The sequence below is a fragment of the Bufo bufo genome, chromosome 2 (assembly GCF_905171765.1).
Source record: "Bufo bufo chromosome 2, aBufBuf1.1, whole genome shotgun sequence".
NCBI lineage: Eukaryota > Metazoa > Chordata > Amphibia > Anura > Bufonidae > Bufo > Bufo bufo.
This window is the reverse complement of record NC_053390.1, coordinates 213,831,934-213,944,731: the sequence shown is the minus strand read 5'-3', so window position 1 is coordinate 213,944,731 and position 112,798 is coordinate 213,831,934. Positions and strand designations below refer to the sequence as shown.

At 43.8% G+C, this 112,798-nt stretch overlaps 1 protein-coding gene across 1 annotated transcript; it reads right to left on the bottom strand.

Annotated features, from left to right (window-relative positions):
- Positions 1-17,524: 17,524 nt before the first annotated feature.
- On the bottom strand, positions 17,525-97,328 carry CFAP251 (cilia and flagella associated protein 251). Its single transcript, XM_040420225.1, has 21 exons — positions 97,034-97,328; positions 91,576-91,860; positions 91,277-91,417; positions 77,449-77,558; positions 76,674-76,782; positions 76,508-76,588; positions 74,773-74,850; positions 74,511-74,555; positions 72,372-72,589; positions 70,220-70,414; positions 68,392-68,642; positions 66,524-66,675; positions 64,303-64,482; positions 64,037-64,221; positions 58,575-58,686; positions 57,401-57,564; positions 34,680-34,770; positions 30,732-30,875; positions 28,963-29,191; positions 22,572-22,673; positions 17,525-17,763 (listed from the first exon to the last, which is right to left on the bottom strand). The coding sequence occupies exons 1-21, from the start codon at positions 97,295-97,297 to the stop codon at positions 17,627-17,629; spliced, it is 3,273 nt and encodes a 1,090-aa protein (XP_040276159.1). The 5' UTR covers positions 97,298-97,328; the 3' UTR covers positions 17,525-17,626.
- Positions 97,329-112,798: the final 15,470 nt, after the last annotated feature.

Here is a 112,798-nt window from a genome sequence, read left to right as displayed (position 1 = left end):
GAAGCAACACTGAGTGACAATCAATTTCACATGCTGTTGTGCAAATGGGATAGACAACAGGTGGAAATTATAGGCAATTAGCAAGACACCCCCAATAAAGGAGTGGTTCTGCAGGTGGTGACCACAGACCACTTCTCAGTTCCTATGCTTCCTGGCTGATGTTTTGGTCACTTTTGAATGCTGGCGCTGCTTTAACTCTAGTGGTAGCATGAGACGGAGTCTACAACCCACACAAGTGGCTCAGGTAGTGCAGCTTATCCAGGATGGCACATCAATGCGAGCTGTGGCAAGAAGGTTTGCTGTGTCTGTCAGCGTAGTGTCCAGAGCATGGAGGTGCTACCAGGAGACAGGCCAGTACATCAGGAGACGTGGAGGAGGCCGTAGGAGGGCAACAACCCAGCAGCAGGACCGCTACCTCCGCCTTTGTGCAAGGAGGAACAGGAGTAGCACTGCCAGAGCCCTGCAAAATGACCTCCAGCAGGCCACAAATGTGCATGTGTCTGCTCAAACGGTCAGAAAAAGACTCCATGAGGGTGATATGAGGGCCCGACGTCCACAGGTGGGGGTTGTGCTTACAGCCCAACACCGTGCAGGACGTTTGGCATTTGCCAGAGAACACCAAGATTGGCAAATTCGCCACTGGCGCCCTGTGCTCTTCACAGATGAAAGCAGGATCACACTGAGCACATGTGACAGACGTGACAGAGTCTGGAGACGCCATGGAGAACGTTCTGCTGCCTGCAACATCCTCCAGCATGACCGGTTTGGCATTGGGTCAGTAATGGTGTGGGGTGGCATTTCTTTGGAGGGCCGCACAGCCCTCCATGTGCTCGCCAGAGGTAGCCTGACTGCCATTAGGTACCGAGATGAGATCCTCAGACCCCTTGTGAGACCATATGCTGGAGCGGTTGGCCCTGGGTTCCTCCTAATGCAAGACAATGCTAGACCTCACGTGACTGAAGTGTGTCACCAGTTCCTGCAAGACGAAGGCATTGATGCTATGGACTGGCCCGCCCGTTCCCCAGACCTGAATCCAATTGAGCACATCTTGGACATCATGTCTCGCTCTATCCACCAACGTCACGTTGCACCACAGACTGTCCAGGAGTTGGCAGATGCTTTAGTCCAGGACTGGGAGGAGATCCCTCAGGAGACCGTCCGCCACCTCATCAGGAGCATGCACAGGCGTTGTAGGGAGGTCATACAGGCACGTGGAGGCCACACACACTACTGAGCCTCATTTTGACTTGTTTTAAGGACATTACATCAAAGTTGGATCAGCCTGTAGTGTGTTTTTCCACTTTAATTTTGAGTGTGACTCCAGATCTCCATGGGTTGAAAAATGTGATTTCCATTTTTTTATTTTTGTGTGATTTTTGTTGTCAGCACATTCAACTATGTAAAGAACAAAGTATTTCAGTTCCCTTTATTTTTTTGAGCAGTGTATTATCCTTTTCATTTAATATGAATATCAGAGGTATCTTTATTTTGTGTGGTAAAGGAGGGGGGGGGGAAGGAAAGGGAATGGTAGGAGGGAATCCTGATTTCTGGGAAGTCTATCGTACAGCAATCACAAAATAGCGTCTGGGAGAGGTGTGGCATGAGCACTTGAGAGCCAATATAACCATTGGTTGAGGACCCTGGATCTGGACTAAAGATCAGGTGTGTAAACCATTTTATGTTGCATATGCTGATTTGCCAATTGTTGAACCTCATTGATGGATGGGATGATACTTTGCTTCCAATGACGGGCTATTTACGTGTGGCTGTGAGGATATGTGCCACCACCCATCTCTTGTCACAGGGGATGTTTGAGAGCCCAATACACAATATAGCTAGTTCCGGAGAAAGGGAAATAGTTAAGTCAGTTACTTCTGAGATAAGGGTTAGAGATTGTTGCCATAAAGGAGAGATGAGAAGACAGAACCACCACATATGGGCTGGGGTGCCCCGATGTCCGCATCCCCGCCAACACATAGGTGAATAATCCACTTTTACATGTACTAGTCTGTCAGGCGTGAGGTACCATCGTAGTTGGATTTTCCTATTTTGTTCTGCGTAGTAGTTAATGCATTTAGGGGTTTGATTGCCCAAAATAGCGTGTCATGCCAGTCTTCCAGTGAGAATGTGGCTTTAAGTTCCTCCTCCCATCTGATCATAAATGGCAATTTTGTTTACATTATAGTTAGAGGATAAAAATTTGTATATTATAGACAACCCTTTTTTAGCAGAAGAGGCAAGGTTGAGGAATTTGGAGATTGCTGTGTTTAAAGCAGGGGGGTCACTGGGGAAGAAAGAGGGTAAAGAGTTAAGGAGGTGCCAGACTTTAAGATATTGATAAAAGAATGAGTTGGGCAGGGCGTATTGGCCATGTAGTGAATCAAATTGTACTATGGAGCTTCCGTTATATAGCTGTCCAATGGTATCAATTCCTCTGGAGTACCAGGGGGAAAGGGATAGGTTAGCAATAAGATATTCCAGTGATTTTTAGGGGAAAATCTGTCCTATTTAGAGTCCGCGTGAGAGTGGAGTTGGAGAGCAGGAATTTCCAAGCCGCTGAGGTGGCCTCCATAGAGCCTATTGGTAGATTAGGATGGAAATGTCTAAGCGTTTGTGCAGCTAAACATTTGAGAGAAGATCCTTTGACTAGTGCCTCATCAAGTTGTAGCCACCTCTGCGGATTGGATGTCTGCCACCATTCTTTGGCTTGTGAGAGCAGTGAGGCCCAGTAGTATGTTTTCACGTCCGGCACCCCTAGATCTCCCCTACGCATAGCTGGATATAATGCAGACTTACAAATTCTGGGCCTGGTATGGTCCCAAATCAAATTCTAACATAGCTTGAATTTGATTTAGTACACATATGGGTATTCGCAGGGGAATACACTGAAGTTTATAAAGGATCTTTGGCAATATCAGCATTTTGACCAGATAAATCCTAGCCTATCCATGACAGGTTATGTTTAGACATGGCTTCATAATCATTTTTGAGTTCTGCATTCAATGCATTAAAGTTCACCCTCACCACCCGGTTTGTCAATGGGGGCAGTAAAATGCCAAGATAAGTAATATGATCCGTTACCCACTTAAATTCAAACTCTTCCTGGATTTTTTTCTCTAGTGTCATCGGGTATGAACAGGGGCAATACATTGGATTTGGTGACATTTATTTTGTAGTAGGAGACCCCGGAGAACCTCCGCAGGACGTCCCATACAGCCCCTAGCGACTTTTCGGGGTCAGTTATGGTTAAAATCACATCGTCAGCATACAATGTTATAGTGTATGAAATATTGTGCGCCGACTGGAATGCCCCTTATATCACTACTCGATCTGATAGCCTCGGCCAGCGGTTCCATTATGAGCGCAAAAATCAAAGGGGACAAGGGGCATCCCTGCCTTGTGCCATTTGTTATATGGAACATCCTAGAGAGGAACCCCAAGGCCAACACTTTAGCAGAAGGGCTTGAATATAGACCTATAATACCTTTTGACAAAAGGGCCTGAGGATCCAAATTCATGCAGCACACCTTCCAGATCCCCTCCCCAATGCACCCTGTCAAAGGCTTTTTCTGCATCCAATGACCGGAACAATGCAGGGGCCCTGGTCAGCTCTGCCACATGGAGATCTATAATGCGTCTGGTTCCATCTCTGCACTGCCTGCCGGCCACAAATCCCACTTGGTCTATTTTCACCAAGGCTGGTAAGACTTTATGAAGTCTGGAGGCTAGTATTTTTGAGAATAATTTGATATCCGTGTTCAGCAAGGATATGGGTCTAAAGTTGTCAGGAGAATCAGCTGGCTTTCCGGGCTTGGGTAATATGACTATTGTCGCATTCAACATCTCAGGAGGTATGTGGCCCGTGTTCAGGAAGGTATTGAATAGTCGCTGCAGATGCGGAACCAGAGAAGTCTGAAATACCTCATAATATTCATTTATATATCCATTAGGTCCAGGAGCAGAATGCAGTTTTGCTGAACCTATTGCTTTTTCTACTTCTTGTGGAGTGATAGGGACATTCAAAGTGTCTAGGTCCGACATAGAGAGTCGGGGAAGAGTTAGTGGATCTAAAAAGGCTGCAATATCTGCAGGTCAGGGTTGAGGCCTAGTGCCATCATTACATAAGTAATACAGGGATTCATAAAAATCCGCAAAAGTGTCTGATATTTTCTAGGGTTGGGTCACTAATTGTGAGTTAAGTGTCTTAAGGTGAGCAATTCTGTTTGCTGCGGTCCTGCGTTTTACTCTTCTAGCTAGAAGAGACCCTGCTTTGTCCCTAATATTATAATAGGTAGCTTTTTAAACGTCTCATCGAGCGCTCATGATCATATAGTAGGAGAGTCCTAAGGTTAGCCCTAGCTTCAAATAGTTGTTTACGGAGAGGGAGACATGGATGCAGTTTATATGCGGTTTCTATTTTAGATAAAGAATCCAGTGTATCTGACAAGAGTTTGTCTGTTTTTTCAAAGGGGAAGCTAGTTGGAGCAATACTGTATACCCCTCATGTACGCTTTGTGTGTGCTCCAAAGGGTCGAGGCTGACATTTCTGGGCTGCTATTTATGTCCAAAAATTCTCTAATGGTCTTATCTAGGTTATCAACCCTGTCTGACTGTTTCAGCAGGTAAGCGTTCAGCCTCCATTGTGGGGGGGGGGGGGGGGGGAAGGACTTGGCATGCTTGTTTGAATCTCCAGAGTTATAGTAGCATGATCAGATCATGTTGTGACACCTATTCTGGAGTCGCTAGATACAGTAGATCTATGGATACAATGTATACCAGCTCTGTGCTGTTTCAGATGGACTAATTAGGGGATGTGTATGCGGGAAATGAGTATCATCACATGCCTGAACAACAATGGTAACCATAAGAAAGGTTAAAACAGAAAAAAACAAAAGGAAACAGACAAACCAGAAGCATTTACAAAATGCTTCATATATGTGAGTAGGCTTCCGCCTCGGAAAAAATGGGGTGCAAGGAAGCGAGGCATTCCGTTACCTTACAGCACCATATAAATGTTGTGCAGTCCAGCTCAAGCTGGGTTCCATTCCATGGGGATCTTGGTCTGTCTGCGATGGGGGTGGTCCGCCAGTGGTGCTCCTTCAGGTAGCAGGTTCAAAGCTTTCATCTTCTGTGCAGCTGCTTTCGGTGTTGCACACACGTGGAGAGTGCCATTTTGTGCGATGATAAGTTTCACCGGAAAGCCCCATCTGTAGCGGACTTGCTTCTCTCGAAGTATCCTGGTAAGGGTGGCAAACTCAGGGATTTGCGCCCGGGGAGGAGGTAGGGGAACTCTCACAAGATGGCAGAGACGGCGGCTTTGGGCTCCCGTTCAGCGGCGGCGTCTTGTGGAAGAACTCCGTAAGTTTCGCTGGAGCTTGGCGTTTTTTAACTCTTCCCATGGGTGGACACGTAGCAGGAGGAGAAGTCCTCATAAATTGAGGTGCTGGGTTTGGCCGGGTTACGGTGCTGGAAGTGGAGCTCACCAACTATGCAGCCAGCACCATCGGCATCCACGCCACACCCCCTTCACCATTGTTTTATAAGTTTTGTTTGTTTCCACATTGTCAGTTACACTAGTTAGAGGAGGGGTTAGGGCAGGGGAGGTACAGCCCGGAGTGAGGGAAGGGCTACCCCCTTGACTTCCACCGTGACTGCAGGAGCTGGAGACAAGGACTTTATAAGTCGTTTTTTTCATCAATATACATCCCAGGAAAGCGGGACAAGAATGTATTTTAAACAGAATGAGCATAATCTATAAGGTACTGGTAATGGTTTATTAGGTGAAATCCTGGTGAAAGGTTCGCTTTAAATCCTCCTTATCTCAATTATCCACGACTCCTAGGGGACCGCTTCCCCTTAAGAAAAAATTAAGATCATCCTCGGATTCCAAGGACTTGGGGGACGATGCCTCCTCCAGGCATTGGGATGAAGAGAATTTTGGTTCAGAGACGGCATTTCCTGAAGGTGACCGCAAAAAATGGAATGGTCGTGTGCATGTAGCCTAAGAGAAGCAATAAGTCTTCTGGGCCTACTCACATCATGCATAACCTCAGTACCTTGGAGCCAACTGCATTTTCGACCTACAGACTTGGATTCTCAGAGTTTGGAACAGGCAACAGGTTACTCTAGATTAGTGTCCATTCCTCACATGGTAAAGATATCACTATGTTGGTGGACAATGAGATAAATGAATGGGCGGCACTGCGCATCAGTCGCGGTCCAGGTGCGCGGTCAAGAGGTAGATACCTGAATATTTGCAGTATAAAGACCAGCACTCCGTAATTCCAATGATGAAAAAAAGTTTTCCTTTTATTCGTCACCCATGTGTGACGCGCGTTTCGACACTAGTTTGTGTCTTTATCAAAGTACAGGTGATAACAGCTCATCGTAATTTACAAATGGCATCATTATATACAATTCAAATAACCCGCCTCTTGACCACGTAAGCAGTCACATGGCGAGGGGCGGGCTGAACCGTCCCCGGCCATGTGACCAGTCACGTGGCCAGTGCGTCATACTGCTAGGCAACCCAACCAAACAAACTAATCAAGAGTGGAGTGCGGTAAGATAAGTATCTAATCCATATGTTATTATTTTATCGAGGCAATTTTTGATCCCTTACACATCTCGTATATATGCTCCATGGATAACGATACATTATAATTAAAACATCACCCCCTCATACAAGAACAGATATATGGTCACGGAGACAATGATGTCAGTCACACGATACATCATATGACATAGCACCGTTGTCTCAATTACAAAAAATGTTATAAAAGAATATCACATATCACAGGAAATAGGTTGTGCTGCAGTATTCAAAAAGATTCATGTCAGGTTCAAACATATGTAGAGAACCGCGGTATCAATATTTGATCAATACCCGGCGCTCAGGTCGACACCATCATCGGGGACGCCGAAGCCCCACGTCTAACTCGGTCACAGGTACTCAGCCCACCTTAGTGTTAAACCTATCCTCTAAGAATCTCTCTCCACTCCAAATTGGACTTCTTGAAAAGGGACTATCCTTCAGTCCGACCACGAGTCTGGATACATTTGGACTGGACATGGATTTAAACCGCTTCTTTCGGAGCATACGGCTTAAAAGCCATTTTTCAAATGTTCCTATGCATGATCCGGTCCCTATTGAAAATTTACAACCTACATTAAATTTGCAGCAATTTGGCTTAAGGCTTAAGAGCCATTATATGCCCCCAAAGGTTTACCACCCTAGTGAAACGTATATACAACTTGTACAACGTGATATTGCCACATTGCTTGCAAATTTTAAGAAAGGTGATTACTATATCCACCATAATTTGTCCGCGGAGGAGAGGCAGGTGGTCAATCATCTGACTGATGATGACTCCCTGGTCTTTAAGCCTGCGGACAAAGGCGGTGCCCTTGTCATACTAGATAAAGACTACTATGTTAGGGAGATTCAGGGACAATTATCTGACCACAATGTCTATGAAATATTGCAGGGGGATCCGGTCTGGACAATAAAACGGGAGCTACAGACTTTGGTTGATCAAAATGTATTACACCATGTTATTGATAAAAAATTAGCGGAGTTCTTGATCAACCAACACCCTGTGACACCCGTATTTTATACACTACCAAAAGTGCATAAATCCCTGGATAAGCCTCCGGGTCGCCCCATCGTTGCAGCTACTGATTCAGTCCTATCTCCCCCTGCAATATTTCTCGACAAAGTGTTGACTCCACTTACAAAAAAGGCCCCTTCTTATCTGAGGGATACCCAACACTTTTTGGAGGCAGTACGGGAAATTGAGCTGTCGCCTGATTGCATCCTGGTCACTCTAGACGTCTGCAGTTTATATACAAGTATAACTCATGAAAAAGGTCTGGAATCTGTCCAGAAGTTACTAGATGACAGCCTGTACTCGGTACATGAAAAAGAATTTTTTATTTCCTTACTGTGCATTGTCTTACGTCGCAATTATTTTTTATTTCAGGATACTTTTTTCCAGCAGCGGTGCGGGACCGCGATGGGGTCCAATGCTGCACCGCCATATGCAAATTGCTATATGGCACACTTTGAGAGAGAATATATTTACCCAAGTGAGCTGTATCAAAATCATTGCATATTTTGGAAACGTTTTATAGATGACGTTTTTTGCATATGGCGGTGCAGCATTGAGACCCTTATGACCTTTGTGGATTATATTAACAACATAAGACCAGAACTGAAATTTACCCTGCATCAAGACACACAACGTGTCTCCTTCCTTGACACATGGGTGATTAGGGGAACTGACAATAGAATTACCACTGACTTATATGTCAAAAAAACTGACAGAAATAGTCTCTTGTCATTCCAAAGTAATCACCCATCTACTGTAAAAAAATCTTTGCCATACTCGCAATACAGAAGAGTGGCCAATATTGTCATGGATCAGGACACACGTGACCTCAGGTTACGGGAGATGACTGAGAAATTTATAGACAGAGGCTATCCGCCCTATCTATTACACCAACAGCTGGATAAGATAAAAAATCCCACAGAAAGGAAAGACAAGGGACAAAGAATACCGTTAGTGGTAAAATACCATCCTTGGATGGACCGAGTTAAGGCTGTCATCTATAAACACTGGAACATCTTACAAAAATCATATCCTGAGATACAGGAATTTAGGGACCGTCCCATGATGTGTTTCAAGCGAAATAAAAATATTAGGGACATGATTGTCCGAGCAGATATAGGGAGTGACAGGATGCCTCAGCGACAGCTCACTTTCTCTACAGTTAGGAAGGGAACATTTCCCTGTCTTAACTGTGTTCACTGCTCCAATGTGATTAAAGGCTCCAACATAGCACACCCACAGACAGGACAGCAAATCCCCATTCGGGGTCACTTCACATGTGACAGCAGCTTTGTGATTTATTTACTTAAATGTCCCTGTGGGTTGTGCTATGTTGGAGAGACGACAATGCGTATGAAGGACCGGGTAGCAAAACATAAGTCCACAATTAGGAAAGAAAATATTTTGCTACCTATTCCCCAACATTTTAAAGAAAAAAATCACCGCATCTCACAATTGCGTTTTCAAATTCTAGAAGAAGTGACCTTACCTCGACGTGGAGGAAATCGGATCCAGATGCTCCACCAGCGTGAAGCATATTGGATCCATCGACTTGAGACGCTTGCGCCCAAAGGCTTAAATAAGGAATATTCACTCAATTGTTTTCTCTGATCCTATATGTGTGTGATAGATAATTGTGGTCTGTCATTTTGTATCTATGCATGCTATTGTTTTGTAATCAAATATTGATACCGCGGTTCTCTACATATGTTTGAACCTGACATGAATCTTTTTGAATACTGCAGCACAACCTATTTCCTGTGATATGTGATATTCTTTTATAACATTTTTTGTAATTGAGACAACGGTGCTATGTCATATGATGTATCGTGTGACTGACATCATTGTCTCCGTGACCATATATCTGTTCTTGTATGAGGGGGTGATGTTTTAATTATAATGTATCGTTATCCATGGAGCATATATACGAGATGTGTAAGGGATCAAAAATTGCCTCGATAAAATAATAACATATGGATTAGATACTTATCTTACCGCACTCCACTCTTGATTAGTTTGTTTGGTTGGGTTGCCTAGCAGTATGACGCACTGGCCACGTGACTGGTCACATGGCCGGGGACGGTTCAGCCCGCCCCTCGCCATGTGACTGCCTACGTGGTCAAGAGGCGGGTTATTTGAATTGTATATAATGATGCCATTTGTAAATTACGATGAGCTGTTATCACCTGTACTTTGATAAAGACACAAACTAGTGTCGAAACGCGCGTCACACATGGGTGACGAATAAAAGGAAAACTTTTTTTCATCATTGGAATTACGGAGTGCTGGTCTTTATACTGCATATGTTGGTGGACAGTCCCAGGGAACCTCTCTAGGGGAGTAGTATAGAAGAGAACTCCCTATGTACAAATTATGATTGACGCAAGTCTGTTAGTAATAATCTCCCATTTTTGCTAAACATCCTATCAGGGCTCCTGGTCCCAGTCGATCAGCTCTCAGTCAAATTTCAGGGAACTGAGGGCAGTATGGGAATCCCCAAAGATGGCGGAAGAAAATCTTCGGGGTTACCACCTAAAAATCCTTTCAGACAACACGACGACCGTTGCCTACCTCTCCCATCAGGGAGGGACAAAGTCGGAAAATCTCCTGGCCTTATCTACCAAGATCTTTAACTGGGCAGAACAAAACGTAAGATCCATTTCAGCGATCCATCTCAAGGGGTCGCTGAATCTAGAGGCGGACTATCTCAGTCGGAAGAAATTAGACCAGACAGAATGGTCTCTAAATACAGAAGTCTTTCAGATGATAGTAGACAAATGGGGCGTTCCAGAAGTGGACTTGTTTGCTTCAAGGGAAAATACGAAGATGGCAAGATTCTGCTCCCTAAATCCCCGGGACAATCCCTGGGCATTAGATGCATTTGCCCTGGCATGGGACTGGGGTCTCAGATACGCTTTTCCACCGCTTCCACTTATCCCAAAAGTGATTCAAAAGATCCATCAAGACAACTCTCCATCTCGGAGCCTTGGCCTCTTCCGTCCAGGAAGGACCTTCATCAGGGACCGATCCTACATTCCAATCCAGATTTCCTGAAACTAACCGCTTGGATTCAGATGTTGAAGTACCAGGAAAAAACTAACTTCCGCTATCTACCTGAAGATATGGAAGAGATTCTGTTCCTGGTAAGGGAACCCTTCCCCGAATCTGAAACGGCCAAACATCCAGATTATCTTGGAGTTCTTACAGCAGGGGCTTGAGCTGGGGCTTAGACCATCCACCCTCAAAGTTCAGGTGTTGTCACTCGGCTGTTTCTTCGATTCTGATCTTGCAAACCATAGATGGATAAAAAGATTCAGGAGAGCAGCTTCCAGGCTTAGACCGCCTCTAAAATCTCGTGTCCCCCTCCTGGGATCTTTTTTGATCAAATAATTTTTATTTTGGTTTTGCAAGAAAGTGCATTATACAAATACACAACTAGAACCCCTCCCTCCCTCCATCCCATCCCCCTTTCCCAAAGCACAGTCACTTGAAAGAAGAATTCAGGTATGGTCCATAAATGTAAGTTCATGGTATTCTTTTTGAAGGCATCACCGTCTAATCTTCTGGGGCGGACCATATAACTTCATGGATTTCTATTACCCTCCTGGGATCTTAATAATGTTAGGCCAGTAAGAACAGTATCTCCCTTTGAGCCACTAGATAATTGTTCTATCAAACTAATATCTTTTAAAACTGCATTCCTAATTGCAATTATGTCAGCTCGTAGACTGGGTGAGATGCAGGCCATTTCCATTAGAGAACCTTACCTGCGAGTGATGTAGGATAGAATAGTACTCAGATTAGATCCGGGGTTCCTCCCAAAGGTAATGTCAAATTTAAATCGTGACCTGGAGATAATTTTACCATCTTTTTGTAATAACCCTTCAAACAGCAAGGAATCAGTTTTTCTTTCCCTGGATGTCAGGCGTACTGTTTTGAATTAAATTGAGCCTACCAAAGGTTTCAGGAAGTCCAATGGCCTTCTAGTTCAATTTTCAGGGAGAAACAAGGGTCAAATTTCGAAATCTTCCTTAGCCAGGTGGATTAGGAACACTATTTCCCTTTTGCTATGAGATTTAGGACTTCCCCTGTCCTGACAACTTGAAAGCTCATTCAACCCGGGCAATGTCCTCTTCTCAGGCCGACAAAGCAGGAGCATCCTTAGAAGACATTTGCAGAGCTGCTACATGGTCTAGTGTACATACATTCATGAAGCACTATAGACTATAGATTTTTCCAAAACTTCTGACTTTTCATTTGGACGTAAAGTCCTTCAGACAGTCAGCCCCCTTTATCTAATTTTGTATATCTCCTTGTGTGCCGTCGTGGTGATATGGAAATCCGTAATTAGGCTTACCGGTAATTCAGTTACCCCCCCTGTTTATAGTTGTCTACAGAGTTCTCTGAGGCCAGGCACAGACAAGCGAGCTCAACGTGAGAAACTCACTGCATGTGTAAGTGTGATTTTTCCTGTTCTGACCTCTGCTCCTCTGACAGGATTGCATGGTATTATAATGATTTATAATGCTGTGTCCCTGCTAGACCTAGAATCTGTTTCAATTAAACTGACCTACTGCTGTCAGTGTAATTCAGTAGATTTGGGTTCTAGCTCTTCCTCTTCTTTAAAGGGGTATTCTCATCTGAGACAATGGGGACATATTGCTAGGATATAACCCCATTGTCTCTATATCGAGAATGAAGCAGGCAAATTGGTGACTGAAGGACACCACCAAACGCTCTCCCTGTAGAAGTGAATGGAGGCGCACTGCGCGGCCTCTGTTCCCATTCACTTCTATGGGCCTGACAGAAATGTCTGAGCAAGCACTCTGTTATTTTTGGTGGCCCCATAGAAATGAATGAAGGGCGGCTGCGCAGTGTGCCCTCCACCACTTTTGGGGCTCTGTCTAGGAAATGGGTGCGATATACTAGCCATATGCCCCCATTGTCTGATGAGAAAACCCCTTTAATTCTTTAAATCATAGTTAATACCTCCAGCGGTCCTTTGTATTCACTAGTCAGAAAGCATACACCTCGACTCTTTCTCACGCTTCATAAAGGGGGGGTGAGGCCCTTGAAATGAGGCATGTCTGTATGCTGCTCCTATCCTAAGTGGACTGTGCTCTGTTACACTACCAGCACGGGCACACTTTTTGATTATGCAAATACAGGACAGCTGGCAAGGGGCATATACAGATCTCATAGGGCCCCATAGCAAAACTCATTATAGACACCGCCCCACCCAATTTCCCAGTACGCATGCAACAATCACTTCCAGGTGACACAAAGGATGACATCTCAGATTTCTAACTTGATTAATGTAAGGAGATATTTTAATGAAAAAAATAAAATAAAAAGGAAGTCCTTACCCACTTTATCCAACTTTTATGAAAACTATTTTAAAAGTGGTCAGTGGGGATACAGAATTTATGGCACGTCGATGAGGTGCAGTGGAGCTCTCTTGGTATCCCGGCTGAGAATATAGGTCACTGATTGTTTAATTCCCTAATAGTTTAGCCATATTAACTCCAAACAGACACTAATACACGGTGGCAGGTGCACTTGGTTTGACCGTTTTAAGCCCCCCCCCCCACCAACAGACAAAAACTACTTTGTAACATATTAAGTTTGGTAATTGTGCTCTCGTGCCTTGCCTCTGGCCTTCATCACTGGTGCAATGATGTTATAAATAGTGAAGTCCTATGACCATGGCGACCAAATGCTGCCACAAGACATTGTATTGTGTTAAAAAAAAAAATATATATATATATATATATATATATATATATATATATTATTTTTTATATTTATAAGCGTCACTTTTTATAGTATTGTGTGTTTAGGTTTGGTAATTCTCTAGACCCACACTGTACTCCAGAAGCTCCACCATCACCTACCACTGGCTACATAGCCAATCAACAAGGAGTGGACAGCAGCATCTTTATAATATCTGCATAACCATTTGCTGTTGTTAATTTTTCTCATGTATTTTTAATCTTAAGTGATCTTGTGTGGATAACCTGAACCTTTCTACATGCAGGATATCTTGGCATTACTCTTGCACCCCTCCAATCTATCCTCAACTCTGCTGCCCAACTAATCCACCTCTCACTTTACTGGCTCCCCATTGCCCATTGAAATCAGTTCAAAATTCTAACAAATACATATAAAGCTGTCCACAACCAGTCCCCTCCCTACATCTCTGAGCTACCTTCCCGATACAGCCCCACACGTAATCTTCGATCCTTCTCTCCTCTTATCACCTCCTACCACAATCGCCTCCAAGATTTTTCCCGTGCATCCCCCATACTCTGGAACTATCTACCCCAAAATATCAGACTCTCACCTACAGTGGAATCCTTCAAAAGAAACCTGAAAACGCACCTCTTCAGACAAGCCTACAACCAGTGACCCTGCTGCCTCTATACTGACATGACCAGCTTTACCCTCACCTACTGTGTCCTTCTCCCATACCATGTAGATTGTAAGCCCTCACTCCTTCTGTACCAGTTTGTAACTTGTCTTGTTCATGCTTGGTGCAATTGTCTGTAATATGTATGTGCACCCCTTATCATATGTACAGCGCCATAGAATGAAAGTTGCTTTAATAATAACAAATAATACTCTTATTCTTATTGTGGTAGATTTTAAAGGTGTTTTCAGAATGTAGTGGGACCCAGCAGCCCACCTTAATTAATATCTTGCCTGCAGGAGAATGTTTTCAATATCCTTACAGCCTTGAAGTTTCATGGATCAGCCGCTCTAGAACTTGATCACGTGAAGGTTCTCTTTGGAAAACCTTACATCTGTTAAACTGGTTGTGTCCATTTCCAGGTTTCCAATGTTGTTGATGAATGGGGATGTGACTTCTGCATCCCAATATGGGTGAGGTGCTGGGGCCAAAATTATTTATCTTCCTTGGCCCAATCACAGACTAGTTTGCATGTGCCAAGGAGATGATGGGTTCTAGTCCCTGATAAAGGATGTGACTTTGGCAGATGTAGGATTCTGTGAAGAGGAGCGTCACATGATCAGGTTCCAAAGCAGCTGATCCATGCAACTTCAAGACAGTAAGTATATTTGAAACTACACTGCCTGTCCAAAAAAAAAAAGTCGCCACCAAAAAAAACCTCTAATATTTCGTTGGATCGCCTTTAGCTTTGACTACGGCATGCATTCGCTGTGGCATTGTTTCGATAAGCTTCTGCAATGTCACAAGATTTATTTCCATCCAGTGTTGCATTTATTTTTCACCAAGATCTTGCATTGATGATGGTAGAGTCTGACTGCTGAGCAAAGTCTTCTCCAGTACATCCCAAAGATTCTCAATGAGGTTAAGGTCTGAACTCTGTGGTGGCCAATCCATGTGTTAAAATGATGTCTCATGCTCCCATAACCACTCTTTCACAATTTGAGCCCGATGAATCCATTGTCATCTTGGAATATGCCCGTGCCATCAGGGAAGAAAAAAATCCATTGATGGAATAACCTGGTCATTCAGTATGTTCAGGTAGTCACCTGACCTCATTCTTGGAGCACATACTGTTGCTGAACCTAGACCTGACCAACTGCAGCAACCCCAGATCATAGCACTGCCCCCACAGGCTTGTACAGTAGGCACTAAGAATGATGGGTGCATCACTTCATCTGCCTCTCTTCTTACCCTGATGCGCCCATCACTCTGGAACAAGGTAAATCTGGACTCATAAGACCACATGACCTTCTTCCATTGCTCCATATTCCAAATTGAAGCCTTTTTTTCTGGTTTGTCTCACTGATTAGTGGTTTTCTTACGGCTACACAGCTGTTCAGTCCAAATCCCTTGAATTCCCTTCGCATTGTGCGTGTGGAAATGCTCTTACTTTCACTATTAAACATAGCCCTGAGTTTTACTGTTTTTCTTCGATTTGATTTCACCAAACGTTTAAGTGATCGCCGATCACGATCATTCAGGATTTTTTTACCGTCACATTTCTTCCTCGAATACGATGGGTCCCCACTATCCTTCCAGTTTTTAATAATGCGTTGGACAGTTCTTAACCCAATTTTAGTAGTTTCTGCAATCTCCTTAGATGTTTTCTCTGATGCATGCCAATGATTTGACCCTTCTCAAACAGACTAACATCTTTTCCACGACCACGAGATGTGTCTTTCAACATGGCTGTTTAAGAAATGAGAAGCAACTCATTGTACCAGTTGGGGTTAAATAACTTGTTGCCAGCTGAAAGATAATTGCGCATGCAGTAATTATCCAATAGGAGGCTCATAACTATTTGCTTAGTTAAATCCAGGTGGCAACTTTTTTTTTTTTTTTGGACAGGCAGTGTATCTTCTGTATGCAAGATACGACATAGGTCGCTGGGTCCTAAAAAAAAACAAAACACTTTCATAATTTGAATGCAAAGGACTGTACTGTTGTGAATAGGTTGTAGTTTTTAATATCTACCATGCGATGACAAATTGGACCTACATTCCAGTAATGGTCACTCAGCCACCACTACCCCTTTCCCTAATAGCAAACTGTAGTGGTTGCATCCCTCTCAAACAGTAAGAGAGACTACTTAAATCAGTACCAATGCTGCTGCGAGCACAGTATCGGCAATATACTGCCTCAGAGACTGAGGTTCTTTCTCTAAACACATATGCTGTTCTCGCACTAGGACTTTGGTGTCAACTAACCCTAAATTGTCCCAGCAACTAGTGGTGACATGCCTATTGTAGATTATGTAGATATCATTTTATGTTTTCTGATTTGCTTTCAATACTTATTACTAGACTTGAGTCAAGTCGTTTTGTTTAAAATCTTAATTTTTAATGCTGTTTCTGTACAGCATTAAAATATATTTGCTCCGTGTGAGACTTCGGTGAATTATTTTGATATTCCTATCTGCATCTTTAAAAACATTTCAAAATAGGAATCCAAAGTCTGCATTGGTACTGGCTGGTACCCCGGTACCAAAGCCGACTTCGGATTCCTTTTTTAAAATGTTTTTAAATACGCAGATAGGAATACTTAAGTCATTCACCAAAGACTTGCGCAACTTTGGCCGAGATTAAGTTTTGCTAAACGGAACCCATACATTTTGATGCTGTACAGAAAAAGCATTACAAAAGTTTTTTTTTTTTAACGAATCAACTTCACACTCGTTTTACTCAAGCGGATTTGCAAAGTATCTTCAATGCTTTATTGCATTATAGTCAATTTGGGACACGTTTCGGCTCAGTATGAGACTTTCTCAAACATTCAAGGCTTAAAGGTGTTTTCTGAGATTTTGATACTGATGACCTATCCAGGGGATAGATTATCAGTATCTGGTGGGAGTCCAACACCCGGGACCCCCGCTGATCAGTTGTTTGTTTGAGAATGCACTGATGCTCCTGTGAGCACCGCGGCCTTCTCGCAGCTTTCCAAGCACAGCACCATACATTGTATAGCTGCTGTAATTGGTATCGTGCTCGGCCCCATTCACTTCTATGGGGTCATCCGTATCAAAATCTCGGTAAAACCCCTTTAAAGGTTAATGTACTCACTGTACTCTGGGCTTGCAACCAATGGACACAGACACTGCTACATAAGCGAGTAGTGCCAGCTAGACTACATACAATGAAGAGGCCACAGCACTTACCCGAGTATCGCAGACCCTTCAAAAAGCTGAGGAGTCAGACCCCCAATGATCTGTGTGTGTAGGAGCCCTGCACGTAGTAGTGTGAGAAACTATAAAAGCTGGTGAAAACTACCGTACATGCCAGAATTCCCAACACACAGTACTTTGTAACAGTTGCTACTTGGCACATCTCAAAAATTATGGGTGAAAGAAACTGCAAACAAAAAGTTTAGATTTTCTTATGAAAGCATTGCCACAGAATATCCTGTTTTGTATCAAAATACAACACAATAATAGAAATATAAGAAACACAAGAACTACAACTATTGTATATATTTCCAATGATAATTATACATTGTACAAATACTTGGGATGTGTGACATAGACAGTGAGGAGACATCCTCTGTAGAATAGTTAACAAGATGCAATCTCTGGGTTTCGTGAGTGTTCTTCGTAATCGCATTCATCAACTGGTAAACCAAGAATATCTGTGGCCAACACTTTTGTTGTGATTTCCCCTGGTATCTCCCGTTCCAGCAGTTCTGCAAAACCTGTAATATATGTAATGTCAGATACATTTATACAAGATCATATGTACTGCCTTGTGATAATATTAAAATGTACTTTTGCTAGGTTAAAGACTACATATTTATCTGATGCCATGTGAAAAACCCAAAAGGCTTCTAGACTTGCAGAGAGCATAGCCACCTCTGCATTCAGTCTGCGGTTGCCTATCTTTTTAAAAAAGAGGTGGGGGCAGAGATCCTTTGTTCTCCCCATAGGTGGGGGCCCTAGAAGTGAGACCCTCACCTATTGATAAGCCATAGATGAATCTAATAAAACCATTAATATGCCATACACCTAACTGCTGAAAATATGTCAAATGTATAAACTGTAACAAATGAATCAGCAGTAGGGTTTCTTTGCCAAGCTCCAAAGTCCTAATCATCACTTAATCCCATGATTTAGAAGTGCCTCACAACGTCAAAGTCAACATTTTGCTTGCCTTGTTAGAATATCTGTAAAGTAGAGATGCAAATTCTTTCAGAGCTTTACATATTTAGCCGAAACTTTAACGGGGGGTGGGGGGAGAACATGCCCTATAAGTTTTGCTGCAACTAATCAAAAATATACTCGAGATAGATGATGAGATACAAGTATATTCCACAACTATGTAACTATTATATATACGGTAATTATAGCTAATTAGTTGCTTTTCATTTCTGCTTTTTGGTTCAGCTCTACAAGCAAGTTGTAATACATGAAATACAGGATTATAGCGGTTTACTATTTTATTCGGGTTTATATAGCTATTCTGTGCAATTGCAAAGATATTCCTGTAGCTACCTTTGTCATTAAAGCCACTGCAAATAAGAGGTATCTACCAATATATTCCCCATCAGAATTCTTCCTCTGCCCCCCATTTCTGTAAAGGCCTCAATTTTTAGGGTCCATTCACACGTCCGTAAGTGTTTTGCGGATCCGCAAAACACAGACACCTGCAATGTGCGATCCGCAATTTGCGGAATGCACATCACAGACACTATAATAGAAAATGCCTTTTCTGGTCCGAAAAAACGGATCCCAAAAAAACTGATGCGGATCCCGGAAATGCAGATTCGCATCCGTTCCAGCCCCATTGTAAGTGAATGGGTCCGCAAATTGCGGAACAAATGCGGACACAAATTACGGACGTGTGAATGGACCCTTACTATCAATAGGGCCTAGTGACTATGATGGTCACAGCTTCCAGACCTACGTGTACTACGTCAGTCTTGAGAGAGGCTACACCGGCAGAGAAGGCACGTTATTTATGATTAGGTACAGGCCTTGTTAGAAATTAAATGCCTCCTCTGGCAGTCCATGTGCTAGACGGATATCTACTCCAGCCAGTAGCTGAATCAGATTTCAGTCACCAGTTACTCCAGTTTCTGGGTAAATGATGATAAATGTGCCAGGGCCTAAGGCCTTGCCCTCGCCATGCCACCTTTTCAGAAACGCAGTAGTGTTTCAAAAGCCGTAAAACCTGGTTTTGCGACTTTTAAATGGCAAAAACATGGTGTAAGGGAAAGATAATTATTTCATTTATTTAGGCCCTGGAAGCAACGGTGCTCATGACATCCATTCCAGTGAATGGGCAATCATATTAATACATGGTTTCGCCAAAAGCACCAGAGCAGATGATGCCGTTTTCTGCTGCTTCCCACTATGGCTAATAATTATTTAATGGATGTGAGTGGTCCGACCTCTATCACTGAAAACCACACAAATTTAGAAGGATATGAAACCAATAAAATAATGTTTTAGTATTGTATCCTTTTATACTCCACCAGATGTGCTTGGTATGTGGTTCAAACATGCATTTCATAGGGGAAGAAAGGGATGCAAATGAGCTCTTGACAAGCTCTACTTCTGATGCCACCGGATATAAGGCAGCTATCCTATAAGGGCTCGTTCACACGAACGTTTTTTGCGTTCTGTATATGGAACTATTCATTTCAATGGTTCCGCAAAAAAAACGGAATGTACTCCCGTATGCATTCCGTTTCTGTTTTTCTGTTCCATTCAATGATAGAACATGTCCTATTATTGCCCGCAAATCACCTTTCATGGCTCCATTCAAGTCAATGGGTCTGCAAAAAAAAACGCAACGCATACGGAATGTACTCCGTATATCTTCCGTAATCGTTCCGTTTTTTGCGGAACCATCTATTGAAAATTTTATGCCCAGCCCAATTTTTGTAATTTTGTAATTACTGTATATGCCATACGGAAAAACGGAATGCAACCGGAAACACTACTGAAACTGAAAAACTGATCCGTTGAAAACGGCCTGCAAAACACTAAAAAAGTCATACGATCGTGTGAACGAGCCCTAAGTCAGTGTTCTGCTAGCATTAGAAGCAGGGCTTGTTAAGAGCTCATTTGCATGCCTTATTCCTAGAATTCCAAAGAAGCATGTATGGCCTATACGGTAAGTCTCCTCATGCTGACTAAGGCGTTCTCTCCTCAAGGAGAGCTACTACCCCCCCCCCCTCCCAATTTCATAGGGGATGTCCGGTTTCATGATACTGATGACCTGTCACAGCTATGTTTTATTAGTTTTAATGCGGCAGACTTATTATGCAGGGATGTAGCAAGGTGGGGGAGAAAACATGTAATTTTGCCTGGGTATTTTTATACAGGGCAGAAAGCTAAACATTTACCCCGGGTGTAAGAAAACCTAGGTATGGCCCAGTGCTAGGCCTGTTTACATCACAGTATGGTCCTATGCTCCATCCACCTTTTGGCTTTCATTGGGCAAGTCTACACTGCGTGCAGAATTATTAGGCAAATGAGTATTTTGACCACATCATCCTCTTTATACCTGTTGTCTTACTCCAAGCTGTATAGGCTCGAAAGCCTACTACCAATTAAGCATATTAGGTGATGTGCATCTCTGTAATGAGAAGGGGTGTGGTCTAATGACATCAACACCCTATATTAGGTGTGCATAATTATTAGGCAACTTCCTTTCCTTTGGCAAAATGGGTCAAAAGAAGGACTTGACAGGCTCAGAAAAGTCAAAAATAGTGAGATATCTTGCAGAGGGATGCAGCACTCTTAAAATTGCAAAGCTTCTGAAGCGTGATCATCGAACAATCAAGCATTTCATTCAAAATAGTCAACAGGGTTGCAAGAAGCGTGTGGAAAAACCAAGGCGCAAAATAACTGCCCATGAACTGAGAAAAGTCAAGCGTGCAGCTGCCAAGATGCCACTTGCCACCAGTTTGGCCATATTTCAGAGCTGCAACATCACTGGAGTGCCCAAAAGCACAAGGTGTGCAATACTCAGAGACATGGCCAAGGTAAGAAAGGCTGAAAGACGACCACCACTGAACAAGACACACAAGCTGAAACGTCAAGACTGGGCCAAGAAATATCTCAAGACTGATTTTTCTAAGGTTTTATGGACTGATGAAATGAGAGTGAGTCTTGATGGGCCAGATGGATGGGCCCGTGGCTGGATTGGTAAAGGGCAGAGAGCTCCAGTCCGACTCAGACGCCAGCAAGGTGGAGGTGGAGTACTGGTTTGGGCTGGTATCATCAAAGATGAGCTTGTGGGGCCTTTTCGGGTTGAGGATGGAGTCAAGCTCAACTTCCAGTCCTACTGCCAGTTTCTGGAAGACACCTTCTTCAAGCAGTGGTACAGGAAGAAGTCTGCATCCTTCAAGAAAAACATGATTTTCATGCAGGACAATGCTCCATCACACGCGTCCAAGTACTCCACAGCGTGGCTGGCAAGAAAGGGTATAAAAGAAGAAAATCTAATGACATGGCCTCCTTGTTCACCTGATCTGAACCCCATTGAGAACCTGTGGTCCATCATCAAATGTGAGATTTACAAGGAGGGACAACAGTACACCTCTCTGAACAGTGTCTGGGAGGCTGTGGTTGCTGCTGCACGCAATGTTGATGGTGAACAGATCAAAACACTGACAGAATCCATGGATGGCAGGCTTTTGAGTGTCCTTGCAAAGAAAGGTGGCTATATTGGTCACTGATTTGTTTTTGTTTTGTTTTTGAATGTCAGAAATGTATATTTGTGAATGTTGAGATGTTATATTGGTTTCACTGGTAAAAATAAATAATTGAAATGGGTATATATTTGTTTTTTGTTAAGTTGCCTAATAATTATGCACAGTAATAGTCACCTGCACACACAGATATCCCCCTAAAATAGCTAAAACTAAAACAAACTAAAAACTACTTCCAAAAATATTCAGCTTTGATATTAATGAGTTTTTTGGGTTCATTGAGAACATGGTTGTTGTTCAATAATAAAATTAATCCTCAAAAATACAACTTGCCTAATAATTCTGCACTCCCTGTATATTGGAATACTTTTTACTGTATAGAAAAGCATTAGGGCTGTTTCACACGAGCGAATCCATTGCAGGAATCCCCCCCCACCTTTGTGTGAGAGCATGATCCTCCGTTGTGGACTTGCAGGAGCACACAGCATTATAATGATTTATAATACTATGTGTCTCTGCTTGACCTTACTTCTATAGGACAGAAATCTGTCGGTATGATCCTGGAAAAGTAAGGTCAAGCAAAAACACATAGCATTAGAGATCAGTATAATGTGGTCAGCTCCTGGAAGTCCAGAATGGAGGATCACGCTCACACATAGAACATGATTCCCGCCATGGACTCGCTCGTGTGAAACAGCCCGAATACACTGCTTTCTGCTTTTCTATGCAAAGACATCCCAATGACATCAGAGGTATACTTCAAGAGCTTTTCCTTGCCTATATGTCAAAATACAGTATGGGTACAGCGCCTTATGCATCAAATGTATTTTTTAGTTATTTACCTGTAGAGTTGGAGATGTCCAATTCAGAACTTCCTCCTTCTGGGTTTAGCCCTATCAACGTGCTGAGATAATCTGCAAGTTCTTCCTCCGTTAAATGTTCTCCTATATGAAAAATGTTACCATTGAATAATCTAGACTCATTCTAGACAGATTACAAACTCAGTACCAGCTATGATAATGAAGCTATGCCTTTTTACTCGCTCATTACCAAGCAGATTTATTTTTGTGAGTTGATGGAGGCTAAATATCAATATGCTATTTGCAATATTTTACCATGGTTGACCACCTTTCTGTTTACAGCCACAAATCTACTACTACTAATTCCATAATGACAATAACAGCCATGTAACCATTTTATTAATGGAGCTCTTCATCTGCTGCATATCCTATGCCATTTGGATACCTAACAATGACTAGGCTCGTTACAAGATCGGGACTAAATTATCACTAATGATCAAACGTTCTCAGGATCAAACACAAACATCTATAGCAGGGATGGCCAACCTGAGGCTCTCCAGCTGTTGCAAAACTACAACTCCCAGTCTGCCTACAGGTATCAGCCTACAGCAGGGCATGGTGGGAGTTGTAGTTTTACAACAGCTGGAGAGCCGCAGGTTGGCCAGCCCTGATCTATAGTCTTCTATTTTATTAACTTAATATTTTTTGTTGCCTGTGTTCATTCTTTCCTATTGCTTCCGATACAAAGCATTCTGCAGCACAGTGTAATCACTCTCATCTTGACCCAAGTGGATGGATACAAGTTCCTTTCTGTTTTCAAGCTCTGCCTGCAGCCAATGCTGATTACTTGCAGGACATGAAAATTGACAATGTGCCTGTGTGTCAAAGATCACAGACTCTGTATACTCTAGTATGGTAAGATGGCTATCAGCATACACTCAATCTATATTTATTATTCAGGTCTAACCTGCACAGTGAGAACTGTATGATGCTGAAGTAACATGGGGTGAGGTGATCTGCCACGCATGTGTTCTTTCCCGCACAGCCGAAGAACCTTGTCATTTACACTTGTACATATACACACACACTGAAGGTGGTTGCGGCACAGCCACCTTGTGGCCAAGTACCACATGGCCATACGCACCACAGAGGGATCAAATTAACTAATTAGGACTGCATTGTTTATTTGGTCTACATTTTTAATGCCTATGCAATTTTTGCAGGTGCCATTAAGGCTAGGTCTACCGAGTCGCACGACACATAGGGCACAACTGCACTGCAACATGTGTCGCGCGACAATATTTATAATGATAGTCTATGGTGTCGCACTGCGACATGCTGCGACGCGACAGTCCCAGAAAAATCCATTTTGAATCATAGTGCGACACCATAGACTATCATTATAAATATTGTCGCGTGACATTGGTGCGACAAGATGCCGTCGTGTAGACCTAGCCTAACAATGAAAATAAACAATGTGGTCCTAATTAATTTGGTTCTGGTGCAGCTTGTACAGCCATGTAGTACTCACATCGCAACTGCTGCACAGCCGTGCCGTGTGGCCATACCCTCATAGTTATGTTTTCGTTTACACTTGTATCCTTTGATATTATTACAATTTGAATTATTTTACCTGACTGGTGGATAATGAATTAAGGCGACCACATATGGTGCACCCCTCAGATGCTGCAGCCACATGTGGATTATTACTAATTGCCAGGCTGCCAGTAATCTGCACATTGTTACTGCGGGGGCACCCTTAGGATATTTAGCTAGAACTCTATTTTATGGCTTGAAAAAAGCCTGATATTTACCCTATGATAGTAAATAAGGAACCTACTGAATCAGCAGGCAGTGATCATAGGTATCATACAAAAAGAACAGGTGCATCTCAATTAATTCAAATATCATCAAAAACTTAATTTATTTCAGTAATTCAATTCAAAAAGTGAAACTCATATAGATTCATTACACAGAGTGATCTATTTCAAGAGTTTCTGTACATATACAAAAAAGAAAAGAAAATAAATGAATCGCACATCCAGCTGCTATGCTTTGATCTAATCCCTGCTACTTTAGCAGAAAACAGCACTAAAAAGCGCATGTGTACCGCCTCCTATGCTACATGCTAAATGAGGCATTAGTGTACATTTTGTTCTAAAGGCATAAGCCCACTCACCACGCCAAGGTTGCCTTTATGAGTGGGTCCTACTCTAAAATTGGTGAGGCGCTGCACGGCGACTACAGACGCTGTGGCGCCAATCCGGCAGGCGGCGGGACCCAGCAGTCAAACAGCACCCCTGCTGCCCGACTATGCCATACCTAGCACTGGGCCCCACCAACCTGCAAGAAAAACAGCACAGCGGCCCCCGTGCAGCAACCCACCATGTGAACAGTTGTCTAAGCTCACCTTACCTGAAACCCTCAGGAACTCCAACTGAGAGCATGGCGATTTTAATTAGCAAGGTATTTTGCATGAGGGTTTAAATGAACCTACCATGCTTTTATTTGGAGTTCCTGAGGGCTTCAGGTAAGGTGAGCTTTGACAACTGTTCACATGGTGCGTTGCTGCACGGGGGCCACTGTGCTGTTTTTCTGGCGGGTTGGTGAGTGGGCATATGCCTTTTGATCAAAATGTACACTAATGCCTCATTTGGCATAGGAGGCGGTACACATGCGCTATTTAGTGCTGTTTTCTGCTAAAGTAGCAGGGATTAGATCAAAGCATAGCAGCTGGATGTGCGATTCATTTATTTTATTTTATTTTTTGTATATTTCAAGAGTTTATTTCTTTTAATATTATTATGGTTTACAACTAATGAAAACACAAAAGTCAGTATCTCCGAAGATTAGAATATTATATAAGACCAATTAAAAAATGATTTTTAATACAGAAATGTTGGCCTACTGAAAAATATGTACAGTATATGCATTCAATACTTGGTCGGGTCTCCTTTTGCATTAATTACTGCATCAATGTGGCATAGCATGGAGGCAATCAATCAAACTGTGGCACTGCTGGGGTGTTATCAAAGTCCAGGTTGCTTTGATAGTGGCCTTCAACTCTTCTACATCATTGGGTCTGGTGTCTCATCTTCCTCTGAACAATACCCCACAGATTCTCTATGGTGTTTAGGTCAGGAAAGTTTGCTGGCCAGTCAAGCACAGCGATACTGTGGTTATTAAACCAGATATTGGTGCTTTTGGCAGTGTGGGCAGGTGCCAAGCCCTGCTGGAAAATGAAATCAGCATCTCCATAAAGCTTTTCAGCAGAGGGGAAAAATTAACTGCTCTCAAAATTTCCTGGTAGATGGCTACGATTAACTTTGTACTTGATATAACATGGTGGACCAACAGCAGCAGATGACATGGCTCCCCAAACCATCACTGACTGATAATTTGACACTGGACCTCAAGCAACCTGGATTGTGTGCCTCTCCACTCTTCCTCCAGACTCTGGGCCCTTGATTTCCAAATGAAATGCACAATTTACTTTAATCTGAAAACAGGACTTTTGACCACTGTGCAACAGTCCAGTCCCCTTTCTGCTTAGCCCAGGTAAGACGCTTCTGACATTGTCTCTGGGTCATGAGTGGTTTGACACAAGGAATGAGACTGTTGTAGCTCATGTCCTGAATAAGACTGTGTGTGGTGGCGGTTAATGCACTGGCTCCACCTCAGTCCACTCCTTGTGAATCTTCCCAAAATTCTTAAATTCTTGAATGGCCGTTTCTTGACACAGGCTGCGGTTATCCCTGTTGCTTGTGTACCTTTTCCTACCACACTTTTCCTTCAAATCAAAGTTCCTTTAATATGCTTGGATACAGCACTCTGTGAACAGCCAGCTTCTTTAGCAATAACCTTTAATGGCTTACCCTTGTGGAGGGTGTCAATGACTATCTTCTGGACAACTGGTCAAGCCAGCAGTCTTCCCCATGGTTGTGTAGACTACTAAACCAGACTGAGGGACCATTTAAAGGATTAAAAAAACCTTTGCAGGTGTCTTGTGATTGATTAGCCGATTAGAGTGAGATGCCATAAATCTACAATACTGAACTTTTTCACAATATTCTAATTTTCTGATATACTGACTTTGGGGTTTTCATTAGTCATTAGAAGCCACAATCATCAACATTAAAAGAAATAAACTCTTGACATAGATTACTCTGTGTGTAATGAATCTATATTATACACTGATGAGCAAAAGAGTAACAATGTTTTGAACTTTTGACTTTTACCATCCACACCAACAACTAGCTTTACTTCAGGAGATTGATGGGCCGCACTCGAAGCCCCCCTTCTTTCTCTCTTCCCCGTCTTACCCTCTCCCCCCCCCCCTAATTCCTATGACTTTTTGTCTACCGTTACTGTTGTACCATGGTTTACAATTTTAGCTCAACTGTATAACTGTACTCAAATCAGAGCTGATTTCGGTCTTATAAAATAAGTAGATCTCTGTTCTGCACAAAAGGCAGACCTAAATGTCTTTATATAAAGCCGTTGACCTTGCACTACGTTATAATCAATGTTGTACCTCTGTTTGTTCAATACGTTACTCAATAAAGAGAAATTTGAAAGACTTTCACCATACACTAGAGCTTTGAATGTGAGACTACCATCATTTTATAGACAAGCATTTTGGCTATCTCATACAAAAATTGGACTTGCAACTATTTAGCATATGATTAGTTATGCAGATTCTTGTCATGTAACTGCATTGTTACGGTTTTGCTCCTGGTGGTGGAACAACCTTTTTCTTCTTGTATACTACAAATTACAACCTGTTCTCACGTTCTAATAGCTTAGTGTGTTATTAGGTTCATTCCCAAGCAAAACGTCACTGGTTCAAATCCAGGAGCAGCCATGAAGAAGATTTCCAAAGAAAAGAGCTCATCGATAGCGGTATCTCGGCCAAGAAAATTGCCAAACTGCATCATGTGAGTGCCATGACAGTTGGAAGAATATGAAATGAAGTCCATCCATTTCAAAGCCAAGAGGTGGACGTCCAGGCAAAATATCGGAGTCAACAAGTCGCCCCCTCACAAGGTCTATTAGTTCTGGTGCGACAAACACTGCAGTGGAGGTCGCTTGTATGCTTTGTAATAGTGAGATCACAGACCACATGCAAGTCTGGAATCGTGGCCCCAAAAAAGGTGAAGAAGCCTCGACTTTAATATAGTCATGACAAATGATGGCTCGAGTTTGCAATACAGTATGGACAGTGGACAGTAGAAGATTGGAAAAGGGTGATTTGGAGTGAAGAGCTGAAAGTCAATAAACTGCACTCTTATGGGTGCAAATGTAACAAGCCTGATGGAGTGGTTTCACAGCCAAAGACATTGGATACTTGACCAGGATCAATGATGGTTTCAATGCTGAGCTACATGTGAGTATCCTACAAGGCTAGTTACTTTGTACACTGAAGTACTACTGGTATGAAAAGGACAACATAGTGGTCCAGCAGGACAATGACCCGAAGTAAGATTGGCAAAGAAAAGGTTCAATGACGATGAAGTACAAGTGCTCGATTGGCCCCCACAGTCCCCAGACCTCAACCTAATCGAACACTTGTGGGTAGAGTTGAAGAAAAAACTCTATTCGTACCCAAGTAAGTTGACCAGTATGCACCAACATTGGGAACATGTAGAAGAGACCTTGGAACAGATTTCGGTCGAGACATGCTTGAATCTGAACGAGAGCATGCCCAGAAGGATTCAGGCAGTGTTGAAAGCTAAAGGTGGATTTACAAAATACTAACAAAATAATACAAAAATTTAAATTTTGAATTTTAGGAGCAGTAACAATGCAGTTACATGACAAGAATCTGCATAACTAATCATATGCTAAATAGTTGCAAGTCCAATTTATGTATGAGATAGCCAAGATGATTGTCTATAAAATGATGGTAGACTCACATTTGAAGCTGTAGTGGATGGTGAGATATGGAGCCTGAAAGTCAAAAGTTCAAAACATTTTATTACCCTTTTGCTTGTCAGTGTATTTGAGTTTCACTTTTTAAATTGAATTACTGAAATAAATAAACTTTTCGATGATATTCTAGTTTATTGAAATGCACCTGTAAATTAGAAAACTATGTACTTTTTCATTACACAATGAATAATCTTCATTGTTTAGTTTTACATTTTTAGCTCTCTTCGGAAACAGTATTTTTTAATGTAACACTCCTTGTAACATTTTGATATGTTGTTGATCATGCAATTTCCAAAAACATACTGGACCAATGTATAAATATTACTGCAAGGGGCAATAGCCCATTGCAACCCATTAGATCACATTTTCTTTTAACAGCACTGAACACATCATAGCTGGATTTTTATTTTTTTTGCTGCACTCATTTTCATTTATAGAGGTCCACTCTACATATTCTACTTGCACAGGACTTGCATGATAACAAGACTCCTCAGTTACTTACCCCTTGTCTGCAGCAGCTGCAATAAATGTCCTCTGTTCATAGCCTGCTCTCCATTCTCATTAGTGAAACCAAGAACTTGAAAAGCCTGTTGTAGCTCTTTTAAACTTAATCCAAATGCAGGTCTGTGATTTATGTAAAGTTTTATGAAGTCACCCAAGTTAATACGCGTGACTTGCTGTCCAGTATGTACATATTCACAAAATTTCACTTCATTTAACATATTTTCCACCTAAAAAAGATGACAATACAGTAAATACAATATCTCAGTCATTGACAGAAAGTTGTCCTTTCACATTTTTTTCTATTTTTGTACTAGAGAAGGTGTCCAAATTCAAGTTCCAAGGATTCCATACAAGTGCAAGATATGCATATAGTAAGGGATTATAACTTCTAATACTATTTTTACATCTTTTCTTTTATAGGTCTTACCCTCCTAGCTATTTCCCAACTTCAAAGCATTCAACAAAAAAATAGAATAGACTGGAAACAAAGAAACATAATAAAGAAACAATTTCTTGATCTGTTACATCATCCCTTACAGTGCCTAAATAGTCTGGTACAGATATCACGGGAAGAGATGCAGACCCCCCTCTATGAACCAGAGTAGACGATTTTGTGAATCTGACCTTTTTAGGGACACCAAGTATCTACCTGTAATGGGCAGTGGGTGTGGAACCACTGTGCCAACTAACCAGTTTGGCTTTGGGCTAAACCTAAGGACATTGTCCTGGTGGTTCCCTGGTATTTAACCTGTAACTCCTGTACAGGGATCTGGACGTCATTGTAGGAGAGAAGCCAGGCAATTACCTCTTGGAGTAGTCTTGTTGTAGTTGGCAGCTGACCCACAGCTCCGATGCGAAACGCCAAGAGATCAGGCAATACTGATAGTCAGGAAACAGGCCAAAGGCTGTGTTTGTGCATATGCGAGAGACAAGTCTGAGGTCAGGGCAGGCTGAGTTTGTGTGTACCCGAGAGGCTAATCTGGGGTCAGGGCAGGTGGCAGAGAATCAGAGTCGGTAGACCTGCAGAAGTTTAGTGCACGGTAGACGAAAAGAAAACGTGCACCTTCACTAGTATAATAGACAACTAGAAACCTTTTTGCTCAGGCAAAGGAGAGGAACAAAGATCCAGAATAAATAGGAGGATTGATCAGCACCTTAGTCAGCAGCTGAACAGAAAGCAAAAGGGGAGGTTAACCCCTGCAGTACTACAGAGAAGTTTCACTGAATACAAGTCCCAATATACATAGGGTGAGTGGAGCAACACGCACCTAATATAGCGGAGCAGCGGTGAACACGGGTAATAAAGCATAAAACTACCACAGCTGGCAAATGTCTACATGACCACAGCTTACTTTGGTTTATGAAACCCAACCCATGGCAATTAGCTTTTTAAGGACCTGGCTTCATTTGCAAAAGGGGTTGTAAGTGAGACAAACAAGGCCGTAAACATAATTCACTATGTAACATGTTCCATCAATCAGGATAGCAGTAAATCAAATGACATATATAACATATAATTATGAGGTGGAGTCATTTACATAAGAGGGAACTGCATTATGAACTACATGCCACGGACGCATGGAGATCACCACTACTTGCTCATCTTACAATTCCCTTAGTATATTAATGCGGCTACTAAGGTGGAGCAAGAAAGTGAGTTGCTTATATATATTTTTTTTCAGCAAAATTACTTATTTTCATTTCTAAAATATTTTTTATTCCAACAAAGAAATAATTTCTAGAAATCTACATTCTTGTCATATTAACCTCTTGCTCTGTTGGATAATATCCTAATGCTCGCATGACAAAAGGAACTTCTTTCAAGGGAATATGGGTTGAAACTTGTCTGTTCTCCATTGTATCAATACCCTGGTTACGCAATTGTGCATAGTAAAAGTAATCTTCCAACTCCTAAAGAAAAAGGAAAAAAAAACATGAGAAAACGACGGTATTGTCACGGCCATGGCTATGACCGTGACTCCTGAACCGCATGCGGTTGTCAGCGGTTTTCATTGGTGTTCAATCACAGGTGAGGGCTGTGGTATTGGCCTCACCTGTGGTTGCCGCTGGCAACAGTATGTATGTGGCAGCGTAGCAGGCTGAGCTGTGCCATGCAGCTCGCTACGCTGCGCATGCGGTTTTGTGTGTGATGTGTGGATGTGTGCACTGTGTTTTATGTTATTGTGTGCACGTTCCCTTTAAGTGGTGTTTTCCCTTCCTTGGTGTTGGAAGGGTTAATCCCCTTCCTAGTGTGTGTGATCACTGGGTGTGTCCGACTGTGGGGTGTGGCTTCTTGGCCTATAAAGCCTCACTGCTTTTGCAGGCCTTCAGGTTGCTTCAGCCATGCTTAGCTGAGAGCAGCCTCATGTATTTATTACCTGCCAGTAAGAGCCACCCCTGTGGTCATAACCATAATGTCGCTTTAAGTTATTTCTAGTTATGTGTGATGTCCGTGTGATGTTTTATATGTTATTTTGTGCAGCTATGGATCTGGGTCCCTGTGTGGGGATGCGTTTGTGATCTGCACCCTGCTAACACAGGGATCCAGTCAGCAAGGCTGTGGCAGGTAGGTGGAACTCTTTGTTCACCTGCCATATCCATAGAGCTGTTTATGTCTCCCCTTTTCCTGCAGCTTGGCCGTTGAGACTCCTGCTCCTCCGTGTCTAGGAGGAGTGGGCTTGTCTTACTCAGCTCCTAGGTGAGGGTCATCTTGAGGGCTAGCAGGGACTTTTAGGTTCCGGAGCATGGGCCCTCCTACCATCAAGGTTGGCTCATGTAGCTAGGAGCCAGGGTCAGGTTAGGGATGCGTTTAGGAGGTGACCTGCTCCCTAATCCTGTCTTCATGGCCAAGCAGCCGTAACATCACCGGGCTCCACACGGCTGAGGATTTCCCCCATCCTCAGCCGTGACAGTATGACCACAGTCGCTTCTTACGTGGCGCTCCCTCGAAAGAGGGTAAAGCATGCACTGCTGTCTACGGATGGGGTGCATGCGCGTTCTCCGGAGGGAGAGCGTTATGGGGCTTTCACCATTTACGGCGCGGTGAGTGGCATTCCCAGCTCACCGTTGTCCGTGTTGGTGTCCCCTTTTTGTTTGTCTTTCCCCTCCCCCCCTCCCATTGTTTCTTATGCCTCACCAACTTTCCCCTTTTGTTGTTGGGAGGGGCTTTGAGGGGTGGGAGTATGCATTCCCTCGAAAGAGGGTGAAGCATGTACCGCCCTCTGCGGAAGGGTTACATGCGCGCTCTTCGGAGGGAGAGCGTTCTGGGGGTTTCGCCTCTGACGGCGCGGTGAGTGGCGTTTCCCCGCCTTCCCTTCACCGTTGCCTCGTTTGGCGTCCCCCTGATTTTATAGCACTAGGGTGTTTGTTTGGTGTGCGAGTTGCACACCTTCGAAAGAGGGTGCAGCATGCAGTGCCATATCCTTGTGGCCTGCATGCGCGTTCTCCGGAGGGAGAGCGTTCCTGGGGGTTCTCCGTTAACGGCACGGTTGGTGGCTTATTCCCCGCCACCTTACCGTCCGTGTTGGGGATCCCTCGTCCCTCTCCATGTTCCCATCTCTGGTCGTCTGCTGGCAGCACTCCGTAAGTGGTCCGGCTGCGTGCTGGTTAGGAGTGTCTGCTGGCAGCGACTGGAGTGGGGACGTGAGTGGAGAGTCCCCTCGTCCACTCTCAGTGGTTCCATTTCCGTGTCGCTGGTGCGGGCTGCAGGCCTCGTCGGACTGGCTGTGTTGTGTGCTGGGAGAGGATGCAGCTGACAGCGACTTTCTGGGAACCATGTCCTGAGAGTGGACGTCCCCTTCTCTCATCCCCTTGTGTGTCCCTCACGTGTCTTTTTTTGGTGGGGGGGCTTTGAGGGGTGGGAGTGTCACGGCCATGGCTATGACCGTGACTCCTGAACCGCATGCGGTTGTCAGCGGTTTTCATTGGTGTTCAATCACAGGTGAGGGCTGTGGTATTGGCCTCACCTGTGGTTGCCGCTGGCAACAGTATGTATGTGGCAGCGTAGCAGGCTGAGCTGTGCCATGCAGCTCGCTACGCTGCGCATGCGGTTTTGTGTGTGATGTGTGGATGTGTGCACTGTGTTTTATGTTATTGTGTGCACGTTCCCTTTAAGTGGTGTTTTCCCTTCCTTGGTGTTGGAAGGGTTAATCCCCTTCCTAGTGTGTGTGATCACTGGGTGTGTCCGACTGTGGGGTGTGGCTTCTTGGCCTATAAAGCCTCACTGCTTTTGCAGGCCTTCAGGTTGCTTCAGCCATGCTTAGCTGAGAGCAGCCTCATGTATTTATTACCTGCCAGTAAGAGCCACCCCTGTGGTCATAAACCTTAATGTCATAACCATATTGTGCTTTAGTTATTTCCAGTTATGTGTGATGTCTGTGTGATGTTTTATATGTGATTTTGTGCAGCTATGGATCTGGGTCCCTGTGTAGGGATGCGCTTGTGATCTGCACCCTGCTAACACAGGGATCCAGTCAGCAAGGCTGTGGCAGGTAGGTGGAACTCCTTGTTCACCTGCCATATCCATAGAGCTGTTTATGTCTCCCCTTTTCCTGCAGCTTGGCCGTTGAGACTCCTGCTCCTCCGTGTCTAGGAGGAGTGGGCTTGTCTTACTTAGCTCCTAGGTGAGGGTCATCTTGAGGGCTAGCAGGGACTTTTAGGTTCCGGAGCATGGGCCCTCCTACCATCAAGGTTGGCCCATGCAGCTAGGAGCTAGGGTCAGGTTAGGGATGCCTTAGGAGGTGACCTGCTCCCTAATCCTGTCTTCATGGCCAAGCAGCCGTAACATCACCGGGCTCCACACGGCTGAGGATTTCCCCCATCCTCAGCCGTGACAGGTATGCAGCAACTGTAGAAGTAACGCAGTAGTAAATCATGTTTTAATATAATAATATAAAATATTACAATAGTATAACAATTGAACAGAATCAAACATGTGACGTAGAGCCTCCGTAACAGATTTTGTTGGTTTTAGTGGGAAAAATAACACTGCATGTAGCACTCTTGTCAAAACGAGGCACCCACACCCAACAGACCTCATGCAATGGATCTGACACATGATTATAAACAGAAGATACAATGCTCACAATGCCCAGCAATCGCCTGCTCACTAGTGGAGCAGACCGCTGCTATTACATGCAGCAATCTCTTCTGCAGCATGGGGAGGAGTGATCGCTATGCCATTGCTCGTTCCCATGCCGTATAGTGGTTTGCTGGCCGCAGATCATTATACGCAATGATCTGCCGCCTGCAAATGATACTTTTTTTAACATGTCAAAAGATTTAGATTGTCCGTTCATCGGGAAATCGGTGGCAGTATTACACTGCCAAATGATCGCTAACAAGCCTACATGTGAATGCTCGTTAGCGATTATCTGCCAAGAAATCGGGAAGTGTAATACAGGCTTTATATTAACATCTTGGTGGAAGGACAGCACACAAAGGATTAGATCAGGGATGGCCAACATGTTGCCCTCCAGCTGTTGCAAAACTACAACCCCCCAACATGCTCTTATATCTGTAGGTTGTCCGTGCATGCTTTGCAACAGCTGAAGGGCCGCAGGTTAGGCATCCCTGTCACAGATCACTGGGGGTCCAAGAGATCCAGCTTAGGGTCTAACCACTTGGACATCCAGGATCAAAAATTATGACAGTAGGTTCTCAATTATTTGTGGTCCAATCACTGCCTCTAGGAACTTTTAATTAGCTAGTACCAACCTTGAATAATGCTCCATCTTTTCCTCCTGGCAACATTCCATAGAACGGAATCAGATCTTCTCCTCCAAGGGAAGCAACAGCCTCTAAAGACCTGCAGTACAAATGGAGACATCGCCATCAGCGAGTTATTTAAAAGTTGTATCTTCATTTAGTAGATTTCATTTCATTTAGTTCTATGATTGGGTCTTTTAGCTGAATGTACTCTATATGTGATTAAATTAAATAACTATTCGAGGCAGGAGCTTGAAAATGCTAAGTAAGTCAGTACCTGCAAGGGATGATAACATGCTATTTATTTTCCTCATATCTTGCTTCTTGGCTAGTTTTTAGCCCAGCTACATTTGAACTATGATTTGTGACTACAGTGCCTACGAGGAGTATGATTTAGTCTGGGATCACTGTACCACATGCTTTTATAATTTAACTATTAAAGGGGTTATCCCATGATTATTGTAAAAAATTTTAATCAGACATCATATAGTACATAACAAGCTCTTTCTACCAAAGCTAGAATCAGCCCTGTACCTCAATTGAATCCAGAAATCTCCCCATTCATTGCTCTGCTAGATTTATATAAAGCTGGCAGCTAAGGGGGCATGGCCATGCTCTCCTTATCACAACTCAGAAGGCAGTTGAAGGATGAAACGGAACATGTGCGGCCTTCTCAGTGGGCGGGACAAAGAAATAAGAAAAAAAAACAGCAGGTTGCGCTATACAGATACATTTTATTGAATAAGTAATTGGCGATACAAAATTTTTAATTACATGCAATTACAAAAGTATTGAGATCCAGGTGCTGGTTTGAAAACTGTAGAATATTTTTCATGGGATAATCCTTTAATTGTTTTTAACCTCTTAAGGACACAGGGCGTACAGGTACGCCCTGATGTCCTGGTACTTAAGGACACAGGGCGTACCCGTACGTCCTGTGTAGTTCCGATCAACGTCGCGCGGCGGGCGGTGATCGGAACTGAGTGCCTGCCGTATTCATTCGGCAGGCACACTGGCACAATGCCTAGGGGGGTCCTGTGACCCCCCGCATCGGCGATCGCAGCAAACCGCAGGTCAATTCACACCTGCGGTTTGCTGCGTTTCCGGGTTATTTGGGTCTCTGGTGACCCAATAACCCGGAACAGGATGGTGATCGGTGGTGTGATAATACACCACCAATCACCATCCTTAGATCCTGTGAGGTGATGGTGACATCACTTCACAGGATCTCTTCTGATTGGCTGCACGGGTGGGCGGGGGTTAACTCCCCCATTCTCTCCTCCTCTATTCGGCCGTTGGACTTCGCAGATAGAGCAGCCTGCTGCCCGATCTCCAGAGTGCACCCCCTGATCTGTGCCCAGCACCCCCTTTTTCGATCCTCCACAGTGCCACCTGGCACTAAAAGGTAGGTTAGGGACAGGGTAGGGAAAGGTTTAGTTCAGGCAGGGAGACTTTAGGGAAAGTTAAGGTTTTTAGTGTTGCATCATCCTCTTAGGGTGTCTGGGGTCCACAGCACAGGTGTGTGACCCTAGACCCCCCCCAGGGGTGCTGCAGCTTGCCCCCCCCCCCCCCCCCCCCCTTTTTGGGGGGCGCAAGCCTTCTTTTTTTTTTTGCTTACGCTGACAGTGGCCTTCACTCTTTAGCGTCCGGCCACTGTTAGTGCATCGCCCACCCCACCGCTGATCAGCTTTGGACGGCTGATCAGCGAGTTAGAATTTATTTTTTATTTTTCACATTTTTTGGGGCTCTTTTTTTTTTAGTTAGTTTTTTTTTGTTATTTTTCCCTGTTAGGTTTAGGGAAAAGTCCGTGCCCCCACACACGCGCACACCTAATAAAGATTTACACGCACGCACACACACACACACACACACACACACACACGCAGACACACACTCCCCTATGGCCCGACGGACATTCTCGGCCGAGGAGGTATACCCCCTCCTTGCCTCCGAGTCCGAGAGCCCCAGTGAGAACGAGGATGACCCCACATTCCTTTTGTCATCCGCGTCCTCCTCATCATCAAGCGATGATGAGACGCCGCCAGGCAGATCGAGGGGACCCCCATGCTAGGGACCCTGTGGCCCACGCTAGTACGAGCAGCTCTGGGGCTCGTACTAGTTTTCCAGCCCACCAGGTCAGTCCACCAGAGCCCCCTGCAGGTGAACTTGGCTGGTGTACCCCAGGGCAATTTGAGCCCGTGCTTCCTGATTTTTGTTGGACAACCAGGAATCCAGATTTACACAGTGAGCTTCACTGAATACAACTTTTTTTGTAATTTTTTCAGTGACCAACTGGTAAATCTAATGGTGGAGCAGACGAACCTGTACGCCCAACAGTTCGTCGCTCAAAACCCGGGCTCCTTTTTGACTGGACCCCGGTCAGTGCAGCCAAGATGAGGACATTTTGGGGCCTCGTGCTGTACATGGGCCTAGTCAAAAAACCTAGTGTCAGGCGTTACTGGAGTGGGGACGTCCTCTACCAGACCCCACTCTACAGTACGGCCATGACACGCTCCCGGTTTGAGGCCATCCGGAAATGCCTGCATCTGGAAAGGCCAGTCATCGATCACTTTTTGGAGGCCTACATACCTGGAAGGGAGGTCGTGGTTGATGAGTCTCTCATTGCGTTCAAGGGGAGACTCATTTTCCGCCAGTATGTTCCCTCAAAGCGGGCGAGGTATGGCGTGAAGCTGTACAAACTTTGTGAGAGTACCTCATGGTACACTTAAAAGTTGTGTGTACGAGTGGCGAGATTCCCGTATTCAACCCCCAGAATGTCCCCCCACTCTGGGTGTTAGCGGGAAACTTGTGTGGGACCTTATGCACCCACTGCTAGATAAGGTGTACGTGGATAACTTTTATACTAGTATCCCCTTGTTCCAGTCCCTCGCCGCCAGATCCACATCCGCTTGTGGGACCATGCAGAAAAATCAACGTGGCCTCCCCTCCAGGTACCTATCCCCAGCGGTGAGACCCGTGCCCTTACCAGTGGAAACCTACTGCTGGTCAGATATAAGGACAAGAGGGATGTCCTTGTACTGTCCACAATTCACGGTAACGGCATCACCCTTGTCCCTGTGCGAGGTACCGCGGCAACGGTCCTCAAGCTTGATTGTATCGTCGACTACAATCGGTATATGGGAGGAGTTGATCTCTCTGATCAAGTCCTCAAGCCATATAACGCCATGCGCAAAACGCGGACATGGTACAAAAAAGTTGCGGTCTACTTGGTGCAAGTTGCCATGTACAACTCTTTTGTACTGTTCCAGTGCGCTGACAACACAGGGAAATTTCTGCAGTTCTATGAGGCAGTCCTCAAGGCCCTTATCTTTTCTGACCGGGAAAGAGCAGGCCGGAGTACCTCGGGAACTGTAGGCGCCCGGATCGTCCCTGGCCAACACTTTCCAGGTGTGGTCTCCCATACTGGAAAGAAGGGACGGACCCCAAAAAAGTGCAGAGTGTGTCACAGGAGGGGGATACGGAAGGTCACCACTACTCAATATGACACGTGCTCCGATCATCCGGGCCTCTGCATTATTGGTTGCTTCAGCGAGTACCACACTGCCATGGAGTACTAAATTTATAATCCCCTTTTCCATTTAGCCACTGACAATCGATAAAAACTATGGTTCTCAGACTTGAGACACCCAAAAAAATTTGTTTAAAAAGTTTGTAAAACTAAAATAATTTAAAAAAAGTATACAAATTAGGTATCGCCGCATCGGTAATAATCTCCTCTATAAAAATACCCCATGACCTAACCCCCCAGATTAACACGGTCCAAAAAAAGAAGAAAAAAAAAACGGTGCAAAAAAATTATTTTTTTTGTTACCTTACAAAACAAAAAGTTTAATAGCAAGCGATCAAAAAGTCATACAGCCCCCAAAATAGTGCCATTAAAACCGTCCCCTTATCTCGCAAAAAATGAGCCCCTACCTAATACAATCGGCTAAAAAACAAACAAAAAAAATGACTCTTAGACTTCAGAGATACCAAAATTTTTTAGTTGTATCAAAAAGGATAATATAGTCTAAAACCTAAATAATTAAAAAAAAGTAGACTTATTAGGTATCGCCGCGTCTGTAAGAATCTCCTCTATAAAAATAGAAAAGGATAACAACCAAACAAAACTTAATATTTATTACCCTGATACTGCAGTTTACAGAAACACCACATTTGTGGTCATAAACTGCTGTATCACTAAAAGGCAAAAGGAAAGGACCGACATGGTTTCTGGAAGGCCGATTTTTATTGACACCATGTCCTTTTTGAAGCCCCCTGATGCACCCCTAGAGTAGAAACTCCATCTAAGAAACTACCCCCCTCAAGGTATTCAAAACTGATTTTACAAACTTTATTAACCCTTTAGGTGTTCCTCAACAGTTAATGGCAAATGGAGATGAAATTTAAGAATTTTAATTTTTGGTAACCTTACCTCACAAAAATGTAATATAGAGCAACCAAAAATCATATGTACCCTAAAAATATAGTCCCAACAAAACCGCCACCTTATCCCGTAGTTTCCAAAATGGGGTCACTTTTAGGGAGTTTCTACTCCAGGGGTGCATCAGGGGGGTTGTAACAGGACACGGTGTAAATAAACCGGTCCATAAAAATCAGCCCTCCAAAAACCACACGACGCTCCTTTACCTCTACGCCCCGCCGTGTGGCTGTACAGTAGTGTACGGCCACATATGGGGTGTTTCTGTAAACGGCAGAGCCAGGGCAATAAAGATCCATTCTTGTTTGGCCGTTAACCCTTGCTTTGTTAGTGGAAAAATTGGGTTAAAATGGAAAATTTGGCAAAAAAATGAAATTCTGAAATTTCATTTCCATTTGCCAATAACTCTTGTGGAGCACCTTAAGGGTTAACAACGTTTGTAAAATTAGTTTTGAATACCTTGAGGGGTGTCGTTTCTAGAATTGGGTCATTTTTGGGTCGTTTCTATTATGTAAGCCTCACAAAGTGACATCAGACCTGAACTGGTCCCTGAAAACTGGGTTTTTGAAAATTTCTGAAAAATTTAAAGATTTGCTTCTAAACTTCTAAGCCTTGTAACATCCCCAAAATATAAAATATCATTCCCAAAATTATCCAAACATGAAGTAGACATATGGGGAATGTAAAGTAACAACTATTTTTGGAGGTATTACTATGTATTATAGAAGTAGAGAAATTGAAACTTGGAAATGTGCAATTTTTTACAAATTTGGGGTCATTTTTTTTTGTTTTATAAATAAAAATGTTTTTTTTTTTACTTCATTTTACCAGTGTCATGAAGTACAATATGTGACGTAAAAACAATCTCAGAATGGCCTGGATAAGTCAAAGCGTTTTAAATGTTATCACCACTTAAAGTGACACTGGTCAGATTTGCAAAAAATGGCCTGGTCCTTAAGGTGAAATATGGCCGTGTCCTTAAGGGGTTAAAGGGGATTCCATGGGAAAACAAATGTCAGAAAGGGCAGGGTGCTGGCTCTCCTATTTTGGAAGTACCATAGCAGTGAATAGTGGGGTGGCCAAACATACTTGGTGCACTTTGCATTCGCTGTGTGGCCCCATTCTTGAGATAGTAGCAGGTCCAAGAGGTGAAACTTGCCCCTATCAGATACTTATGACATATATTATCGATATGCTACAACTGTCCCAGATGGGACAAGTCATTTAAGAAAGAGAACTAACAAAGATACCTATAATGTCCCTTAGTGCACATGAAAAAGTGTGAAAGGAAACTTTTATAGATTAATTCAAATCTGAAATATTAGTGTTGATACATGTAACATCAGGTCTGTAGTTTCCACTCTAACCCAGTGTCCTCACAACAACACTTCCTGGTCTGTTATTCCGGGGACATGGTGTGGACCCAAATCACTATCCACATCAATGTTCAGAAATATTTTCACATACCTACCACTAATCAAACCGGTGAGGATGTGACCATTGGTGTCAATGGTGATTAGGATTCTTACAATATCTCTGTGATACCACTGGACATGTCAAAGCACTGAAAAGGAAGCATTGCAGCTGAGGCTGCATTACTTAGGAATTCTGATGCACACCTGTCCCCTTACGCTTTGTATCTGGTGCAGTGTTGTCCTGGAGACTGAGGCGATCACCTCAGGCAGCACCAGGTAGGGGCAAGAGGGGGGCAGCAGAAGGGACATGGGCAATGGGCACTTTCATTGTGGCAAAGGGATTAGGTTAAGAAATTGGTATTGGGGAGAGCACAGTTTCAGTTTTCGCCTCAGGCAGCAGAAAGGCTAGGTGCACCCCTGTTCACATGACAGATTTTGAAAACACGCTTAAAAAAAAAAATCAGTGCAGAATCCACATGTGTTTTTTTTCAGAGCTTTTTTTTGTGTGTTTTTTTTTTTTTCAACCAATGGGTGTTCAATACAAAGCTGCATTTTCAACTTGAGGTTTTTGGTGTAGATCTGTGCCAAAATACATGTGGAAAAGGCACAAAAAACGCATGGACTTACATGGAGTGTTTTTTTACTTAAGTTTCTCATTCATTTCAAGGGGAGATTCAGTGTAGATTCTGCCCCAAGATAGGGCATGATGCTTCTTTTTTTGACGCTTTTTTCCACGTTTGATTGAAATGAATGGGAGGTTGTTTTGAGGCTTTTTTTGGAGCTGATTTTAAGACAGAAACACTCCAAAATCACTGCCAAAAGAACTCTGCGTAAACTGGCCCTAACAGGGACTGTCGAGGAAAAGTATAGATAGAAATACTTGTGTAGAATACTAAACTTTGATCAGGGAAAGTTTGAGGGAGTGTAGGGATGGGTGGGGCACAGTTAGTGCTTCAAAGCTATGTACACTTTTAGGAGCATTTTTTTAAATTATTGCATTGTACTCATTTTGAGCGAAAAATCATTTTTTCAATTGGTCTTTATGGAGCCTTTTTTCTGTACATAGCTGAAATGCTCTAGTAGCAGCCTGTGGATTTTCTGTCTTTTCCGTCATACCAGAAGCAGATGGACTCCTTATCTCTGCTCTCTGACATTATAAACACTCATCAAACTAAATGCTTATCTTACTGATAAGAATGTGGCTTAAATAAGTGTTTATGACCTCTTAGTAGTTTAGAGATGAGGTTTATTAGATGACTGGCAAGTGAACCTTTTGTGACAGGCTCAATATTTTTAATAAAAGCCAATTGAAAATATGATTTTTAGCCAAAAATGAACAAACATTGCCTCTGAAGTTGTACATAGCCTTTAATAATACAGCTGCTGCAGAAATTCATCCTAGGGGTGCTGCCACACAGCGCAGTTAGGATGCAGTTCTGATGCAATTACTGCATCAACAAACAATGCATACACAACGTAGTTTTTGAATGATGTCGACTACAATTAATTAAATCATTTAGATGATTTCTCCTATGCAGAACACCAGTGTTTAATTAGGTGCTAAATTCTGCAACTCTGTTGTGAATACGTTTATTGTCAACTGCATACAGTTTTTTATTGCATCACCGCTGCGCTGCTAGCACACTGGCAGTTCTGGTTCTGCGTGCCTCTGAGTAGGCACTCTGAATTGTCATTATAGTTTATGAATTTTACAGCCTTCACTGGCGCTGTTAGCATCTGGATTCAGCATTGTGTGCAATTCTTCAGCTGTAAAACAGAAGTCTGTTTTCAAACAGACTGATATAAACTACATATGTGTGTGTATATATATATATATATGAATGATGGATATACACTACAATGCGTTCAAAAAGTCTTTAGACCCTTTCACTTTTTTCACATTTAGTTCCATTGTGGTGCTTGTGCTAAAATGAAAAAAACAAAACGTTTTCCGCATCATTCTGCACTGAATACCCCATAACAGAATTTTTAGACATTTTTGCAAATTTATTAAAAAGAAAAAACTATGCACAGAAATATTCAGTAAAGCTAAACGGAGTTCCGCACTCTGTTCGACAGTTGGCAGTCACTTACTGTATATAGACAAGATATTCACAGCACTCAGTTTAGGCTACGTCGTGTATTTTTTTTTTTGGAAAGATAATTTTTATTTCAACAAAGCACTTGAAACACAGCAGTACAAAATAATCTTGTACAGAACAAATACATCAATCTCACATTTGTTCATGTTATTCCGCTTACACAATGATTACATTGAACTGTATTGTAATCCCCCCTCCCCTTTTTCCCCTAAATCCCCCCCCTTCCCTCTCTCAGCACAGCAGTCATCTCTCTAAAATGCTCATCTCTCCTGTGATCATTTGCAGACTCCCGAGAAGTCCTGCTTTATTGGACCCTAGCATCCTCCTGGCCGTTCTACAACTAGACTATCCCTTTTCCGATTTCTTATCTTCGCAACATTTCCACTTAGGCATCTATCAGGAGTCTACCCAGTCTACCTGCTTCTTTTTCCAGGAGATACCATGACGTATAGCGGAATGGTGTTACTATCATTTGTATTTCTTCCTCAGATGCGAAACTGTCAATAAAAGTTTGCTATTTTGAAAAAAATGTACTTGTCAGTTTTGTCTTATTGTTCTATACTTCAATTTTCTCTAGCAATAAGCATTTTTTAAGGTGCGATATCACCTCCACAGGTTGCGGACATTCCGGTTTCAGCCAGTGTGCTAATAGACTTCTTTTGGCAGCCATCATAAAGAGATGTAAAATCATCGGACAAGAATAGGACATGTTCTATTATTTTATTTTTTTGCGGGGCCGCGGCACGGAGCAACGGATGCGGACAGCACACAGTGTGCTGTTTCGCATCTTTTGCTGCGCCATAGAAATGAATGGGTCCGCACCCATTCCGCGAAATTGCGGAACAGATGCGGACTCCTTCATACGGTCGTGTGAATGTAGCCTGAGGGTATGAATATTAAAGTATACGTTTATTGGGGGCGGAGCCTGACCGAGCTTGACGGCGGCTGCTTAAGAGGAGCGCTCCCGCTACCACGCCGCTATTTAGACTGCTTCTACACACTATCTCACCGGCATGGTGAAGATACAACCTAAAGATTGCCCCAAAGACGCACCTGAGACACAGAGACCGGCAAAAGTCTGCGCCGACATGGAGAAGTTTCTGAGCAAGTCTCAGACACATGCTGCTCCACGCGCTTCCAAGATGGCGCCAAAGAGAATAGAGAAGGAGCGCTCGCACACGGAGGAGCCAGGTAACGACTTAGATAGCGATGTAGAGGCCATCCTTGGAATGAACAAGTCCTCAGCGCTCACCCATGTGAGTACTTTGATCGGGCGTTATTAAAAGCACTAGCCCCTATAGCAACTGACCTAGCGACCATCAAGTCAGATATCCACCATATTGGCGACAGAGTAGAAACTCTGGAACAGTCGCAGGAGACTAAAATTACCTTCAACTCTGCAGTCAAAAACACTCTAGGGGCATACCGCAATGCAATTAATACCTCACTGATGTTACTGGAGAATCAAGAGAACAGAAGCCGCAGGCGGAATATTAGAATCCGGGGCTTTCCAGAGGCTACTGACAAAGAAGACCTGCTCTCCATTATGCAGACCTTATTTCAAAATCTGTTAGGTCAAGCAAGAGCAGAGAGCATAACAGTTGAAAGGGTCCACATGGCACTGTGCCCTAAACCTTCTCCCACGGAGAACCCTAGGGACATAATCTGTGGAATCTTGAGCTTCTGTGACACTGAGGCCATTTTGCATAAAACCAGAGAACTGGGCGAAGTATCATTGGATGGCTTTAAAATACAAAGTTTTTCAGGACCTTGCCTCATAAACACTCCAGAAGCGACAGATCCTGAAACCCCTTACAGATCAACTGCATGCAGCAAAGATCCCAAATCGCTGGCTTTTTCCATTTGACCTCCTCATTACCACTGGTAACCGGCGTCTCACTATACGTACACCTGAGGACCTTCACCAAATGTGGGACGCTCTGAACTTAGCACCGTTCGAAATCGCCTCGTGGATGCCCATACCACAGAATGAGGACTTACCCCCACTGCCGACTCCATTATCTTGGTCGACTGCCAAGAGGCAGAAAAATTCGAGAGGCAAGAGAACCTCTCTTAAAGATGCCAACGACTGATTATAAGATTTATACTGTCTGTTTATTATAGAGGTTGATTAGCTATAGTGCCCTCATGTTTAGTCATAGAAGGGTACTATATACAGTACAGACCAAAAGTTTGGACACACCTTCTCATTCAAAGAGTTTTCTTTATTTTCATGACTATGAAGGCATCAAAACTATGAATTAACAATGTGGAATTATATACATAACAAACAAGTGTGAAACAACTGAAAATATGTCATATTCTAGGTTCTTCAAAGTAGCCACTTTTTGCTTTGATTACTGCTTTGCACACTCTTGGCATTCTCTTGATGAGCTTCAAGAGGTAGTCCCCTGAAATGGTCTTCCAACAGTCTTGAAGGAGTTCCCAGAGATGCTTAGCATTTGTTGGCCCTTTTGCCTTCACTCTGCGGTCCAGCTTAGCCCAAACCATCTTGATTGGGTTCAGGTGCGGTGACTGTGGAGGCCAGGTCATCTGGCGCAGCACCCCATCACTCTCCTTCATGGTCAAATAGCCCTTACTTTCAAAGTTTTCCCAATTTTTCGGCTGACTGACTGACCTTCATTTCTTAAAGTAATGATGGCCACTCGTTTTTCTTTACTTAGCTGCTTTTTTCTTGCCATAATACAAATTCTAACAGTCTATTCAATAGGACTATCAGCTGTGTATCCACCTGACTTCTCCTCAACGCAACTGATGGTCCCAACCCCATTTATAAGGCAAGAAATCCCACTTATTAAACCTGACAGGGCACACCTGTGAAGTGAAAACCATTTCAGGAAACTACCTCTTGAAGCTCATCAAGAGAATGCCAAGAGTGCGCAAAGCAGTAATCAAAGCAAAAGGTGGCTACTTTGAAGAACCTAGAATATGACATATTTTCAGTTGTTTCACACTTGTTTGTTATGTATATAATTCTACATGTGTTAATTCATAGTTTTGATGCCTTCAGTGTGAATCTACAATTTTCATAGTCATGAAAATAAAGAAAACTCTTTGAATGAGAAGGTGTGTCCAAACTTTTGGTCTGTACTGTATGTTGGTTATACACACCAGTATGATTAGATAAATTTCCCACTTCATTGAGATAGTTACAACGCTTATCTCCTTGCTCACCAGGCTAAATCAATGGCGACGTGAGCAGATTAGGCTTCACAGAAGACTGTGATTACCCCCCACCTGAGACTCCATTTGGAGCCACTTTCACTTTTTGTGCTTATTTTTAATGTTCTTTTTTTATGATCTATATTTTGTGTTTACTTTAGTGTTTAAATGTCGGGTCATGGAGCATACGTTATACCTACTTATGCGCATTACAAAGATGGTGTCACGGATGAAGTTAGCAGATAGCTGGAACATATAAATACACGAGCGACTGGCTTGATCCCAAACTAAGGAGCTTATAGGTGAGCCCTATAAAACCCTAAGAGCTCTCCCTGACTGCTATGCACATGCAAGGGTCTGTATGGTAGACGATTGCATGCCCGCACACCTAATACTGTGTGACACCTGAAAACCCTATAATAGTGAGGGGACACGACCACCGGCTCCCTGCACTTAATACGGACGGAGTCAGGGTCACCTAGAATCAAGCCAGCAAGGAAACACAATAAAGTAAATGACTTATCTGAACAAACAGCAGAAGCAGCTTCCAGCAGTGAACACTTCATCCAGGAAGTAGTATAAACCGCAAAGTGAGGCAGTATGGGAGGGATTATAAAGGAAGACAATTAGTCAAAATAAGTGACACCTGGCAGAAGGAAAGGAGATGAGAAAGTGAAACCAAAACAAAGAACATCATACAAGAGGTAGAGAAGAACGTCTGTCAGATCTTCTCACAGAACTGGCGGTGACAGTACCCCTCCCTCTACGGGTGGACTCCGGACACTCAGAGCCCACCTTCTCAGGATGAGACCTATGGAAAGCCCTGATGAGACGAGTGGCCTTAATGTCCGCCACTGGAACCCACATCGTCTCCTCAGGACCATAACCCTCCCAATGAACGAGGTACTGAAGAGAACCGCGCATAATGCGAGAATCCACAATCCTAGAGACCTGAAATTCAAGAATACCATCAACAATAATCGGAGGAGGAGGCAAAGAGGAGGGTACAGTGGGTTGGACATAAGGTTTTAATAGGGACTTGTGAAAAACATTATGGATCTTCCAAGTCTGAGGAAGATCAAGACGGAAGGCAACGGGATTGATGACGGACAAGATCTTGTAAGGCCCAATAAACCTAGGACCCAACTTCCAGGAGGGAACCTTCAGTTTGATATTCTTTGTAGACAACCACACCAGATCACCAACATTCAGGTCCGGACCAGGCACACGTCTCTTATCCGCCACACGCTTATATCTCTCACTCATCCTCTTCAGATTACCCTGAATCTTTTGCCAAATAAAAGACAAAGACGAGGAAAATCTCTCCTCATCAGGTAAACCAGAAGACCCCTCTCCAGAGAATGTCCCAAACTGCGGATGAAACCCATATGCACCAAAAAATGGTGACTTATCAGAGGACTCCTGGCGACGGTTATTTAAAGCAAACTCAGCAAGGGACAAAAAAGAATACCAATCCTCCTGATTCTCCGCCACAAAACAGCGCAGATATGTCTCCAGATTCTGATCGACGCGTTCGGTCTGACCATTTGACTGCGGGTGAAAAGCAGAAGAGAACGACAACCGAACCCCCAAGCGAGAACAGAAGGCCTTCCAGAATCTGGAAACAAATTGCGTGCCCCTATCAGAAACGATGTCTGAAGGAATGCCATGCAATTTAACAATATGATCAACAAACGCTTGCGCCAGCGTCTTAGCATTGGGTAACCCAGGAAAGGGAATGAAATGTGCCATTTTGCTAAAACGGTCCACTACCACCAGAACCACAGTCTTCCCCGAGGAACGAGGCAGGTCCGTAATGAAGTCCATGGACAGATGCGTCCAAGGACAGGAAGGAATGGGTAACGGGAGGAGAGAACCCGATGGCCGTGAATGAGAGACCTTGGCACGAGCGCAGGTCTCGCAGGCTGCCACAAAACCCTCAACCGTCTTACGAAGAGCCGGCCACCAGAATCTCCGAGCAATGAGATCCACTGTGGCTCTACTCCCCGGGTGCCTAGCAAGGACAGTATCGTGGTGCTCCTTAAAAACCTTGTGTCGTAAAGCGAGAGGCACAAACAACCTCCCAGGAGGACAAAGATCAGGAGCCTCTGCCTGGGCTGCCTGAACCTCTGCCTCTAAATCAGGATAAAGAGCAGAGACGACCACCCCTTCAGCCAAAATGGGACCCGGGTCTTCAAAGTTCCCCCCTCCCGGAAAACAACGTGACAGGGCATCCGCCTTCACATTTTTAACCCCAGGGCGGAACGTAACAACAAAATTAAACCTAGAAAAGAACAAAGACCATCTGGCCTGTCTCAGGTTCAGACGCTTGGCCGATTCCAAGTAGGCCAGATTCTTATGGTCGGTAAACACGGTAATAGGGTGTCTGGCTCCCTCTAACCAATGGCGCCATTCCTCAAAAGCTAATTTGATGGCCAACAACTCCCTATCTCCCACATCGTAATTTCTCTCTGCAGAGGAGAGTTTCCTTGAGAAAAAGGCACACGGTCGCCATTTGGCAGGAGAGGGACCCTGAGATAAGACCGCACCCACACCCACCTCAGAAGCATCCACCTCAACAATAAAAGGTAGAGAGACATCAGGTTGTACCAAAATGGGAGCGGAAGCAAAACTCTCTTTAATACTAGAAAAGGCTTTAAGCACATCTACTGACCACGAGGAAAAATCCACCCCCTTTTTAGTCATATCAGTGAGTGGCTTAACAACAGAGGAATAATTTAAAATGAACTTTCTGTAATAATTGGCAAAACCGAAAAACCGCATCAGCGCCTTCTGATTCTCAGGAAGCTCCCAATCAAGCACAGCGTAGACCTTCTCAGGGTCTATCCAAAAACCAGAAGCGGAGAGAAGAAAACCAAGAAATTTAATCTCCGTAACCGCAAACACACATTTTTCCAGTTTAACGTATAATTTATTTACCCGCAGAATCAGCAAGACCTGACATAGGTGGTCCCGATGAGTCTTGAAATCAGGAGAAAAAAATCAAAATGTCATCTAGATACACCAGTACAAATTTCCCAATTAAATGATAAAAAAATGCTGTTCACAAAATGTTGGAAGACGGCCGGAGCATTCATCAAACCAAAGGGCATAACCAAATTCACGAAATGACCCTCAGGGGTATTGAAGGCCGTCTTCCATTCGTCCCCTTCCCTGACCCTGACTAGGTTGTATGCCCCTCTTAAATCCAACTTAGAAAAAACTTTAGCACCAACAATCTGGTTAAACAGGTCCGGGATCAGAGGAAGCGGATATGGGTCACGAATTGTGATACGGTTCAGCTCCCTGAAATCCAGACAAGGTCTTAAAGAAGCATCTTTTTTCTTAACAAAAAAAAAAAAACAGCAGCAACAGGTGACTTCGAGGGTCGGATGTGTCCCTTTCTCAGGCTCTCAGAGATATAAGTACGCATAGTGACTCTTTCAGGTTGGGAGAGATTGTATAGTCGTGATTTTGGCAGCTTGGCGCCTGGGATGAGATTAATAGGGCAGTCGTAACTCCTGGACACCACTCTCGGAAAACACATCCGAAAATTCAGAGGAAAGATGGCACAATCTTGGTAGAAACCTCTGAAAGAGACGCCGTGAGGCAATTCTCTCTGCAAAACTCACTCCAACCATTTATTTGCCTTGCTTGCCAATCAATGGTGGGGGTATGTTTAGTGAGCCAGGGTAGCCCCAACACTAGAGGAGTAGGTAATCTGCTTAAGACGAAACATGACATATCCTCAACATGAGCGTCACCCACAGTGAAACGGATATTGTGAACTATGCCCTTTAACGATCTTTGAGAAAGTGGAGCGGAATCAATAGCAAAAACAGGTATATCCTTTTCAAAAGTGCATACCTGGAAACCATGCATTGTTGCAAATTGATTATCAATGAGATTGACAGCTGCTCCACTATCTACAAAAATCTCACAAACAATGTTCTTGCTGTCTAGCGCCACCCTGGCAGGTAGGAGAAAACGGGAACTACAAGCAAACGGCAAACCTTCAATTTCCGCATCAACCTTGCCAATAGTAGCAAATGGAAAGTTTTTAGAGTTTTTTTTTGTTTTGTTTTGTTTTTATTACCCTCAGAAAACGCCATGAATCTCTGAAAGGGGCAAACATTAGCCAAACGATTTATACCCCCACAACAGAAACAAACCCTCCTCTGAGAGCTGAATCCTCTACTATCAGAGGCAAGCAAATCCAGCTGCATGGCCTCCTCTTCAGAGGGGATTGAGACAGACTGAGACCCCTGCGCACTGAATGAGACAGCCCACTGTCCTTGGGCTGAATATGACAGGAAAGAGTAGTCTCCTCTCTCTCTCTCTAAGACGCCTGTCAATACGAACAGCTAGAGACATGGCTGACTCTAACGACGCTGGTCTCTCATGAAAAGCGAATGCATCTTTTAATCTTTCCGAAAGACCAAGGCAAAAATGACCTCGGAGTGCAGCATCATTCCAACCAGTATCAGCTGCCCATCTCCGAAATTCAGAACAATATATCTCTGCGGACTGTTTACCCTGGCATAAAAGACGCAGTTTAGATTCAGCCAGAGCAATACGATCCGAGTCATCATATATCTGCCCCAGGGCTACAAAAAATTCATCCACCGATTGGAGGGGCCGTGCCCCCACCGGCAGCGAAAAGACCCAAGACTGAGCGTTATCCCTGAGCAGCGAGGTGATGATCCCCACCCTCTGCTCCTCATCACCAGAGGAATGGGGAAGTAGGCGAAAATGGAGTTTGCAAGCCTCTCTAAAGCGAACAAAATTCTCACTACCCCCGGAGAACGTATCCGGGAGCGAGATCTTAGGCTCGGAACAAACTCCATGAACGCCAGCAGAACCGGTCACCTGAAACTGAGACACAGTTTTACGGAGATCTGCTACCTCCAGCGAAAGACCTTGCATGCGGTCAATCAAGGCTGAAACCGGATCCATGCTTAAGACGGTTATGGTGGTTTATAATGTCACGGATGAAGTTAGCAGATAGCTGGAACATATAAATAAACGAGCGACTGGCTTGATCCCAAACTAAGGAGCTTATAGGTGAGCCCTATAAAACCCTAAGAGCTCTCCCTGACTGCTATGCACATGCAAGGGTCTGTATGGTAGACGATTGCATGCCCGCGTACCTAATACTGTGTGACACCTGAAAACCCTATAACCGGCTCCCTGCACTTAATACGGACGGAGTCAGGGTCACCTAGAATCAAGCCAGCAAGGAAACACAATAAAGTAAATGACTTATCTGAACAAACAGCAGAAACAGCCTCCAGCAGTGAACACCTCATCCAGGAAGTAGTATAAACCGCAAAGTGAGGCAGTATGGGAGGGATTATAAAGGAAGACAATTAGTCGAAATAAGTGACACCTGGCAGAAGGAAAGGAGATGAGAAAGTGAAACCAAAACAAAGAACATCATACAAAAGGTAGAGAAGAACGTCTGCCAGATCTTCTCACAGAACTGGCGGTGACAGATGGCTGCTATGAAACTGAACTTAGCCACGTTCAATGTACATGGCTGCAATGATCCAATTAAAAAAAGCTAAAGTAGATATTGTTATGCTCCAAGAGAAGCATTTTAGGAAGGGGTGAGTATCGAGATTGTCTCATTCCTATTACCAGTCTTGGTACCATTCCTGCTACGACCGTTCCTCCTCTAGAGGGGTTAGTATTGAGATCCATAAGAATGTACCTTTCTCTTTAATAGCTGAGATGGCGGATCCTGAGAGTAGATATCTTCTTTTAAGAGGCACTTTGGGTACTGTTGAGGTTACGCTATGCAACCTATACGCTCCTAATGTCAAAACTGTCAAATGGTTGCGGGAGACATTGCATACTTTCTCATTATTTACCTCAGGTCTACTTATCATAAGAGGAGATTTAACCTGACCCTCAACCCTCTATTAGATTCCTCGTCTCTCAAATCTGCCATCTCATACAAAGCGCTTAAAAGTGTTCATGAAAGATTACGTGAGCTTTGCTTGAATGATGTCTGGAGGTCAATGCATGCTGATAGGAGAGACTATACTTTTTATTCTAACCCCCACAAGCCTTATCAAAGATTAGACTACTTCTTTATACAAAATAAATATTTATCCCAACTACACAGCGTAGACATTCATAGCATTACAGTATCTGACCATGCCCCAGTCTCCTTCTCATTAAGTTTTCCAGAAGTGCCAAATAGAGAATAACCACACATTATTAGACACGCCCTCTAACATTAGTACCCTATTTAAGAAACTTCAGGACTACTTTGAAATAAACTCTCCATCTGATTCCTTCCCCACTTATATATGGGAGGCTCATAAAGTGGCCGTACGAGGGGAACTCATAACCTTAGGCTCACATCTTAAAAAGCAACGTATGGCACATTTATCTTAGTTATTGTTCCAAATAGCAGCTTTAGAACACACCCATAAGAAATCCCTGGCATTGCGGGATCACGAAACCTTGTTGAAGCTAAGGATGGAACTCAAAATGCTACTCAACTTCAGGGCAGCGTGGTCTTATCTCAAAATAAAGCAAAAATACTATGCACATGGGGAAAAAGATAATAAGATTATGACAGCACTTATCAAAAAACAAAATGAACAAACCCATATTTGAAAGATAAAGACCCCAGAAGGTACACTAAAAGACACCACACAAGAGATAGCAAAAGTCTTTCCTTTTATTACCAGTCCCTTTACAATATTCGCCCACAGGAAACACCTAATGAAATTGCAACTAGGCTGGATAACGTGAGATAGTTTCTAAGCACCCTTCAACTTCCTCAACTAACACAGGAGGAACGTGAAACTTTAACAGCGCCAGTCATCTTGACTGAGATCCAAGATGCCAATAAAACAACACCTTTGGGGAAAAGCCCCAGCCCAGACGGATTCCCAATTCTGTATTATAAAAAGTTTTTTAATGTCCTTGGACCACAATTGACAATTATTTCAATGCACTTATCAAGGGGCCTCCTCCTGCACATCAAGCTCTGGAAGCACACATCACTATCCTCCCTAAACCCGTAAAATAGCCCCCTACCTTCAAAAACTGATATCACCTGAACAATCAGGATTTGTGGTGGGGAGAGAGTGCAGGGACAGTACCTTCAGGGTTCAACAGGAAATAGAATATGCTATATCCACTAATACCCAACTCACGCTCTTAAGCACAGATGCTGAGAAAGCATTTGACAGAGTAGATTGGAGATTCATGGAAGCTACCCTTCAGAAATTTGGCTTTCCCGTCCAGTTTATAGCAGCGGTGCTGTCTCTGTACTCCTCCCCCTCTGCAAAAATTAGGATCAACGGAGTACTCTCCCCTACTTTATCAATCTCTAACGGAACGAGACAAGAATGCCCATTATCGCCTACTCTTTTTATACTGTGCCTGGAGACACAGGGCAATAAGACAAGATGACCATATAAGAGGCCTAATGGTAGGGCCTGTGACTCACAATGTTGCCGCGTTAGCGGAGCAACCCAGTAGAGGCATTCCCTGCCATACTTACCTTATTACATAAGTTTGGACAACTTTAAAATAAACCTTTCCAAATGTCAGGCTATGGGAATCAGTACCCCTAAAAGAGTCATATCTGAGCTATCAAAGGAATACCCATTCATATGGGATGATTCTCAGATCAGTTACTTGGGAGTCAATATTACCAAAGATCCTAATAGGCTATATCAGGCAAATTATCCTGGGATATTGTCAAGTATCCAACAACAATTAAAAGAACTATCTATACCTCTTATGTCTTGGATGGGAAGGAAGAATCTACTGAAAACGTATATCCTCCCTAAACTACTATACTTAATGCAGACTCTTAGATACATTTACCTGTCCCATTATTCTTATCAGCACGCAGGCTTTTCTCTTCCTTTATCTGGAAACACACCAAACCACGCCTAACACACAATATTTTAGTACTACCCAAACAAAAAGGGGGTTTCGGGCTCATTCAGTCGTATTATAAGGCTATTCAATTGAGACTTCACTCTGAATTGATAAACCCACGAATTACCAAATTGGGTTGCCAGATTGCCAGCAACATACTTTCTCCTAAGGATTATGCTAATTTGTGAAGGGTTTCCTCTGCGGCGCGGCGGGGTCTCATGGTCCTGTCACAGTTCAGAGTCCTCAATACATGGCAACATATATCCTTACTCATAAACTTCTCAGAAAGCCCCTCACCATTTATGCCCATTCGACTGCTACCTTGTTTTTTCCAAAAGGACTACGTAGACGATATGGGCGTTTGGTCGGCTTTTGGCAACCAGGCGGTTGGTGATATTTTGAAAGGGAGAAAGATACCTTCCATGATTGACATCCAGACATCATGGGGATCTCTAGCTGGACACAAATCCATTACTCACATTTTTGCTTTATCTGTAAGAAATACCTTCACAAAACTCAAAGAGATTATGTACCTTCATGGTATGACGCAATAATAGAATCTTCTGACCCTGGTAGAAGGCTTGTTTCCCTTCTCTATAATAAGATTTTAGAGTTGAAAACGTCTTCAAAACCTAGTTACATCCTTCAATGGGAGAAAGACTTAGGGATAACATTCACAACTGAGGAAGTCACCAAAATCCTAAATAGTTCCCATGGATTCTCCTGATGTATCCGCATACAGGAAAACTCCTTTAAGTTGTTGGTCAGGTGGCACCGCACCCCAGATGTTCTACACAGAATGGACCCCTCGCTTCCCGCAGTGTGTTGAGATGTCATAGGGCACAATGTTCTGCCTTTCATATTTGGTGGACTTGTTCCAAGATAGCCCCCTTTTGGGAAGAGGTGTCACAGGCCATTAGCCAGATATGTTCAACGGCATTCCATATATCGCCTACACTAGTTCTCCTAAACTTGCCAAATAGTCAATGTCCGCTTACTAGATTTTCTCTAGCTGCACTATTGATAGCTGCGGCCAAATTGCTTATACCGCTTTATTGGCTTTCGGATCCGATGCCGTCAATTACTGAATGGAGGCATAAAGCACACAAAATATGCAGATTAGAGGAACTAACTAGCTGGGAAACACTTTCTAACAATAAGTTTCTTAAGATCTGGTCCCTTTGGATTCAGTGGTATGAGAGATCTCCTCAGGCACCATAGTGATGTATTATCAGATATGTATTTCCTCTTCTCACCCTTTTCCTTTTTCCTCCCCGACCTCCCCCCTCCCCCCTCCCCCCTTTACAACCTCTCCTCCTGTAAGGGCCTTGATTGGCCAAATCAATCCTGCATAACAAATGTACACATTGAGGTACCCTTTTTAATTTTAGTTTTTATTTTAATTATCATTTTTTACTTTCAATCTTGATTATTTTGCAATCAAGTGTAAGCAGCTTTAAGGCCCCTTTCACACGGGCGTTCCGGATTTGCTCCGGATGCGTCGCGTGTGCATTGCGAGAAACTTGCGCGAGTAGGCACGCAATTGCCGTCAGTTTTGACTGCAATTGTGTTCCAATGTTCAGTTTTTTCCGCACGAGTGCAGTGCGTTTTGCACGCGCTTGAGAAAAAACTGAATGTGGTACCCAGACCCGAACCCGGACTTCTTCACTGAAGTTCGGGTTTGGGTTAGATGTTCTATTAATTTTATTATTTTCCCTTATAACATGGTTATAAGGGAAAATAATAGCATTTTTTAAATACAGAATGCTTACTAAAATGTGGATTGAGGGGTTAAAAAAATTAAAAAATTAACTCACCTCATCCTCTTGTTCGCGCAGCCGGCATAGTCTTTTTTCTTCTTCTTTCAGGACCTGCAAAGGGAGCTTTGATGACGTAATCGCGCTCACCACGTGGTGAGCACAGTGACGTCAGCGCAGGTCCTGCTGAATGAAGATAGAAATCTTCAAAGGTCCTGAAAGAAGAAGAAAGAAGACGATGCCGGCTGCGCAAACAAGAGGATGAGGTGAGTTAATTTATTTTTAATTTTTTAACCCCTCAAGCCAAATTTTAGTAAGCATTCTGTATTAAGAATGCTTTTATTTTCCTTTATAACCATGTTATAAGGGAAAATAATACAGTAAATTGACTTTTATCAATTTACTAACATCATCTCCTAGCAACCATGCGTGAAAATCGCATTGCATCCGCCCTTGCTTGCGGATGTTATGCGATTTTCAAGCATCCCCATTCATTTCTATGGGGCCTGTGTTGCGTGAAAAACGCAGAATATAGAACATGCTCCAATTTTCACGTAACAGACAAGGGATGCGTGAAAATCACCGCTTATCTGAACTGCCCCATTGAAGTGAATGAGTCCGTATTCAGTGCGGGTGCAATGCGTTCACCTCACTCATTGCACCCGAGCGGAATTCTCGCCCGTGTGAAAGGGGCCTAATTCTTTCAGTGTCTGTACGACCACCCGACATGCTTTACGTTTTATATTAAGGTTGATGCTTTCAAATGTAACGTTAATCTGATGATTGTACAACTGCAGAAATGAAAATAAAGATTTAAAAAAAATAATAAGTATAAGTTTATTGTATAAGAAAGCATCCATAGACTGTGATCCAGGTATGTGTAACGATAGCTTTGCTGTAACCACACCGTATTCCATAAACCGGACGTTTGCTAGCAGCAGATTGTGATTAGACACCACAATCTGCCACCTGCAATAATAATTTTTTAACATATCAAAAGATTTGGATTGCCCGATTATCGAGCTTTTGCACATTCATCGGGCAATAGGTGGCAGTATTACACAGCCAGATGATCGCTAACAAGCATTTATGGGAACGCTTGTTAGCAATTATCTGCTGAAAAATTGGGCACTGTAAAGGCTTGACTGTCCACCCATGATCCCCATCCAACCTGGCAGAGCTTGAGAAGATCTGCAGAGAAGAATGGCAGAAAAATCCCCAAATCCAGGTGTGCAAACCATGTGGCATCATACCCAAGAAGACAGGAGGCTGTAATCCTTGCCAAAGGTGCTTCTACTAAGTCCTGAGTAAAGGGACTGAATACATATGTCAACGCAAGATTGTAGTTTTTCCTTTTCAACAAATTATTAAAGATTTTGAACATTTTGATACAAGTTCATTTTTAACACTAACTTAACTCTAGCATACTAAACTTTGTTTTGCCCTGGCAGTGAAGGGGTATTTTTACAGCAATGAACTATGGGGTGAATACTGGACAGTTGGGGTATGCCCTGGCGGACAAGGGGTGTTTTTTTCTCCTGTAGATTGCTGTCTACAGCATCCTTTTGGCTCAGATCTTTTTCCTCTCAGCGATCACACAAGCAGAAGACTGGAGTTCGGGGCTGTTGGGGGTGCGGGGGTTAAAATCAGTTTTTTTATGCAGACTCAGCTGTAATTAGTCAGTCATTCTGACTAACCAGGACAGCGATCAGGGGCAATACTAGCCTATGATTGTCTAAGGGGCCCATTCCAATGCTTGTCAGCTGCTAACAACAGTTGAAGGCATAGAGATTTCACTGCATATGGAGACACGGGGACATTTTCTGCAACATAACTGTAAGTCCAAACGCGCCAATTCGCACATGATTTGGGCAAAAAGGTTAATATGTCTATTGCATGTGACAATATGCTTTGTACTTACTGTAAGTTTGCTTTCCACATTATCACTGTGCAGTCTTTTCCTCCAGCTGTAAAGACGTATTGACCGTCACTTGAGCAGACAATGTTGGCTACCCCATCCGGATGACAAATAAGAGCCATTGTCTTGTGCGGGTTTCCATCAACTGGTAGAATCTGAAGTCCAACCTTAACAGACAAATTGGACCAAAGAAAGACACTTTGTCAATCAGACACATCATAGGAGTAACACCAACTGGGGACTGTCAGCTGGGACATCCCATAATATCAAAATGGAACAGTTGTATTTTTAGTGGGGGAAAAATGGGCACACATGAACGTCAATCTAACCCTTAAAACACATGGGAATCACAGAAATGAAATGAGAAAATACATATGGCAAATAAGGGGACTTTGATGTATTACTTCTTTGCATGAATGGGGTCTTAGCTGCTTAGTGAACCGCTTTTAACCAGTTCACTATGGAGGGTTTACACCCGCCGTGGGAATCATACTGATTCCTGCTTCTGGGATTTAGCTCCATCGCTCCCCTTTGGGCGATGCAGATCTCGAGTCTGAACAACCCCTGTATGAAAATCATTTGTTTTTGTGTAACCAAAACTTTTTAAATTCTTAGTTTGTGTGGGAGCTTATTTTTTGCCATTTTGGGGTACATATGACATTTTGATTGCTTTTTATTCCTTTTTTTATTTACTTTATAGTTAGAGGTGTTACACAGATGTGGCAATAACAATTTTGTATAGTTTTTTTGTTAATTTGTCTTTACATAATAAAGCATTTTTTTGTTGTCAAACATGTAAGGTCTGCCTAGCCCCTGCCTCATTTTGGACACTGCCTATGTTTTAATATGGTTTTCCAAATGTCAGCTAAGACAGTATGTCGGATGGTCACCCGCTATTTGTGTTGGTGCCATATTGATTTTTATTTCTTCTATAAAGCAAAAGGCATGTATCCTGTAGGGGGATATAGACATCATAGAGAGGGGTACCACACTGAGGATCCCCCTTTATGGCAGATTTAAGCCATCCATATTTTATATGACTGGACATTTATCTTAATGATTGCCATGTAATATTAGATTTTCCCTGCAGAAGCCTCTACAAGGGAAATGCCTTGCTGACGGCAGCATCCCCATGCAGAATCAGCATTGACAACACAAGATGTGTCCCTCTACATACCTTGTCATCTGTAATATACACCAGGTAGCCTTTTCCTAGATCCTGACTATAAGAAGGAAACACTTCCATTTTCCTAATAGGAGAACCAAATGTTGGCCCCAAGAGGGTCTTTCTGAGGGTAAGAAAGAGATAAACACATTACAGTACAGTATACAGCCCCAGGCCCATCTTTAACGCGGGGCAAAAGGGGCATCTGCCCCGGGCCCAGTTGCTCCTGGGGGGCAGCTTCCCCGGGCGCAAAAATTCCAGGGAGCGCTAGCAGGGCCGCACCGCTAATTAGGCAAAGTGAGGCGATGGCCCCAGGCGGTGCGGCCCTGGTGACAAGTGGGGGCGGCAGCAGGGCACAGGGAGATGAGCGCTCATATCTATATAGTCATCTGTATCGGCTTCTTTAGGGCCGTTTCACACGAGCGAATCCATTGCGAGAATCACGCTCCATGTGTGAGTGTGATCCTCCGCTCTGGACTTGCAGGAGCGCACGGCATTATCATGATTTATAATGCTATGTGCCTCTGCTTGACCTTATTTCTACAGAATCATACTGACAGCTTTATGTCCCTATGATTCTGTGGAAAAAAGGCCATGCAGAGACACATAGCCCTTCCCCGTTCCTCTGATAGGCTGCAGGCACTAGGCCTGCAGCCTATCAGAGGCCGATGCAGATGGTGCGATCGCTCCGCCTGAGCCGTACAGCACCAAACACAAGCCGGAAGAGGCCTGCATCACATCACTGCCAGCCTGATGGAGGTAAGTATAAGTGTTTATTTTTTTATATGGTACTACTTACTGGCACATGATTGGGGGGCATCTATGGGGGCACTTGTTACTAGCACATGATTGGGGGGCATCTATAGGGGCTCTTGTTACTGGCACATGAGTGGGGGGCATCTATGGGGGCACTTGTTACTGGCACATGATTGGGGCACATCTATGGGGGCACTTGTTACTGGCACATTATTGGGGGGCATCTATGGGGGCACATCTTACTGGCACATTATTGGTGGCACTTTTTACTGGCACATTATTGGGTGGCACTATGGGGGCATCTATGAGGGCACTTCTTAATGGCACATTATTGGGGGCACTATGGGGGCATCTACTGAGACCACAAAGAAGGGGTATTTTAAATGGGGGAAGGGGGAGAGGAACACTATGGGGGCTTCCACTGTGGCCACAAAGAAGGGGTATTTTATATGGCGGGGCTCTGTATAGAGGCATCATATACTGGGGCACATTATGGTGGGTACTATGGGGAAGGGGAGAGAGGAGTACTATGGGCTCATCTATGGGGGGCACTAAGAAGGGGTATTTTATACTTGCAAATTATGGGGGACCCTGAGGGCATCTACTGGGGCACTATAAATGGGGCATTTTATACTGGTATATTATGGGGGCACTAGGAAGAAGGGGGGAGAGTAGCACTATGGGGGCATTTACTGGGGGCACTATATAGGGGTATTTTATACTGGCACATTATGGGGGCACTATGGGGACATTAACTCAACAGAGGGCATTAAAAGTTGTTTTTTTCTGCACTGGCACAATATAAGGAGAATTATTACTACTGGGGGCATTATGATGGGCTTTATTACTACTGGGGATCTAGGGGGAACATGATTACTAGTATGGGCACTATGGGAGCATTATTACTTCTGGGGCACAGTGGGGACATGTTGGGGGCACTGTAGGAGCACTATTACTACCATGTGTGCTCTAGCAGAGAATTATTCCTATTTGTGGGACTTTTGGGAGCTTTATTACTGTTGGGGCACCTTGGCACAGTATCAGCTTACCACTATTATTTTTGGGGACGTTATGTTTACACTATTAGTGTCAGGACACTATTTACTGGGAGCAGTTATTTTAGGGCACTGTGTGCCAATAATTATTGAAGGGCACTATCTGCATGGTACTACTATTATCAGGGGGTTTATCTGTTTCTGCAGTATAGTATTGGGGAGCACAGCAGCACAGTATTGGCGGTGGTAGGATGATTTGTCCAGAAGATTGGAGGATGATGGAAAAGTAGTAAACTAAGATTCTGTTTGTCAAACTGCAGAGACGAGAAATGGCTGAAAAATGGTGGTCTGGTCTGAAAGGAGAAGATGAGGAAAGAGAACATCTACATCAAAGAGACGTCACTGGATGTAAGAGCTATGTGGCGCTGTATTACCCTGTATGTAGGGGTGGATGGAGGGGTTAGTAGTACAGTACTATCTGCACATTGCAAAAAAAAATAATAATAATCTGCAAAATACTATATATTTGTGTCATAAGTTGTGCTTTTTTAATTTTTAGAATGATGATACAGCCATTTTATTTGTTACTTTTGTGATGATTCTTCCTCCCCCCCCCCCCCCTATATTAAGGGACACTATAGTCACTAGAACCACAACAGCTAAACGTAGTAGTTCTGGTGTCTATAGCATGTCTCTGCAAGCTTTTTAATGTAAACACTGCCTTTTCAGAAAAAAAGGCAGTATTTACATTACTGCCAAGGAACCTCTAGTGGCCACTCATCATTATTAAAGTTTACTACTCTACGAGATGTGTGGATTTTTTTTGTGTGTGTTGTGGTGGAGGGCGTGATTGCATGCTAGGGTGTAGGAAGGGGGGATCCAGGGGCCCAAGTAAATTCTTGCACAGGGTCCAATCAATATTAAAGACGGCCCTGTACAGCGCTATACATAATTCCAAGTATTTGAATAAGACTTTGAATAAAAGTGGAATGCAAATATTAGTACTTGAGATGTCTTTTTGTGTGTCAGATTATTAAAGGGGTTGTCCAGACACACACTAAAAAAATTAAAATAAAAGAGTCCACCAGCGCTCTTGTTACAACACTTCACGGTCCCTTACCGGTCTCTGTACTTCCTGGTCCCTCTTGACACAGACATGTGATACACAGCAATGACCCACTGCAGCCACTGATTGGCTGAAGCAGTCACATGATAATTTTGAAAGGGACCAGGAAGTACAGAGTCAGGCAGGGCACCTGTGAAGTGTCGGAATGGCATTGGCAGGGGTCGGTAAGCTATTACTTTTTTTTACACCACTCTGGGCATTTTTGAAGCATTTTAAGTGGCTGTTCAACTACTTTAAACATGATATGAATCTATTTCTTAGTTATATTAGCTTTTTGGAGGGAAAGTTTTATGTCCACTAATATAGCAGCCATTATTAATCCAACAGTCGTTTTCAGTCAACTTTCCTTAAGTATTGACAAATCTGGGCTTGGATTTTATATTTTCTGTGTGTCCGAAATTAAGTTATTGGATTTTATTCCTGAGTGCTAGATGCCTTTCACTTTTACAGCTGACTTTGTACCTAGGAGCCAACACTGTTTGTCAGTGCACCGAAAGGATTTTATCCTCACTCTAAGGGTCCATTCACATGTCCGCAATTTCGTTCCGCATTTTGCGGAACGGAATTGTGGACCCATTCATTTCTATGGGACCTGGAATTGCGGATCCGCACTTCCGGGTCCGCAATTCCAATCCCGAAAATTATAGAACATGTCCTATTCTTGTCCGCAATTGCGGACAAGAAAAGGCATTTTCTATTAAGTGCCGGCGATGTGCGGACCGCAAAATGCGGAACGCACATCGCCGATGTCCGTGTTTTGCGGATCCACACACACGGACGTGTGAATGCAGCCTAAGGCTACATTCACACGATCATATAAACGAGTCCATATCCGTTCTGCAATTTTGTGGAACGGCTGCGGACTCATTCATTTCTATACACCCGTAGTTCAATTCCGCGGCCCCACATAAAAAATAGAACATGCCCTATTCTTGTCCGCAATTACGGACAAGAATAGCCATTTTCTATGATAGCGGCAGCATGTGCTGTCCGCAAATTGCGCACATCCCGGTATCCGTGTTTTGCGGATCCACAAAACACCACATTTGTGTGAATCTAGTGGTTTATGCAGCGGAAATTTTGGCATGGACAAAATTCTGTGGTGTCTGCCTCCTATTTCCAATGGGAGGCAGCTATTTAAAGCAGCGGGTGTCCGCCTGTGGTTTAGCTCCATTCAATTGAGCTAAGCCGTTAGTGGGTCTGCAGCATCCAAATGCTGGGGAGCAGAGTAAGAATAATCTATATGAGGAGCCCGGGCAATGGAAGGAAGGGGGCATTATAGGGGTTGCATAACCCCTTTAAGTGAGCTGATCCACTTGCTTTGCTTATCTTATTATTGGCAAATCTGCCGAGTTACACACAGCTACAGTAGAGGGGATGTACATTTGGATATTATTACAATCATTTTTGTTTCTTCACTGCACTGCAATCATTATTAAAGTTAAGTTATTGCTGTAACTTTTCTCTATAAGCAGTTATTGCAGACGTATAATTGGGAATGATGGATTTATGTGTCCCATCACTTAGGATGTTTCCTGCAGAGAGACCAATATCGCAATGCAAAAGTTAAAGGAAGTAATCTTTTAGTAAACATCAGCGCATTCAGCTAAGAAATCATTTCACGCTGCTAGAGAAATCATCAAGGTTTCCTAACCGTCCCTACGTGTTTGTAAATGACTGTGATTGCCGGGGTTCCTTCATTAATATTCTGCTCCATTAGCGCCTGTGACAGTAGATCCTTCGAAACATTTATCAGTAACAAGGGAGGCTGTTTTCTACAATAAGGAGTCTGTCTATAATAAACATTCGACGAGCTCAATATCAATATGAAAAGATATGGGCAGAATGTTTTGTATGCTCAGCATTACTCATCCTCCTACTCGCTAACAAGTGTAACATTAAAGAGCAGCCAAAAATCAAGGACTAGATATGTCTTCAGTTGTTTATGTGATGGACTAATTAAGTGTAATAAATCATTGCTCCCTTGAGTGGTAATAATTATTTAACAGTTTCTGTGCTAAAGAAGAGAGGAGGGGGGTTCCACAGCCTTCTTGGTGCTTACCCTAACCCACTGACGTCACGGCCATCGGTCACATGGCCTAAGCACCACTCAGCCCCATTCCAAAGTATAGGTTATCAGTTACAAATGGTTGGATAACTCCTTTAATTCAGGTCGTTAGGCTGATCACGCCAACTTTTCCAACTAATTTTCAAAATGGCAAATATCTGAAATGTTGCAACAATTTTGATCAAATAAGCACACAAAAAATTTCCAAACTTTGAAACTTTTTGAAGCCAGGGCTTGATAAATTCCTCCAGTGTCTGGAAAACTTGGAGGTGGAAAACATAACGTGCAGTGTCACACCGGGGTTTAAGAGCAACTTTGATGCACCATATGGAAAGATAAGGAAAGTAAATGATGTCTAACGCATAGCAACTTGGTTATACCACATTCACAAGGCCATAGTGTGTTTCCTTCAAAAAGTGGATCTCTTCAAAGAGAAGTAAGAAACCGTTTCTCAAACATTTTCCATAACAGGTATGATTACGGTTTGTAAAGTGAGGTGTCCAAGACAGTGAGAATTTTCTGTGCTTACCTACACATTTTAGTCGTGGCGTTGTAAAGTTTCATTTTATACTCATCATTAGCTACTAGAATAAAGCTTTCCTTAGTGAAAGGAGGACACCAAACTAAACACTGGGGGACAGCACTCTGGTCTATACGGTCACTGCTCTGTATTACAAGATGGTCCTTACTGCTGCTTGTGAGATCGTATTCCACCTATAGGAAAAATGGAACAGAAGATTTAGCTGTATAGTTAGGTGGCTAAATAATGTGTAAATACACACAGATTATACTAACCAACATCCGATCCATGCCAAGTGATAGGAGTCTGGGTTCATTGCTATCCAAATGTATACCGAAAATTAAATTCTGTATAGGTTTATAGTGGCTTCGATATCTGGCAAAGTATTCCCAGGATGCACTTCCGCCAACATTTTGTTGTACTTGCTGAAACAGTGTCACTGTAAATTCTTGATCCTAAAAGATTATAAATCGAATATTGTTATGTTCTATATTTCTGTAGCTCATAAGTGTTTGCTTACCCCTGGAGCCCACACATGAAGGCTTCATATGACCCACAGGCCCATGGCTTCATATGACCCATGGACAGCACTGTCATACTACAATGCAGGAACATGTAGCATAGGAGCCCACAGAGTTATGACTATATGCTCTTAGGTTGGATAAAAAAAAAAAAGGCCAAATATAATTCCATGCTTTATCCATTTCATCCCTCTATGATCCATGTCTGGCACATTTACAAATGATTCCTTTTGGCTTAGCTAATATAACCAGCTTTCCGATAATTCTGGTAGATATGCAAGTCGCTGACAATAGTAAGGTCTTAAAAAAGCACTCTCAGAAAAATTTATATTCTTTGACCTGTTAGAAAGGTACATGATGTAAATCGGAGTGAATATAACTTTCTTAGCAGAGAGTTATTGTGAGTTATCCCCTCCCTTCTGATCCTCAGCTGTGTCATGTGACCAGCACTCTGACTCTCCAAATAACACAGCATCTTATGTGTGGACATGAAGTCAGTTTTTCTATGTATTCCTATGGGAGACTCAATGTCAGTCTCATAGGAAAGAAAAGAGAAGTAACTGACTTCCTGTCCTGTGTCAGTTGGAGATCAGAGAGTTGGTCACATGACACAGCTGAGGATCAGAATGGAGGTTATAACTCTCAAATACAGTCACTGGTGAGAAGATTACCTTCACTACAGTTTACATCATTTACTTTTCTAACATGTTAGAGAATAAAAATGTTGTGGTAGTGCTACTTTAAGTAAATTATAATGCAATGGTACATTGATAAATACAGCAAAAGTTTGGAAACAAATTTCTTACTTGCAGATTATAAACCTTAGCACACTAGTGTTCCAATGCATTTGTTACACCAGGCCATTTCATATGAAGTATTATTGCAACATACTTGCAAAAATAAAAAAATATTGTTAATTTTTTATGCACATTACATTTTTATCTTTGGTAGAGCCCCTGCTATTTATTCTTCTGGTCCACATTTTCCTGCATTCAGAGGTGAACTAACTTGCACTGTAGCTTACCTACTCCCTTCCCCTGCTGGGTTATAGTGAAGCAGGTGAAGTGGTCCAGCCACCTTTCATTCATCCCTACTTTTAAATTTATATAGCATATAGAAGTATATACACTCCTCAAAGCTGAAATTACAACACCAAGAAGCTGTGGAATTTTGGAAATTACAGGATTGATAGACATGCTAATGATATGTACAGCAAAAAAAAAAAAATGTAAACAAAATATTCAAAACATCTCAATTTATTCAATATCGAGTATGAGTATTGATTGGCGCCCTATCAATGGGCAGCACGATCCAACCATGCAGAGGTTTGTTTCTGTGCACCACCTGCTGTCATTCCAGTTCATCATGGTTCTCCCAGTCTTCGGGACATGCAGCTCAGCCTAGGCATGTAGAAACCATGGTCTCTCAGTTCAGGGATTCTGGCCCTTTCAGTTTGCGACAAGTGGCGATAACTGGCCCGGCGATGAACAGCAGGCATCACACAATCATACCACACAACTTGATTGGATTTTTGAGGTTTCATGTGGCTAAAAAACTTTGCTTTTAATCTGCTTTTATGCCCCTCATACATGCCACAGATTGGAGCTAGGTGCTTGAAAATTTTCAGATTTGCATCTCTTAGCAACGCTTGCTGCTTTCTCGATTTGCATAACTTTATGGCTTGTTTTTTCTTGGTGTTGCAATCTCAGTGATGGAGTGTAGCTATATTTCATTCTAGACAGTGTAGAAGAAAATTGTGGGGCCATATGTCAGGGGCTATTTTCTATGCAGGGGAGGAAGGGGTTAACAAGAGTCAACTGCAATGCATCCTAGAACATGCAGGTGCTTGTTTAGCCCCCCCCCAGAGAAAGACAAGCAAATCCTCCTTGTAAATGAGTAAAAAAAAGAGTTTTAAATTTATGAGATAACCCCCCTTATGATCAAGAAATATGTATAGAGATGCTCAGATACTTACTGCTGTAGCAAGGTAATGTGAATTATGTGAGAAAGTAACATGGGTTATTGATCCTTTCGCATACTTGAAAGGTTCTTTGGTTTCATCTTCTAGTGTCACAGCGTCCAATATGTGTACACTTCCATCTGTAAATCCAGCTGCTAAAAAGAAGCCTGAAATTCAAGAATAAGACTAATAAGTGATCCATTAAGGCAGTAGGAATGACCAGGAACAGACTGTGGAAGAAAGCCAAAAACCATGAGAAGCTATATGACGCACAAAAACACAGGAAACTAAACACAACAACAACCACAGGCATAATCCTATGACCCAGAGACACAAAGCAGCACTGGTAGACAAAAATCACATCACAATCACATTACGAAAGATACATAGCCATTACTAAAACTTGAGGTCCTTTGAGACCTACTTGTACTGGTATGAAACCACAGGTAAAACCTCTGGAACTTTGGCTGCTATTTTAGCTGACTTTATTCTTATGTGTTTATACGCCTTTGTATGCCCACAGTGTACTAGGAAGAATCAAAAAAAGAGTAGAATGGAAAAGAAAAAAAGGGTCCAGTTTATCCCAAAAAGTGACAATCTTTATTTTCTTAGTGCAGATTAAAATCCAAAATCCAATAGCAGCGCCTACGCATTTCAGACCTCTTTAGTTAGGTCCTTATTCATGCACTTATTTTCTTCTTTTTCATTCTATTGTTATTGGAGCTTTTGTTTCCAGTTCCAGTCAGTGCTTTCCAGAGTGGCTTCCATTCAGGTGAGCACAGCCACAGTCACCCTTTTAAAAAAAAGTACTAACAAGACTAAAAAGTTGGCCATATACTGTCATGGTAGGTAAGATAAAGGAAGGAAACAGAACACGGCAAAGCAAACAAAACAACTGACTAGGCCCCTAATGTTATGGAACAAAGGGGTCACCTCCTAGCAATCCCTATAACACTTTCCCTAAGCTGCTATGCATCTCGATGGTAGATATGCACATGCCCACGTACCTAAGACTATAACACACTGAACCAAACCCTCAGTTGTAGGAAAGAGGGAAAGAGGCACCCAGCTCCTTCAACAACCGAAGGAGCTAGCATCACCCTAGAGGCCTAGTCAAAACAGACACAGAAGGAACACGGGAAAAGGACTTATCTAGAGATGTGTGGGAGCAGACGATCCACCAAACTTCCAGAGCCCACACAAGGCAGAACTATAATCCGCAAAGGCTATAGGGAGAGGGAGGAATAAATAGCCTCACCAATTACCTAAAGAGCAACACCTGGGAGGAGGTGGGATTCTGCTCAAACCCACAACAAAACAAACTGTCAGATCGAGTCACGTGCAGCAACTCTGACAGATCTCCTCAGAACACCCACAGGGCAGGGCGTGAGATATACTTTCAATAGCTGTTGGCCTAACGATCTTTTGGCCATCAGCTATCATTCCCGACTCCCTCCTGACTACGGCATACACATATACATTTGTTTTAGCCTAGCATGTATGCAGAAGTAGACTGGCCATAGACCCTACAGGTAAATTTCCTGGTGGGCCAAAGCCAAGGGGGTCCAGCCCTCCTCACGAGCGCCAGCCAAGTGCTAATTAATGCAAGAGTATCAGGTAATTATGCACATGGCAACGGCCGCAGGTGCCCTCCTGAACTCAACTGTATCACCGTCCTCAACCATTAGATTTTTGGTTGAAAACTACCATTCTCGGGGTGTTTTGCTTCCATTACCCTATTGCGTATGGAGGACTTTACAGAAAGCAGACTAATGATAATATCTGAAAATAAATAATGGAGCACTTTGCAAAGGTGTGCATTTTCATCATATGTAGATAACTAATGATGGGTCATTCTGTACTTGAGATTACATAACATTCACCTTTAGGGTCATAGGCAAGGCAGTGTAGGCATTTGTCCTTTCCAAAGATCCTGCTGATGAAGCTTTTTCGATCTTTGTAGTCCCACACCTTCAAGATTCCATTGTAACTCCCAACAGCAATCTGGTTCTTGCTTGGGTGAGAGGTAAGTGCGTGAACAGCTTCAGTGGGCTCCTGCAACACCTTCTTCAGCATTGTACCATCAGTAAACACATGAAGAACCATACCATCTGATGTGGATACAATGAAATTGCTGAGACAAAAAACGTAGAGATGAACTCATGATACTGTTCACTTATTTTCATAAGGACCTATAATAACCTATACTAGATTCATGTGGCATTGTTCTATGCTGTGATAATGTTCTAGATAATAATTTAGCGAATCATTGGTAGTATAAGGATACGGAAGGGCTCCACAGCATCATTCACAAGTCACATAAATATTTCAGCATCGCCCCAACCTAAAGAGGTTTTCAAGGAGTAGAATATTGACGAGTATCCCCAGGATAGGTCATCATTATCTGACTGGTGGAGGTTCAACTCCCAGCATCACCGCCGATCAGCTGTTTGAAGAGGCTGTGGTGCTCCAGTGAACAATACAGCCTCTTCCTAGGCCAGTGACATCACATTCATCGTTCACGTGGCCTACGTGCAGCTCAATCCCATTCAAGTGAAGGTGGCTGAGCTGCAATACCAAGCAGAGCCGCTATACAATGCACAGAGCTGTGCTTTACATCTGTGCAACCCTTTTAGTAAGTGCAGAAGCTGAAGTGATACTTCCATACTGGTTACATATAAATGAAATCTGTCAGCAGTTTTACCTCTCAAAACTGCTAAAGGCACTATATAGGTGAAAAAATTGTAAACTCACATTGGGTGATGGTGGTGATACATGTTTAGTAACTGAGAAATCCACGTTTTACCCCCCTGGCATGTGCAGCGCCCTGGTCTCACTGCACCAAATGCTCCATAGGCCGTCCCCTCTTCTATCAGTGACACCTCTAGCGTCCAATCAGAAGACTGTTAGAGCTGTCCCTCAGAGCAGAAGTAAGAGCCCAGGACACTGCACATAAAGGGACCAACTCTTGTGCACTTACATCCAGCTGCCAGGGAATTAAATGACTTCAGGTATGTTTACGCTGTTCATCCTGCCATCTTACAGTGCTGTCAGCAGTTTTGTGGGGCCAAAACTGCTGATAGACTATTTTTAATAGATGTCACTGTGTAACCTTGTTTTATCAAATTTTAGGAAATTAAACCCTATTCAACATTTCAATTTCTCTTATATCACCAAGGTACTGTTTTACTCAGGGCTCATGTAACGGCCATTTTATGGCTCTGTATAGGTATAAGTAGCAGTCTATGGGCCATACTGTACCTCCTTATGTCTCTTATTTTGTAAAGAGGCTTACAGAGTTTCTTTCTGTTGGATTAATGTGAAATTTAACAAAAAAAAGTGTGGCATGTTTCGCTGGAGGCTGTATAATGAAGGTATTCTATGGAGGCACATAGATAAGATATGGTCCCATTGTATGGAGTAGTAGGGGCTCTGTGGCTCTTTGCACACAGTTCTGCATAAGGGCTTACAGAAGATGAAAGCTTGTCCAGATAAAGTGATGATACAGCACATTACAGTTACAGTTGAGCCATGAACCTATGTCATCACATAAAACAGATTCTCATCCTCTAGAAGTAAAAAAAAAAATTACACATATACCATATGTGCATATTTTATTAAAAAAAATAAAAATAAAAAAGGATACATTATGAAAAAGTAATACAAATGCTTAGGCTATAGGTATACTGGAATTTATATCCAAAAATTCACCTGATAGCAAACTGGTCCCCCTTGATAGAACAGTCCTCGGGATATCTTGTCTTCTCACTTGCTGCCATAGGGGGGCGTTTTGAGAAGGACATGGAATGGATAGGTGTCAGATTAAGATGGCTGTACCAATTTACAAGCTGAAGTTGCTGATCGTAGAATTTCACATGTCCTCGCGTATCACCGGTCACATAATACCTGGAGAAAGATGTGGAGCAACACAGAAATTACAACTTTGGGTACCGCACAAAAACAGCTTCTGATTACTAGAATACCTCTATTTGCTGATATGCAAAGGCTATTTAAATACCCTGGTACATACAACGACCAGCCATAATGTTTAGGGTGTATTACACGTGTGGCGTGGGTACCATACTATGGTCACCACTAATGGTTGGCCAAAGCAGGACTGCACCATTGTTTCAAGTTGCAAATGTTTGATAGTCAATTCATTTGGTGCTTTTTTATTGCTTTCAGTCTTGGAAACTGCTCTGTGGAAAAAAGAAGGGGCATGTCCATTCCTGAAGCTGATTCCAAGTGGAATCCGCATTCAGAGTTCCTTTTGAAATTAGCAGAAATAAAGATAACATAAAAACCGCATAAAAAAACAGAGTCGGAAAGAAAATCTGCATCCTAAAAAAACTACAAAGAATTCTAAAGTGGATTCCATATCAGGTGTTTTCCAGCACAGAAAAAACTTCATCTAAATATACCCTTAAGTCCCTAATGGAAATTAAATGACAGTAAAAAAAAAAAAATTAAATATAAAAAACACAAAAAATAAAATATATCGTACCTTTTTCTGATTTTACAGATAAAAATAAATTTTAAAATAAACATAAATGGTATTGCCTCATCCAGAAACTCTAAACTATTAAAATATAAAAATATGTATCCTGCAAGGTCAATAGAAAAAAAGCATGAACTGCCATTGTTGTCCCACCCCCCAAAAAACTGAATAGAAAGTGATCAAAAAGTTGTACCCCTGCAAAAAACAAGCCCTCACACAGCCCTGCTGACAAAAACATAGAAAAGTTATGCATGTCAGAATATGGTGATGCAAAGCAAATGTTTTTTTAATTTTTCTTTAAAAGTAGTAAAACAAAATAAAAACCATAGAAATGTGGTATCACTCAGGGTTGCCAACTGACAGTTCATAAAAACAGGCGATTTTTTTCCTGTGTCTGTGAAAAAAAATGGATGTCTCCATGATTTTTTGAGGCTGGTGGTACTTGACTAGATTATTTTGGTAGTAATTATCATCTTTTTATAGCTAACAGTAAACATGTAGACCTGTGTCAAAGGGTTTGTCCGGGTTTAGAGCTGAACCCGGACATACCCATATTCTCACCCAGGCAGCACCCCTGATGTTAGCATCGGAGCATTTCATGCTCTGATGAGCTCCCTTGCCCTGCACCCGGCAGTGTGTTCGGTGACGTCACCGGCTCTGATAGGCGTGCTTTAGCGCTGCCCTAGCAGTTTTACTGGCTAGGGCAGCGCTAAAGCCCACCCATCAGTGCCGGTGACGTCACTGGCCTTCCTGGCAGCCCCATGGAGAGCCCCGTTCGTCACCATGAACTGCTCTGATGCTCAAGTCAGGGGGGCTGCCTGGGTGAAAATGGAGGTATGTCCGGGTTCAGCTCTGAACCCGGACAACCCCTTTAATTATAATCTTTATCATCTAATTCGTCCGCACAAAATGTTGGCTGGATGCGATTTGGGATAAATGTCTAGAAAAAAGAAAAATTCATGTTGGCAACCCTGTTATCACTGTAATTGTAGTGACCTGCAGAATAAAGTCGTCCTGTCCTTTTAAGCACACAGTGAACGCCGTAAAAACCAAACTTGAAAAACTAAAGCAGATTTTTTTTTTCCTATTTAACCCCACAAAGAATTTTATTCCCATTTTTCAAAACAGAATGATAGTAAATTAAATGGCACCATTAAAATATAATTCACCTTGTCCTGCACAAAAATAGGCTCTCATAAGGCTACAAGAACAGTAAAGTAAAAAAAAAAAGTTATGGGTCTTGGAAGCTGGGAAGGAAAAACGAAAAAGCAAGAAGGAAAATGTGTCCAGTCGTTAAGAGGTTAATGCAGCAGGGTTATGGTTACTGAATGCAGGCAGTTACTACAGTGTTTGTAAATTCATTACCTGTCATGGGTAGTGAGCACAGTAATGGCATCTTGCTGCAGATGCATCAGCTTTAAAGCTTTCTTATTATGTGGCTTTATGGGCGACTTTGTTCTGATCAATGGGGGATTGGTGGTCTCCCAGACAACCAGTTTCCCTGCAGATGTAGCTGTCAAGGATCTTATATTGCCGAAATCAAAAACCGATTGGCTGAAAGCTCCCACGGCTTTGTTAAACGTCTGCAAAAAAAATAAAAATTTGGATGTTAGTATTAAAATAAAGTTGACCTTGTGAGAGAACACGGTAGAAGAGTTAACCTCGGGATAAATGAACGGTGGCAATGCAGTGACCTCAGGGCTACCGGGCGGACGCAGTGTAGAATAAGTTACAACACAGAATAGATGACAAAACGGAAATACAGGAAAAAATGCTCCTAAAGCTTTTGAAGTTCTCTCTAAATGTCAGCTTGACAAATTAGAGGATGTGACAACAGCAATGGAACTGCTAATCGGAGGACTTTCCTACAGAAATCTTAATGGAAAGCAAGACCATTATATGGCCATTTCCACTAAACTGGAGGAACTACGATAATGTTGTAGTGACATTTTCTGCATATCCATCAGAATATTAATAATAATACAAAAAAGGGGTGTTACCATCTGGGACACTGTTGGCATATTGCTAGGATATGTCATCAGTGTCAGATAGGACCAAGAGGTGGGACCTACACCTCTCTATAGAATGTGGTCTTCCAAGTGAATGCAGAGCATGTGCAGCCCCCCCCCCCCCCCCCCCCCAAATTCACCGCTATGAGAGTTCAGAGTGTCGGCTTGGCTATTTCCAGCAGTCCCACAAAGTGGTGGCTGTGTTTGCGCAGTGCGCTCTCCATTCACCACTAGGGGACTTCTGTAGTGGTGAACTCCTATAGTGATGAATGGAGAGCACACTGCGCATGTGCGGTGTGCAGTCCTTCACTTCAGGGGCCCCCATTCTGGAGATAAGCATGGGTCCCAAAGGTGGGGCTTGCAACTATCTGACATTGTTAGCATATCCTAGCAATATGCCATTAATGCCCCATTTAGGCCAACTTCTTTAATGTCTTTGCACAATTTTTTTTATTGCTCAGTCAAATGTAAAGATATGTAACCTTTTAAATAGCCTTCATTAAAAATGTTGCTTCTGCAGAGTGCCTTCACCTAGCTTGTGGAGCTGCTGATTATTACATAAATTCATCAGAGCACTGCTCTGCCCTTTCTGATAGTCTCTCTGCTTTTCCTTCCTTCTCTTAGTATTAGAGATAGCAGAAGGGAGGGGGAGGGGGGAGTGTTGTACATAGCAGACCAGAGGTTGGAGATGGGGGAAAGCATCCAAAGAGGGCAGCTGAAACAGGTTGTACATAGTGAGGAAAACACACACAAGGCACTCTGCAAGGGAAGCAAGGGGTCTGACAATGAATGAAGGAATAAAGATTGCAAACTGAAGCTTAACCTGCATTTAGATGCTGCAAGGAGCAGCCGATTGTCGGGAAGGAAGCGTTAAGTGGAGGTGAAGCACTGCATTTACATGCAGCAATCACCTCCACAGCATGAGGACAAGCAATGGCTGCTGCTATCGCTTGCCCCATACTAAATCATTGTCATTGGGCAGCCGAGTGCTGTTTAGACTGCCCAGGAACAATGACAGAGGTGTCCGCACCTCAGACCATTTCACCCAATAAACAAGCGTTTTGCTCGTTTGTAAGGTGCTATTCAGCACGAGCCTTCATGGGTTAGAAAAGAGGGAAGCAGGAAAAGCATAGCTAAAAAAGAACCCGCCACGTGCCGCATTCACCACATTCACCAAATTGTCAGGTGAATGATGGAAGTAATGGAAACCTGCAGAACCTAACAGTGAAGCATTACATGAATATGACACAAGAGCATGTACAATTTTCAGTATAATTTTCCGTTTTCATACACGTGCCCTTATTCCTCTTGTTTGATAGGGATTGACAATTTTAAAGGGGACAAGTCATAATTTTTTTGCTGAGGGCATTATAAGGTAGAAAACATCCATTGAATCCTACAGTATCATAGATAACTTGTACATGACTGGAATTTGGGTCCACATGATTCCAGACATTTCAAATGGCCATATAATATTTCCAGAAGGTTAACAGACCTTGTCGTTCAGTGGAGGTGCAACATATTCCAGACTCCGATTTTCCTGTGGGAAAAAAAAAAAGTACCATCAATGTGTTCCTTTATCCTTTAAAATAAATCAAAAGCGATTAATCACAACTAGTACAGAAGAAAAAAGGTACAGCTGCATGTAGCAAGCGATAAGATTTCTGCCCGAATTTTTTAGATCTTTTGAAAACAGCAATCTTATGGCTGACCAAATGTTATCGCGCAATAGTCTAAACACGTGAAACCTTACTTACCCAGGAATAAAATATGACTTGTGTCTCACTGTTGGTGATCAGCTGTGTCTCATCTTCAGGATTAAATATAATGTATTTCTGAAGAGAGAGAAAATTAACATTTTATTTTCACCCATTCAAGCAAATGCACTTGTACAAAATGTCGATAACAGTAATACCCCACAAAGCGATGTATGTTTACTGAAGTTAAAGGGGTTTTCCAGGCTCCTGATATTGATGACCTATCCTGAGGATAGGTCATTAATATCCGATCGGTGAGGGTCTGATGCTTCTGGTGAAGGAACTAACACTTTGAACGGAACAGAAAGTACAGCTCCATTCAAAGTGTAGTGGCCATGCCAGGTTATTGCAGCTTAGCAACCATTCACTTCAATGGGAGCTGAACTGCACAGCCACTACACTGGAGCTCTACTTCCTGTACTTCCACCCTTCTAATATCAGGAGCCTGAAAAACCCCTTTAATTAATGGGATCTGATCCCTCTATTGCCCCAACCACTGCTTTGTCACCCTTGTCACTGGTTTCCGATCTCTCTTTGTCTTTTTCGAGTAAGTACAGCTGTGGGGAAATACAGAGCTTCCTCAGCAATTACGGGTGGATATATACCACAGTAACAATAACTGTGCTGACATTCTTAAAGGCAATGTATCTTAAATGACATTAAATGATATTTCAGTTTTTACATTGGCCACAGTCACAATAACTTGTTGCTTCCTGTTTTTTGTAGCTCACTTGTCAGCTCTGCTGTTTAGACAGTAACAAGATGAGCAGAGTCATCTCATCGTCATTATTAGAGAGTGGGCAAGTTACTGACACCTCCATTGTTGGTGGCTTAGAATACACAGGATAGCAACACTATGTACTATAGATAAAGGTAATACTGTAACAATTGAAACTGTCAATCCCTGGCCTCTAGGGGAGGGTGCTGCACTCCAACACTCCCTGCAGAAATATGTCACATGTAATCACAAAGTGAAAAATCTGGGGCACTCACCCTTGTAGTCATGTAAAAAAACGTATTATATTAAAAAGTGAGGTGAGTACATCTCAGTGAAAAAGGCGATGCCCGTTTTGAGTGTGTTCACACTTTTACAGGCCCTTGTAGCCATGTGAAAAACTACAAGCCCATTCCAGGTCCACTAGAAAGTACCTCACTTGTTATTTTAATATTGTTCAATAAAGAAAATACGTCTCTTACATGACTACATACGGGAATGCCATCGATTTTTCACTTTGTGATCACATTTAATGTATGGACTGTTTGACCCGTTTCACGGCCGTTGAGCATCATCAGGGGCGCCCTTAGGGGTGTGCCAGTTCTATAGTTTAAATCAGTTCTCCTGCCTGTAGGATGTCCAGGAACTTTTTTTTCAATATGGAGAACTGCAGATTGGATTGCTTCCTGTTTTAGGGGGTTAGGAACAGTCTCTATATTCTCTGCTCCATCAAATCACAAAGGGAAGTGCAGCAGAGACAGCTGAAGAAATAAAAGCTCCGCAAGGAACCAGTGAGCCTGTGTGTGGTAAGTGCCTTCTAGAAAAGCATTGATTCAATGGGATTTGTTCAATGCATGTGCCGGAAAGTTTCCACACCAAGAGTACAAAGTAAGTGTACTGTGTGTATTGCTTAACCCCAATAGTTTCAGTTGTTACAAATCAAGCACATCCTGCTGGGGGACAGCAGGTCTCCAATGTGGCAGCCCCAGTAATAAATACAGTATGAAATGTATGTCTTACCTGAAGGCCAAACTGTGCATTCAGCTCAGTTGTACAATAGGGTGTTTCAGAACCAGTTGTCCAGTCCCAAATACAGACTTTCTGGAGGGTAAAATTTGAGTGAGCCATCAAATGTATAAATAATGTAGTATGTAATGATACCACCAAAAAAAGTATGATTAGCTACCTGAACTGTACCCCCTCCGATAGTTGCCAAGTACTTAGCATTATGTGACATAGCTATGGCAATTACTCCACCTTGAGGATAACTTTGAAATATGGTGTGAACAGGAATTCTGCAAAGGAATAAAATGAACTCTTATTAGTTTTGCAATAAACTAGGTATGCAAGCTGCTTTGAGCAATGATCTGACAGACCTGCAAAAGGACCCGCACATGATCACATAACCTTGGCAGGTCCTCAAGCCATACAGGAGAGTAGCAAAGAGGCAGAGGAGTGTGAATACAGTAAATGTATGAGATCTGGTCTGGGGTGTATATTAATTTAGGTGGACTGTATTTAGGCCCTGGGGTCTGTATTTAGGGAACATGGGTCTGAATTTATTTAGGTGGTTTATCCAGGTCTGTATTTAGGGATAGGAGTCTGAATTTATTTAGGGTGTCTGTCCAGAGTCTATGTTTAGGAAGTCTGGTTTGGTTATCTGTATTTATTTATGGGGTCTGGTCAGTTATGGGTTCTATATTTGTTTGGGAAGGGGGGGGGGGTCTGTGCTGGGTATTGTAATAGTTTTGGGGGCCTGGAGTCTGTAGAGTGTCTGTTCGGGATCTATATTTAAGTGATCTGGGGTAACAATAAGGTTTTCAATATTAGCACTAAATGTCTATAGACACAGCATAGCGGGGTGGTTGTAGTAAGGGTGGTTGGTGGCAAGTTTCGGGAACCACTCAGGGCCTATGGTCTATTTAATCAGACACTGCTTGGAACATAACAGCTTAACTTACCCTGAAAATGAATCCCATAGAATGATGAGACTTTCTGGACCTTGGTCACCTGTAGCAATCCATCTTCTGTCCTCACTGACACACAAACATGAAATGCAGCTACAGTGACCCTATATGTGAACATGGATGTGGAGAATTATAGCAATACACCTATTATATACCACAGTTTAAATACTATAATATCTGCTCGACTTTATTCGATAATTCAGTAGAATATTTAGAGCCAAAAACATGGTTTGATCTTGTCATTCTAAATCTGAAAATCCTTCCCAGAACCAAAACAGGTACGACATATGGCTGTGTTTGTATAGTGCAGCTTTGTGTGCACATTTTTTTTATCAAAAACAAGGTTGTAGAGAATTTCTGCTGGCCTTCTGATGAGCAAAGAAATATGAAGATTCATGGGGGAAAAATTTAAGTAGTCTGAAAAGGTTGTTCATTTCTATTTAAACGCAACCTGTTAAAGAACATGGTTTCTGAGCTGAAGGCAGTATGTTTTAGATCAGAATGATCTGAACATTGTGATACATAGTTTTATGGTAAAAAAGGTTCAGTATAACTCGAAATTAATTCATTTATATCCATGCTAATTCTGGGCTATTAAGTAAAGGAGATGCCTTCCCTCTATGACTGTGTATACACAGCTGTCAATCACCGATAGGACGTCTCCTTGACTTCAAAGCCCAGAATGAGCAGGAATATAAATGAATGTAATACAAGTTAGGCTACTTTCACATTAGCGTTTTTTTGCGGATCCGTCATGGATCTGCAAAAACGCTTCCGTTACAATAATACAACCGCATGCATCTGTCATGAACAGATCCGGTTGTATTATGTCTTCTATAGCCATGACGGATTCGTCATGAACACCACTGAAAGTCAATGGGGGACGGATCCGTTTTCTATTGTGTCAGAGAAAACGGATCCGTCCCCATTGACTTACATTGTGTGTCAGAACGGATCGGTCTTGCTCCGCACCACATCGCGGACAGAAAAACGCTGCTCGCAGAGTTTTTCTGTCCGCGATGATGATGCAACCAAACGGAAAGGAATGCATTTTGGTGCATTTCACAATGAATGGGGACAAAACTGATCTCAATAGCAGAATTGAAAACGATAAAGTGAAAGTAGCCTTATACTGAATCTTATAAAACTGTATATCATTCTGCTCAGCTTCTCCTGCTCTATAACATGCTGCCTGCAAATTAATTCACATTTTCATGGTGACTGGTTCAATTTAATCAAACACGGTAGCAGAGATAAATCAGAACTGCTACCAAGAAATACATGATCCAGTGATAGATGGCAGTCACAACCAGCTTTATCTATTCCTGGGGCGTACATACTTATGTAACACCACCCTATTTAGGGGATGTTCGCTTTCACGATTTAGCTCACTTCTGATCTATCCACTGTGGGATACATTTTAATACTGTGACACAGCGAGGGGTTTTGTCTGGGAAGGCAGGTATTTTCCTCCCAACATGTGCGGCTGGGCTGGTTTCCAGGCAGGTGAGGTCAAATACCGGACCAGGGTTTAAGTGCCGGTCCGGGTTTTGGCAGCACCTGGCTGTCCTTTAATAGGCAGCTGGGCTCAGCAGCTGAGTCTCTGTTTTTGGGATCAGAGGCTTTGTGCCGTGCTGGAGGGCTGAGAGCCGCACGCTGGGGAAACAGGTCCCCTAAAGCCTGCTGTGGACCGCTGGAGATAGAACGGCCAACAAGGTGATTTTTTTGTTCTGTGGACTTTCCATTGTGTGAATTAACACCAAGACTGCAAAGTGTCGTTTTGTTTTTGCCTTATGTGTGAATAAACACTGAAGTTTTGCTTTACAAACAGTTTTTTGCCTCCGCTTACCTTGCCCACCAGAGCGAATCCCCACAATTGGTGGAAGATGCGTGCAGCGCAGTGAGGCTGGCATGAAGGCCGAAATATTTTAGTTTTTTCCGGGCACGGTTGTATGTCTTACATCAAACCAGCGAGGTTAAGACCCGTGTCCCTCGACAAAATGGAAGCCGTCGTGAAAGCCCTGGTGGAGGCCAACCTGCAGCAGCGGGAGGCTAATAAGCAGCAGCAAAAAACAAACCAGCTGCTGTTACAACATGTGATGGCTTTACAGGCGGTAGGAGCATCCCAGAGCGTCCACGAAGCCCGGAAAGCGGTCCGTGCGGCAATCCCCAAGATGACCCCCGTCGAAACCTATCTAGCGTTGTTCAAAAAGGTGGCCGTGAGGGAGAAGCTACCCCGAGCTCAATGGTCTGAGGTTGTCGCTCTGTTCCTGGCATCCGGACCCCAGCAGGTGTATTTCAACTTACCGGACGATCAATCGGCCGATTACCCGACAGTAAAGGCTGAGATTCTGGCAAGACTAGGGGTGAATGTGTTGGTCCGGGGCCAGCGGGTGCATCAGTCGGAGTTTAACCCGGCTGAACCCTTAGTATTATGATCTATTACACCTGTTGCAAAAATGGAGGCAGCCTGACGTGCTGATTTCCACTGCTATGCTGGACCGTCTGTTGGCTGATGTCTTCTGGAGGGCTTTGCCATACCCTCTCCAGCACTGGATCGGCCAGGTGACTCCTGGTAATGCCCTTGAGATGGTGGACCTGGTGGAATGCTATGAGGCTACCAGGAATCTACAGGGGGGTTCTTTTGGGAGGGGGGCAGTCAAACCCCAGAAATCTCCACCCCAGGCCCGGCGACATGTGCCAACAAAATCCGCCTGGAATGTACCCCCTATGGAACCGGCTCCGATAGTCTGCTGGCGGTCGTAAGGGCTGACTGTCCCCATCGGGGTGAGTCCATGGACACTAACTATGGCTACCGACACTCATTACAGTATATGCCAGGAAGCTGTGTGCCTCCGGAACCCCAGAGACTATAGACAACAACCACTTGTGCCAGGTGGAAGTAGGAAAAACTCTGGCGGTGGCGTTGCGGGACTCAGGGAGTCTGGTGTCCCTGGTAGGGGCTATACTGGTACGGCCCGCTGAGTATACTGGCCGGAAAGTCGGGGTAATGTGTATTCATGGAGACTTAAAAGACTACCCCACCGCTATGGTGTCTCTATCCACGGTTGCCGGCAGGTGGACTCACGAGGTGGCCGTCACCACCAATCTACACTACGAACTTATAATAGGGAGAGACTTCCCGGCACTGTGGCCTGCTATGAGTGACTGATACCTATTAGACAGGTGTAACCCTAGCAGAGTGGCCCGGCTCAGGGGAGACCAGAACCCTGGGAACCTGAGACTGAAGGGCCAGCATTAGGGGTGACCTCCACTTCAGTGGAAGAAGGGGAGACACCCCCGCTAAGAGTGTTGGTGGAAGACGTTGAGGACTTGCCGCCGGGTCCTGAATTGGCAGACCTAAATGTCTCAGGAGATCATTTTGGTATAGCCTAATGTCGGGACCCAACCCTATCCCGCGCCTGGGAAAATGTGTTATTAGTAGATGTGAACCACAACAACCTGGGGCAGAGTCAGTGTTTCCCCGTCTTGTGGTTCATCAGGATATCTTGTATCGGGTAAACCAACTACGGGGTTGGTGGTCCCCAAAGCTTATTGCAAGCTTGTGTTAGATCTAGCCCACCAACACATTCTCGGGGGTCACCTGGGGCTGCAGAAAACTCAGGATCGGATTCTACAGAGGTTTTACTGGCCCAGCATATTTAGAGAGATGGAAGAGTTTTGTAAATCTTGCCCGATCTGTCAGATAACTAGCCCCCAGCCACAATTCCGTAGTCCCCTAGTACCTCTCCCGATGATCGAGGTACCGTTTGACCGAATAGCTATGGATCTTATAGGCCCAGTACCGAAGTCCGCCAGAGGGCATCAACACATCTTAGTCACCCTAGACTACGCCACTCGGTACCCGGAGGCGGTGCCACTGCCACATACCTCGGCCAAACTCATAGCTAAGGAGTTAATGGACATGTTTTCCCGAATAGGACTACCTAAAGAGGTTCTGATCGACCAAGGGACCCCTTTTATGTCCAAGGTGATGAGGGAACTCTGTAAGTTGCTGCACATAAAACAACTATGGATGTCCGTTTACCATCCGCAAATGGACGGTCTGGTAGAACGGTTTAACCAAACATAAAAAAATATGTTGAAAGAGGTAGTGTCTAAATATGGGAAGGACTGGGACCTCCTTCTGCCCTATGTCATGTTTGCAGTGTGAGAGGTACCCCAGGCCTCTACTGTGTTCTCTCCCTTCGAACTGCTTTATGGCAGACACCCTCGCGGTCTCTTGGAAGTGGCCAAAGAGGAGTGGAAACAACAACCCACTCAACATAAAATTGTCATTGAGTACGTTACTCAGATGCAAGATTGGATAGAGACAGTGTTGCCTCTTGTTAGAGAGCATATGGAGGCAACTCAGCGAGCCCAGTCGGCAGGCTCGGGTCCGGATCTTTAACCCGGGTGATCGGGTTTTGGTTCTGGTGCGAACATGGACAGTAAGTTCCTGGCTAGGTGGCAGGGGCCCTACGAGTGTACTCGAGAAAATTGAGATGTAAACTACAAAGTACACCAGCCAGGGCAGCGAAAGCTGGATCAGGTTTACCATGTGAATTTACTCAAACCATGGAAAGATAGGGAAACCTGTACAGAAGACAGCCCGCATCCGGGTTTTCTAGGAGGAGGTACCGGCCCCTCTGTCTGATGCAAGAGAGGCGGCTGCCACAGTAAAAACTGCTGACAGCCTCTCCTCTAAACAGACTCAGGAGGCCAGGGAGTTCATAAGTCGGAACACAAATGTGTTCTCGGACCTCCCTGGACGCACTTCCATAATCCAGCATGACACGGTCACTGAGCCTCAGGCAAAAGTCCAGTTAAAACCATACCGGGTACCCAAAGCTCGGTGAAAAGCCATCTCGGAGGAGGTGCAGCTAATGTTGCAGCTAGACGTCATTGGGGAGTCAAAAAGTGAGTGGGCCAGTCCTATAGTATTGATACCCAAGCCGGGTGGGACGTTGCGGTTTTGGAACAACTTTCGTAAAAATTAAACGATATTTCTAAGTTCGACACGTATCCCATGCCCTGGGTGGATGAGCTAGTCGAGAAGTTAGGACAAGCATGGTACTTTTCTATTTTGGACCTCACGAAAGGGTACTAGTAGGTGCCCTTAACAGAGGCTGCCAAAGAGAAAACTGCCTTCGTCACACCTGGGGGGCTGTATCACTATAAGGTGTTACCCTTTGGTCTGCATGGCGCCCCCGCCACTTTTCTGCGACTTATGGACATTGTGCTTCGTTCACATTGTCGGTATGCTTCGGCTTACCTGGACGATATTGTCATCCACAGTACCGACTGGGAAAGTCACCTACCCAAAGTCCAGGCTGTAGTGGTCTCCCTTCGGAAGGCTGGACTAACCACTAACCCGAAAAAATGTGCAATAGGGTTATAGGAGACTAAGTACCTGGGGTATGTCTTTGGGTGTGGAGTCATCAAACCCGAAGTATACAAAATAGAGGCGATAAGAAATTGGCCCGACCTGTCACCACTAGTAAAGTCATTCCTGGGAATAGTGGGCTATTACATGAGGTTTGTTCCCCACTTTGCTACGGTGGCCGAGCCATTCACAGGACTCTTGAAGGGACACAAGTCAGGGATGGTTCGCTGAGATGATCGGGCAGAAGAGGCTTTCTCCACTTTAAAGTCGGCCCTGTGTGGGTCCCCGGTTTGGATGACGCCCGACTTCAAAAGGGAGTTTATAGTACAGACCAATGCCTCCGAAGTAGGCCTCGGTGCTGTACTGTCTCAGAAAGTCAACGAGGAGGAGCATCCCGTTGTCTTCTTCAGCCGTAAGCTCACCCCAGCCGAGACCAGGTATAGTATAGTGGAGAGAGAGTGCCTGGCCATCAAGTGGGCTCTCGAGTCTCTCCACTATTATTTGTTGGGGAGGAAGTTCCGCCTGGTGACTGACCACTCCCCTCTCAAATGGATGAGCCAGGCCAAAGACAGAAATCTAACTCCTCCTCGCTGCACCCTAAAATCTTAAATTAGCAGCCAAGACTTTGGCTCTTTCTTCAGCCAGTAGACCCCCTTTTTGGCTCAGACCATGGGTGGCAGATAACACCTCAAAGTTTAATCTGTGTGGTCTCCCATATGAGCCTGGAAGATTGTTTGGGTCAGAGCTTGATTGCTTGATGGAGAGCTTGGCTGACAAGAAGGGGAAGTCCCTTCCACAACAGACCTTTCAAGGCCGAGGAAGAGCTAGAGGAGGGGGATGAAGAGGGGATTTTTGTCTCTTGTAAAATGGAGATTTATGTATATCTCCGTTTTCCATCCCTTCTATTCTATTCCTAGCAAATTGCCTTTGTATCCCATACAACCTGAATATCCTGTGTAAAATTACACCTCTTCCAGTCCTTCATATATCCCAGGAGCAACACACAACCCTCGCAGATACTTATATATAAAAATAGTTTACTGATAACATGGAGATGACAAAGCAATGGACAATATACATAGAGATACAGATAACACAATACATAGAGGACACCACCACACACAGCCACCTCAGTTCCTGTCCACCCTGGATGCTAAGCAAATGCGGCTAATAATGTGTATGCATATACAGTATATCCAGAGTCCACCAATATACAGTCTACTGGATCTAATCTTCTAACCAACTCACCTCCAGTACATGTACATATAGAGACTCATGCATAAACAGCATATAATCTAACTGGTAATACAATTGCAGACTGCTAATATCTATATGTACACATATAAAGTCTACTGGGATATTATACTTATATACATACCCACATACGCACACATATAACTTAGCTTGCTCCTGCATCCATCGGTGTCCAGAAAGAGAAGCCCCCGCCTCACTCCCAACTTTCACTTATATCTTGCTATGTCCCAGCCCCCCCCTCCATAGACTCCACCATGTGACCACCCAAATATCTTCCCCCATCTCTTGGTCAAGAGGATGTTGTTCAACTGCCTAGGATATGCTAACAAGGGACACAATGCTACTGGCCATACTGAATGGGTGAATACCACTGGGTCCAATTATTAGGCATATTTGTGTGGTCATCAGGATGAGGTTCTGGCTGAAAGCCATATTTCCCTTAACAGGGGATATCAGAGTTCGTCCAGGTCCCAGAAACGCTCTGAAGTCGCGGGAAGGACCGTAAGGCTGACCCATGACTCTTATCAGCCTTCTACAAGTCACCCTCCCCTACCCCCTCTAGTTCTGCTGCACGTGGCACTATCCCCCAATCCTTCTCCAGTCGGAGCACGTTTAAGTTTGTTCAGGAATTTCTGGCTTCAAGAAATTCTGGATCCCTAGGTTTTGGATATAGTGACATCCGGGTACAAAATCGAGTTTATTTCCCCCCACTCAGGAGAAGTTTATCCTGACAAAACCCCTTGCCCACGACAAGCAGCTAGTCTTGGAAGACTCTGTTCTTCAGTACGTCCAAAAAAGAGCTCAAGAGGAGGTCCCCTCTTGCAAACAGGGTCGAGGGGTCTATTCCCCGGATTTTTTTTGCCCCAAAGCTGTCAGGCTAGTGGCAGATGATTATTGACCTACGCTATCTAAATTGCTTTATCAAGCAAAAGTGCTTCCGGATGGAGACCATACGCTCAGTAATCAATATTCTGAATCCCGGAGACCTTATGGTCACCATAGAACTGAAGGACGCGTACCTTCATGTTCCTGTCCATCCAGCACACAAGAAGTATCTGAGAGTTGCTGTATCCATAAAAGGTGTGGCGAAGCCCTACCAGTTTGCTGTACTGCCTTTTGGCATCCCTTCCGCCCCCCACACAGGTTGTGGCTCCGGTTGTCGCCCAGCTCAGGCTTCAAGGACTAGAGATCGTCCCATACTTAGAAGACTGGCTTTTAAAAGCCGCCACTCTAGACGTCTTGCAATCTCATCTTCAGCTGGCTCTTCAAACTCTTCAATGCCTAGGCTGGCTTATAAATTGGGACAAGTCAGAAATTCTTCCTTCCACCACAAGGAAATTTCTGGGGTTTGTAATCAATTCCGATCACATGACTCTTTCTCTTTCTCCGGAAAGAAAAGATCGTGTAATAAGAGCAGCGGAGTTCCTTCTGGTACCCAGGCGAGTTTCCATCAGAACTCTTATGAAGATGTTAGGCCACATGTCAGCATCTGCAGAGGCAGTTCCTGGGCCTTGTGGCATCTACGTTTCCTCCAAGAGGAAGTGTTAACGGTTTGGAATCGCAATTCCAGGGGTTTGAGCAAGACGCACTCCCTGTCCACCGAAGTCTGTTCTTCAGTCAGGTGGTGGAAGAACCTATCAGATGGGAGGTCCTTAATTCAACCTCGTTGGATCACATTGACCACGGACCCCTCCCTTCTAGGTTGGGGAGCCCATCTGGAGAAGAATCCAGTACTAGGTACTTGGAGTCCTCAAGAGAAACTTCTCTCATCCAATATGAGAGAGTTGAGAGCAGTCCGCTCTCAATCACTTTGCCCCTCTTATCCGCAACAGGGCGGTGAGAGTTCGTAACGACAATACAACAGTATTCGCCTACATCAACAGACAGGGAGCCCAACTACTCCTCAGAGAAGTGAATTTAATTCTTTCCTGGCAGTTCATATCAGGGGAGATCTCAACATAGTTGCAGATCGCCTGAGTCGAGGCCTTTCAGTTCCAGGCGAGTGGTCAACAAGGACATCTTCACCAGGATAACCCAGTGCTGGGAAACTCCAGAGATCGATTTGATGGCAACTCGACTAAACGCCAAGGTGAACAGGTTCTGCTCCCTTTACAATGAAGACAATCCTGTAGCGATAGATGCTCTGTCCAGGCTGGCTTACGTGTTCCCTCCAATTTCCATGATACCAAGGGTATTGATGAAAATCAAGCAAGACCAGATCTCAGTGATTGCCAGCATTCCATTCTGGCCAAAGAGATCCTGGTTCACCCAGCTCATGCAGATAAGTCACGGTGTATATTGGAGACTTCCCCTAACGCAGGACCTAGTGTATCAGGACACAGGTTCCAGCCTAGAACTGAGGAGACTCAGTCTGATAGCCTGGAGATTGACAGGTCCCTACTAGAAGTTAAAGGGCTTTCAGCGGAGGTCTTGAGAACAATTTCACACTCCAGGGCGGAGTCTACAAATAAGAAGTATTCCAGGATAAACAAGATCTTCCTTCAATGGTATGTTGATAAAGAGATAGTAGCCTCAGATCCTCCTCTTTCAGCTATTTTACAGTTTCTTCAAGATGGTCTGGACAAGGGTCTAAGCCCATCTACACTCAGAGTCCATATATCTGCTTTATCTGCCTGTCTTGGCAGATCTCTTTCTCAAGACCCCCTAATCAGGAAGTTCCTTAAAGGAGCTGAGAGACTTAAACCTAGCATCCTGAGACCAATCCCGGAGTGGGATTTATCTATTGTTCTAAAGGGGTTATGTTCTTCCCCATTTGAACCTTTGGAAAGTGTTGACCTTAGGTTTTTGTTCCTAAAGGTCACCTTTTTGTTGGAAACTTAATCACTGAAAAAAATATATCTCAAGGATAGTTTCAAAAGTAAACACACTCACTGAAAGCAACTACCTAAAACTTAACTTTTATTACAAATGTTTTAATATCAAACCGAATCACAAAGGACTCATATTTACGAGTACAGCTGCTGAAGGAGCTCACAATAACCTGGACAGGTAGCCAGTATTAGGGGAATTGTGTGAATATACCACGTGCAAACACCTAGTGTCTGTCCCTAATTCACCCTAAAAAAAGCTATCCTCAGCCCAGAGATGTACCTGGATGGTAGGCACACTCTGTCCGCGTGCCTTGGCTAGCCTGTCCTTAGTAAGGCCCTAATTCAATCTAATCAACGATACATGATTGAATATCCCAATAATTAATACATTATACTTGATTCACAGTAACATAGTATGTAGTTCTGACGCGTTTCCCCTTATAATGGACAAGGTTCGTCAGGGGACACTGATATACAGCACTAATAGTTAGATATCCATTCAAGTATATTAACAAATACATAAAAAGAGAAAAGATGAAGAGCTGGAGCGCCCCAAACCGGCACAGGTCTGTGGAAGTCTGCTGAACAACACATATATATAATCGATCTGGCTATGAAAAATATACCATAGCATATGACCACAACAACAAGATAGCTCGATAATGACCAATAATATTGTACTTATCTGGTAAGTTCTGTTGACTTCTCTTATACACAGACCGATAGTGCACAGTTGGAGGGGCTCCAGGGGGCAGAAAGATACAGCTCCAATTAGTCCAAACACACACACTCACTTTTAAAGGTCTAGATAGAGGCGGTCCCTATCTGTCATAACCAATCAGATCCGCTAGTGTGGTCATGTGATATTAACCAAATGCTAATCCGGATTTGTCACCTGACCAGTGTCATATTGACCAGATGCTAGTCCGCCCATATCTGTCATCTGACCACATGTTCCTCTAACCAGGGCCCGTTCGTAATAAATCATACCAGAGGGAAACATTAAAACATAGTGGTATCAATCAGTCAGAGCGACGCCAAGTTACCTCTGTGCCGTTCCGTGCTTAAATCGTGACTCCCTCGATGCCGCGATCACATGATCAATTCACGTGATGCAGCATAGATGGCCATGCGTCTCAGCTACGAGTCCGGTGGAACGCACATACAACGTCTCACCTCAACCTTTTTGTTGGCCATTATCTCGGCCAGGATTGGAGAACTCCAGGCCCTGGGGGCCTCTGAACCATACATATTGTTTTTTTCAGGACAAGGTCCTGCTAAGATTCCTTCTGACCTTTGTACCAAAAGTCCCGTCTTTCAGAAATACCAATCAGACAATATCTTTACCAGTTGTCTGTCCTTCCCCATCATCTCCAGAAGAAGAAATGTTGCATACCTTGGACATCCCTAGAGTCCTAAGAATTTATCTGGACAGAACTGTAGGCTTTAGAAGGTCCGAAAATCTCCTCTTGTCATATGCCAGTAAAAACAAAGGTCTGAAAGCCTCTAAACCTACATTGAGCAGGTGGGTAAAGGAGGCTATCCGGGTAGCTTTCCTATCTCAGGATTTGGCTCCTCCATCCTTTGCGACTGCCTATTCCACCAGGGCAGTCTCCACATCCTATGCGGAAAAGAAGCTGATTCCGCTAGACCAGATCTGTGCTGCAGCTTCCTGGAGCTCCCAGAGCACCTTTATTAGACATTATCGTCTAGATTCTAGACGGTCTGAGGGAGTGGCCTTTGGACAGTCTATTCTAAGTGCCGCTGTCTCTTAGAAAAAAAAAGAGTAAGGGGGTCCCTCCCAATTTGTGTGTAGTACTCCTTGCTAGGTCCCCACTTGTGCTGCTGGTTAGGACGACAGGGAAACGTTAATTTTTAACATAAATTTGTTTTCCCTTAGTCCTAACAGCAGCACACAAATTTCCCACCCCATCTCGGTTATTATTTCTACTTGCTAAAAAGCACCTCCTGCCAGGGCGGGGAATCCTATATAGGGGTGGGTTTAATTAGTTAATTAATGATACTTGGCAGTAATTTTCTTTCAACAAAAATTCTGCCTGTCCTGACCGGCTTCACAGGGGAGGAATCCCCACTTGTGCTGCTGTTAGGACTAATGGAAAACAATTTTATGTAAAAAATTTACATAAAAAATAAAAATAAAAAAAGAGCCTCTAGGCGTAACGGCAACACCCCTGTTGCTCCTAGAAGCTCATTTGCATATATTAAAACATTATCTTTCTCAGCAATGCAGGTACATATGCCCTTTGATATGATTGTACGAGAATGTGAGCATCTGCCCCGCAGTGTCATCTAGAGCAGTGTTTCCCAACCAGTGTGCCTCCAGCTGTTGCAAAACTACACCTCCCAGCATGCCCGCACAGCCAAATGCAGTCCGGGCATGCTGGGAGTTGTAGTTTTGCAACAGTTGGAGGCACGCTGGTTGGGAAACACTGATCTAGAGGACTTAGCCTGAACTATTAAGTAATTATGCAACATATTCAGGAAGCTAAAAAATATTCATTAGGCTGAATTCACACAGGTTGGTACTTTCCTAGGAGTTTGTAATAGTGTACCTTTATATTTTAGTCATGCTGAGACATATAGGTTCAGCTTATAGTGGAACATGAGAAACTAAGTTAAAATGTATTATACTGGGACCAAAATAATACTTGATTAGGCTACTTTCACACTTGCGTTTTCCGTCATAGAATCTCAATAGAGGGGGAAAAAGGCTTCTGTTTTGTCCCCATTCATTGTCAATGGGGACAAAACTTAACTGAGCGAAACGAAATGCACCAAAATGCATTCCGTTCCGTTTGGTTGCGTCCCCATCGCAGACAGAATAACGCTGCAAGCAGCGTTTTTCTGTCCGAGATGTGGTGCGGAGCAAGACGGATCCGTCATGACTCACAATGTAAGTCAATGGGGACGGATCTGATTTCTCTGACACAAAAGAAAACTGATCCGTCCCCCATTAACTTACAATGCCTATTTTAGAGATAATACAACCGGATCCTTTCATGACGGATGCAGATGGTTGTATTATTATATCGGAAGCGTTTTTGATGATCCATGACGGATCCAGCAAAAACGCTGGTGTGAAAGTAGCCTTAGATGTGTGATTAAAAAAACGGATATAGTTGAGTAAAGCTGACAATATCACATTCTGCATGGTCTAAATGGGGGAGATTTATCAAACTGGTGTAAAGTAGAACTGGCTTAGTTGACCATAGCAACCAATCAGATTCCCCCTTTCATTTTGGACAGCTCCTTTGGAAAAAGAAAGGTGGAATCTGATTGATTGCTATGGTCAACTAAGCCAGTTCTACTTTACACCAGTTTGACAAATCTCACCCGGTATGTCAGCAAACCATTACACAGAACAGTATACCAGAATCTTAGGAGCCAACAGGCCGTACCGCAATGAAATTCTCCCATTAACTAGAAATTCCAGCAAGTTCTAAAGGGTCCAAACATTTGGTTGCATCTAATGTTCAAAAGCGTCATCTCGCCAGCAAAATATTTGTAATGTCCATATTCAGATGATATGAAAATATCAGATGTTCTGGTTTCACAGTAATTCTCATTTCCATAACTGAGTTTACAAACTGCAATGTTTTATTCCAAAACCTCAGGCCGCACAGTAGGCATGGAGCATATGGTAGACTTGTTAGAGCATATGGTAGAAGCAAGACGCAGACACGAGGAACATGAGTTGATTATTGGAGATAAATGCCCTATTAGTTTGGGAAGCGGAAGACAAAATGACGACTACTACTGTAATTAGAGCAGACAAGAGATTCTTACCATCCTTGCTATATATAAAAGCATATGGTTTACTCAGGCCATGTTCACACCTTAGAGGAGCAGAACAACAGAAGTAACGGAAGTGCAAGCACTTGACTAAACAGACCCCACTGACTAGAATGGGTCTGTTCAGTTTCTGTTCTGGTGTCCTCTCTTTTTGGGTGGAATGCGCAACACAGGCCCCAAATGAAGCCCTTAGATAAATGAAGTCTCCACTTATTAAAATTAGGGTATTTATTCCAATTATCCATAAACGTGGAAAATCCAACCCTTTACAGGATAGATAACCAGGTCAAAATGCACTTTGAGGTACATTCACATATATTTTGTGAGCTCTGGTAGTCTGTTCCAGCAGAAGAACAGACTACAGGACCTCACCATATCCGGCACAGCCAGATACTGCCACGCACCACAGGATCCCCATTGACAATAATGGGATCCGAAGGGGAGCCAGCGGGTTTCCAGCATAAATGCCGACTTTCTGTTCAACAAAACATGCTGCATGCATACTGTCTAATCAGTTGCGCAGAATATTGTATCTCACCTGTAGATGGCGCTGACGGTTCAGTGTGAAATCATGGATGACGGCAGTATGCGCACACACATACACAGCCACTTGATGCTCTTCATCATGAAGATTATAAATTGGGATGTTGCTATTCATGCCAAAAGACCATGCTAAATTCTGCAAAAAACATAGCCACATATACAGGTATTCATCTTAGAACTTTAGTGAATAGGAAGTGATATAAAATACACAGGTTGTGGTACAGATTAAAGGAACCCAAAGCCCATCATTGATAATACAGCCCTGGTGCAGATGTAGACATGGTCATAACTCACAAGAGGTTGATCTGTAAAAACCGAGTTTTCAACTTCAAACACCGTCCTTGGAGTGGCAATGTAGACAAGTGAGTCTTCAGGGGCTGAGACCTCTGTGTCTGCTTGTTCTTCTGCATCGTCCTTCTCATTGACATCAGCAGATATTAAGGCGAAATGACTTCTTTCATCTGACCACTGGCTCTCTGTGAGGTTATTGTCCGAAATCCTGCATGATTCCTGCACAGGATTTGTAGCCTCTAATTTACCTTTTCCTTGTTGTGACGTCTCTTCCTCTGTAACATCCTCCTATTAACAATTAGCCAAGAAACAACAATAACAGCAAATACATAAAATAATCAGATAAGACGTGTAAGAAGTGCAGCACATTCCAAAATCCAGCTGCTACATGCGGTTCATCTCCACAGATTAACCCAATACCAAAGGTACACAACAACCTAGTTAACTAGTTCAAAAATTATCTTAAAGGGGTTATCCCATGACTAATGTAAAAAATGAAAAAGAGACCTCATATAGGGACAATCTCTTTCTAACAAAGCTAGTACCAGCCCTGTACCTCACATGGATCCAGAGATCTCCCCATTCATTGCTCTGCTAGATTTATATCAAGCTGTGGCTCAAGGGGAGTGTCTTTCCTGCTGCAGCTAAGAGGGCGTGTCTCAGCTCTACCTATCACAGCTCAGGAGGCAGTTGAAGGATGAAACTGAGCATGTGCGGCCTTCTCAGTGAACAGGACAAAGAAATAAGAAATAAAACAAACAGCATGTAGCGCTATACAGATACATTTTATTGAATAACTCAGTGGCTATGGTAAATTTTTAATTACATGCAATTACAAAAGTATTGAAATCCAGGTGCTGGTTTGAAAACTGTAGAAAATTTTCGTGGGACAACCCCTTTAAATTTAAGTGAAAAGGAAGGATCCCCATTCAGGACCTTCATCTATAAATCAGTGCTGAGTGCAGCTACAGAAGAACATCTCGGAGGCCGAGTTCACATCATAGTTTAGCTTTCCGTTCTTCTGATCCATCAGAAATTATTTTAAAAAAATGGATTTGTTATTCTGAGCATCCGTTATGATCAGTTTGACTTAAGTCCGTCAGAGATCAGTTACCTCGTATTTTTGACAGGAAAAAACGTCCTGCAAAAAAAACTTTTTCTCCTGTCAAAAATAACTGATCTCTGATGGAAGTGACACAAAATGATCATAACAGATGCTCAAAATAACGGATCCATTTTTATATTTTTCTGTTCTTCTGACGGATGAACTCTGTGAACTTTCCCTGGACAGCCCGTGGTGGCACTGCTAGGGAATCAAACACATGTTGCAGACCTCTCCCACTGGGAAGATGGATTCTCCAAATACCTTACGAAAACTAAAGTCCACCCAACTACTTAAATGGGTTGTCCCACGAAAAATATTCTACCATTTTCAAACCAGCACCTGCATCTGAATACTTTTGTAATTACAAGTAATATATTCAATAAAATATATCTGTATAGCGCCACCTGCTGTTTGTTTTTTTCTTATTTGTTTGTCCGGCTCACTGAGAACATGCTCAGTTTCATCCTCCAACTGCCACCTGAGTTGTGAGCAAGAGAGCTGCAGCAGATAAGACACCCCTTCAGAGCTACAGCAGAAAGGACACACCCCCTGAGCTACAGCAGAAAGGACACACCCCCTGAGGTACAGCAGAAAGGACACACACCCTGAGGTACAGCAGAAAGGACACACACCCTGAGGTACAGCAGAAAGGACACACCCCCTGAGGTACAGCAGAAAGAACACACACCCTGAAGTACAGCAGAAAGGACACACCCCTGAGGTACAGCAGGAAGGACACACCCCCTGAGGTACAGCAGGAAGGACACACCCCCTGAGGTACAGCAGGAAGGACACACCCCCTGAGGTACAGCAGGAAGGACACTCCTCTTGAGCTGTCAGCTTGATATAAATCTAGCAGAGCAATGAATGGGGAGATGTCTGGATCCATGTAAGGTACAGGGCTGGTACTAGCTTTGTTAGAAAGAGATTGGCATGTCCTATATGATGTCTGATATTCATTTTTTACATTAGTCATGGGATAACCCCTTTAAGGAAGCATCGGCTTTCATCCTTCCTTATTACATCCATGTACAGGACTTCTCCCACGTGGCATCCATTCTGTGGAACTCACTGCTCTGGACAATTAGGCTAGGGCTACATGGCGACATGTGTCGCACCAATTTTGCCCAACATTTATTGTAATGATAGTCCATGGTGTCGCACTGCGACTGCAACGTGACAGTTACACAAAAATCCAACTAGGATAGATTTTTTGCGACTACACTGTAGCAGTCACGGCATGTCACAGTGTGACACCATAGACCAGTGATGGCGAATCTTTTACAGACCGAGTGCCCAAACTGCAACCCAAAACTCACTTATTTATTGCAAAGTGCCAACACGGAAATTTACCCTGAATACTACAGCCCAATCTAGTATATCTTCTATGTACTTTATCATTTAGCTATAATAGCCTGCCTACATTCAATGTGCTGCTTGTGTCGTTCATAGAGCGCCCTGTGCTGATAAATGGCAGGAGAAGTCTACCCCATAGACTATTTCCAGGGTGCGGGGGCCCAGAGAGAGAGCTCCGAGTGCCACCTCTGGCACCCGTGCCATAGGTTTGCTACCACTTCCATAGACTATAATTACAATTAATGTTGGTAACATTGGTGCGACACATGTAGCTGTATAGCCCTAGCCATAAACTGGCTTGTAACATTCCCAGCTTAAAGCAAGCTTAACTTTTTCAAAGAGGCCTATGTCATATAGCCACAGTCCATGACTGGTACCTGACCTGATTACAAGTATCTCCCCTCTATCCTGTCTTCAGCTACCTACCCTTGTTACATCTCTCTGGATATCAGCTCAAAAACCCGACTGGATGACAACCAGAAAATGTCAATGCAAGACTGATCCTCCAGGCAAAATGAGCACCATGTTCTGTATACCTTTAACGGAAGGCTGCGGGGGCATACAGTGGTATGTGTCCCCATTAGGCCCCCATTGTAGAAAAAAAAAATCTCTCTCTCTCTCTCTCTCTATATATATATATATATATATATATATATATCGTATTTTTAGCCCCATAAGACGCATTTTGCCCCTGCATCTTATGGGGCAAATACTAATGAGCGCTTCCATTATGGATGCGCTTATTAGTACCGGAGGACCGGGAAGCGGTGAAGGCTCTGTACTCACCACTTTCTGGTCGTCGGCTGTAAAGGCTGCGCACAGCGTCAATGCGCTCTGTGATCTCACCCTGTGCGTAGCCTTCACGGCGCAGCCGACAGCAGGATGAAGAGGATCGCAATGTAGGTGAGGAGCGGCGGCGTCCAGGAGCAGAAGAAATATGGAGATACTGGGGGCAGTATAGAGATGCTGGGGACTGATGTGGGGCAATATGAGGCTGCTGGGGGCTAATCTGAGACAATATGGGGCTGCTGGGGGCTAATCTGAGACAATATGGGGCTGCTGGGAGCTGATCTGAGGCAATGGGGGCTAACATGAGAGGCAATGGGGGATATTGGGACTGATATGAGGCAATGGGGGCTGCTGGGGGATGATATGGGGCAAAGGGGGCTGATTAGAGGCATGGGCTCTTATTGGGGGTTTGATCTGAGGTCTTGTTGGGGTCTTATTAACATTGGGGGTCTGATTGCTGGTCTGACCTGAGTTCTAATGAAAACATTTTTTTTTTTTTATTGTCCTCCTCTAAAACCTAGTTGTGTCTTATAGGGAGAAAAATATGGTGTGTATAGATATATATCTATACACACACACTTGTTTTTACTGTGTCCCCCTGCATGGGAAAGCAGGCCTAGGGCATAATAAAAGTACTCTTTTGCCTGGGGTCCTATGGTATACATCATGGAGTACTCCCGACACCTACCTCTGATGTAAGCAGAGCCTTATTGTGTCACTCTTCTCATATTCTTTTATTATAAGCTCTTACTGGCAGAGACCTCTCTCCTTATGTCTCATCGTTTGGATCACTTGTCATTTTACTTATGTGTTACCTCCCTAGTTGTACAGCGCTGTGGAATATTTTTGCATGATGTAAAGATGGTGGTGCAATGACTACCACCTGTATAATGCAATCATGCTGGACAGAAACTATTTTGTAATATATTCATAGATTCTATACAACGTGACTACAACTGCATGTAAAGCCACCGGGAATATGGTGGGAGACTCAGAGAGTGACCCAGGGCATCCATTCTGTACCTTAACACCCATGGAACTGCCCCTAGAAGCATCAGCTTGAAGCTTCGTTATGGATATTGCAGAGGAGAAATACTTATGAACATAACCATACATCTTTTGATATTATATCAATAAATTTGATTAAATACAAAACATCCCAATAAAAATCTGATACATTGTCAGTTGTTGAGGGCATGCCTGCAGAAGTACTGAAGGGGTTTTCCGGGACTTTTATACTCATGATGACCTATCCTTTCGATAGTTCATCAGTATCTGATCAGTGGGGACTGACACCCGGGACCCCCACCGATCAGCTGTTTGAGAAGGCACTGGCGCCTCGGTCTTCTTGCAGCTTATCCTAGGCCAATGACATCACCTGGCCTAGGAGCAGCTCAGCCCTATTGAAGTGAATGGAGCTTAACACAATACCAAGCATAGCAGCTATATAATGTACACCGCTGTGCTTGGTGAGCCGAGAGAAGGTGCCGAGCTACTGCGAGCACCAGTGCTTTCTCAAATAGCTGATCGTCAGCAGTCCTGGGTGTCAGACCCCCCAAATATCAGATACTGATCCCCTATCCAGACGATAGGTTACCAGTATAAAAGTCTCAGAAAACCTCTTTAAAAGGGGTTGTCTCATCATGGACAATGGGGCATATTGCTAGGATATGCCCCCATTGTCTTATAGGTGCGGGTGCCACCACTGGGACCTGCACCTATATTGAGAACGGAGCCCCGCAAGGTGGTGGCTGGAGGACTCCGGTCCGGCCACCACCAAGCCGGCTCCCCACAGAAGTGAATGGGAGAGTACCGCGCATGCGCGGCCCCCGCTCCCATTCATTTCTATGGGGCTGATGGAAATAGCCGAATGGAGGGCGGCTGTGAATGCGCAGTGCGCCCTCCTTCACTTGCGGGGCTCTTTTCTCAATATAGGTGCAGGTTCCACCTGATCGTTCCCCCACCCAATTAGCTATAGCATTGAAGTCAATGGAGGTAGCTCTCAGTCCACTATGAAGTTGATGGAGCTATCTGCTTCCGGCACTGTAGCCGATCAACTATCCTGAGGATAGGCCGTCACTTAATAAAAGGTGGACAACCCCTTTAAAATGGTCTAAATCAAGTACTTAAACACTATACTACAGTAACATTTCCAGTACATCTGATCTGTACCCAGTACAGTAAATATATACAATACATTGTCAGGTCTACCTCAGGGGCTTCCTTAGTTGTTACATCATGAAACATTTCCTCGGGAGAAGCATTAGGAGACCTCTCTTCTTCAGGTACTGGTTCATTTACTTGCTCCTCCAGATCTCCACTAATGTCTTCAGGGAGATGTTCTTCAGAAGGCTCAGAGGTTGATAATATCGTCTGATCTTCATTATACGTTTCCTCTTCATAAAGTGGGACATCTTGGTCAGGGGCATTAAGAGGTAGTCCTTCATCTTGTAGATCAGCATTACCTGCAGACATCTTGCTCTGCGTTGAGTTATTATTTCTGTATAATTGTCGATGAATATTGTATAATATAAAAGACATCATATGAGCATATAGCCAATGAAGCACAAACATGCCACGTTTTGGGTAGTTTTCCCCTGTAACCAGGAATCCAGGACTCCTTATTAGGGATGAGCGAATCGACTTCGGATGAAACATCTGAAGTCGATTCGCTCATCCCTACTTTATAGCATGTGCAGTTATTCACAGTCAGAGTGTGATTTGGAATGTATGGTAATCCACTATTTAAGAAAACTAAAAATATGAAGAGCAGCAAAAATAATAAAACTGAAAATAATAATAATAAAGAACATAAAACCCCTCTCTACTCCTGAACTGACTGTAGGGGCATACGGACGTCACAACGGAGGCTACTAGCCAGAAAGAAAAATGGCGCAAGTGCTAACACGGCTTTAAAAAAAAGAGAAAAAAAAATGAACTGAGGAATGAACAGAAATATTACCTGGTGCCCTCCTTTTCTTTTTTTCAGCTGCAGATTCCTTGGGCGTTTCTTCTGTGATCCAAGATGGCCGCTGCTTCTCAGACTGCCTGATGCATACTGTTCAATTGGTAATCCAAGACACTGCTCTGCTCAAGACAAGCGGCAAGTGTCTTGGACTACTGATCCACAGTATGCATCAGGTATTCTGAAGAACGTCGCCGCCATCTTGGATGGCAGAAGAGAATCCTGGTACGGTAATAAGTGGATCTTCAGCTAAAAAGGAGATCACCAGGTAAGTATTTTGTCTGTTTCTCAGTTAACATGATTTTTTTTTTCTTGAACCGAAGGGTCACTTTAATGGGGTTTTACCGCAATGATATCCAGGATCTCGGCAGGATAGGTCATAAATGTCTGATTACTGGAGGCCCCACTACAATAAGGGTCCAGACCCCACTGTTCCTCTGGAGCATGACTGCTCGGAGGAGGATTTTGAGGGTCAAGCATGAGCCCTGCCATCCCATTCAAAGTCTATGGAACTGATGTCGAGTACTTGACTCCTTCAGTCTGTCCCATAGACACTGAATAAGGCTACATGCACACGACCGTGACGTTTTTTGCGGTCCGCAAACCACAGATCCGCAAAAAACGGAAGCCGCCCGTGTGCCTTCTGCAATTTGCATAACGGAACGGACGGCCCATTGTAGACATGCCTATTCTTGTCCGCAAAACAAACAAGAATAGGACATGCTATATTTTTTTTGCGGGGCCTCGGAACGGAGCCACGGATGCGGACAGCACACGGAGTGCTGTTCGCATCTTTTGCAGCCCCATTGTAGTGAATGGGTCCGCACCCGAGCCGCAAAAACTGCGGCTCGGATGCGGACCAGAACTACGGTCGTGTGCATGAGGCCTAAAGCAGCACCGTGCATCCTTTACCACTGCTCCATCCAGTCTTCTCCTTAGTATTGTTGTGCAGTGAGGAGAAAAAGAAGCTTCGGGCCCCTGTCCTAGTGATCCTTTTACATCCCAGCAGTGGGGCCCCAGTAATCAGACTATCACTTTTCCTGTAGATAGGTGATAAATGTCAGTCACAGGAAAACTTGTTTAAGGCTTATTGCACACGAACGTGTGCGCTCCGTGGCCATATTGCGGACCGCATTTGCGGATCCACAGTACACGGGCACCATTCCGCGTGCATTCCGCATCACGGATGCGGACCCATTCACTTCAATGGGTCCGCAAATATGGAGATGCGGAATGGTTTGGAACGGAAGCACGGAACGGAACCCTACAGAACCACTACAGGGTGCTTCCGTGGGGTTTCGTCCAGTACTTCCGTTCCGCAAAAAGATAGAACATGTGCTATCTTTTTGCGGATCGCAGACCCGTTAAAGTGAACGGTTCCGCAATCTGCTGTGGCTGCCCCACGGTGGGTGTTCGTGCATTGCGGCCCGCAATTTGCAGGCCGCAGCACGGTCACGGGGCGCACACGTTCGTGTGCAAGAGGCCTAAACGGTTGGTCATTCATTTCAATGGCCCAGAGGCCTGCAGGAATATCAGCCGATCACAGGTGTGGCTTTTCTTAGAGAATGGGGTGCCCTGCAGAGACAAACCCTTTTAACCTTACACCCAAATACCCTAAACTACATGAACATATTAAAACAAAAAAGGGGTCATGGTGAGGCTGTAGTGGGGGCAGGGTCATCGGCCACAGCAGATTTATCATTTACTCCTGGCGTTAATGGTGGAGTAGATTACGGACTGAAGGAGGATGCACATAGGTTATGAAGAGGCCTGCGTCCCATCGGAATTCTCTGGGGATCAATACATGCTGGTCTTTGGTTAATGAGCCCCACTGTGTGCAAAACAAACCACTAGAAAAAATGTGCTTATTCTGGCGTTTTTTTTCATGCGTGTACGGACCCTAATAGCTCTAAAAACGTAATTCTCATTTGCCAGGAGCCAAAAAAACGGACCCAGGGCTCCATCGCACGCAGTGTGTTACATTACAATGTCAAGCAAGCACAAATTTCCATGTGATATAATGGTCGTAATCGTAGAAGGGACAGGGCCGCTCTATTGGTTTTTAAAATAATATTTTAAAAAAATTTAATAAAAAAATATCCTATGCTGTTGTATTCATATTATTGGTAAATTGCAGATACCTGACATTGAGCGATACCATAGACAAGCATTGTGTCACAATGGATCAGGCTTATAATGGACAAGGAATTAGACCCCTTCAGCTGGCACATACTAAAAATCACTACTCATCACTCCCCCAACCCCACCAGCGCTCTGCTATTATCAGGAATAATCTACATGATGGATCTCAGATCACTGCAGGTATGTTATATGGCAAAACATTACAACAGTTCTGACCAATGGAGACTCGCTAGTAAATGATGATCGCCTCCACATACTGTATCTGTACTGTGCGGCACTGGGTGCTTAGCCTCTAATAATAATAATATTACTACATCTATCATTAATGCAGTCTACTTACAGCAGGGAACGCAGCCCGCAAGCAGCAAGCCTCCCGTAGCGTTACCTAGCAACCGAGGAGTAAACCATACTGGGTTCCCATGGTGACACGGAAGTCACCATTTGGCCGCGCGCTAGTCATTCCTGCACTTCGCGTCGCACAGGATTGTGGGAAAGCGGTCAGTGGCTTGTATATAGAAAACGAGCGGAGGAGCTGGTCACACGTCTAGCGTGACCCAACACGTGTCTCCTCTAGGGGGCGGTATATCTCTCCATAGCACTGGTTTCTAACCTGTCCCTCCACAGCTGTTGCAAAACTACAACTCCCAAAATGCTTTGGCTGGTGTCAGAGCTTATCGGGAGTTGTAGTTTTCAAGCAGCTGGAGAGTCACAGGTTGGGGGCTGCTCTATAGCAGCTGTTATACGTAGGGTGATGGGAGCAAGTGTCCCTCTTTTTGACCCAAGTCCCTCTGTCCCTCTTTGACCCTTCAATGTCCCTCTTTTTGACCTAGGAAATGAATGCATAAGGCTCCATTCACACGACCGTGTGCCCCCCGTGGATGTATTGCGGCCCGCACACAGCGGGTCCGCAATACACAGGCACCGGAGTGCTTCCGTGTAGGGATCGACCGATATTGATTTTTTAGGGCCGATACCGATAATTTGTGAACTTTCAGGCCGATAGCCGATAATTTATACCGATATTCTGGGAATTTTCATTTTTGAGAAAAAAAAATAATTCCTACACAAATCTGCTGAAAATTAATATGTTTATTGTTAATGTGTATTTTTTTTATTTTTTTTTATAAATCTTTTTCATTTATACTTAATATTTTTGTGTGGTTTTTTTTACTAACTTTTAGCCCCCTTAGGGACTAGAACCCCTGTCCTATTCACCCTGATAGATCACTATCAGGGTGAATAGGACCTCACACTGTCCCTGCTGCTCTGTGCATAGTGCACACAGCAGCATGGAGCTTACCATAGCAGCCAGGGCTTCAATAGCGTCCTGGCTGCCATGGTAACCGATCGGAGCCCCAGGATTACACTGCTGGGGCTCCGATCGGAGGAGGAGGAGAGAGGGGACCCTGTGGACACTGCCACCAATGATTAATACTGGGTGGGGGGCGCACTGCGCCACCAATGTTTTTACTATTGGCCGGGATTGGGATGGGGGGCGCACTGCGCCACCAATGATTAATACTGGGGGGCTTGGGGGGGACGCACTGCGCCACCAATGAAGATAAATCTCTCATTTATTCATATACAGGAGACGGGAGCTGGCTGCAGAATCACATAGCCGGCTCCCGACCTCTATGAGCGGTAGCTGTGATCCGCGGCACCTGAGGAGTTAACTACCGCGGACCGCAGCTATCGCTCATAGAGGTCGGGAGCCGGCTATGTGATTCTGCAGCCAGCTCCCGCCTCCTGTATATGAATTAATGAAAGGCTTATCTTCATTGGTGGAGCGGTGGCCACAGCCCCTCCCCTCCTCTATCTTCTCTCCTGTCATTGGCGGCAGCAGCATCACAGGGGGGAGGAGACACTGCTTCCTTCTCCCCTGTGCTGCGGAGGGAACACAGAGAGCGCTGAGAGCAGCGCGTTCTGTGTTCCCAATATGTTATCGGTATATCGGCAAAATAGATGCCGATACCGATAACGTTCAAAATCCTCAATATCGGCCGATAATATCAGCCAAACCGATAATCGGTCGATCCCTACTTCCGTGGTGTTTCTGCCCATGCCTCCGCACCGCAAAAAAGTAGCGTATGCACTACTTTTTTGCGGTGCGGACCGTCGGATGCAGATCGCCGACCCTATTCAAGTGAATGGGTCCGCGATCCGCATGCGGCTGCCCCACGGTCTGTGCCCGTGCATTGCGGACCTCAATTTGTGGTCCGCAGCACGGGCACGGAGCGCTAACGTTTGTGTGCATGTAGCCTTAATGTGCATTAATAAATTTACTAAATTGCTCCTTACTAAAGTATCTGTATGGTTTCTACCTGTATATTAGACCATAACTTCATTATTTTGTGCAATTTCTACCTTAAAATATCTATAATCCAATGATTTATGTGCTAATTAGGGATGAGCGTATCGACTTCGCATAAAACTTAGTTTCTGTACGGTGCGAGCGCTCCATACAGTATTAGAATGTATTGGCTCCGATGAGCCAAAGTTATTACTTTGCGAAGTCTCACGAGACTTCGCCTTATAACTTCGGAAATTGATTTATACTGTAAAAAACCTTTTACCAAACTCGGGTTTGGTTCCAAGGTACTCAGAGCCAATACATTCTAATACTGTACGGAAGGCTTGCTCCGTACAGTATTGAAACAAAGTTTTATGGGAAGTCGATACGCTCGTTAATCGTTAATCCGTAGTGCTAATATTTTAATGGCAATTGAAGTGCAAGAAAATATTGTCCCAGGGGCTCCACATGTAAAAAAATAAAGGGACCTAACCAATCCCCAGCTATTGCAGTTGTGACAGAGTCAGTAATTATGTTTTGGGCGGAGTTAGAGGCGTGGCCTAATATGAAAAAAACTGCCATGATATGCGCCCCACATTTGTCCCTCTTTGCGATTTTCAAAAGTTGGGAGGTCATCTACATGGGTAATGGGGCACCCCATGTGATCTGTACTGTTAAAATCTATGTAACACTTTCAATGGCAATTTTTTTTTTTGTGATTGTGTTTTACTCATTTTGGCCTTAAAATAATTTTTTTCAATTGGTCTTTATTTAAAAAATAATTAAAAATTCAGCAGCTTTGTCATAAAGGGTTAACTTATGCCAGCATTATACTTTCAGTTTTATAAACTTCATCTCTAAATTACAAAAAAAAAAACTTATTTAAGACAAGAACTGAGCTATAATGAGCGTTTATAAGGTCAGAGATGAGCCGTCAGCTGAGCAACCTGACAGAACACTGTAAAAACAGAGTATGCTACTAGAAAATCTCAAGGCTGTACAGAGAAAAGAGCTCAACATTTTTAATAAAGCCCAATTGAAAAATGTTTTTGCTCAAAATGAGTACAATGCAATAAAAAAGGTGCCCCATACCCAAAGGTGTTCAAGTAACGTTTAATAATTGTGCCTACGTCTGCAAATATGTGTACCTCCACCACTCCCGTCCTCTCACCTCCTGCAAATGTGCCAAGCTGTCTTCGCCCTGAACAGCCCAATTTTACAAAGTAAGCGCAGCACAAATCCCTAAAAAGTTGCACATTTTTGCTCAAGTTTGGTATCTGCATAATCTCATTTACCAACAGAATAAACTAGTCATAACCCAACCCCCCAAAAAAATGGAAACATACACTACTCTGGCCTTTGGCTTTCTGGTGAAATTTATTGAAAACGAAAAAACTTCACGCTACAGTGATATTATATCATGAAAGTAGAGCATTTTAAGTAGAAGCATGCAATGGTGATTTCCTCATCTCAAACAATTTATTGAAACAAAAGCAAACACCAGTGGTGGGTATGCCCCTACAAAAATGTCTCAGTAACTTGTCATGTGGCATCAATTACAGCTTGACAACAACGTCTCATGCTGTTCACAAGTTGAGTTATTGTCTGCTGAAGCATGGCATCGCACTCCTCATTAAGGGGCGGCCCTCTGAGGTACTGAGTTACGAGCCTCTAGATGGCGACTCAGCTGATCCCATAAGGTTTTTAATGGGATTTAGGCCTGGAGAAAGTACAGGCCACTCAATTTGAGGTACCCTTGTCTCCAGCAGCTGTTCCCTAATGGTACAACCTTGTGGCCTGTCTTCTTCATGCAGAGGCACAATGACTGGATTAATGATGTTATTCAAGTAGTATTGGCTTGTCACTGTACCACTCACAAAGTGTAGGGCAGTTCTGTATTGACTAGACACACCTGCCCACCAGGGCCGGACTGGCCTGCCGGGATACCGGTAAATTTCCAGTTAGGCTGGCAGGCCTGAGTGCCGCAAGGCCGCAGCTCTGGTGACGAGTGGGGGCGGCCGGCGGCAGGACACAGCAGGAGATGAGCGCTTCCATTGTGGAAGCGCTCATCTCCATAGTCATCTGTATCGCCGTCCTCAGTACGGCGATACAGATGTCTATGCTACGGCAGGGGAGGGAGAGGTGTGTCCCCTCCTGTTCCTCTGATAGGCTGCCAGCACTAGGCCAGCAGCCTATCAGAGGCCGGTGCAGGCGGCGCGATGACATCATCGCGCCGCCTGAGTCGTATATCGAGGGACACAGGCCGGAAGAGGCCTGCCTCGCATCGCTGGAGGTAAGCATAAGTGTTTTTTTTATATAGGTGCAATACTGGATCATTATGGGGGGGGGGGCTACTGGAAAATGATAAGGGGGGGCTACTGGCACATAAGGGGGGCTACTGGCAGATGATAAGGGGGGCTACTGGCACATAAGGGGGGCTGCTGGCACATGGGGGGGCTATTGGCACATGATAAGGGGCGGCTACTGGCACATAAGGGGGCTACTGGAACATAATAGGGGGGCTACTGGCACATAAGGACGGCTACTGGCACAAAAGGGGGGCTACTGGCACATGGGGGGCTATTGGCACATGATAAGGGGGCTACTGGCACATAAGGGGGCCATTGGCACATGATATGGGGGCTACTGGCACATAAGGGGGGCTGCTGGCACATGGGGGGCTATTGGCACATGATAAGGGGCGGCTACTGGCACATAAGAGGGCTACTGGCCCATAAGGGGGGGCTACTGGCACATGATATGGGGGGGGGGGGCTCTGGCTGCTGGCACATGATGGTGGGGGGGCTCTTATTACTGGCACATGATTGGGGGGCATCTATGGGGCACATCTTACTGGCACATGATTGGGGGGCATCTATGGGGGCACATCTTACTGGCACATGATTGGGGCATCTATTGGGGCACTTATTACTGGCAGATTATTGGGTGGCACTATAGGGGCATCTACTGAGGCTAAAAAGAAGGGGTATTTTATATGGGGGGCTCTGTATAGGGGCATTTTATACTGGGACACATTATGGTGGGTACTATGGGGAAGGGGGGAGCACTATGGGGGCACTGAGAAGGGGTATTTTATATTGGCACATTATGGGAACATTAGCTCAACTGGGGGCATTACAAGAAGGTATGTTTTGCACATTATAAGGAGAATTATTTCTACTGGGGGGGCATTATGGTGGGCTTTATTACTCCCCCATGGTATGACCCCCTAGTAGCAGCACCAGCCTCTCCCTGCTCTGCTATCCATCTGCCCCTTCTCCAAATCCTTATTATGAAATCTTTCTCATTAGGATAAAACACAACATCAGCTCCACCGAGCCCCCGGCCAAAGTGTGGAAGTGGTGTCCGAGATCCCCAAGGGCCAAGCCAAATAATTTTAAGTTTTCATGTGAAATATGTTTGTTTATAGTTAATCTTTAGTATCGATTTTACATTGCAGATTTTTTATTTTTTTTGCAGCATATGGGTGAGATTTTATAAATATTTTTATTATTTGGTCGAAAGGCTCATTGGGGGGAGGGGGGATTGTAACAGGACTGCCGTAGAATATCTAAAATAGCTGGTCAAGTAAAATGTTGCATGCAACAATCATTAAATAGGTGGCCACACATGTTTTAAAATGAATGCTTTCTCCTATTATAAACAAGTAAATAATGACGCAATGCTGTGGGGCTGGTATGCAACTTTTTCCAGGGCTGGTTTTTATCCCCAGTCCGGCCCTGCTGCCCTCACTGTAACACAAACAACAACAAAGGCACGTCTGGTGACCACAGTGGCGGATGCATAGCGCTCTCCTTGACGTCTCCAACATCGTTGGCGGCCATCATTTCTGCTGAACGTGAATAGACTTTCATCAGTTAACAGCATTGAGGCCCACTGGTCCCTCGTCCAGCGTAGATGCTACCTGGCTCATGCAAGACGATGACGCCTGTGGCCAGTTACCCTTGCAGGTCGTCTAGCACGCAGACCACGCTGATGTAAATGGTTTTCAATGGTCTGACGTGACACTTGGGTGCCTCTCACCTCCCTTAAATGTGCCTGGAGTTGTGTGGCATTTAGGGCTGCAGCTATCAATTATTTTAGTAATCAAGTATTGTACCGATTAATCAAGTACTCTAATAAGAAGAAACTAATTAAAATAATGTTTTCTATAAAAAAAAAAAAAAAAAACAGTGCCATCAGTTGCTCCCACCTAGTTTCCCCTCCAATGCAATTACTTCCTCCAGCAGTGCCACCAGCTCCCCCCCCCCCCCCCCTTCAGTTCCACCAACAACCCCCAGTGGCACAAGCTTCCCCATGTCATCAGTTGCTCCCCCTCCCAGTGCCATCAGCTCGCCCCCAGTGCGATGAACTTCTCCCAGTGCCACCAGCTGCCCCACTACCATCAGTTCTCCCCCTCCTAGCCATCAGTACCCAGCCACAGCGCGAGTGAACTAAAATACTTACCTTTCCTGTAGGGGTGCTGCCGACACTTCAGAGATCTAACATCCTCTTCTTCATGCGCTGCACTGGGACCTGATGTCACACAGCATCAGGTCATAGTGCGCGCTCATGTGCACTATGTCCTGATGATGTGTGTACGTCAGGGTGCGGTGCGGGCAGGCGGGTCACCATGAAGCGTGATTAATAGCAAGCTCTTCACTCACGCTCCATGGTCACATGGCACAAACGAATCATCGATGAAAAAAAATTTGCATCGAGAATTTTATTGTGTCGAGTTAATCGATTAATTTGAGTAATCGTTTCAGCCCTAGTAGCATTCCTCATCCGTTTCTGCACGGCATTGTTCACAATGAAGTGGTCATCAGTGTGGTATGTGGTCAAAGGATATCCACTTCTATGCCTTTCTGTGACTCTTCCAGTCTCTCTGTTGCAACCTGCTGATGACATTCTGTGACACTCTAAGCTCAGTTGCCCCTTCCATCTGAGAACATCCTGCTTGAAGCCTTGGAAGGTACTGTTGAGCAATTGTTAGGTGTCATCTTGGTCTCATGATGTCAAAATGTGAACAGCATGATGAGGACTGTTTAAATACCAATTCTAATTGAACCAGGAAATTTATTTGGCAATTCATGGATCAAACACCTGTTGTGAATTTTGCCATTAAGCTCCTTGTTAGAGAACAGCAAGTTGTGCAAAAAGTACTGAAACATTGGACAGTTGGACATGTGCATTGAAAAGGTCACATTAAGTTCACCTGTAAGGCCCCTTTCACACGGGCGTTGCGGGAAAATGTGCGGGTGAGTTGCAGGAACACCCGCGATTTTTCTGCGCGAGTGCAAAACATTGTAATGCATTTTGCACTCGTGTGAGAAAAATCGCACATGTTTGGTACCCGAACTTCTTCACAGAAGTTCGGGCTTGGGTTAGGTGTTGTGTAGATGTTTTTATTTTCCCTTATAACATGGTTATAAGGGAAAATAATAGCATTCTGAATACAGAATGCTTAGTAGGTGATCAATTGAGGGTTAAAAAAAAATAAGAAAAATCTTCACCTTCTCCTCTTGTTCGCGTAGTTCCCGGTCTCTTCTTTACTTCTTTAATGATGAGCTGTGGGCTAAAGGACCTTTGGTGACGTCAGATCACATGCTCCAATCACATGGTCCATCACCGCACATGTGATCTGACGTCACCACAGGTCCTAGCCAATAGTTCATCTTTTAAGAAGTAAAGAAGAGACAGGGAACTAAGCGAACAAGAGGAGAAGGTGAGTTAATATTATTATTTTTTTTAACCCTCAATTGATCACCTACTAAGCATTCTGTATTCAGAATACTATTATTTTCCCTTATAACCATGTTATAAGGGAAAATAATACAGTTTATAGACTGTCACCTAGCAACCATGCGTGAAAATCGCACCTCATCCGCACTTGCTTGCGGATGCTTGCGATTTTCACGCAACCCCATTCACTTCTATGAGGCCTGCGTTGCGTGAAAAACACAGAATATAGAACATGCTGCGATTTTCACGCAACGCACAAGTGATGCGTGAAAAATCACCGCTCATGTGAACAGCCCCATAGCCCCGCGTCGACGTCCTCCATTGTATGCATATTTTGCTGGGGTTAGTCGATTATTACGGTCCACATGCGGTGGGGCTGCTCCTCCATTAAATAGACACGCCACAGTGTCAGGGGCTGAGCAGCTCCTCCAGAATTGCCACTTCATTTCTGTGTTTTTGTCTTGTTAGATTTGGGTGTGTTTGGACACTCTGTTGCACCTGGTAACCTCCATCACATGGTCTGGTATAGGTGTGGCTCACGGCCTGGCCTCATTCACATTGCACTGCCACAGTATTCATGCTGGGCCTTTGTGTGGAGGCTTGGCTGTGTGCTGAATTACAACACCCCCAGACTGTGTTCACACCATAGTTAGAGCAGCGGCTAGGACCCTCTGCCATGCTGAGTGACCGTGACGTGGTGCAGTGATGGGCTCTGATATCTTCCTTACTGGAACATATTGGCGGAAGTCTCAGCTTTTAATACCTGCATGTATGACTCCCCTGTTTAGTCAGTAGCATTTCTTGTTGGTGCAAATCCTCTCTTTGTTTCCTATGAATGGGTCGGTATTCAGTGCGGGTGCAATGCGTTCACCTCACGCATCGCATCCGCGCGGAATACTCGTCCGTGTGAAAGGGGCCTAAAGGTTCATTTTAGGTTCATCCTGAAATTTCACCCACAAGCCAAATATCCCTAATCTTTTGGGAGTAGTATACATTTGGTATCACGGTTATTGACCCACAAAAAGTGTATTCTAGAGTTGCTATTCTGCCTCACATAAAGGGATCACAAGAAATATGACACAAAAAAATAGATTACACTTACTGGTAATTTCATTTTCATGAGTACTCTATGACAGCACTTACGCTAAGATTACCCTCCTCCAACCAGGTAGGGACAGTAAGAATAAATCTGACCCTCCTCTGACTCCTCAGTGTTCTCCTCAAACCGGACATCCTAAGGCTCAAATTCACACATCCGCAATTCCATTCATTTCTATGGGGCCGCACGATGTGCGGCCCTGATCCGGAATTGCGGACCCGCACTTCCGGATGTGCAATTCCGATCCTGAAAAAAATAGAACATGTCCTATTCTTGTCCGCAATAGCGGACAAGAATAGGCATATTCTCTTAGTGCCGGCAAAGTGCGGTCCGCAAAATGCAGAACGCACATTGCCGCTGTCCGTGTTTTGCGGAACCGCAAAACACATGGATGTGTGAATGGACCCTTAGGCTAATTACAGATGAGAGAGAAACACACTGCATGTGGCAGCCCGAGTTCCTGCTCTGACCTCTGCTCCTTTGACAGAATTGCATGCATTATAAATGATTTATAATGCTGTGGGTCCCTGCCAGACCTGTATCTACTGAACTGTTCTGACATAATGCCATCAGTCTAATTCAGTACATACGGTGACGTCACCACCACAGATAACCTCTGGGAAGACGCACCACACGCTTACCTGTAATCCTCAAATGTGGTAGGTATACACAAATACCGAACCTGTCTGCCTCCCCAGGAACAGGCCCACAGCTTGTGGTGCTGGAGGGACCAATCCTTCACCTGCAAGGGACAGGAAGACACTGAGGATGAGCCAGAGGAGGGCCAAATGTATTCTTACTGTCCCTAACTAGTTAGAAGAGGGTCATCTCAGCATAAGTTCCGTGGTGGAGGATGACAGAGAAAACCAACTATTTTTTTAAAGTATTTATTGTGTAAAAGTAGTGAAATAAAAAACTATACATTTGGCATCATCGCAGTCATACTGACCCACAGAAAAAGTCCTCATGCACAAAACTAATTTTTTTCATCCACGTGCTATCTGCATATTTTGGGGATCAGCACACTGACCCTTTTTGTTTCTGTTGGGCCATGCACACATCAGTGTTTCTTGCGAATCCATGTAATCGTTCCATATAGTGGATGAGAAGTGAGAAAAAGGTGGCTATTTTCAGAGGGCCCCAAAGCAGTGAATGAAGAGCGCGATGCTCTCTCCTTTAGTCCGGGGGCCCCACCATTCTGGGGACAGGAGCGGATCCCAAAGTTGGGACCAGCCCCTATCTCATATTGATGGCATATCCTAGTAATATGCCATTAATGTCCTAGCTGGGAATAACCCTTTAATAAGTTGTTATTTGGTGCCACCGAAAAATACAACTCAAAAAACCCATGCCTTCATACAGCTATGTCACCAGAAAATAAAAGTTATAACGTAGAACTCATGCAGACAAACTTATTTTTTTTTTCTTTCGTGTCTGTTCCTTTTTTTGCAGCCTGTATGCGGAATCATTCACTTCAATGGGTGCCCCCCCCCCCCCCCAAAAAAAAAAATAATAATATGGAAATAACTGTGTGCATTCCTTATCCGTAGGTCCACAAGTCCTTTCCACGAAAAAATAAAACATGTCCTATAATTGTCCATTTTCCAGACAAGGACAGGCATTGTTACAATGGATCCGCCAAAAAAACAGATGTAACACAGAAGTCATTAATCCAAATTATTGAATGATATATTCAATGTTGTTCATGAGTCCCGTTATTTATCATACAAACTAAATCAAACCAAAAAGACCCTTAAATCCTCAATCTTTAGGGATATCTTTCCCTAAGGAAACCCTATTTACCCCTAAGCCATTCAGAAGGGACATCTTTCCCTAAGGAAACCCTATTTACCCCTAAGCCATTCAGAAGGGATGTCTTTCCCTAGGGAAACCCTATTTACCCCTAAGCCATTCAGAAGGGACATCTTTCCCTAAGGAAACCCTATTTACCCCATAGCCTGGAGGCTTAGGGGTAAATAGGGTTTCCTTAGGGAAAGATATCCCTTCTGAATGTCCCTCTCCTTTTTTGCCCACCTTGCTCTCCTCAATGTTTACCTTCTCATGCAATTTTGGTCATCTGCACTGACCAGGGTGTAACATGGAAGTCACCAGTTTTTTGGCGGAACGCAAAATACATACGGTTGTGTGCATGTACCCTTAGAATGAGATAATGGCGAGAAAAAAATAAGAAAAAATGTTTTGTCCTAAAAGGCCCAAAATAGGGGCTAAAGTGGAAAGTCTACACTTCAATCACATGTTCATTCAGTTCTGCAAATCCAATGCGGTGGTGTACAGAGGATAGTTCAAGACCCGACTAGGTTTATAGGGGTAGATTGAAGAACTGATTATACCTAGAGATTTCAAGTGCCACCATACAGCACCAAACTTAGTGACTTGTGCCAGCATATTCATATGGGAATTGGGAAATTTGGTTTTGCTAGCCCTGACAAACACACACTTCCGGTCGGGGCGAGAAGACAAATAATTCAGTAGCACAATTTTTCTCAATTCCTGCATTTTCAGGCCGATCTGCCATAGTGACACAGAGGTACGTGACAGTACACCTCAGAGCCACCTAACTAGAACAACACATACTTATCGGAGCTGCCTCAACTCAGTCAGGGAGAGGTCTTTATTTTAATGGAATTCTATTCATCATGTAATGCCAATATACCAGGAATCTTAATACAAGTTTTGTGTTTTTGTGTCGGACATTATGAAAAGTTTTCTCCTTCTGCAGCTGACGTAATCTGTATAAGAGTAAGGAATACTGGCAGATTAAAAAACACAAGCCTTACAAACAGATTTTTTTTATTGTATTTTCCAGGTTGGACAGCCAGAGCCCCCATCTCACTGTTTGGATCAATACATGTATTTTGTAACACCCACCTTTAGGAGTCACCAAGAGATAACAGAGATCCACTTTGTGCAGAGTAATGTAATTATTACAGGAGAAGTCCAGTAACAAGACAAAGGTTCCCAGAGTTTTTATTTCTAAGTATAGGTTGCCATACACATTAGGCTACTTTCACACTCACGTTTTGTGCGGATCTGTCATGGACGGATCCGTTCAGATAATACATCCGCCTGCATCCGTTCAGAATGGATCCGTTTGTATTATCTTTAACATAGCCAAGACGGATCCGTCTTGAACACCTCTGAAAGTCAATGGAGGACGGATCCGTTTTCTATTGTGCCAGATTGTGTCAGTGAAGGCTCAGTTTCATCAGACGGACACCAAAACGCTGCAAGTTGCATTTTGGTGTCAGTCTCCAAAGTGGAATGGAGGCAGAACTGATGCAAACTGATGCATTCTGAGCAGATCCTTATCCATTCAGAATGCATTAGAATGCAAACTGATCCGTTTTGGACCGCTTGTGAGAGCCCTGAACGGATCTCACAAACGTAAAGCCAAAGCCTGAGTGTGAAAGAAGCCTTAGCTGAACGTCAGCCACAATTGCAGATTTCTCTGTGACTGACCATATATTGTGTATGAGGGTGTCCTGAGACTCTTGAAGGCAGAAAGCATGGGGGGGGGGGGGGGGGGGGGGGAAGGATCCGGCGTACACGAATAATTTGCTGCTAGGGAAGCAAGCAGCAGCTTATCCCTCTTCTCCCTATTGAAAGCACATGCATGCTCAGCCGATCATGCATGTGTATGGGGGGATTGGGAGGAATAGCTGACAGCTGAACGCACATTCAGCTCTCTACGGTATATGGCCACCTTAAGGCTAC

Coding starts and splice junctions, on each gene's coding strand:
- CFAP251 (XM_040420225.1), bottom strand. CDS start 97,297: ATGTCTGCAGGTAATGCTGATCTACAAGATGAAGGACTACCTCTTAAT. Junction 76,589..76,673: donor TCGGAGGGGGTACAGTTCAG/GTAGCTAATCAT, acceptor TTTACCCTCCAG/AAAGTCTGTATTTGGGACTG. Junction 74,556..74,772: donor AAGTCATATTTTATTCCTGG/GTAAGTAAGGTT, acceptor TTTTTCCCACAG/GAAAATCGGAGTCTGGAATA.